At 35.1% G+C, this 120,120-nt stretch overlaps 20 protein-coding genes, 1 long non-coding RNA gene and 1 pseudogene across 24 annotated transcripts; 10 read left to right on the forward strand and 12 right to left on the reverse strand.

Moving 5' to 3' along the window:
• Positions 1–6,389: 6,389 nt before the first annotated feature.
• On the reverse strand, positions 6,390–8,056 carry LOC105967852 (anthocyanidin 3-O-glucoside 2'''-O-xylosyltransferase). Its single transcript, XM_012992454.2, has one exon. It carries the CDS (start codon positions 7,875–7,877, stop codon positions 6,525–6,527), a length of 1,353 nt encoding a protein of 450 aa, XP_012847908.2. The 5' UTR covers positions 7,878–8,056; the 3' UTR covers positions 6,390–6,524.
• An 8,622-nt stretch (positions 8,057–16,678) lies between these two features.
• LOC105968753 (Polynucleotidyl transferase, ribonuclease H-like superfamily protein) lies at positions 16,679–18,729 on the reverse strand. The gene is made up of 6 exons (XM_012993417.2): positions 18,393–18,729; positions 18,059–18,264; positions 17,607–17,687; positions 17,231–17,371; positions 17,022–17,145; positions 16,679–16,936 (listed from the first exon to the last, which is right to left on the reverse strand). Exons 1-6 carry the CDS (start codon positions 18,648–18,650, stop codon positions 16,739–16,741), a joined length of 1,008 nt encoding a protein of 335 aa, XP_012848871.2. The 5' UTR covers positions 18,651–18,729; the 3' UTR covers positions 16,679–16,738.
• A 527-nt stretch (positions 18,730–19,256) lies between these two features.
• Positions 19,257–22,527, reverse strand: HPY2 (RING/U-box superfamily protein). The gene is made up of 7 exons (XM_012993406.2): positions 22,341–22,527; positions 22,182–22,253; positions 21,319–21,429; positions 21,104–21,214; positions 20,041–20,180; positions 19,612–19,697; positions 19,257–19,529 (listed from the first exon to the last, which is right to left on the reverse strand). The coding sequence occupies exons 1-7, from the start codon at positions 22,434–22,436 to the stop codon at positions 19,396–19,398; spliced, it is 750 nt and encodes a 249-aa protein (XP_012848860.2). The 5' UTR covers positions 22,437–22,527; the 3' UTR covers positions 19,257–19,395.
• Positions 22,528–25,207: 2,680 nt separating this feature from the next.
• On the reverse strand, positions 25,208–26,105 carry HB52 (homeobox protein 52). The gene has a single exon (XM_012993394.2). The coding sequence runs from the start codon at positions 25,984–25,986 to the stop codon at positions 25,369–25,371; it is 618 nt and encodes a 205-aa protein (XP_012848848.2). The 5' UTR covers positions 25,987–26,105; the 3' UTR covers positions 25,208–25,368.
• A 6,213-nt stretch (positions 26,106–32,318) lies between these two features.
• On the forward strand, positions 32,319–36,453 carry LOC148765968 (uncharacterized). The gene is made up of 5 exons (XM_088811828.1): positions 32,319–32,498; positions 32,910–35,493; positions 35,592–35,684; positions 35,758–35,850; positions 35,961–36,453. Exons 1-5 carry the CDS (start codon positions 32,485–32,487, stop codon positions 36,189–36,191), a joined length of 3,015 nt encoding a protein of 1,004 aa, XP_088667954.1. The 5' UTR covers positions 32,319–32,484; the 3' UTR covers positions 36,192–36,453.
• A 385-nt stretch (positions 36,454–36,838) lies between these two features.
• Positions 36,839–37,218, reverse strand: LOC148765969 (uncharacterized). Its single transcript, XR_016029118.1, has 2 exons — positions 37,084–37,218; positions 36,839–36,921 (listed from the first exon to the last, which is right to left on the reverse strand). It is a non-coding gene; the product is annotated as an uncharacterized LOC148765969 (long non-coding RNA).
• A 2,516-nt stretch (positions 37,219–39,734) lies between these two features.
• Positions 39,735–40,393, reverse strand: LOC105968726 (taximin). Its single transcript, XM_012993380.2, has 2 exons — positions 40,219–40,393; positions 39,735–40,060 (listed from the first exon to the last, which is right to left on the reverse strand). Exons 1-2 carry the CDS (start codon positions 40,311–40,313, stop codon positions 39,937–39,939), a joined length of 219 nt encoding a protein of 72 aa, XP_012848834.2. The 5' UTR covers positions 40,314–40,393; the 3' UTR covers positions 39,735–39,936.
• Positions 40,394–41,035: 642 nt separating this feature from the next.
• TAT7 (Tyrosine transaminase family protein) lies at positions 41,036–43,375 on the reverse strand. Its single transcript, XM_012992445.2, has 7 exons — positions 42,970–43,375; positions 42,340–42,679; positions 42,023–42,241; positions 41,853–41,912; positions 41,628–41,783; positions 41,428–41,521; positions 41,036–41,353 (listed from the first exon to the last, which is right to left on the reverse strand). The coding sequence occupies exons 1-7, from the start codon at positions 43,218–43,220 to the stop codon at positions 41,241–41,243; spliced, it is 1,233 nt and encodes a 410-aa protein (XP_012847899.2). The 5' UTR covers positions 43,221–43,375; the 3' UTR covers positions 41,036–41,240.
• Positions 43,376–56,135: 12,760 nt separating this feature from the next.
• On the forward strand, positions 56,136–58,793 carry CUC2 (NAC (No Apical Meristem) domain transcriptional regulator superfamily protein). Its single transcript, XM_012992434.2, has 3 exons — positions 56,136–57,129; positions 57,212–57,495; positions 57,968–58,793. Exons 1-3 carry the CDS (start codon positions 56,952–56,954, stop codon positions 58,538–58,540), a joined length of 1,035 nt encoding a protein of 344 aa, XP_012847888.2. The 5' UTR covers positions 56,136–56,951; the 3' UTR covers positions 58,541–58,793.
• Positions 58,794–62,541: 3,748 nt separating this feature from the next.
• On the reverse strand, positions 62,542–64,533 carry LOC105967820 (Tetratricopeptide repeat (TPR)-like superfamily protein). The gene has a single exon (XM_012992426.2). The coding sequence runs from the start codon at positions 64,350–64,352 to the stop codon at positions 62,766–62,768; it is 1,587 nt and encodes a 528-aa protein (XP_012847880.2). The 5' UTR covers positions 64,353–64,533; the 3' UTR covers positions 62,542–62,765.
• A 2,450-nt stretch (positions 64,534–66,983) lies between these two features.
• Positions 66,984–68,823, forward strand: LOC105968716 (Yippee family putative zinc-binding protein). Its single transcript, XM_012993368.2, has 5 exons — positions 66,984–67,267; positions 67,612–67,655; positions 68,234–68,342; positions 68,450–68,505; positions 68,608–68,823. The coding sequence occupies exons 1-5, from the start codon at positions 67,172–67,174 to the stop codon at positions 68,684–68,686; spliced, it is 384 nt and encodes a 127-aa protein (XP_012848822.1). The 5' UTR covers positions 66,984–67,171; the 3' UTR covers positions 68,687–68,823.
• A 724-nt stretch (positions 68,824–69,547) lies between these two features.
• LOC105967809 (transcriptional regulator ATRX-like protein) lies at positions 69,548–72,140 on the forward strand. The gene is made up of 4 exons (XM_088827535.1): positions 69,548–69,679; positions 69,758–69,873; positions 70,261–71,553; positions 71,694–72,140. The coding sequence occupies exons 2-4, from the start codon at positions 69,805–69,807 to the stop codon at positions 71,757–71,759; spliced, it is 1,428 nt and encodes a 475-aa protein (XP_088683661.1). The 5' UTR covers positions 69,548–69,679; positions 69,758–69,804; the 3' UTR covers positions 71,760–72,140.
• Positions 72,141–72,380: 240 nt separating this feature from the next.
• Positions 72,381–74,958, reverse strand: LOC105967798 (ribosomal protein L11 methyltransferase-like protein). The gene is made up of 7 exons (XM_012992412.2): positions 74,585–74,958; positions 74,393–74,476; positions 74,153–74,293; positions 73,843–73,908; positions 73,559–73,726; positions 73,061–73,390; positions 72,381–72,696 (listed from the first exon to the last, which is right to left on the reverse strand). The coding sequence occupies exons 1-7, from the start codon at positions 74,879–74,881 to the stop codon at positions 72,583–72,585; spliced, it is 1,200 nt and encodes a 399-aa protein (XP_012847866.2). The 5' UTR covers positions 74,882–74,958; the 3' UTR covers positions 72,381–72,582.
• Positions 74,959–75,373: 415 nt separating this feature from the next.
• On the forward strand, positions 75,374–79,969 carry PRA1.H (prenylated RAB acceptor 1.H). 2 transcript variants are annotated; one of them, XR_016029099.1, is made up of 5 exons: positions 75,374–75,908; positions 76,237–76,373; positions 77,048–77,119; positions 77,195–77,427; positions 79,142–79,969. XR_016029099.1 is itself a non-coding variant. In XM_012992405.2 (4 exons), the coding sequence occupies exons 1-4, from the start codon at positions 75,397–75,399 to the stop codon at positions 77,281–77,283; spliced, it is 810 nt and encodes a 269-aa protein (XP_012847859.2). In that variant the 5' UTR covers positions 75,374–75,396; the 3' UTR covers positions 77,284–77,626. The 2 variants fall into 2 exon arrangements, 1 of the variants encoding a protein (XP_012847859.2); XM_012992405.2 differs by lacking the exon at positions 79,142–79,969 and having other exon boundaries at positions 77,195–77,626.
• On the reverse strand, positions 78,891–79,742 carry LOC105968706 (uncharacterized). The gene has a single exon (XM_012993356.2). The coding sequence runs from the start codon at positions 79,740–79,742 to the stop codon at positions 79,107–79,109; it is 636 nt and encodes a 211-aa protein (XP_012848810.2). The 3' UTR covers positions 78,891–79,106.
• Positions 79,970–82,793: 2,824 nt separating the features above from the next.
• On the forward strand, positions 82,794–85,170 carry LOC105967781 (Protein phosphatase 2C family protein). Its single transcript, XM_012992397.2, has 5 exons — positions 82,794–83,073; positions 83,795–84,043; positions 84,167–84,443; positions 84,532–84,686; positions 84,801–85,170. The coding sequence occupies exons 1-5, from the start codon at positions 83,041–83,043 to the stop codon at positions 84,936–84,938; spliced, it is 852 nt and encodes a 283-aa protein (XP_012847851.1). The 5' UTR covers positions 82,794–83,040; the 3' UTR covers positions 84,939–85,170.
• A 96-nt stretch (positions 85,171–85,266) lies between these two features.
• LOC105967786 (squamosa promoter-binding protein 2) lies at positions 85,267–85,835 on the reverse strand. Its single transcript, XM_012992401.2, has 2 exons — positions 85,525–85,835; positions 85,267–85,384 (listed from the first exon to the last, which is right to left on the reverse strand). Exons 1-2 carry the CDS (start codon positions 85,833–85,835, stop codon positions 85,267–85,269), a joined length of 429 nt encoding a protein of 142 aa, XP_012847855.2.
• A 1,478-nt stretch (positions 85,836–87,313) lies between these two features.
• LOC105968696 (uncharacterized) lies at positions 87,314–88,179 on the reverse strand. Its single transcript, XM_012993345.2, has 2 exons — positions 88,049–88,179; positions 87,314–87,962 (listed from the first exon to the last, which is right to left on the reverse strand). Exons 1-2 carry the CDS (start codon positions 88,148–88,150, stop codon positions 87,480–87,482), a joined length of 585 nt encoding a protein of 194 aa, XP_012848799.2. The 5' UTR covers positions 88,151–88,179; the 3' UTR covers positions 87,314–87,479.
• A 2,417-nt stretch (positions 88,180–90,596) lies between these two features.
• Positions 90,597–92,882, forward strand: LOC105967761 (3-hydroxyacyl-CoA dehydrogenase family protein). The gene is made up of 4 exons (XM_012992378.2): positions 90,597–90,971; positions 91,211–91,432; positions 92,201–92,313; positions 92,391–92,882. Exons 1-4 carry the CDS (start codon positions 90,786–90,788, stop codon positions 92,728–92,730), a joined length of 861 nt encoding a protein of 286 aa, XP_012847832.2. The 5' UTR covers positions 90,597–90,785; the 3' UTR covers positions 92,731–92,882.
• A 248-nt stretch (positions 92,883–93,130) lies between these two features.
• On the forward strand, positions 93,131–97,229 carry LOC105967771 (protein DETOXIFICATION 19). Of its 3 annotated transcripts, none has more exons than XM_088811536.1 (7): positions 93,131–93,590; positions 94,109–94,653; positions 94,748–94,834; positions 95,008–95,064; positions 95,168–95,406; positions 96,598–96,690; positions 96,840–97,229. In XM_088811536.1, the coding sequence occupies exons 1-7, from the start codon at positions 93,321–93,323 to the stop codon at positions 97,007–97,009; spliced, it is 1,461 nt and encodes a 486-aa protein (XP_088667662.1). In that variant the 5' UTR covers positions 93,131–93,320; the 3' UTR covers positions 97,010–97,229. The 3 variants fall into 3 exon arrangements, with proteins under 3 accessions (XP_088667662.1, XP_088667663.1, XP_012847844.1); XM_088811537.1 differs by having other exon boundaries at positions 96,623–96,690; XM_012992390.2 differs by having other exon boundaries at positions 93,133–93,590; positions 96,572–96,690.
• Positions 97,230–102,329: 5,100 nt separating this feature from the next.
• On the forward strand, positions 102,330–103,999 carry LOC148765970 (uncharacterized; annotated as a pseudogene).
• Positions 104,000–108,026: 4,027 nt separating this feature from the next.
• Positions 108,027–109,668, forward strand: LOC148765971 (uncharacterized). Its single transcript, XM_088812456.1, has 2 exons — positions 108,027–108,791; positions 108,883–109,668. Exons 1-2 carry the CDS (start codon positions 108,027–108,029, stop codon positions 109,660–109,662), a joined length of 1,545 nt encoding a protein of 514 aa, XP_088668582.1. The 3' UTR covers positions 109,663–109,668.
• Positions 109,669–120,120: the final 10,452 nt, after the last annotated feature.

Consider the following 120,120-nt stretch of genomic DNA (forward strand, 5'->3'; position numbering starts at 1 on the left):
TATAATATAATGATGATGGTGATTATTATTATTATAATTATTATTATTATTATTATTATTATTATTATTATTATTATTATTATTATTATTATTATTATTATTAATATTAATGAGATGGGAGAAAAAATGGAGGAGAGAGAAATAAGTTAGTAGGTATTATTATAGGTTTGAAAAGTGGGAAAAGTATGAATAGCGTATTTCTATTGGAAAAAATGTTAAGAAAAATAGGAATGTCCAAGTGAAAATCCTCGAACAAACATAATCTCAGTTTTATGTATAGTATAAAACTGGAAAATAATTTGTGTTTTGACTTTTTGAGTTTTGACTTTTATGTATAGTATACAACTGGAAAATAAGAATTGCAATTAAATATTATTATCAACTTATATTATTAAAAAAGTCGATTGACCGATATTTATTTGATTAACCGATTTTTGAGTAAACTCAAAAGCATCGACCAATCCATATATATCTGTCGGATAAATTAACGGCCTAACTATAGGGACCAGTTAATTAGCGATTATCAACTAACAAAAGTGGATCATCAAAAGCGCATCGATCGGTCGATAAAATTCACCGATGCTCAACCCTAGGTAAAATCAATGCAGAGATGTGAACACCGGGAAAATTGTACTATTCAAGTAAACAAATGTAGCTTAGGGACCTTCAGCAGGTGAAATTAAAGGACAATGAATGCAATGGATCACCCCTTATTGCGGCTTACTTATGTTGTAATTAAATGCTTAGTAAGATATTGCAAGTTAAAGATAAATTATTGTGGAACATGATTACTTAATTAAATTAATGATAATTGAAAATATTATCTCTAACACTTTAATTAAAGTTAATTAAAAGTGAAATAAACCTCGATCTCAACATTAATTTTAAAAACCTTTTTCAATTAACAACTAAGTAATGGTGACCACGACCTAAAAAAGTGTCGTATATAATTAATAACTTTGTTTGAGTTCGGAGTTCAGTGTGTAGTTTTAAACTATAAATTATGGATCCACTAGTAAAAAGAATAAATAAATAAATCAAGAAGCTATCTAGATTTTCACCAAAAACAAGTTATATTGATATATATATATATATATATATATATATATATATATATATATATATATATATATATATATATATATATATATATATATATATATATATATATATATATATATATATATATGAAAGTACGAAATGTGAGACGAATAAGAAACTCCAACGTTATGTTATTAAGTGATTAAATTCTGACCGAATCAGCGAATATTTAATATAAATTGGATTCCACTAATTTATATAAATTGGATTCCACTAATTTTTTGACGTGCGTCACTCTAAAGTCTTAATTCTTAATAAATCACCCTAATTATAATTATGGTGGGGTTATGGGTTCGGCTGGGTTTTTTTTTTCAATTATTAGAATTATAATTATATTTTTATTAAACTATCCACGTGTCAATCATCCTATAACATCAGATTTTTCTATTAAAATAGACCATTCGATCTAAATTTGCACCCTATTATTAATTTTCTTTAAAATCAATTATTATTATTTCCATCAATATTAATAGTTTTTTCTCTTCTAATGATTTTCGTAGTAATTCAGATGTGCATATTTACTAGCTAAATCATATTCATTCGGATAGTGTTTTTCTTAAAAAAAAAATATTTCTCTGTTTCACCCATCCATGTTTTTTTATACAATTTAATTATCATATATTTAATTTTTCTTCGTTTTTGCAATCACATGCATCGCCCCGGATAATTACTAATATATAATTATAATATTATATTAAAACCTTGATAAAATGCTTGCACAAGTAATTAATCTCATAAAAAAAATCAAGTTTAAAAGTTAGAGTTGATACAATTGTTGGCTGCATGATAGTATACATGTATCAGTAGTAGAAAAAATGGCAATGTTCTTGCAAATTATTGGGCATAATAAGCGTCTTCGTGTAGTGAAGCGTAACAAACAGTTCATGCGTATTTTCACGGAGTGTTGAGTGCAATGATGAATATGGCAAGAGACATAATAGTACCAACAACCTTTGACCCAAATCCAAATATTTCGGCAAGTTTTAGGAGGTTACACCGATTTTTTAAGGTAGATATTGTGTATCGTTCCAATTTTTCTATCATTTAATTATCTTCTTGTTTCCGTAACTTATTTTTATCTTATTGTAGGGAGCAGTAGGTGCACTTAATGGAACACTAGTACATGTCGTTGTTCCAGTTTCAAAGCAAACTATGTACGTGGGTAGAGGAAAGGGCCAATGCTATCAAAATGTTTTAGGAATATGCGACTTTAATATGATGTTTACATTCGTTTGAGCAGGTTGGGAAGGGGTAACACATGATGCAAGAGTCTTAACAGATACAATGGCTGATCCGAGAAACGGTTTTAATTTCCATGGCCTCCCGCTGGTATTACTTTAAATTCAAACTATAAATTCTAATCATTTATACCTTAAATCTGATCTTGAATTATTTTTATTATTTTTACAGGTAAATACTATCTTTGTGATGCAACATACACACATACTAGAGGATTTATGGTTCCGTATCGCAATGTGCGATATTGGTTAGGAGACTATCCTCGTAGACGTGCTTTGACTAAAGAAGAAAAATTTAACCATGCTCATGCTCAACTAAGGAATGTCATTGAACGAACTTATGGAGTTCTGAAAAATAGATTTCCGATTTTAGAAAAGATGGCCTCTTTTTCATTAGATGTGCAAAGAAATATAGTGATTATATTGCTTGTTTTGCGGTGCATAATTTTATAAGAAAGGAGCGTATTAGTGATAATTTTTTTGAGGAGCTTGATCAACCCAATATGCCTTTTGATGGTGCGAATGAGGATGGACAAGAACACGAGAATGATGGTACAACTACCGGACCATGGTGGGGGGTCGATGACATGCAGTATATGGCTAATGTTCGCGATGAGATAGCAACTCGGTTGATGCATTGAGTGAGTGACCATTTAGAATTTATTAAATATCGTTGATTTTAGCGACTTTAATATTTTAGGTCAATTTGAACGACTTTAATGTATTTCCATATTTTAGCTATTTTTATTTGTGAATGTTATATTTATTAGTTGTTTGAATTTTATATTTTATTTATGTTAAATATTTTAAATTTTAAATTTTATTGATTATGTAGATTATGCTTAATTTTTTTTTTTTATTTATATATGTTAATCAAAATTAATTAATTAACAAATAAAATACCAGCATTAAATAAGGGTATAATAGGAAAATAACAATATTCAGACATTCAATTATCAAATGAACTTAATTGCTCAGCATTCAGCATTCAGACACAACACTTATCCATTCAGATACATATTCAGCATTCAACATTCAGCGCTTAATCCTGTCAAACGGGCCATTAATCTTTATAGCAAATAAACTTCATAAATGTTATAGAAAAAACTTGAATTATATTTTAACAAATAACTAATTAATATTTTAAACAAGTTTTATTAAATAAGAAAATATTTTCATAAACTCTAGCTCCTATAATAGAAAAAAGAACATTAGAATTTTTTATTTTTAATAAATAAAATTCAGATGGTAAAAATATGACATTAGTGTTGTTAATAAATTTTAATTTAGTTTCAATAAATTTAAATATAAAAAATCCTAAGTATATAAATTTATAAAAATTGAAAAAGCCAAGGGTGTGCAATTGGACATGCTAAATTTTTGAAAAAATTCGAGAGCCCCAGGCAATCATCTATTTCATCCCCTTCATAACCGGCCCTGCTTATGTTCTTCAACCATAGTCCTCTTGTTCGGAGCCCCATGAGATTTTTATAAGGTCCTAGAATTTTTAGTTTTCGAAAATTGTTTTATGAAAGAGCCTCCATTGAGTCCAATATTGTTTATCCAAAAAATATAAATTCAACTCATATCTACTTATATGTGATTGAAAACAAGTCCTCCTAAAATAACCTGATCAATTCTTATTTTATATCCCATATAATCTTATAAAGAAAATAATATGAATTAAGCTCATTCGTTTTTTGATCAAGTCACATTCTTAATTGTTTTTTGGATTGTGCTTTAATCTTAAATAGGATTTGCAAAAGAGACAAGAGATCCAGACTTTAGGTCGGAATTAGCTTTCCGACGACAAAGTTAGTGATTTTTTTTAAGACAATCCTCTCGTTTAATTACATGTTCTTGAGTTGTGGGTTGCTTACCTTCTATGGCCCACAATGTCTAATATTTATAAGAGAATGTTCGGACATCAATTTCTTCATCAATCCATCCAGTTAAGCATGCCCCATCGGGGCAAAAATATCTCTGAACTCAAAATTACGTTTCAATTGTATTTACTCTACCATTTCAGGTGAATCGTGAAATAGCTGCACATGCTGCAATTAACAAACATTCTCCAGACCTGTCAACTAATAGGACGTGCATTGAATGCTGTCAAATGGTCCAAGCTGGGCGAGCAAGTGTCTTGCTTAATTGTAGCCCATCACCTTCTCGCTAAGGAATCTATCCCTCGCTTGACTTGTTCACACGAGTTGCTCGCATGTACTTCGTTGGAAGATTCTCGGTGACAACCTCTTCATGAGAAGGGTACGACTTGTGATCTTACACTTTCGGATCCGTAGGTATTTCTATTCTCAGGACCGTTCCGGATCCATAGGCAATCTACTTATTTGTTTTTCGCTTTGTTTTGCATGTGGCCACCGTTCCTTCCTTTTTCCTTTGTTCTTTTTGTCCCCTCTTTTTTTTTCTTCATTAGAAACCAAGAATAGAGATATTCTCGTAACAATGATTTTCCTATGACAAGTTGATTTTGTAATGCAAATAAGTTATTTTTTGCTTAATCATTCTTATTAATTATCTCTCATTTTTATTTACTACTTAGTAAGGGTAAAATTCACGAGAATTACTAAATTGATAAATAATTTGTAAAATAAAAATTCTATAGAACACATATTTTGGCACGAGTTAGGGAGGTCTAGGTAATTGTAAGTTGAAGTGAATTATTGGAATGGTAGCTGGAAGTTAATAGGTAAATTAGGGCCGGGGATAGATCGTGTCCGACAATTATAGGCAAATTACCTATCCGATTTAACTACCCGATTTTGCTGAATAGTGCAAACTATTACCAACTTGACCAGTATAGGTCGGATAATGGTTGACAATCGACTTTGTCGGGTAAACACTGGTCGGTTGTTGGTATTATCGGCCATCTATTTATTGATTTTTTAATCTCGATCTCTTTTTTTTTTTGGCAATAATAAGATATTTTTAAAAGTTTTTTCAGAAGATATTCAAAATTTTGGGAAAACTTATATTGCAAAAATCTTAATTTTAAAATTAAGAGTTTTTTATTGAATTTCTACAAGTAAATATATAATGAAGAATATAAAATAAAAAAATTATAAACTAGAATTATAAAGTAGAGAATTATAAATTTGTGTTTTGAGGTTTGACTTTTGTTAGATATTATTTTAATATTAAGAAAATAAGAATTACAATTAAATATTATTATAAGCTTTTATTATTAAAAAGTCGGTTGACCGATATTACCTACTAACTGTGAGTAAATGAAAAACATCGACCGACCAACTTATATATGCGTTAGTTAAAATTACCGGCATAACTATATGAGCCGGTTAATTAGCGGTTATCAACCAATAAAAGTGGATCGAAAGCGCATCGGTTGACCGATAAAACTTACGAATGCCATATCCACACCGTTAAGTTATCATGATTTACATTCCTCCATCGATTTTTATCGGGCCAAGGGATAGGAGCCCTGGGGACGAGGGATTTCGCCTTTTGGTGCAATATAATGCAGATGGATCACTCGTGGCGGCTTAAATAGTAGGATATTGCAAGTGAAAGATAATTAATGTCGAACATGATAACTTAATTAAATTAATGCTAATTGAAAATATTATCGCAAACACTTTAAAGTTAAACTAAAAGTGAAAACACCTCAATCTCAACATCAAGTTTAAAGAAACTTTTTCGATTAACAACTAAATAATGTGAACTCAACTTCAAAAGGCGCCGATAAGAAAATTCGAACTTGCAACTAATTAATAAATTATTTTGATCAGGGTTCAATGCATAGTTTTTAAAATATAAACTATGGATTCCACTAGTTACAACAATAATAAAAAAATAAGTTAGAAACTTATATATAATTATGCTCCCTTCATTTTAAATTAAGTATCACTTTGAGGAGTTTTTCTTATTTCATATTATTTGTTATTTTAAATATTCAATAATGCATTAATTACAATTTTATCAATTATGTCCTTAATAATTTTAATTAGTAAAGAGGAAATTAATAAAACTAAGCTTGAAGCTAAGATAAAATTACTTTAATCGCATTATATGTTGTTTTTTGTCTTAATAAAATCAATACATATTTATTAATTTTCTTAAATTTATTGTTACAACAACACAAAACAAGACGTTTGATAAAATTCTTGCACAACTAATGAATCTGATTAAAAAATCAAGATTAAAAAAAAATTAGAGTTGATACAATTGTTGAATGAAGTTATCAACGTAAGCATCCATGTATCCAGGGTTGACCAAAGTCTCCTTCCACACAGCATGATTCCGCTTCACCATTTTCCCGAGCTCACTTTCTTCATCCATGGCGGAAACGATCGCCTTGCTCAAATCCTCCTTAGAGAACCACCCCATGACACCCCTCTCCACCTCCACCGCCACCTTCAGCTCCTCCGCCAGCAGCCGCGTGTTGAGTATCTGATCCGCCAGCCTCGGCACCAGCACTATCCGGCACTCACTCAGCAGAGACTCCCACATGGATCCGAACCCGCAGTGGCTGACGAAGCAACCCACCGACGGGTGGTTCAGGAACTGGATCTGCTGCACCCAACCGCCGTGCACCACCCCTCTGCCGCCAACCCTCTCCAGGAACCCCTCCGGCAGGGCTTCCTCGATTGAATCCGCTCCGGCGGGCTTCGAAACCGCCACGAAGAACGGAAGCCCGGTCATCTCGAAGCCCAGAACCATTTCCTGAAACTGGTCCTTCTTCAGAATCATCTGGCTTCCGAAAGCGCAGTAGACAACTGATTTTGGCGGGAATTTGCTCAGCCACGTCAGCCATTTTTCTTCCAGTGGCTCTTTTGCTGCCTCCGGAAGAACCGGCCCGGATAGGAAGACGGGCTTGTTGTACTGGGACGAGAGGTAGTCGACCATGGGGCCCTCCAGCTCGCGGCAGGTTCGGATTCCGATGGCGTCGCAGCCCCTCATGGCGGCGGCAATGCGGACGTGGAACTTGGTGGCGCCGTAGTCCATGGCGATGAAGGACAGCGTCATCGCCTCCTGGCCGCGGAGCACCACCGTGGAGGAAGGGTACCCACTGGGCGGCTCCATCAGCTCCTGCAGCGTCAGCGGCCGGTCGGTCGGGATACTCCTCGCCGGAACAATGCCGATCGCCATGACGGAAGCGCAGATGACGTTATAACAAACAGTCTTGAACCCGATCTTCGCGGCCAGCGCCGGAATCCAGTCGGCGAAGTCGTAGAAGACGATGTCGGGCTTGAGGTTCTGCAGCAGCGTCTCCATCTCGCCGGACATGGCGTCGAAGGCGACGGCGAGCGGGTCCTTGGCGGAGATGTCGATGTCGGAGGCGGTCTCGGCGCCGGTGGGGAGGCCGTCGACGTGGGGAACTCCGACGGGGGTGAACTCGATGAGATGTGGGTAGAGATTGTGGTGGGCGAGCTGAAGAACTGACTTGGGAGGGATGAAAATGGAGATTGAGTGGCCTCGTTTGGCGAGCTCGTTAGCTAGATGGATGAAGGGGGTGATGTGGCCGATTGCTATCCATGGAAACATGGCTATTTTGAGCTCCATAGTAGTTGTACTGTGTGTTGTGTGTTGTGTGTGTGTGGGGAATTGTGAGGAAGATGATACTCTTATTATATAGCAGTGTTAGTGTTAATGGTGGGTGTGAGGTTTGGTGAACGGAGGAGTTAGGTTTCTTTTCGTGCTGATGCTTTATTTGCTTTACGTAATGAGTGCTGAGTGCTAATTACATCACTTTTGGTCCATCATTTACCGCCGTCAACAAAATACACATTTAGTTCCTCCGCCTGTTTGACCGTTAAGTAGTAACAGTCAACGGTTAAATTTAGGGTTTTTCTTTGAGAAAATTGCAATAAGACCCCTGTATTATTTTAAAATATTATAAAAACCTCTAAAATTTTATCCAACCATAATTTAACCTCAATTTCATCAATTTGCCAATTTTAACTACTGACCCCGATTTTTCAAAAATGTTAACATTCTTTTTAACTCAGTTGACTCTTTTTTTTAATATATCTTTTTTTTTTGCCGTTGTTGACCGAAATTGAATGTCGGGTTAACAGCGTTGCCATTTTTTTCTTGATTTTTATTTTATTTTTATTAATTTCTTTAGTAATGAAAAAATATAATTTAAAAAAAAATCAAAGCTGATAATCGGCGATAAAATAATATCATAAAAAAGTAAAAATAAAGAAAAAAAACAAAAAGTCAACGAGTCTCAATAATGGAAAAATTTTAATACAAAAAAAAAGATAAAACTTAACTGCCGGTGTTAGCCCCAAAAACTGTTGTACTAGAGTTTTTATCTCATTCCAAATTACCCTGCACATACTTAATTCATCTTCTTCATATTTTATTGGGAAGAGATTAGGGATGCACTGGCGGTTCCACAAAAAAAATATTGAAGGGAAGAAATGATGAATTTTAGAAATTTTTAAATTTGTATTTAGACCCTAGAATTTTAGATAAAAACTTTGTTAGAACTTTTTATTTTAATATTACGATACTAGATATTAATATAGTATTATCATTGTGTTATAAAAAAAAGTCAGTAGTTGTGTGATACAGTAATTGTGTTGGTCAGAAAAAAAAAAGTCACAGAAAAAAGTTCGAAAAAAATCAAGAAAATTAATTAAGTCAACAGTGTTAACCGAGAATACAATGTCGGTGAACGGCGTCAAAAACAATATTTAAAAAAAGTGAATGCCGAATAAAAAAGTAAAAAAAAAAAAAAAATCAACCGTGGTCAACGGTCAGCGGTAATGATGGTAAAAATCGGGGTTGTTTGTCAAAATTAATTATGATGAAATTAGGGTTAAATTAAGGTTGAATAAAATTTTAAGGATTTTTAGAATATTTTAGAAGAATGCAGGGGTTCGAGTGCAATTTTATCTATGAAAAATCGCAAATTCAGCCCTAATCAACAGTTGACCGTATTTTGACGGTCAAACAGACGGACGGACTAAATGTGTTAAAATGTGACAACGTTATTGTGTATTTTGTTGATGGCGGTAAATTGGGCAAAAAAGAAAAAAACGTGCAAACCTGGGGGACCAAAACTGTAATTGATCCCCTCCATTTTCGTATTTTCTATATAGAGAGAGAGATAATAATGATTCGCGAAGTCGTTTTCGGGTATCCTAGTTTAGAGAGCGGGGCCGGGGTATACGGAATTTATTGGCCTACTCGTGAGTATGGTAATGGTGGGACAACCATTTTTTGCGATTTTAGTATTTTATACATATTTTAGTTGCACCGAAAATATGTATGTCATGTCATTGCTGGGATCCGTACGCAGTCCTATGATGACATGTGAGCCGAGCCGAAAACGACGTCGCTTCCACGCCATGTGGGAATCATTTATTATCTCTCTCTCACACACACACTCTCAAATCCATGGAAACATGGCCATATAGTTGGTGTTTAATTAGTTTACTGTAGTGTGTGTTGTGTGTGTGGAAGATAATATTGATACTATATAGCAGTGTGAATATAGGTGGTGGTGGGTGTGGGGTTTGGTGAGGGGAGGTGTTAGGTGAGTTGGTGAATTTGGTTTCTTTTCGTGCTGCTGAGTGAGTGCAAAACACTCCATTTTCGAATTTTCTATTCTGCAGTTTGAGTGTGTGTGAGAGAGAGAGAGATATAATAATAATATATTAATATCGTCATACGAATAATTTCACATGGCTTTGAAGCGACGTCGTTTTCGGGTTTCCTAATTTAGTTTAGCGCCGCTTGCAACCTACCTAGTATCCAACCGCACGAATGCAGCTTTATAGCGGACAGTATGGGAATGTGTGATTGTCAGTACTATGATGGGGACAACCATTTTTTTACTTTCACTTGCCCCAAAAATATTCTCAATTTATGTTCTCAAGTTTTTAATAATTATCTTTTTTCTAGAATAGGGGTGGTAAATGAGCCGAGCCGACTAATAAGAGGCGGACTCATGGTTCGCCGGAACGGCATCGGAACGGTCGGAACGGCCGTTCCGGAACAGGAACGGTGCCCTCCGTTCCGGAATCCGTAACCAGAACGGTGTTTCCACCGTGACTCGTCGGAACGCCGAGAAATCGGTGGGATGGGCGAGACGGAGCCACGGAACGGTCCGACGCAGCCGGAACGGTGCCGGAACGGTGCCGGAACGGGAAAAAAGATTGAAAAAAAAAAAACTAATTTGACTAAAAAAAATAAGGAAAAAAAAAACATAAAAAAAATAAATAAATAAGTAATATGATGATGGTGGCCACGTTAGATAATGAAGTCTAGGAAGATTCTCCTGAATCTCACAGATCTTTGGCCTCACTTTTCAATTATATCCTACACAATTCCAGTTCGGTATTCTACTTGATATTAATATTGCTTGTATTTTCATAATATTCGTTGTAATATTTATTTTTTAAATTGTAATAATATTTTGCATATTATTGAATTGTAATATTGTTATTAAAAACATATTTGAAATATATTGTATTTTTATAACAATTTAATTAAAATGTGTCCGTTCCGGCCGCGACGCAGCCGCGACGTTGCAACGGAACTGGAACGGCAGTGTCCGCGACAATGCACTGTTCCGTTCCGGCGAACCATGGGCGGACCCAAGGGGTTTTCTTGGGGGGCGAAAATATAGAGGTAATTTAAGTGAGGAATTTTTTTTTTTTTTTTTTTGGGGACTAAAGTGTACAAAATTAAAAATTTGGGGGGCGAAAGGATATTAACTAATGCATAAATACCAAAAAAAAAAAAAAAACAGCTTAAAAAAAATCTTGGGGGGGGCGGGGGCCACCCCAGCCATAGGCATGGGTACGCCCCTGCGACTAGTGAGCTCGATCAGCAGGTACGGAAAAAGCTAAAAATTCGAACTTCAGTTTTTCGAGTTCGAGTTTTCAGACGAACCGAATTCGAGCCAGTTTTTAGTTGTTCGTGAGCTCACGAGCATTATTTATTATTTTTTATTTAAATAATGTACAATAATATAAAATATTATATATAGAAATAAATAAAAATAAAATATAAATATTGAAAAATATATATACTTATAATTTATTGTTTATTTTGTATATTTTTTAAATATCTTTTAATAATAATAAAATAATAATAAAAAAAATATTAAAAGAAAAAAAACACAACAAAATGGATTTAGGCTCAACCTCGAAACAAAAAAAAAGGAACTCGACGAGCTCAAGCCTACCAAAAGAGGCGAACTCAGCTCGTTTACAATCCTATCCTAAACTACGACATCAACTATTGAGATCCATACGAGTCCATTAGGTTATATGATGATAGTCGTACCATATGAGACGAGCCCTAGCTCACATATCTAGTTAAAAGATATTTTTTATTCAGAGTGTTTAGACAACACGTAAAGCTCTATTTCGCTATGATAACCAATTTATAAAATGACGTATTGATGCTAAGTATCTTACTTTGGGATATACATATTGGACGAGTGTATATATATCACATAGTATAAACTCCATTATACTACTAAGGATGTCATGCTGCAAAATGTTTAATTGAATTAGCATATTGTTTGTATGGGTGTTGTATTTATAGGAGAATTAGGTTTGGAGAAAAGAGAGAATTGTGTCTCTCACGTATATTAATCATATATATAGGTATATGTAGGAAACCCTAACCTATTACACAAGGTAACTAGAATAAATAATAATATATATATATATATATATATATATATATATATATATATATATATATATATATATATATATATATATATATATATATATATATGCACGCTAATACACCCCCGCAGTCGAAACGGGAAAGGAGAGGGCGTGGAGACTGGAGACAAACTGTTGGAACAGTTGAGTAGGAAGTCCTTTCGTGAAGAGATCGGCAAACTGGTAGGCGGATGGGACGTGAAGAACTCGAACGTGTCCCAAAGCAACTTTGTCTCGGACAAAGTGAATATCGATCTCCACATGTTTCGTACGAGAGTGTTGAATGGGATTGCTGGATAGGTAGACGGCACTGACGTTGTCACAGTAGACAATAGTGGCTTTCGAAAGTGGGCAGAGCAACTCAGAAAGTAGGTTGCGTAACCAAGTCGTTTCGGCGACGGCATTTGCGACAGCTCGATATTCGGCCTCCGCACTCGATCGAGAAGTAGTGACCTGTCGTTTGGAGGACTAAGAGATAAGGTTGTTCCCGAGGAAAACACAATAGCCCGATGTCGAACGACGAGTGTCAGGGCAGCCACCCCAATCGGCGTCAGAGTAAGCGATAAGGGAGAGGTCCGGATTGGGGGAGAGCTGAAGGCCATGATTGAGAGTGCCACGAATGTAGCGAATGATACGCTTGAGAGCAGCCATATGAGGTTCCATCGGATCATGCATGAATAGACATATTTGTTGCACAACATAGCAGATGTCGGGACGAGTAAACGTGAGGTATTGCAGTGCATCGGCAAGGCTGCGATAAAGAGTAGGGTCAGCAACGGGGGGTCCAGTGGTCGAAGACAACTTGCTCTTTGTGTCGGCCGGCGTAAGACAAGGGTTGCAGGAAGCCATGTGTGCACGCTCTAGTATCTCGTCGGCGTACTTGCGTTGAGAGAGAAATAGCCCATTCGACGAGCGAGTAACTGAGATGCCGATAAAGTAGTGAAGATTGCCAAGATCCTTCATTGCGAACTCTTGATTAAGGGCAGCGATGATAGAGCGGAGCAATTCAGGTGTGGAGGCCGTAAGTACAATGTCATCGACATACAGCAGAAGGTAGGCCATGAACTGTTGCGACAGTTGATGGAACTGTTAGAGTTGTGGCATGGTTGCAGGTGCGGATGAACCTCAGTAGGAGCCGAGTGGCCTGTGTAGGGTGCAGGTGGTCTAGTAAAGTAGGCTTCAGCCGCTGGAGTGGATCTCAGAATTGACGGTTGTCGGTAAGGTGCGCGCCAGAGTTGAGATGCGCCATGAGCACTATGGTAGCCGTAGTGCTGCATGGGTGACGGTTAGTGATGCGACCTCCGCGACGGTTGGATAGGCCAGCCCCGCGCTGATAACGCGAAAAACCACCTCCGCGGGAACTTTTGCAGGAACTGTTGCAACTGTTAGATGGACAATTTGCGTTGGAGGCGTAGAAAACAGTAGCGGTCTGTTCAGGTTCAACAAGTCTAGTTTCTTCCATCTGGAGAAGGGATCGGGTCTGTAGAAAAGTGAGAAGGGGATTCCGAAAGGAGATGAGGTTGGCGACGGTCCCGTAATTTTTCGGAAGGCCGTGTAGGGTTTGTAGAACGAGTTGTTTGTCGGGGATTGGATTTCCGACATCGCCCAAGCTATCCGCCGTGGTTTTGATTATTTGGCAATAATCGTGAATGGAGAGAGTGTCTTTCTTGAGCGACTTGAATTTTTCTTCAAGTTGAATGGCTCGATAATCCTTATTATCAGTGAAGAGAGAGGAGATAGCCGTCCATAGATCACTGGCGGTGGAGGTTTTGGAGAGAACCATGCTGGACAAATCATCGGAGATGGTGCCGTAGATCCAAGATTGGAGGAGATAGTCGGCGCGTTGCCATTCATCGGCGAAGATTGAATCTGGTCGGGGTTTTCCATGGAGAAGATCGGAGAGGCAGAAACGACCGACAGTAATTGTAAAAAAATGGCTCCACTTTTGATCATTGGGATTTTTCAGATCGAGGATAACGGGGATTAGAGATTTGATATTGGAGATGGCATGAGCGAGGTGGAAAGGATTGAGATGGGCGGTGGAGGAAGAAGAAGTGTCGTCGGCCATGGAGAAGAGGAAGGGCGACGGCCGAGAAGAGGGGGGAGAGAGGTGGTGACGGCTAGGTTAACCTAGTGTCTGATACCATATAGGAGAATTAGATTTGGAGAAAAGAGAGAATTGTGTCTCTCACGTATATTAATCATATATATAGGTATATGTAGGAAACCCTAACCTATTACACAAGGTAACTAGAATAAATAATAATAATAATAGATACGTGTGTGTATATATATATATATATATATATATATATATATATATATATATATATGCACGCTAATAGTATTATTTAAGAATATTTAGATTCACTGAAAATGGGCATGTTAAGGTCACATTGCACGAAATTTCTATGCTACACATGCACCTCATCATAATATATGTCATTCAACATGTGTTGATACAGTGACTATTGTTAGGTTCTGGTACGATTAATGTGAATGAAGACCCCTTCGATTCGGTGTAGCATAATTGACAGATTAGATTGGTTCTAGACGCACTTCAGTAACAATAACAAAGTTGAGTTCAAAGGTTATTTCCTCCAACTGTACGGCCTTAATTATAAAGTTATATAGATAGTCCAAGTGAGAGACAATTGTTTCATTAATTAGTCCAAGATCGACTTACATGTGACATTATGAGTTGTAAGGTTAAACCTGTTAAAATTCATCTACTAAGATTTATTTGGACTAGGCTTTAAACGTATTTAATAGAGTGTGAGCCTATGATGCGTAGAGACGTAAAGGTAATTTTGATTATAGTGATGGGCTAAAATGAAATTACCACAAAATATTGATATATTGGCCATGGTCTCTAAGTTGCAATGTATAACGTTGTTTTCTACATCCCATCAACATAAAGGTTTTTAGAGAAAATCGAAAGGGTTCTCAGGAAAACGTGCAGAGCTAGAAAATCCATGACCATTCGATATCAATCGGCCAAGAATAAAAACTATGGGTTAAGGTACCCTTTCGATTTACATTGATGTAATATTCTTGACGATTCAGCAAATCGGTCTATGGGATTTATTCAAGTTTATTCCTACATTAAGGCCTCGTGTAATCGTTGCTTAATCCATATGGGCTCGTAGACGTTGTCAATCTCTAGGCCCATATTTCAGATTTTGGGCGTGACATTAATTAGCCATGACAATGTCCGTCTTACTAACTGGTGTTTCACATTACAACTTATAAAGTGGTTTCTTGAAGTTTGACAAATCTATAATTCGTCGTCCTATAACGGAACATCTTGGCGACGATGCAATAGTCTCTCCCATTGATTACAACTAAAACATAATGTGTTGTCTTATAACTCATGGCCTATTTGCGGACATTTACTCGTCTCACTTAGCTTGTAAGAAATTAAATATTTAATAATGATTAACGTACCTTCACACATAGATTCGAATCCGACAATGACTGATGAAGAAGCAAACCCTAAACCATGGACCCCACACTCTTCAAGATCCCGTCGATCTGCTCCGTCGGGTTTAAAAGCTTTATGGCAGGCCGTGAATGAAAGATTGGCTTCAAAACTGTTTGTTATAATATCACCCTGCCAATACACGCAGGCAATGTATAGGCTATAGATGTTATTACAAACAGTTTCGAAGTCAATCTCGGCCGCCAATTCAGTCATCCTTGTTGCTGTTGTTGCATATATATATATATATATATATATATATATATATATATATATATATATATATATATATATATATATATATATATATATATATATATATATATATGTATCATGTATGTGTGTGTGTGTGTGTGTGTGTGTAGAAATGAACAAGTATAAATAGAGAATGGGGGTGCTTGGGAGTAGGTATCCATTGAAGTTAATTAAGGCAGGGGAGAGAAACTAGGGTACTTTAAGGACATATTTTATTTTGCATGGTTCTTGGCTAGATTCGCCTATGCTATAGTTTTGTGGTGGTGCATATATAACATTATTTGTGCACTATCTTGAAATTGAAGAACAACAGCGTCGTTTTCGGGTCATTTTTTAATGGACGTACGATTTTTTTTATTTTTTTTTTCGATTTGTTTATCGCGAGGATCATTTAATTATTCCCAAGCATCACAAAGATTAATTAAACAATTATTTGCTGTGATTAGGAAAATGTGCCGATACCCTAGTAGATTATGAATTATGATCTGTGTGTGTGTGAGAGTGGGGAGAGATCTGAGATCTAGATATATTGTTTGTTTAATCAATTTTCTGTTCTTCAATATTTAACTTTTTTTATTTTGTTTAGCAAAATGTGCGGAGATCTGGATATATTGTTTATGTTTTCTTCATCTCTGCAAGTACAGCAATTGTCTGGAAATTAATTGCATGCACAGACAATAATGTAGAGATGGGTTTTGGTTGTTATGGATAAACACTACTATAACTTCCTTAATTTACCAAAATCCCAACGATTTCTTCTTCATTTTGGTTTTGGTTTTGGTTTCGGTTAGACACGAGGTGGACGTTACATCGAACTCTCCAAAGATTTACATAAAAATTGCGATAGTTCTGGGTTAATGGGTTGACCGTTAGCGGAATGAAGAGACTCCAAGAAAGGTAGAGTGTGAATGAAGCCAAATTAAGAAGACAAAAAAATTAGTAAATAAACAAAATGATAGTTTTAATCACCGGAAAAAAAAAAATTCTATTCAAACACGATTTTGAAAGAGAAACTTAACAGCATGAGGAGAAAGACGGGATCGTTTAGCGGTGATTTGCATAAGGGCACCATCGGTAATTAAACGCCGCAAAACTCTAGCAATATTTTTTGAATCGTCGATACCAAGATGGTGGCTTCCTAACGGTCTAATCCCAAGTTCCCTCATCATCGAAAGCATTCCTGGTGCCTGCACAATCACCCAAGAAATTAATAAAAATTTAAAAAAAATAAAAATTAAAAACAATAATACGGCACGTGGATCATGCAATCACCCTTCTATTGTAGAAGTTAAGGTAAATGTCCTTGAGGTTGATCCATTCCATAAAATACGGTGGTAGTTTCATCCCCGATACTTCACACTGCTGGGGTATTTTTGTCTTCACATCCCAATTTCCACTAGCGAATATAGATAGAGCAAATTTGTGTTAGTTAAAATAGAATAACGAGCGAAAACGGAATTAATTAATAACTAGTATCTCACCAAGTTACGAATGCAGCTTCATTCAGATGTCCATCTCCCTCCTCTCTCCATAAATTAATGTTTCCATCTCGTTTCTTTCTAAGCCAACTCTCGAATTGTTCGATAACATCGTCAAATGGTATAGCCGTGTCGTGCCAAACACTGCATGTAAACCCGAGTTGACTCAGTTTCTATACTATACAGCAAATTTAGCAAGAGGCAGCTGTGCTCAAGCGGTGTAGAATTTAGAAATACTAATCACCTAAAATTTACGACTTTAAAAGCACAAGAGTACTAAAAACATCTGTCTCGTGATGAAACATATAGATTTTGGAACGAGCAACGATGCTAGTAGATATAGATCATCAAAATTGTTAGAAAAGATTGAATAACATACCGGTCAACTCCAAATCCTCCGTACTTCCCCTCGATGTACTCGTTTATTCTTTTCTCGCTCATCTTTGTAGGCCTTACAAACCTGCCAAAACAAGAAAAATACAGAAAAAAAACATTTTAACGAACTAGAAGTTCACAAATTGCAAACCATCTTATCGCTAACCAACAAATTTCTCAGCAGTAAAAGATTGTGAAATGTCAAAGCAAGCTAATTAACAGATAAACATAAGAATTTACCGACCAAAACAACAAACGTTGTCGTTCTGATTAATCCTACCACCGCTTACACCTGCCGTTTTCTATTCTAAGAAATCCAACTCATTTTCGTTCAATAGAAATAAATCGGAACCGTTGACTCTTATCAACATAGTGCATCTCTAAGTATAATTTCCAAACAAAAAAAACAAACGAAATGCATAAACTACGAGTGCCGATTCTGATCAATTTGGTTACCGGTGAAACAAATCGACGACATCGAGAGTTTTTGCATCGAACAAAAGCACAGGAAACTCCAAAATCTCAACTTTGCCCTCCAAATCCAGCACGAGAAAGTAATCAAACTCTTGAGCTCGCCGTGAATCGTTCAAAACCGGAACACTCTCCTCAAAATCCACCGAACAACTGTGGCAGAATTTATCAAGGTGAAGAGGATCTTCCATCTGTACCAATTACACCGGAAGAATCAGCGCACAAAATCAGAAACATTTTCTTTTTCAAAATTTCCCTCACAAGAACAAACGAATCAATTAGCGACATGTTTTGGGAATTAATTTAACATTTTAATTACCATAGTGCAGCTGCCTTGGGTGTGGTACAAGCACATGGGCTTCCATTTTGAAGTTGTGCCCGTTTTGGGGATTTCTGATTGGATGACGGCGGCGGAGGATGTTGATTCTTCGGCTGAGAGAGAACAGCATTCAACGAATGAAGGTTTCGATTTGGATTGTTTGAGGGGTGTGGAGAGTGTGGAGAATTTGAAGAAGGGTGATGGCGGAGATGAGAGAAGAAGAGCGCGGCGGAGAAGCGGGAGCCTCCAAGTAGCCATGGCGGAAAATGAGAGAGGAAAAGTGAGGGTTTAAAAGCGATAGTTTTCTATTTTGTCGGGGTTTATATGAAATAAAACACTCGACGTTTGAATTTAAAAGATACAGTTAAACCTCTATAAATTAATATAGTCGGGACCAGCCAAATTTTATTAATTTAACTATATATATTTTTACAACGTTGTCCTCAAGTTAGGACTAGGACTGGGAAAACATATTATTTAAATAAATCGAGTATTAATTTATTGAGATTTTTTTAAATAGTCAATTATGATCCAATTCGTGTGATTTCCACCTATATAAAATACAGTAGAGCCTCAATAAATTAATACTCAATTAAATAATAATTTCTTCCGATCCCAACTCGGTAAAAACGTACTTAATGTTTAGTTCGATAATTTAATATTTCGCTAAATTATCAAAATTTTGTTAGTCCCGGTAGTATTAATTTCTAGACGTTCAACTGTAAACTGGTTGTTTCTTTCATAAACCAGTAAAGTTAGTAAGTAGTAAGTATGCATGTTAAAATATTTTCATAGAAAGTGTCTGCATTTACAAAGATAAAATACACGTACAAAATAATATCAAAAAAAAAAAAAAAGTTAATATTGATGGTTATAGCATGTAGATAATGGGAAATCTCCTTTTTGGTCAAAGATGGAGGAGAAATAACAATATAATACCTCTCCGGAAACGAGCAGCTTACATAAACAGCAATTGTGTAATAATCTCATCAACTAATCTTCTTCAGCTAAGTTGAGTGAAATCTTCGATGACATCATCTCTGGCGCGTTGTTTACTCATCGAACGCAGTTCATCTATTTCTATCAGCAATAGTGGGTCGCACACCACTCTTTCTGCCTGTAAGTTTTTAGGGCAACCTAAAACGGGAGACTGTCAGATAAGCCGACACACACACGATTAGTAATTTTTGCATTTAGAAAGAGCAGATAATATATATACCTGTCACAGGACAACGACCCTGTGAATTCTTGGACCTTATATGTTGCATTATAGGCTTCTTCTCATATATGTGCTTGCAATCCATGCTGCCGAAATAGCAAATTACATACAGAACGAGTTAGAGTATCTGAGATTTTGCTGACTAAGCTTTGCTTTTTTACTAAACGGTAATCATGAACATAATTAGCTTTTGAGAATAAACTTTTGAAGGAGGATGGTAGTAAAAACAAACCATATTGCCTCATTAAATTCAAAAATAAAACGAGTGCCAGAGTCTATCGTGTAAGCACTTCCCAAAAACTCTCTTTTTTTTTTCTTTTTTTTTTTTGCCAACAAGTGTGCAGATAAAATGATGCTGCTGCCTTGTTTATAACAGATTTGTATATAGAGGAAGGTAAGTGATTATTATAAGTTGATACTTAACAGTACCTTCGGACAGGTTCCGCTAGTTCAGTGACAGGCTTTCCAGACAGAGGACATGTAATATTCAGAAGATTGCTGTCTGTGCTGGTCATTACTATGTCCTCCTGCTCTTCACCTGGCATAGGTTGTCCCGCATGATGAACATTCTGCAGTTAAATATGAAAATCACACGTAAATAGAAGGGTTATTTAATACGTAGGTCAAATATGGAGTAACCTCATCAGAATGCATTTCTACCAAAGGCGAGAAACAGGATTCTTGCTTAAGTAGCAGCTAACAGAGAGCATCTTGCAAACATCATTGATTCAAGTTGCTAGAGGTTCCCTAACATCCCAGCCACTGAATGAAGTACTAGGTTATCATTCTGATGTTCCCTAAACATCAGAATGGAATCTTTTAATATGACATCAGGACATTGATCAGTGTACACCGCCTTACGATTGGATTTATGAGAAGAAAAAAAAAAGTTAATTTATCTCATTGTACTAATGAGTCTCACAGTATCTGAGTGCAGTAATACATGTCAAAGTTGTCCTGAAGAAGATAAAGGTGTACCCCTCGCCCATTTGTTAAGCAGATATCATATCTTCCCTTTGTAACTACGGTTCTTATGTAAAGATGATAAAGCAACAGAAGTTGGACTTCCCCCTAAAAGTTTCCTAAGAAAGGTTTCAGTTGATATTGCACTTGCTACTCCACTACTAAGAAAGTGAAGATTAATTTATGTATATGATCAAACCAGGACATTGAGATAATCTTATCTGCTATATATATATATATATATATATATATATATATATATATATATATATATATATATATGTTCTTCTTTAGACTAGGATATTGTATGATGACAATACGCAATGAAATCCCATCGTTCTAGTAATACCAAAGAAGATTAAAGCATTATTTCTGTAAGCTAAAGTCTGGACAACATTAACATGTAAAAAGACTTACGCAAATAAGTAGTAAGTAGAGAGTAAAAAGGATCGATAAGATGCAACAAGACACAGATTGCATGCTATTTAACTTAAGAAAGTGTCATTCATAGTTCGTGTAATTAACGCACCCACACAGCTTCGCGGAACTGTCTTAACCATGGATGGTTCTGTGATACAGATGATGAACCAGCGCTTAATCTTTCGATTTTATCCTCAATCAGCTTACCGAAGTTGGTTAGCTGCACGCACAAACAATAGCTCAAAGTGATTGATAGCAGTGCAATGAAGATATTATCAGCTATAATAAGAACCCTCGGGAAAGAATCTATGACATAACCATTACCTCAGCTCCAGGCTGGTATTCATTTCCAATAGATTGGATAGCATTGGAAAGATGACTGCAATCATCTGAGGCTTTAATTAGTTCAAGAACACCAGCTTCAAGCTCCTTCACCTGCAATACCATTAAATAACATCTTTTACGATCAACTTATAGGTTGTAACTGCTACCGCATCAACTAGGATCTTACGCACTTCTGACAAGGATCATAAGCCATAAATATATCTTGTCTACATCCAAACAAACCATTAGATCCATGATCTGTAATGAAATTTTTTACAGTGCACGGAAAATGCCACCCTCACAATCAAAATAGAGATAAAAGGGATTAGAAGTAAAGTTTGAATATCTCCGACAATTACATATTACATGATAGAAATGCAAATTCATACCAAGTGACGTCTTAGACTTCAAGAGGATGAAAAGAAGATAGTCCATAGTAATATTGAAACTCGAAATCATATTGCCAAAATATAAAGCTACGTCACCAGCTGTAACTTCTCCAACGATATTTTTTCTCTTTGAAGTTAACAATTTGAACTTAGACAAGTATTCTTTACACAAACGTACATTAAAATTTCCATTTATCTGAAACAAAGTGATTACTGAGAAAGCGAAAATCTAAACCTACAGAATCGAATCCCCAAAAAAAATGTTTTTTTAATCAAAATTTCCAAATTTATTCCAATAAGAAATTTCTCATTTATTTCATATACACTACAAAATACTCCAAACCTATAAAACAGAGCACATCTCAAGTCACCATACGAGCTAGAGTCTTCAACCAAATAATTTTTAAGACAACAGATTCAATATCCCCAGATATTTGAGAATTATGCTAGGGTTTAGGGAAAAAAGAAAAATACCCGATCGGAATTGTTATCCTCCTCAAAACAGACAGCGGTTTCTTTCATCATAATTGTAGCTCTCCTAATTTCCTGAAAATTGCAGGAATCCAAATAAATAAAAACAAAATTCAACCACCAAAATCGTTAGGGCTTGTGCAATTGGGCGAGAAAGCTTACAGCGATGAGAGTCTGGTTGTCGGAGGAAAGTGTCGAAGCCGCTGACGCAATTCTTCCACAGGTCGCGCTGTTGCGAGGAGCAGAGGTTGACGCCATTGAAGCTTTTTCTCCACTTGTTTGGACCTTTTTCGATTTTGAAGAGGAGCCCTTTCTGGCTTGATTATTTGGAGGGAAAAAAAGACCGAGTTCGAGTTTCCTAATTTCTCAAAATTATGTTTGCCAAACTTTTCAAAAAAACAAAAAAAAAACTCTAAACAATTCAAATTTTTTTAACAAATTATCCATTAGGGGATTGTGTACTAAAACAAATGCATAATAGGAGGATTTTTACTAGGATCGGCAATTAAGTTGGGCTTAACTGAAGCCCGGTGGTTCGACCCGATTATATTTGAGTTGAACATAGTCTTTAACGAGCTGAGTTTGAGCTATTTTATTAAATCCAATACATTTATGAAACGAGTTTGAGCCTAATATTGCTCAACCCGAACTTAACTCGACTGATTAAGTTAATAATTAAATGTACGATATATTTATTATTTTGATGATATCGAGCAATATACAAGTTACAATTTACAACCGCATACAATCATTTTATTTTGAAAAACAAATAAAGAAAAATGTTACAAAGAAAAAAATAAGTAGTGGCACCGGTAGTTACAAACAGTCAAATAGAAATCAAGTGAATATTCTATTTTATGGAACAAACTATGGTTGTTACTTATTGTGCTCTTTATGGATATTCTAAATTTTCCTCTCGGTTAAATATGTAATTTATATATGGCCCGATATAAGTTCTATCTAAGTCCGAAGTCTAAATAAATACATGAGCATAGTTTAAGGCTAAAACTATTAAAGATGATACTTTAGTTTGAGCCTATATTAATAAGATTCAATGATATTTGAATTTAAATCAACTCAAACTCGACTCACATGTGACCCGATTGTCAATCCTAAATTTTACTAATACTAAAAGCACTATATTCTAGGGAAGACTCCCCCTGTAAATCCCTTAATACAAATTACTACCTAGCTTATTGGGAGTTAGTGGATAGATGAGTTAAGTAAGAAGTTGACTTATTTACGAAGAAAAATATCTGTTTTTAGACCGTTAGACAGTCTATTTATGATATAACTTTAAATTATTTGTGCATGCATACAAATAAGTTTTAGGGGGGTGTAAATGGGTTTTACCGTTTTACCCTCCAAAATTCAAATCATAAATATGTGTAGATTCTCAGGGTCTGTTTAGCTAAACTTATTCTAACGGTTTAATTAGAACTATTATATTTGATAAATTGTTTTAAGAGCAATAAATTGACAGCACCGACGGAGAAAGTAAACGAAGCTGAAAATGCTGTTTTTGTACAAGGTCCTTGCGTGTATATTTTTCTTTGGTCAAATTCCTCAAATATTGGAATTAATTATATATGATGACGTCATAATTATCATGTTAGCATTTCAGATCGTGTGCAACATATTGAATTTTATTCTACATAAATAGATGCATAAAAGAGAGAGATGTTTCTTTGAGACTTGAGTATGAATAATGAATTTATATATGACAAGTGAATTAGTAACTATTTATTTATTTGTATTTCGCAGCAAAAATACCACGCCTTTCATTTTATCTTGCATGAAATTCCGTATTCTAATAGTTAACACGAGTGATTAATTAACGGCCAATGAGTTTCGTAGTGTGTATAAAGATTCCCGGGGAAAGTTTCACTCGGTGGAAGCGAAAGCCCAAGCGGCCGGCAATGCATTTTGTAAGGCTCGGTAAAAGGGATGGGATTTAATTATCGTTTGAAGGAGATTGCCTACACGTAAATGAAGATGCCGATAGAAGCAAATTCGTTGCTACAATCTTGTGACGTGTTTTTTTGAATGACTATTTAATTGTAGTGGTAATCGTTTAGCTCCTGATCTACCTACACAGACGAACCAAATAGATATTTACCACTCATGTACACATAAACACACCCATATCCATATTGGTGTGTGTAAATTAATGATAAAAATTACCCGGTATAACATTCACCGGGTGTAGCATAGAAATAACCAATTACGATTGTATGGAGGGTTCATTCCTTCCTAGGAACTTGGCTAATCATATTAGCTAATTAATATGTTGATTTTTTTATCTCTTTTATAAAAAGTACATTTGTGTAAGAAATTTTATGCAAGTCTTTTGTATCGTAAGGGATTTGGTGCTTATTCTTACAAAACAAATGAAATTTATTTATAATCTATCTTCTAAAACTTGATTTGTTTTCTTAATCAAGTCGAACAAATATGGAAAATAAAAGATTAATGATAAAGGTGGAATTTCAAATGAATTTTTAATTTTTGCCGTTTTAATTTTAATTCAAAATTTTAATTTTAGAACGATTTGTTTTTCTCATTTCCATTTCATTTTTTTAACAAAATTTTAATTTATTAATGTATCTAAAAAAATGAATTTTCAAAAATATATATTTATAAAATCAATATTATTATATGTTTATATAGTTTACCTTGGATGTGTTGCATATATGAGAATTACATGTAATATGAAAATTATTTCCAACTTTCTCCCATACTATTATTTTTTTATTTTCATATTGGAATTTATTAAATGTTTCCCACGTAATTTAAAAAAAAAACATTTCAAATTTTAAATAAGTCATTTTTATTTTTTTTGCATTAATACCCCTATCGTATAAAACATGTACCAAATATCCCGTGTTACAGAAAAAAATGAATGAAATCCCTTCATAGTTAAGGGTGTTAATTATTAATGGAATATGTATTTTTTATGAAAAATGTATAACACGGGCAGTTCTATGCAATAAAATTAAAACGGTTTGGTGCAAGTTTTTCTTAACTCGTTTTTCTTTTTTCCTCGTCGTTTACCCCAAATACACACATTAAGAAATTAAATATAAATTATTTATATATAATTGTACATTTTATTGATCAAGCCCAAACTAATTATTAATTTAAATTACTTCTCCATTTTTTTTTTTTTTTGCCTTTTATCCAAAATGAATCAAATATTATACCCAAAATTAAAATCTCTTTCGTTGACCCCATATAATTGATCTGTAATTGGACCACACGTGTTCGATCCCTTTCCCGCACCCAGCATCAAGCAAGCATACAGCTCTTCAAACTGCAAAGCGTCGCCGCCGCCACCACCGCCGCCGTTCGCCCAGTTCGCCGAGCAGCCCACGTCGTCGTTCAGGCTGGAGCTCCCGCCTCCCTCGTCGCAGCAGGTACTCGACAGAGACGAAACCGGCGGTGCTTGCGCCGCCATCTGTCTGAAAACCGACAACGAATCCTGGGCACGTTTAAGCTCCCCTCGAAGGCTGGCGACTTGTCTCTCCAGCCGCTCCTTCTCGGCTTCGGCTGCTTCGAGCCGCACCTGGAGCGAGCCGCAGTCGAGCTCCAGGCTCTGATTCTTCCAACGGGCCCTCTTGTTCTGGTACCAAATGGCGATCTGCCGCGGCGGTACGCCCAGCTGGCGTGCCAGCTGGAATTTGTGCTCCGGCTCCAGCTTCTTGGCGGCGTCGAAGCTTGCCTCCAGGAGCCGCACTTGCTCCTGGCTCAGCCTCTTCTTTTGGGCCCTGTGTGAATGGTTTTTAGGGTTTTGTGGCAGATTATTCATTTTTCTTTTCTTTTTTTATTTTTTTTTATTTTGAAGTGTAGAGAGTGAGAAAATTGAAGCTATATATAAAGATTTGATGATGCAGATTATAATGAAATGGGAGTGTGTATGTGTGTATATCTATAATCTATATATGTATATGTATATATATATATATATAGGGTGCAAAAAAATCAAGATTGGTGGTGGGCTTCACATAATTATTAATTTATGAGTATTTAAGTAGGGTTTGAATTTGTATTTTATTTATTTATTTTTGGGATTGAATTAATTAAATTTGTAATAAAGAAAAGGAAGGGGAGAGTGATGTAGATATATAGATGGTGGTGGTGGTGGGCTGACTTCTCATGCATGAAGCAACTGTGTTCACGTGGGTTTGGTCCTACACTCGTAGTCTAGAATAGTTTTCTTTTTTTATTCAATTTATTATTTCTATGTTCTTTGAATTAATATATATTATAATATATAATATATATTCTAATTAAAATAGTTTATCTGATTATGGATTAACTTGAATAATGTCTTAAAATAAACATCTAACAGCGAGCTCCAACTTTGGAGCATGAACTTGGGTATGTTTTTGGTTTCTTCTTGTGTGTGTGTGTGTCATATATATATATATATATATATATATATATATATATATATATATATATATATATGTGTGTGTGTGTGTGTGTGTGTGTGTGTGTGTTTGTGTGTTAGTCGTTGAATCATAATAGATACCAAGAATTTTAATTAAATATATATGTTTCTAATTTGTAGATAATGTGATAGTTTATTAATGCACCAATAAAATATAAATTAGAGTGAGATTACTCAACTTTAATTAGTTTGCAACAATAAATTATTGCCATTAGTTTTTGGAATATTTCCTAGTCTTGATATAGATAAGAACAAAACGTTTTAGGGAAGATGTCTCAAGCGAGACAGCCTACTTAAATCCGCATGGTTACGTTATTTATATATCTGAAATGTTAAATATCGTTTCAATTTTACTAATATTATCTTAACTTCGAACGTGATCTAACCCATTTTTGATTTGATTTTGGAGATATTCGAAGTACATAAATTGTAGTATTTATCTTTCTAACAAAATTTGAATCAATTAGATTGGACGCAGTAAGACAAATTTATGCATGAATAAATTACGCTTTGAATTTTTAATAACTCAGAATATTATGAAAGTTGTGATCACTTTCATTGATTCATTAACATCTTTCTCATCTAACGTCCAATTTTGGTGATTCAAGTTGGATTAAAAAACTAACTAAAATAACTACATACTTCGTGCTTTGAGTTTTGAACGAAAATGCATTTTATTGCATGCATTGTTAAGCACAAGTGTTGCGATTTTGATCATCCTTGACAGTAATGTTAGATAACAAAAGTAGGATTCATGAAAACTTTGTATCCAAAAAAAAAAGGGAATAGTACTATAGTACGTAGCATATATATATATTCAATAATGGAGCAATAGGACTTTGAATTTAAATTCTTTTCATGATGGCTTTATTTTTATTTTATTTCTTACATGCCCCCCCCCCCCCCCCCCCCAAAAAAAATAGGACTTCCATATATTCATAAGTTGGGACCGGACCAGGCCAAATATCAGACAATCACAGCCACATTAGTTAGATGAAACACCTGAAAGATACCTTTGAAATAATGTCCACAACACCATGAATTTGAATTCCTCAGTGCTACATTTGCAGAACAATTAATTAACTATACCTTCTTAAACATACGGGTATTTTATCGGAGATTACGTACTACAACAATCCTAAATTAGATTCCGTGGTTCGTTCATACACAGTTATATCCTGTTTATATGTTGAATGAGCAGTTTTTTTGATTGAGCTAGCTTTTGAGTTCTACTTAACCCTATTGCAGATATTTACAGTATGATACATTTCACTACTAATTTAAACTTCTGGTTCAGGTTGTCATTCAATATGGTATCAGAAACAGACCAAATGAAAGATCTTGAATTCAATTTTCAAATACTGCCCGTTTCAAATATTTCTACTACAAGGTTTCAAATGTGATTTGTCTGCACTTGAAGGGGAGCGTATTGTATATATTTATAATACGATACATTTCATTAAAGAACTTACATTTTTGGTTGAGGTGACCGTTCAATAAACCCCTTATTTAAGAGGCTTGATTATATATAGGTGATCAGTGTGTATGGTTTATAAAGGACTTTTGGGGGAAGAAAAAAACAAATTGAATTGTGGTTTTACAAATTTGGGCGCGATACCGACCTTACTCCGAGTGAAAAATAATCCAAGAATTTTGGTAATCCAATGTTGTTTTCTCCTTAAAAGTCATTCAACTGTTTACTGTTGTATATTCAGGGTTTGGTAACTTTCTGCAGGAAATTAGGGTCTAAAATTATTTTTGCGTGTTTTCTCTCTTTAAATTTAAATTCTAGCTACTATGTTTAACTTGTTTTTACATTTTTTTGACAAATTTCCATATAATTCTTTTTTTTTTATAGTAGTTTTTTCATTAATAAACTTACTCAAAGAGATTTTCTCTATTTCATGTGCGGGTTAATTAGTAGTAGAAATTAATATTAATTTATGCAAGTCATTTAACTCGTATAAATTTATAGCAATTTTGGACTTGATAAAGTCAGTTTCCTCGTTAAAATTAAATTGCTAGTATTAATAGTACTAATACGCAAAATTTAATTTTAACGAGGAATTAAATTATATTAGTAATAGTAATAGTGTAGTACGGATTTGTAAAGTCAATCAGAGAAATTTGCCGCCAAACATTTAAGTTTTGACGCCACCAGCAAGTTGTGCTTTCAACCGTCAGAAATCAAGTTTTGACAAATTTGTCTTCAAATGTGTGCCGTAAATAGACCTTATCGAATTAACAGGCTTTGAATTAAATGATATTAATTGTCTAAGCTTTAATTAATACACCTAAATACATTTAAAGGTTTATTAATCTCCAATGTCAACATTTTCTATTCAAGCTCTTCATATATAGAGTTTGTTAATTAGCAGCAGTTTACCAATTTTAATTGTTTTTTTCTACACGCGATATCTGACTTGAACAGCAGTGGAGAAGTCGATGTAGGACCATGGTGGCCATGGCCCCACTCAATTTTTTTAATTACTATATATGCATATATATAATTTATTGCTTTTATATTGTTCTCCTATAACTTTTAATAATTTAGTTTTATATAAAAAAAATAAAAGTAATTATTTTTAATTGAAGAGAACAAAGAAAAAATAATAAATGAGTGTAACAAGTTAAGTAAGGAAGTTAAGAATTGTTGTTCGCAATCCGGGGCAAGTCCACTCACAATTGAAAAAACCACTATATTATACACATATATTATTATTTAGTTCACCGAAAATCCAAATTAATTTCAAAAAAGTCCTAAGAGTTAATTCAAACACAAAAATTAAAATAAAATCCTTTTTTTTATAGGGGAGCTACCCGAACCCTCGAAAATTTAAACTCTCACTGTAACAAAATTCAAAACTCACCACTCTTAGAACAATCATTGTTTTAATGTATATTCGGATTCCCCGATAATGAAATTATGGTTTCACCACTGTTAAGAAGATAGTGAAATCTTTAGATTCATGATTCATTTACTCGAATATATATATATATATGATATGTCAACATTGCATGTAGTTGGAGGGGCAAGCTATTCCCCACCAATTAATGTAATTATCGATGTGCAAAAAATGAATTAATGAACAAATTTGGGTCGAACGTGAATTAGCATTGAACACAAATTGGGCAATTTTGGAAGACTATCTGTCGACGGTGTTGAGGTGGTCCTATCAGGGTTTTTTCTTGGCCGTTGGATCAATGGCTCCACACATTTTTCAAATTACAGGATTTTCTGATTGGGTCAAGAACAATTTTAATTATGATAAAATTGTTTAATTTAACATATGTGCCACATCCAATGTACCCAAATTATTAAAAAAGAAAAAGAAAAAAAGAATAAATCTATTATTAATTTTCACGATATTAAAGGCATACGGGACTTTATTATCTATCTAATTAGTTGTTAGCATGAATGACTTTTTTTAAGGGGGTTTGACTTTTTGACTCGGAATTATTTATTAATTAAGGAAATATCCCTTCAAGGCTACGTGAGGTCTACATGAATAAATTCATTTTTTTTGTTTTTGTTAATTATTATCAAGTTATATATATATTTGCAAATTTTGTTTTTTTAATCCCTAAAACTAGGGTTCATGTTGATACAAATACAGTTCGCTAGTTGAAGAAGATGATATTCATTAGAGCTAATTGCAAATACCATCCCTGTGTAATCTCTAATTGTCAAAGAAAAAAAAACCTCACCAACACCCCTTTGTGTTATCATTTTCGAAGCACACTGTACCATTCTTGATTTTAGGTTTTGACTGAAGGTGAAGTTACAAAAATGTCTTTTGGGGTTTTTCAGCAATTAATAAAACATATTATAATTTTATAAATATTATATATATTTTTTATTTTGTAAATATTAAAAATAAAAATTATATGTATACTAGAATAAAATATATATTACCACATAAAAAGTTTTTATATGTTTTTTATTTTTTTTTTTTACATTCTATATTTAATAAAAAAGAAAAAAGGAAAAAAAAAAAAGTTGATTCTTCTCCCTGCCATCCCATCCAACTCACAGGCCACAGCAGATTCGCCCTCCCACCCAACTCACAGGCAACATCACTCATCAATCATTTGTCCATCCGGCCATGGCTTCTGCTCCGCCGCTGCGCACCACCATCTCACCCCTCCACCACCACCACCATCTTCTCCAAATTCGCCGTCCACAACATCTTCGAAATTTTAGTTTTCACCAAAAACTTTACGCGTGCCTCAAACCTTACCACAATCTCCTATTTTGACAGAGGTGGCGGCGATAAGGTGAGCAAGAGAAGAGAAAAGAACAAAAAGATGCAATTTTTGGACCTAGCAGGTTCGGTCGTCAAACTCGTCGCCGTCGAGAGAAATCGTTTGAAGATGTTGTAGATAGTCCGTTGTTGTAATTGGGGCTGGGGTTGGCCTCGGGTTGTGCGGATTCGGGTCCGATATGTGGATTGCAGAAGAGGAGGTGATGGTGTTGAACTTGGGTTTGGGGTTGGGGTTTGGGCCTTGGAAGGTGGGGAGGGAATCGGGAAGAAGACAATGATTTTTTTTTTTCTTTTTTTTTTAATGACATATAATTATTTGTCACATTATTATTTTGAATTCTAAAAATTACAATTTGGTCCTATAAATTTAGGTTATTCATAATTTAACAAACAAGGTTATTTTTTATTTTATAAAGGAGTATTTATGACATTTCACCCTAAAAATACTATTAAAAATTGCACAATCCGCTAGTGAGTGACACGATTTGCCTCTAGGGGTCTCGATGCTCTGACTTTGATAACACAAGGGGTGTTGGTGAGTTTTTTTTTCATATGGGGTATTTGACAATTAGAGATAACACAAGGGTGGTATTTGCAATTAGCTCATATTCATTTGTCTGAAATCTGAATAATGGAAAAATTAGAGAGTTTCCAACGGTCAGAAAAGCTTAAGTAGCCGTTGCAACAACCAACACAGAAGCGCTACTTACATAACTAAAATAATTGAAATGTAATAACTGAAAACGCGCTTATAGTACAAATATTACAGAACTTAGGTATGCTATACAAATTTTACTAAAAACACTATTCACAGTTTACAATATCTAATATGTTTAAAATTTATTTATATATTTGTAATTTGTTTGCCATAATGTAATAGACTAAGTTAGTAGCATGTTCTTTTTCTTAGATTAGATTTTCTATTAAATTTGTTAAAATCATTTATTATATATGAATTGTCTATAAAAACCACTTAAAAAACCACTTAGTTTACAATAATAAAATATAATTTGAAGGATAAAATTGTTTTTTTTTCTTTTTAGTCACCCCTATTAAATTAAGGCAATGAATATATGCAAGACGAAAATTACTAAGTGCAAGACCTTACTTCATGCAAGACCAAAGTATAAATAAATTTATTAAGATCAAGACTGGAAATTACAAATATAACCCCAATATTAATTTAGATATTATTAAGGGTAAATTGCACTTTACCCCCCTGTGGTTTCAGGGTTTGGCACTTAACCCCCCTGTGATATCGATTTGGGCACTTTACCCCCCTGAGGTTAACACAGTGTAGCGGCCGTCTGTTTGAGTAACGGAAACTGGTTAATGTCTAAAATGCCCTTTTATTTTTCTACTATTTACAGATCAAAACCACGATCCCTATTTACCCTATCCATTTTATTTTCCCCCAAATACAATACGCAGTTTTTTTCCCAATCTTAAATTAGGTTTTCTTGTTTAGTATGTTTTTGAACTGATTTGAACCAGCTGTTCGCATAATTAAGATTCAAAGAAGCTGATTACGACAATAGATGAACAAGGGTTTCGTGTGAACTGATTGCAGAGGAAGCGTGAAATCGCGATGGAAGATCCAATGTAAGTTTTTCATTTTAATTCTTTGTTTGTTAATTATTTCATATGATTTTTTTTGTTATCTCGTTAAATCTGGGGATTCTAAAGTTTTTTTATCCAAAAATTAACATCTTTTTGTTATACGGCTCAAATCCCTAATTTTTGAAAAACAATTTCTTTGCTTTCAAAGTAATGCATAAGGTTCAGATTTTGCCCTTATTGTATTCTTTCAATTTTCTCTTTCATTGGTAATAATTATTTTAATATTTGTGTTTTTTTCTTCAACATGTGTTGTCTGCCTTCAATGTGTATTGTGGTCCCCTTTTCAATTTTTTATTTATTTTGTGAGAATGGTCCCCCATTCTTATTCTAAGAATTTAAGAATGGTCCCCAATTCTTAAAAAAATATTCTTATGTATTTTTTATTGATTGCAGAACCCCTGTTACTATAGAATTCCATTATGGAGGAAATTTTATGTGGAAACCTAGCATCAAGTATGTGGGAGGAAAGGTAGAGTTTGTAGAAGTTGAAGACAGAGACATGCTGGGCTATTTGTACTTTGAGCAACTGTATCAAACTCAGTTGGGGTTCAAGCATAGATGTTTGTTTTACTATAGAGTAGCTGGGGAAACTTTAGATAGAGGGTTGAGTACATTGAAGAATGATGAAGATGTTGTTGCTATGGTTAAAGCTTATGAAGGATTGGATGTTATTTGTATGTATGCAGAACAAGTTGAAGAAGAAGCCAATGAAAATATTGAAGAGCAAGTGGAGCCAATTGTTGAAAAAGAAGCCAATGAAAATATTGAAGAGCAAGTGGAGCCAGCTGTTGAAGAAGAAGTTCTGCTATCATTTGAAGACCTTATTGATGAAGTTTACCAAGAGCTTACTGCTGAGAAAACAAGTCAAGTTGAAGAGAATCAGCAAGTAGGGAGTGTTGAAAGTGAAGATGAAGAGTTGGAAGATGATGAAGATAGAGCACCATCTGTACAAAGTTCTGTTCCTAGCTGGTTTGATGATGGTTTAGAGATGCCAAATGATGACATCTTTGTGACAGAAAAAGCTGCAGAAGGTGAAGGTAAAGGTCCTGATTTAAATGCAGAAGATTGGTGGTCTGACTGTGAAGATCCTGAGCATGCAGAAGAGTTGAGGAGTAGTGATTCCGAAGGTGAAAAGTCTAATGAATTCAATGAGGTTACTGGTATGAAGAATCCAATTTTGTTTGTTGGACTGAAGTTTTCTACACCACAAGTGTTCAGAAGAGCCTTGGTTAGATGGAATGTGTTGAGAGGCCATGACATCACATATGTAAAGAATGAGAACAAGAAGATAACTGCCAAGTGTAAGCAAGATTGTGGATGGAGAATACATGCATCTCCTATTGGCAAGACATTCACATTCCAGATCAAGACCTTCATTTCAGAGCACAAATGTGGCAGAACACATGAAAATCATCTTGTGAATTCCAGATACTTAGTTGAAGAGTATCTTGATGATTTGAGAGACAATGGAGAAATGAATGTCATATCAATGAAAAGAAAAGCAAGAAAGGACCTGAATGTAGATATTAGCAGGTGGCAGTGTTATAGAGCAAAGAAAAAGGTAAAGAAGATTGTGGAGGGTGACATACAGAAGCAATATGGATTGTTGAGAGATTATTGTGCAACAGTGCTACACCATAATCCAGGAAGCTGTTTCAAGATTCAAACTAATGCTGAAGATAGTGCCAATGATACTCAGCCTAGATTTTTAAGACTCTATGCTAGGTTGGCTGCACAAAAGAGTGGATATTTAGCAGCATGTAGACCAATTGTAGGGTTGGATGGCTGTTTTCTCAAAGGAGCAGTTGGGGGTCAGCTGTTGAGTGCTATTTGCAGAGATGGAAATGACAACTTGTTCCCACTTGCAGTAGCTGTTGTAGAATCTGAGTGCAAACAGACTTGGACCTGGTTTCTAATTCAATTACTTAGAGACATGGGAGGGGTTCAAGAAAGAGGGTGGGTCTTCATTTCTGACAGACAAAAAGGTCTAGTTGAGACCATGAATGAGTTGATGCCAGGTGTTGAACATAGATACTGCATAAGGCATATGTATGCCAACTTCAAACAGAAATATAAAGGGAAAGAGTTAAAAGATCTATTCTGGAAAGCAGCTTCTACAGCAAATTTGAATGATTGGAAGTACTATATGGATGAAATCAAGAAAGCTGATCCACCAACAGTTATGAATGGTGAAGAAAGTAGTTGTGCATATCAGTGGTTAATGAATGCTAATCCTCAGAACTGGGCCAGGTCACATTTCAGTCCAAGAGCAAAGTGTGATATCCTTGTGAACAACATGAATGAAAGCTGGAACAACTACATTATTGATGCCAGAGATATGCACATCATCTCAATGCTTGAGTGGATCAGAAAATCATTAATGGTAAGATTTCAAGTTAAAAGAAATGGTATGCTGAAGCATGTGGGAAAGATTGGTCCAAATATTTTCAAGAAACTGGAGAGAATCAAACAAGCTAGTGCTAATTGCTTCCCCACTTGGTCAGGGGGAATGTTGTTTGAAGTAGAGTGTCATGAAGGACCTCATATTAGGCAATGCTCAGTGAATCTTGCAACAAAAACATGTACATGTAGGATGTGGGATGTGAGTGGGATTCCTTGCAAGCATGCAGTTAGTGCCATTTATTTGAACAAGCATCAACCAGAGGATTATGTGCATTCTTGCTACACTAGAGAGGCTTACCTGGCCACTTACAACTTCCAGATTTTTCCAGTTCCAGGGGAGCATGACTATGTGAAGTCTGGATTACCACCACTAATTCCTCCAATTATCAAAAAGCAAGCTGGAAGGCCAAAGAAAAAAAGAAATAAAACAGCTGATGAACAAGGCCCTAAAACTGTTGTTCAAACCAAAGTTTCAAGAAGAAATTTGCCAGTGACATGTGCAAGATGCCTCAAAATTGGGCATAACAAAAGAGGATGCAAAGGAGAAATGCACCCTAATTCTAAGTTGCTAAAGGTATTTTATGTCATATTATCTCTCTGTTTTATTTTTTTTTATTTTTGTTTTAATCTGCAATTTTGAGTAACATTTTTATTTTTAATTTATTTTGGCAGCCAAAAAATATCCAACCTCCAAGAATTAATAAGATGTCAGCTCCCAGTACAGTACTCCCTCAAAATCAAGAAATTCCCCAGACTCCTTTTCAGGTATTTTATGTTAATTTTCTCAACATTTAAATCTCACCTACTATCTTTGACCACTTTAATTTGTTTGTTTCAGAATTCATTTGCATCTAGTCCTTCAATGCAACAACCTTCTGTACCTCATTCAAGTTCATCTCAACCACCACATATTTCTCAATCCACTTTTGAGGTTAGTTTAGTGAGCATTCATTTTAATTTATCAATTTGAATGACTTGCCTTTTTTGAATATTTCCATTTTTTCAATAAATCTGACTTGCACTTTTTTTTTTGTTTCATAGAATCCATTTTCCCAACAGTCTGCCTCACAACCATCATTATTACATGGCCCTAATGGTGCATTATTCCAGAGATCAAAGACTTCTTCAGTTGGTGGAAGCAAAAGCAAAGTAGTTGGTGGAAGTAAAAGCAAGGCAGTTGGTGGAAGCAGAGGCAAAGCATGTGAAGGTGGTGGTAAAAAAAAAGGAAAAACACAGGAGAAAGAGAAGAAAAGACCAATTTGGATGCCTTGATTATTTTGGTTTTTTTGGTGTATTACAGAGCCATTTTTCTTTTGTTTATGACATGATTTATGGTCTTTCTGAACTTGTATTGGCTCAGTAATTTATGGTTTGTTATTTGTGGTTTGCATTGTCTAGAACAAGTTTGTTTTTTTGTGGTTTGCATGGTCTAGAACATAGCCATTTATGGTTAGTTATTTTTGAGATTTTTGGGTCTGTATTGAATATTTAAAACTGTTGTTGAATCTTGAAAACTTATTTATTTGTTCTGTGACATTTGGTGGGAAGATTATTGATTTTAAAGCATGTATGTGATGATTTTGGAATAATATAATCATTGATAAAAACTTGTAGTACTTACCACTAATAAAAGTTGATATTTCAAAGCTTACAAACAAGAATGACAACTGAAATAAAAAATAGAAAAAGACATCCAACCACCATTTGCTTCACCATTTCTTGTTTAGCTTCAACAACTTCAACCCTTGTCTTTATGGCAACAACCATTTGCTCAAATCCATCTACAGCCTTTGATGATGTTGTTGCAGTTGGTATGCCATTAATTGCGTAGGGAATGCACCATCCTTGAAAGCCACAAGTTGAAGCCGGGCATACAAAATACAATCGACCCCTTGAAGGCTTAACCTCGGATTCCACAATTTTTATGAGTGTTTTTTGCCCACAAGAACATACCTTCCCATTGTATCGAAGATCAACACTTTCTGGGGCTCCAAATCTGCTGCTGCTTGAAGAAGACATGAGAAAAAAAAATCGAAAAAAAGAAAAAAAAAACGTAAGAAAAAGGAGAAAAAAAAGGCTGTTCAATTAATTTGAAGCAATGAAAGAAAATGCTTTGACAAAAGGGGTTTATATTAAATGTAAAAGGGGTAAGATGGGTATATACATAAAATTACAGCTTGGAAAACCTCAACCACACCAATTTAGGGCGAGTGAGAGACACTTGCTGTTAACTTTAACGGATAAACAGACGGCCGCTACACTGTGTTAACCTCAGGGGGGTAAAGTGCCCAAATCGATATCACAGGGGGGTTAAGTGCCAAACCCTGAAACCACAGGGGGGTAAAGTGCAATTTACCCTATTATTAATTCAAATTAGGCTAATTGCTATTGCAAGACCAAAAAAAAAAAGGAAAAAAAAAAAGAAAAAACCGAGAGGGAACTCACTCCCCCAACAAAAACCCAACATCTTCTTCTTCATACTCATTTTACACATTTTTTTCCACAAAAAAATCTTCCATATTCTCCAAAACCCTCATTACACAAAACCCTCAAATCTTACTAAAACTTGAAAATAATGACATTATGGATACACAAGACATAAATATGGAGGATTCTAAGGTCGAAGAACACAAAGAGGTAAGAAATATTGTACTTTGTGATCGTTTTTCGCACCTCATTTCACGTACAAAAAAGTCGACGTGTACAGGTCGAAATATGCTCCGAATATCGACACACTAGTGTCGAAAATTTCAACATAAATCGACACTCTTTTACTGTCGATTTTTATTGAATTTTTCGACATTCTGGTGTCGATATTCGGTGCATATTTCGACACTAGTGTGTCGATATTCGATGCATATTTCGACCAGTACAGGTCGAATTTTTTGTACGTGAAATGAGGTGCGAAAAACGATCAACGGCAACGACTGCAACGGCGACGGGGGATATTTCTAGTGCTTGTCGACTGCAATGGCGACGGCGGAGGTGGTGGACTTCAACGGCGACGGGATATTTCTAGTGCTTGTCGACTGCAATGGCGACGGCGGAGGTGGTGGACTTCAACGGCGACGGCGAAGGGCGGCGGCGAGTGCTGCAATTGATTTTTTTTTTTTTTTTTTGTTTTCTTCCCTTCTTTCCTCCTCGTTTTTCAATTCTCGTTTTTCAATTTGCTTTTTCTTTCTTTTTTTATTAATTTTTCTTTTTTAAATTGGTCTTGCAAAAGTAAATTAATAAAACAATTTGTTTGTATTTTATTAAGGTTATTATAGTCTTTTTATACTTAATTTGATAAAAAATATTAATTTGGTCTTGCCCTGAGTAAATTTGTGATTTCAAATAGTCGCTGCCTTAAATTAATCTTAGGGTAAGGGGTGCTACTAATTTAATGAAATATAGTAGCATTTAATTGCGGGTTTTGATTTTAGTAGCGGATTTGAAAAAGTATTTCGGATTCATATGAATTTAAATATTTTGAAGCCATAATTAAAAAAAAATATCATACTAATTTGATAAATGAATTATTTATTTTAAATTTCAATTAATCTCGGAAAGGGGCTCAATTGACCTGACCCAGATCAAGGGGCCATAATTAGCCAAAAATTCTCAGAACATTATTTTATTAGCAATTAAGACATCAATTATTTTAATTTTTTCGATAAAATTCCCTAACTACAAAATGCTATCACACCTCAATTTTTACAAGTTTGATGCTATTGTTTTAGAATTTCACTGCCATTTTTGACAAGTTATTGTTTAGAAGTCCGCTGCCATTTTCATAAGTATATTCCATATTTTGTTAAAATTGAATACTCAATTTTCAATTTTTTCAGCTAAAATTTCAATAGTTTACTATCATCTTTTTTAAAATACTCAATTTTCAGATGTTCACTATCAATTGCCATAAGTTGCTATCATCTATTGTAGAAATAATAATTTTATAGTAGTATACTACCAATTTTAAGAAGTTGACATTACTATTTTGTTAAGATACTCAATTTTCAGAACATCATAATCAATTTTCATAAGTTGCTATCATGTTTTGATGAAATACTAATTTTGTAGTTCACTACCAATTTTAAAATCACTTTGTTAAAACATTAAACTTTTCATAACTTCACTGCCAATATATCAATTTTCAGAAGTTCGCTGTCAATTTTCAGAATATTGCTACCATATTTTGTTAATACACTCATTTATATAAACATCACTTCGACGTCTTCAACATAGTTAGACTTCGACAATACTTAATTAAACATAAATGAAGAAAACACATAATTAACAAAAAGAAAGAAACATCTTATAATTGGTTATATTATTAACAAAAAAAATCTTGAAAGTATAGACGATTTATAAAGCATATAGTTATACAACGTCGTTACAAAAATGAAATGACATGATCTTGGAATACAAAAAACTATATATTTCAATGGATCTTAATCCTCTCTACGTCTGAATCAGATTAGAAATTTTCGACAAATCAAAATTAAAAAAAAAAGATGCATTTTTCAAGATTCAAACAACATCAAATCGCCAACAATATTTGACGTATCTCATTAGCAAAACTAACGATTTCTTCGAGTTTAGCCGTTTCGCTTAAGAAAAAGCTTGGCTCGGATCAATTATAAGAGATTAAGGTAAGGTAGTCACAACATTGATACTAGTCAAATGACTTTAAAGTTAACAAATGAATATTTGAACCTAAAGACTTCATCTTTTGTTGCATTTCTCATACCTAGGGGTTATTAGCTAATTTCCCAAAATATTAGGACTCAAGTGTTATAAGATGAGAATTTCTAGCAATAAAACTAGAGCAAATTAGCAATAATTCCACTAATCAAATGTGATTAAAATTTAAAAAAATTGTTCCTAAGTAATTAGTAGCAATCCCATGCCCAAATAATTGATGGTAATGGAAGAGAGAAACACGCTTTTAATTGATTGAGACAACAAAATGTCACTTCTTTAAAAACACGGCTACTTCTAAATTCTAATTAACAAAAAAAAAAAAAAAAGATAATCAGCAAGGTATCAAATCAATGAACCATCTGATAACCTTGAAAGGGATCTCCACCATTGTTACCGCCAAATTCGCCACTCCGGCGCAGCATATGCAACACGGGCATAAACAGCTTAAGACGCTCCTATACTTTTCAACAAAATCGACAGAAAAAGAATAAAAAAAACAAAATTTGTATACAATCATCTTATAAGAAACATGATCACAAATGGAATGATATTATTCTTGCATGTGATTAAAAATGTGAAGGAAAAATAATTTAAAAGTCGAAAAGAAACAAACCCGACAAGCCATATAATAACGCCGACGAGGGACAATAGCAACGAGATGAAGGCGAACGGAAGACCTATCAAGAAACCCAATGGCCTGCACTCCATTATGTCTTCTTCGTTCAACAATTAATTAATAATGGATAAATAATAATAATGCTGAGGGAGATCGAGTGCTTAATTTCCTGAGTTCAAATTTTCTTCTCCCTTCTCAGGATTGATTTTCAGAGAGAGAGAGAGAGAGAGAGAGAGAGAGGCTATGTAATAATTATTTTTAACCGTTCAAATGATTGGCGGTTTTGGTATTTACTTGTCTTGTTTTCTGCTAGCAATTTGTCTTGATGGCTATGATCAAATTGAAAACTAAGATATATCATATATGGATGTGCTTAACTTAATTATTCCTTTTTCAATAAAAATTAAAATTATTTTTTTATTTAAATAATTATTCTTAATGCCCAAGGGCCAAGAGCAGTTATCATATATATAAATAATATATTTGTTGAATTTAAATTTTTATGTTTTGCAAGTGTAATAAATGTACACTGAGTCGATTTATACCGTTGATCTACACACACCAATGTGGATGTGTGTGCATGTATTTACGTGCTTATGAATGGTAGGGAACTGTCCGGTGTATTTCACCTAGCATAGTATACACTAGTGTATATTGAGCAATTTAAGCAAATGACAATGGTGAAAAGTGTTGATTAAATAATTTTTTTATTTATATTAATGATGTAAGTACATACATATATCACAAGAATCAGAAGATCCCATGTTTGATGTAGGTAACTTGGGATAATCTAACCAAAATAAAAATAAATAAATACATCAAATAAATAAATAAATAAATACTATAAGCATCGTGCATTTCGGTAATTTAGTAATCTAAGCTACAAAATATGGTGTAATCTGTAAACGAAAACTCCAAAAGTTGTTATATATGTTTTTCATACAACAAAAATAAGTTTCGATATAGGTTTTTTTTTTTGTTCTTGATAATTTAATTATTCACTCGATTTACCAATTTTGCTAACGCGAATGCCGCTGGCAAAAAGATTTCACCCTCTCCAATGCTTCTTCAAGACAAGATGGCTCAACTGCAAATATGATTCGCAGCCAATTCTTTAGGCCTACAGCCAGCCCTGCAAAATAAAATAAATTAAATACTCTCGTTTTTTTCGCCACTTCGTTTTATATAAATATATATATATGTAACCTGGAAGAATTATAACAGATTCCTCTTTAGCCAGCTTGAAGCAGAAGTCGATATCGTCACTAATATCTTTCAGCATGGAAATATTCAGCTTCACCTAAATTTTCAAATGTATTCATGAGCATCTAAACTAGGAAAAAAATGAATTTGCTATAATTCAATTTTTTTTTTTCGATCACTTATCGGAACTCATGCGTATTTACCATGAATGCCATTGACCCTTGTGGTTTATGAGGACACGTAATGCAGTTGATTTCTTTCATCTTTCGATAACAAGTATCCGAAGTTTGCTTCAGTATATTGATCGTTTTTCTGAAGAAAACTTCTTGTTTTTCTTCAAGTATAGCTGGAACCGCTGCCTGTTGCATCAAACTAATTTAACTTCACCACAAGTGATTAAAAAAAACTAATTGTACGATTTTACGAACCTGTATGAAGGTTGCAGAACCTCCACAAATGTCACAATACTTCTTAAGGCGCTCGACAAACTGAAAAGATAACAAAATTAAGAAAGTTATTTATAATTTTATAAAGCAAAAATCGAGGCTAGCAAATCAAAGAATAAAAAAAAAAAAAAAAAAAAAAAAAAAAAAGGAACCTTTGGGCTCTTTAAAGTGCCGTCGGGATCAGTTGTAACCAACCAACCAAGACGCCAGCCTGGCACTAACCACCTCTTCGACAGAGAGCCAAGAGTAATAACCGGTGCAATCGATCCAAAAACACCCATCGGCACAAAAGGGTTATTCCCAAAAGCAAGATGCCCATACACTTCATCCGAAATTACAACAATACCAAGCCGCTTCGCAGTTTCAGCGATCTAATCGTTAACAAAAAGGGTATGTACAGTAATTAGGCCAATAATCATCATTAACTTGCTAAAAAAATAAACATAAAAGCTAAAAGTTTAATTTAAACCTCTTTCAAATGTTGATACGAATAGACGTTCCCACACGGATTTCCGGGATTAATGATGACCATAGCAACGGTGTTGTGATCCGCCAGGTGTCCGACTGTAGCGAGATCAACTTCCCATTGGTTATCGGGGAGTAGATCGAAGTAACGGGGTTCGAGGTTTCTGAAGGCAGAGCAAAGCCCGTAAACCGGAAACCCCGGCCTCGGAAGCAAGATGTTAGCACCCGGTCGAGATAAAATCGATAATGCTATTTCGATAGCTTGTGTGCAACCGGACGTTACATAAACATCTTCGGGCAGCAAATCGTAGGGCAGATCACGTGACAAATACTCTGCAATTGCCCTGTTTTTTTTTTAACATAAAAGCTATATGAATCAGAATCAGCACAAAACTGAACTAAGAAATTACTAACAAAAAGAATGATTTTTTAATTTTTTTTCATTTCTTTAATTCAGCATAGTTATCATCGAATTTTGAATTTAGACAACATAAGCAAAATCATTAGCCACTAAACAGCAATTAAACTGATCTTAAGAAAAGCCCAATCAAAAGCAACACAATCGAAACATTGCATGCACGACCCAATATTCAAAAAACAAAAAAAAAAAAAAATTAAAAAAAATTGAAATTACATTCTGGTTTGAGGAAGACCAGCAGTGGGAGCGTAGCCATTGAATTTGTTGGAGCGGAGAGCATCGACAACAGCTTCTTGAGCGGCGGAGCTTGTCCTAAAGCAAGAATGAGCTGTCGGGTCACCAATTCCCAATGAAATCAACTTCTTACCTTTGATTTCTTCTGTGTTCGCCATTAGCAATTCGAGGACCCCTTTAATGGTGAAATTCTTCGGCACTTCAATCTCTTGCCCTAAATTACAGACATCCATTTCTTAATTTGAGAGAGGGGTTTGGGATTGGAATTTAATTTAAATTTAAAGGCCACAAAAAAGGATGAATTGTGTGTTGTTTTCTGGTACTGCATGGGACATATATATATGTATATGTGTATGTATATGTTGTGTGAGTTGGAGGAGTGGTGTGGGGGAGATCCAAGTGGGTTCGGGTTTGGGGAAATGGGTGCTCTCTTTTCTGTCGGATCCTGGAAGTGGGGCCCCGGATCCGAATCAAAGGATGGAGTTTGTACAAGTCTCTTTGTGGTTGAGAGTTATCCACGCGCCTGAAATGAAAACCTCTTGTTTGGTTTTGGTTTAGAAATTGATAGCCGTGCGTGCGTCTACGTGATCTTTTAGAATTTTCCCATCATTTTTTTTTATCATGGGAAAATTAAAACATATAAGTAAATAATGTTTATTGATTTTGATTAGAATTACATAAACTTCAAATATATTGTTATAAATTGTTATGATAACTATAGGTGGAAATCGGAATGGGATATTCGAATTCGGCCGTCTCCAATCCGAAAATATCTGAATTTGAAACTGTATTTTTCAATCCGATTTCTGAAGTTTTAATTTCCGATATTTTTTGGAAAGGAATTGGAATTATATCAAAAACTACCAAAAAATTTGGTTTCCCGATCAAATTTTAGTTCCGAGTATTTATATTGTTTTTCGAAATATATAACGTATGAATACCCAAACTACAAATAAAATGAAACTCAAGAAAATATTAATTGATATGAGAAATTCTATGTATGATTTTGTTGTTCTTATAAATGGCTTTATTTATTGTATTTTGTTGAAAAAAAAAATTTGGATTTTCTTGTATTTTACTGGAAAATTCCGAAAAAAAAATCAAAAAGTTGTGAAAATTGGCATTATGTCCAAATTTGGAATAAGAGATTATCATTTAATACAATTTTTCGAAATTCCACCTGTTCCGGAGCATTCCAATATCGGAATGATTTTTTGAATTCCTATTTTTTGAAATTGAAATTGGAACTCATTTTTAACTTATTTAAATTGTTATCTCGATTTATGTGTGTATTTCCAAGTATTAATTAGATGCGGTCACGTAATTCTCACTTATGTGGAGTTCCAATCTTGACGTGGTCATCTCAACATTATCTCAAGTTCGAACTCATATTACATCGGATATTTAAATGTGAGATAAATCAAACAATCGAATTAAGTAAATCAAACTAGTTTCAGTTTCTTATTTATTTATTTATTTTATTGTTGAAAGATAAATAATTAGAGTATAATTAATATTTATTAGGATTTGTTTTTTATCTGTTAATATTAGTGTTCGAAATTTTAGAACCTGTTTCCACATTAACCGGAGAACTATTCGATGTAGATATCGCATCGGTAACACTAATGTTATAATCTATGTAGCACGGAAACGTTAACTTCTTAACGTATCTGTGTTTCGGACACGTTTCGTGTTCGACATTCAAGGACACCTGTCGGATACCTTATGACCCATTTTGTAATTTCCCTAAACTTAGAAATATGTTAGAATAGCAAATTTTCAAATATTTATGATGATTCCCTAATTATTTACACGGTTTAATGATTAATTGTAAGTTGATAGTGATAATTTAAAAATAATTATTTTTTTTCTTCATTAAATAACATTGGTCGGACTAAGTAATTAGTATATTGTACCAACTTATCACACTCATAACCAATTGAGCTATACCCATGCGGTCTTTTATTTTTATGAGGTCATGTAGACAACTATCGAACAAATATTAGTATATGGAATATTCCACCAAAAAAACCTACCAAACTATGCAAATGAATAAATCAATCTAAAATTCTATTACCAATATTCCATATTGACCCGGCTTCTATGGATTAATTTGGTAACGATTGACAACAAATTTTATTTAATGGTTACCAGATTTTTTTTTAACATAAATTTCAAATTGTTGTGCTTTTAAGTTACTATTAATACTTTTTAGGCTGCGGCTATATGCAAGACTAATTCCACTTGTGCAAGACCAAATTAAAATTTTCAATGTATAAATACTATAATACCCTTATTTATTAAAAAAATAAAAAATTCCAAATATGCAAGACCAAAAATTCAAAAACACAAAAAACCCTATCAAAAGACCACAAAACCACAAGACCAACTATCATCTTCTCCATCTTCCAAAACTCACTAGACCTTTCTCCTTCCTCCTCCATTAACCCACAAAACCTAGAAATTCAAAATCATCAAAACTCAACAAATCTTACAAAGATGGCAAGAATGGAGTCAGAAGACATTAAAATAGAAGATTCTACGATGGAAGAACCCAAGAATGTATGCATTTATGGGTTTGTTTTAGCTAGAATATCGATTTTCCAAAACAAATCCCGCGCAAACGAATTCGACATGTACAGGTCGAATTTTACAGGTAAAAATCGACATTTAGATGTCGATTTTGAGGTATAAAATTCGACATTTGAATTTGTGCTACAAATTCGACATGTCAATGTCGATTTTTACCTATGAAATTCGACGCTTAAGTGTCGATTTGTAGCATAGTTTTTCGACACCTTGGTGTCGATTTTTGTTTTTTTCTCATTATTTGTATTTGGTCTTACATGAGAAAAAAAAAAGCCAATTTAATTTATGGGCATACTTGTCATTCCATCTTAATAAAATAGAATCTTTTGGAATCTTTCTTTAATTTGGTCTTGCACAAGTGGAATGAGTATTGCATATAGCCGCAGCCTAGTTTTTATTAAATATATTTTTTTTTAAGGGATAATTTGACAAAACTCCCCGGTTACACAAGTCTCATTACAATGAGCCCAATTTTATTTTACATTTTTAAGATAAATCCAAGACAATTTTTATTAATTAATTACACTTAATTATTACCATTGTACCCCCAATTAAGAAAAAAATTATATTTAATTTATAATTAAAAGATATATACCTCTCTTGCACACACACACAACACACGCACACACAGTGTCTCTCTTGCACACACACACCACACGTACACAAAGTCTCTCTCTCTTGAACACACACACGCGCGCGCACACACAACTCCCATTATTATATTCACATATATCCCAAGTTTCTCCATTGTTGTGGGTCGAAAAGAATAGAGATTCAAATACAAAATTAATTAAATTGAGAGATTTTCAAATACACAAGTTTTTCCATTGTTGTGGCGTAAAAACATAGACTAAAACCCGAGGGACAGGAGCATGCGGGAATATTCAGGAAACGCAATTGGTACATAATCCCATCTTCTCACAAACGAATGGAATTCGACATGTATCGACAAGCCAAACAAACTCGTGTTTTTGTGCAACCCCTGAAAAGCTATTGATGACGAGTCCCCATTTATCAAGAAGTCAAAATTGTAATTACAAAGTGGTTTTCATTAATTACATGGTGGATTTTCGTAATGGAATTCGTTAATTATACAGTGGTTTTCGTTAATTACAGAGTGGTTTTCGTTAATTACAGAGTGGTTTTTGATTTTTGTTAATTGATAAGTTTTTAGTGAATTTTTGTAATGGAATTTGTTAATTACATAATAATTTTCGTTAATTACATAGTGGTTTTCATTAATTATAGAGTGGATTAGGTTAATATTAATGTGGATTGTACTTATTTTAAAGTAATTTTTACTTTAATTTCATAGTGGTTTACGAAAAAATTAGTGGTTTTCGATATGTATGTAGTGAATTTCAATTTTTTTTTAAAATATAAACCATTTAAAAAAGTGAAATAAAAAAAAAACGAATTTTCTGTTTTAAATTGATATAAAACAAACTATTTAAAAAAAATTAAAAAAAAAAAAAAAGAAAACTTCAACAGAAATGGCGTAGGGGAGATAATTGGGGGATTGTGTTAGGAGAAAATTGGGGGATGTGCACATCTACCAAAATAATGATTTTTTTAAAATAATATAATATGGTAATTTTTAGTAATATTAAATAGGGGTATTTTGGATAATTCCAAGCAATTGGATTTATATCAAATATCAATTAAAAAAATGGATTTATCAAGAAGTCAAAATTGAATGAAGGGTGTTTGTCAAATAACCCCTTTTTTTATAATGTGAAGTATTTGAAATTATCCCAAAATTGTGAGGCAAAACAATCTCATGTAAAGGTGCCTTCACTCACCGTATAAATTAATATACGACCCAATAAATCGATATTTCAATAATAACAAATAAAAAGCCCGAAATGAATATTTCACGTGGAAGAGTGTACGTAGTTTAATTGTTGTGTGTTCTTTTGTTGTGAGACCCAATGAGTGCTACACAAATCAGTTCACATGACAAATCACAACGAATTTTCTTTGTAATTTTCCAAATTTCGTTACTTATATATTTTTAGAGCGTAACTGTAAGACAGAAAAATAGCTCGGGATTTGTAATTGTCAGTACAGTTAAAAGTATACTAAATTATCAACCCTCATTAGGAGAGTTGGTATCTAGCCTTTACCAATAGGGTAACGGCCTAGGGTTCGAGTCCCATCCTCCCCTACTTCTCCTTATAATGGATTTGAATTTACTATAAAAAAAAAAGGTATACTAAATTTATTTTAATAATAATACTATTAAATAATAGTATTAATAGTCCAATAGCTTGACAGTTAAATTAATGTCAAATTAATTGGACGTAAATGTATTTTTCAAATACGAAAAATATGTTACATAGAACATATTATGTGGGTAAAATATATATTTAACCAAAAAATGGGTGAATTGTTCTCCAATTGATCTCAATCACTAATTTATCTACGAATAGGATAGTATAAATGACGACAGATACATCAACGAATAATTAATTGCTAACACTTATTCTTGTGGATAAAACAAAAGCCAAATTTATTAATTAAGTATTAAGCCAAATTTATTTATTAAATATTCTTGTGGATAAAACAAAAGCCAAATTTATTAATGAAATATTAAGCCAAATTTATTTATTAAATATTCTTGTGGATAAAACATAAAAGCCAAAACAAACGAAATAAAATGAACAAAAGTCGGAAGTAGAATTAATAATCACCATCGCAAGAACTGCACCTATTTTCAACGAATATTCGTTCAGTTTTAAACTGTAAACCAAATCGTGCCATGTGGATTTATGCATGAATTGTAAACCAACTTGTGCCACAAATTATTCAAATAATTCGAACATCTTCCACTTAAGCCACATATATTATACACCTTATAAATATGTACACCTTATGATTGATTGTCAATATAAGTCATGATTAACTAAATAGTTGGACTTAATTTGATGTTTGGTATCTTTAATAAATTGCCGGGTCGACCCACCAAAATTATATAATCATATGGTTTATCTTGCCTTCTAATGAGTCTTTTTTATTGGACCTTTCAAGCTACAATAAAATTTGGGTCTCATTAGATTATTTAATTTTATCTTGGCTAATCTTATCTTGCCAACCAAATGGGGTCTCACCATATTAATATAGGACTAAAGAGGCTTTCGTCGTATTGATCGTGTCTAAACCCATCAGTAATCACACATACTAATATAGTCAAACGACATAGATCAAATCGTGGTCTGTAGCATGCAAATTACACGTGATGTGATCTTAATATGCTTATCTCCAACTAGTCCTATTTTAATTATTATTGAGACCAAACGTTAACATAATTGCACATAGTATAGCTAATTTCTGTAGAAAACGAAATACATAAATTTGTATCCAAACATACTATAGAAATAACAGTCGGAGCAAGTGAATGTGTGCCAATTGACCGAAGTTCGAAATTCCTTACCAACGGTCGTTAGGTCGAACTTGTCACACATGCATGGTTAGCCTAGTGTGGTTTACGACAAGTTCAATTTAAAAAATTATCACGATGGGGGTCAAAACTTTGGGATTATTGTTCTTCTTATTATTACGGGTAAATTACAACTTCCCCTGAGATATGGTCAAATTACAGAAAAAAAAATCTTTATGTTTAGGTAATTACAACCACCCCTCAACTATAAATCTTCTTACACGTTCATCCTTGCGGTATTAAATTAAGTGGAATCTTCTAGATTATATGGAATATCTCAATTTTGTACCCGTTTTACCACATTTTGAAGCAAGATGATTATGAGATGTATCTCTTGACTTGTAAATATCAGATTGTGGTGCATCAGAAACTGCATTTTTGCACAAAACGAGTACAAACTAATGAACGTTCCACGGAATCTAGAAGATTATACTGAATTTGATACCAAAATGGTGGACGTGTAAGAATACTAATAGTTGAGAGGTAGTTATAATTATCAAAACATGAGGTATTTTTTTCATAATCAGACCATACATCATGGGTAGTTGTAATTTACCCTATTATTAATATACTTTTGGGTTGGAAAAAGAGAAATTGGGCTTGATTCAATAAGTACAACAAGGCCACTAAAAAAACAAAAAAAACAAAATTTAAAGCCCAAATAAAAATGAGTGGAAAGCACAAATGGAACCAATGGCTGAAAGTGTATTATGTGGTCCATGAAAGTCACCGGAAAGGGTGTAGGCTATGGACCACCACCGAAGCAGTGACTGAACACCAGGTGGCTTTATCGAAATTTTCACGCCAACGCAAAATTAGTGTATTTATGGGGTTTCGGGGTTCTGTGTGCAAGTGCGTTAGGGCGGCGGCTTACTTCACCTTGTCGTCATCCTATAAATATTTATATATTAATTAATTATAAAATCATTATATAATATTAAATAAAAATAAAAAATCTCGAAAATGGAGCTCTTGTTTGTTTGTATCTCATCACACTTATTTGCATGCAATGGCAGTGGCAATGCGTGTAATCATACCCAACAAACAAAAACAAAACGGAATTTTGCAAGATGCTCGTGAGTCGTGACTGTGCTCTCCAAAAGTCAACTCCCGATGTGAACATTTTTTTTTAAATATTATTTTACTCCCTTTCTACTTTTAATTAAATCGATTTGCTCATGTACTTAAAAAATTGTCTCAATGTGTCCATCGCCGTTAGTTTTCAGATCTTTGACCTTAAAACCGTTTGATCTAAGTCTGAAAATTACAAAAAACCATCCCTCCCAGTTTAAATAATTATTAAAAAAAAAATCAATAAATTTATGGTTGGCGTTATGGACTATGTTTTCCCGTTGTTTAGAATTTTTTATTAATTTTTTTTTTTCATTTATTTTTTATTTTTCAATAATTATTTAAATTGTAAAATGTGACGTTTTTGTAATTTCAGAGCTTAGATCAAGCAATGTTAATGTCAAATGTATGAGAACTAACAACGAGGGTCACATTGAAACGATTTTTCAAGTGAGTGGGGGCAAATCGAAGCAAAAGAGAGTAGAAGAGGATAAAGCGACACCGAACCAACTTACAAGGAGAAAAGTGGAATTTACCTTTTTTTTTTAAATTTGGATCAACTATATATTCTCTATTCTATTTTTAATTTGTAATAAATTACTATGGGAAGCTTTAAGTATTTGTTTGATATGAAATTAAACTTTACCCTTTTATTACTTTGTTGGTTAATAAGGTGATACAAAGAATTTTTAAATATATAAAAACAATAAGGATAATAAAACTGTAAAATGTAAAGTAAGTAATTAATGAATCATTGAAATTTTCAGCCTATCACATAATATAGAATGGTGTATTTTTCTCTTAACTAATAAATAATAAGAAACAAATAGATTCTAATTTAATTATATACGCATGTTAGGAGGAGAATGTGATATTGGCACATCCGTGCAAGTATCCGGGCTATTATCTATGCCTTTCATAAATTAAATGCACCATCCATTAATGTAACGAACTTAATGCGCACCAGGTCGAGATCCATTATTTTAACGGACCGTTAAGTCATCGTAATTTATATTTCTTCATTAAAAATATGTTGGGCGAAGGACCGTTAAGTCATCGTAATTTATATTTCTTCATTAAAAATATGTTGGGCGAAGGGATGGCCTTGAGGGCTACTAGATATTTCGTCTTTCTGGTGCAAGTTCACACGAAAAAAATGCACAAAAGAAAAAATCCACTCTCCATGCACAATATAATTAATGTAAAACAAAAAAAAAAAAAAATATATATATATATATATATATATATATATATATATATATATATATATATATATATATATATATAAAGAAATGCCAAAGAGGAATAAATAATGTAAAAAAGAAAGGTAAATCAACCAAAAGTGGTGGGGTAGATATGGGCAGATTTTTGGCCTTATATGGTAACAACTGTTAAATCATAGCTTTATATTTCCAATCCTACAAAATATTTTGGGCTTCGGATGTATATATTTTTAATTTTTTATATATGAAAAGATATGTAGTTTTGATGATTATTAATATATATAGATATATACTATAATGTTTTATTTTTCATTATAAAAACTTGAATGACATCAAGGGAATGTTTGCTAATGTTTTCATATTATTCTCATTCTCTTTTATCCCATATGAACTTATCCTTATTAAGCTTTTTCATTTATTTTCTCAATTATATATTTTCTCAAAATGAAATGTAAATGAACTAAAATAATATTTCCAAACATTACCTCAAGTGTAATTGTAAAATAACTCGTATAATATAAAAAATAAAATAAAAATAAAAACTAATGATCTTAATTACACCACGGTTTCAATACAAACTTCGCTCTATACTAGCTACAAAATATAAATAAAGTGACCCTTCAACTAACCGATGTACTCTCAGATTTCTAACACCATTAGTTTATGCAGTGTAATTACCTTGTTACCCCTACTTCTATGCTATATAAATAAGCTTTTTTTTCTTTTGAGTTTATTACATAGCTTTCCAGTTGCATCGACAAGTGGTTTTAGAAAAATATGTTAGTTGTTTTTTGACATAAAACATGAAATGCATGATTTTTTAGAATTAGAACTATGAGAAGCATTTTAAATCGAGAATTTTGGGGTAGAAAATGAAATTATAAAATTTTAGAAAATTTTATAAAAATTGTAAATAATTTCCGGAATAAAAAAATCATAATATTTTTGGTGAAATTTTTTTAGGATGGGAACAAAATTGTAAAATTTTGAAAATGTAAAAAGTAATCATAAATAGATTTCAAAATATAATTTTTTCAGAATTTTAGTCTGTGGAAAATAAAATTAAAGAAGAAAATTGAAAAAATAAATAGGAGTAAATTGACTATAGAAGAGAAAGAAAAAGGGACACCTTTTAAATGAACTATATGGATATTTTCCTCCAAAATTATCCAACATATAGTGCAATGGTTCGCCAAATTTGAAAAGAGGCGAGTTCTCTCACATGGCTTGACGGTGGGGGGCCACATTGTTGCGATTTATAATATAAATGGGATGTATGCGACAATGTTGATATATAGTAATCGGTGGCGGGGGGGCACATTGTTGTTATTTAAGCTGGGAGGGTTGCTTTTTTTATCAATATTGTCGTTATAATATATGTTGGTATATAGTAAAGGGTCGACGACGGCAACCACAATTGTTGTTATCTTGAATTTTTTATTATCTATTTTTTGTTTTCTTTTTTTTTGTTTTTTAATAATTATTTAAACTCGGAGGAGTGATGTTTTTCTAATTTCAGAGCTTAGATCAAATGGTTTTAATGTCAAATATCTGACAACTAACAACGAGGGCCACCTTAAGACAATTTTTCAAGTACAATTAACAAATCAATTCAATCTAAAATAAAAGGGAATAAAATAATATATATCGAAACAAATTACGTGGGAAAATTGGAATTTACCCTTTCATTTAAACTAATGTTGATAGAATAAATATTTGAAGAAAAAATATCAATAATAAATAATATTATAATTCGGAAAAACAAATGAAAAATTAAAATAATGGGTAGAGGCTATATATGTAGGTACAAACCTATGTATGTGAGTAGGACATAAATAGCGAAAGTGGAGTAGTGTGGAAATAGTAAGAAGGATGGAGAGAGATGATTTGATGTAAAGGCTGCCATTATATATATATATATATATGTGAAAATGCGAGCATGACGTATGACCCGGTTTCAGATTTGTGTGGATGCCGATGGCTTTTCTTTCATTATGCATAGTTTTTGATGGGATTGCTGATGAGATACATGCATGACATCCATATCTCTATATCTATCTATTTTATATTGTTTTATTTTATTAAATGAAATATATATAAATTATTTATTTATATATTCTTATTCATTTATGGCTTTCCACCACATTTCCAACTACCCTTTTCACCATCTCTCAATCACCAACTTTTGGGAAAACAATACGTATTTAACTTTTTTGTATTAGTTTTTTTAGTCATTGCATGCTAAAAGATTAAAATGTGGTTTATTATAAAAAAACATAGGGTAAATTACAAAAACCCCCCTGAGGTATGGTTAAATTACAAAAACTCCCCTTTTGTTTGGATAATTACATATACCCCCCTCAACTATGATTTTTTCTTACACCTCCACCCTTATTGTGCCAAATTCAATATAATCATCTAGATTCCGTGTAATGTGCTCTACTTTGTATTCGTTTTGTGTAAAAATACAGTTTCCGATGCACTACAAACTGATATACACAAGTTTGAATGGTATAAAATGGGTACAAAAGTGATAATATTTCATATAATCTCGAAAATTCCACTAAATTTGAAGAGCTGAGGGGGGTGGTTGTAATTATCCAAACAAGAGGGGTGTTTTTGTAATTTGACCATACCTCAGGGGGGTTTTTGTAATTTACCCTAAAAACATATTCAACTGAGGTGTGGTTATAGCAAATGCTTTTAGAAATAGAAATAGATTACGAGATTTTTTCTCCACATAATATATATATTTAAGTATTTGTAAACAAATTTATGTTTTTTCTTTTCTTAAAATAAGCTGTTTTAAGCTATAATTTATAAAAGCACTTTACGTTCTATTTTAGCTATTTTCCAGCTAATTTACAAACACCCCAAACTTTAAAAAATAATCACTTAATTCCAATTTAATTCACAATTACTAACTTTTGCTTTTAAGAAAGTTTTTGCAAACACAACCTGAATTATATATAATATTTCACTGGTAATATTATATAATTAATCTTATTCAAAAGCAGATGTTAGTAATTGTGAATCAAAAAGATCATAACTGCTTATTTCTAAAAATTAGTATATTTGAAAATATGTTGGAAAATAAACTTATCGAAAAAGCAGATCTACAGATGCCTGGGGCAAAAAAAGCTTATATTTGAAGTAGCAAAAAGAAAAACCTGATTATGAGCTAAAAAAAAATCTCAAAACTGTTTGAAAAGCTTTTAATTATTATTTCTAGCTGACATGGATTCAAAATTAAATGGGTTGCACAAACAACAAATTTAATTATTAATTATGATTTAGCTAAAAAATAAAAAATGAATTATTCCCATAAAGATACTCCCCAGCTTCTGATGATGATCTGAATCAATAGATCAGTTGGCTCGTTGTTGGGCTCTAGGCGAAAGTACGTACTGCATTATTATTTCTGCTTCTTCCAATTTTTTAATTATAAATACAATTTCAAATAATAAATTAAATAAATATATATATATATATATATATTAAACAAAAAAAAAAAAAGAGTTGGATTAACAACTCCGGCCAGCTTTACTATTACGTCCATTGAACTATTTTAGTGAAAACTGCTGAATTCAGAGTTCCACTTGTTTGCAGTCAATTGTTAGTTCTGTTCAGTGATAATAGTAACGCCACCACTCATAGAATTTTTGGCTCACTGCCACTTTAAATTATTACTCATTCTTAATTAATTAATTAATTTTTTTCGAATAATATTTTATATATGGATAATAATTTATCTATTTATTGTTTGGGCTGCCTGGGGTGGGGTTGGGGGGTTAATGGAACAGTGGAAATGTACAATGTGTAAAAGATGTATTATTATGGATTTTGTGACCTCTGATTGAAAATAAATAGTCTTATAAATCAATCGCATCAATGAAGAGTTAAAAATCTTTTATTTATTTTTAATTTTCTATCAGGGGAAGCCTATTTTTGGGAGTAGGAAATGTTAATTATGGGTAATTACTGCTGTGTTAGCAAGTCAACATTGATATAAGTTCATGATGGACAATACCATATTCTTGATGGGTTTCCGTTGAATTTAATAAAATTTGCATCTTTTTTGTCAAAAGTAAAAGAAGTATAAGTTTTAGTTTATTTGTTATAGAAATAAATTCCATTTAATGTTAGTATAATTTTATAAATAAACTCTATATTCCTATAATATAGTTTGTAAACTGTACGAGAGATGTAAAGTACAATAGAGTAATTATGTTGGACAAGTTCGAAGGAGAAAATGTATGCCAAAGAAAATTCGGACACTACGTTATTTTACGTTCGCTAATCAAGTAATCCATTGCAAGCACTCATTCTATGAGAAGTTACATCTAATGAAGTACACTGGTTGATTTTTCATCATAGATTTATACATATAACTATTCATGGTACACATACACATGCGTGGGTTACATGTGTAGATCAATTATGTAATATCACTCTACGTATTTCACGGATATAGCATCTATAAAACATGAGCTCCAAACGGATTTTAGTTGGTAGAGTTAAGAGTATGAAGAACCTGATATGAAGTGTCATAAATAAATTAAATAAACAATGAATTATGAAATTGAACAAATGGGAATTAATTATAAAAGCCTCAAAAGTTATATAGCTCCAAGAAAAAAACAAGAATGGCATTTGATGACAAGTGAATCTACAGAAGTGGAGGGGCAAAAAATAATAAAAATTAAACACTAAAAAAATAAAATAAATAAAATAAAACAAAATAAAATAAAAGAAGAGATGGATTTACCTTGTCTCTGTCCACACGATTATTATTTAATCTTGTACTGTGCTGACAGATGAGATATGAATCAGCTTTATCGATCAATGGTGAATTCATGAAGATATATCTCTCTCTCTCTCTACTTTCTCTCTCTTCTCTTTCTCTCTCTCTATCTTTTTAAACTACTTTCTGTTCCTTCCCTTTCATTTTCTTCACTGACATAGGAATACCTGCACACTTCCTCACGCACGCACGCATATTCAAACAAACAATACATACATACATACAAAACCCCATCGTCTTCTTCCTCCCATCCGATCTCCCCTCTCCTACCATACAAATATACAAATACACATATATAATTATATATATATATATATATAATTATATAAATATATATAGATACACACCAGAACCCTACCCACCCAGCCCCTAGTAAGTAGGCATATGGATATGATAAGGGGCGCTGCAGAGTGCAGAGTGATCAGAGGCCACAGAAGTGTACAGCCCAGAAAGTTCAGATTTATTTCTTTTTTATTTTCCACCCTTATTATTATTATACCTTAAATTTTTTTTTTTTTTTTTCCCTTCTGCAACGTAACTCCATCTTCGACTAATCAAATCCCCCACCATGAAAACTCTACTCCACCACCCCCGTTTCCCCCCTTTTTTCACCCAATCCCCACTCTCTCCTCCTTAAACCTAATTTTGTTTTTTCAAGTATATATAAATCGTCACAGTGTTCTCATTTCTCTCTCCTCTCGCTCTCTCTCTCTCACCACTTGTGTGTGTTGTGTGTGGGTGGTTATGTGAACGCTGTTGGTTATATATATAATTAATTGATTTCAGTTTCTGATCGTTAATTCGTTCAATTCGGCTTGCGAAATTGGGGAAAACGAAAATGGAGAATTATCAAGGGTACGAAAGGCAGGAAGCTTTGCCGCCGGGTTTCCGATTCCACCCGACCGACGAAGAACTCATCACCTACTACCTGCTGAAGAAGGTTCTCGACTGCAATTTCACCAGCAGAGCCATCGCCGAAGTTGATCTCAACAAGTGCGAGCCATGGCACCTTCCAGGTATATTAATTCCTTCACCAAATTCCATGTTTTTTTTTCAATTTCTCATGAGTTTTCCTTGATAATTTTGGGGCGCACGCAGGGAAAGCAAAGATGGGGGAGAAAGAATGGTACTTTTTCAGCCTGCGAGACCGGAAATACCCGACCGGGTTGAGGACGAACCGGGCCACAGAAGCCGGGTACTGGAAGGCCACCGGAAAAGACCGGGAGATTTACAGCTCCAAAACATGCTCACTGGTCGGGATGAAGAAAACCCTAGTTTTCTACAGAGGGAGAGCCCCCAAAGGAGAAAAAAGCAACTGGGTTATGCACGAGTACCGCCTCGAGGGCAAGTTTGCTTACCACTACTTGTCCAGAAATTCTAAGGTACACATGATTTCTTCATTTCTTTCACAGAATTACTCCTGTTATATTTTTTTTTTTGATGAATCAATTAATTTTTTTCTTCAAATCTGGGGTTTGTTGTTCACATGTTCGTTGCAGATACAACATGGGTGTTTAATTTTGATGTAACAGTGTGCATAATTGAACTGGAGAAAGAAATTTTAGTGCATCATTACCTCTTCTGCTGCTGGTGCAGGTTATCAATTTAAAGCGAAGCCCTCTCCAGAAAAAAAAAACAAAAAGAAACTATAGTACATATTCATTTGCATGGTACCTTGATCTCAGTATATATCAACATCTTGAAAACGAAATGACATCAACAAACCCTTTCTCTCTCTCTAATATCTTTCTCTCTCTACATTGTTTATCTGCTAATCTGAACATTAAACGCGATTAAGTTGATGATTTTGGTTCTTTGATGTTACCTTTTTTCTTTTCTTTTTTTGTCCTACAGGGTGAGTGGGTTATTTCCCGAGTGTTTCAGAAGAGTGGAGCCGGGAGCACCTCCGCCGCAGGCGGGGGCGGCGGCGGCAAGAAGAGATTTTCCGGCGGAATGACCAGCAACCATGAGGTCAGCTCTCCGTCTTCGGTCTCCCTTCCGACACTCCTTGAGCCGTCAACCGACCGCGAGAGCTGCTCCTACGACAGCAGCAGCATGGCCAACGCGGCCAAGGAGCACGTGTCCTGTTTCTCCACGAACGCACCACCCAGTTTCAACCACAACTGTCTCTTCGAGCCGCCGGTGCCGCCGCTACCCAACCTGATGCACCATGACCCGTCGACGCTCTCTTCCGCATCCCGTTTCCATGGCCACAGCTTGGGAGTGTCTGCTTTTCCGAGCCTGAGGTCGCTCCAGGAGAACCTACAGCTGCCGTTCTTTTTCTCCGCCGTTGCTCCTCCTCCGCCCATGCACGGCGGCGGTGGCGGTGATCACATGTCTGGGTATGGCTCCGTCGGCCAGTGGCCGCCTGTGCAGGAGAATCAGAAAATCGGTGCCACCGAGCTCGACTGCATGTGGGGCTTCTAACCGGAAAAACCGCTATTAATTAGTTTTCTTTATCCAAATGCTCTATATTATGTGTGATCTTTCTTTGTTCTTCCGCCTAATTTAGCTACGCTGTGGAATGTTTGTACCTTTGCTTATGCATTAATTTGTAGTACTTTTATTAGCCTAATGTTTTCTATTAACTTTGACGATCGGCCTGCTATGTTAGTTTAAGTTGTTTTATTATCGTGATTTAAAATCAACCGACTTTGGCTTAAGAATTTGTGATGGCAAATTATTGTGTTTTAATTTTATTTATTATCTTATTATTTTATGCATTATTTCTTTATTTTGTTGCATTTTTGGTTGGGCTAATTAATATATTACTTATTTAAGTAATGTAGGATAGGGTATTAATTGCATGGTTAAAGGTATATGTCAGTTCGATAGAGCCTCTGTGGATTCGGTTAAGTATATTAACTAGGTGATATGTTCTTGTTTCTGTAATTTGTACGATTGTTGTAATATTGGATTTTATTTGTCATTTGATATATCATCATAAATTAGTAATGCATGTGATAATTAAATTGAATTAAATTACTCTAATATAAATAATAATCATAAAAAATTGTTTGTGCTCGATTTTTATTTTATTATTATATATAAATAACAGGAGTAAAATTACGGAATCAAAATACAACGAGAGTCGAGAAGTGGAAAACCACCGTCACAAAAAGCATGAAACAATCAAGATAAACACATTAGCTAAATTATGGACCACAAAATTAGCGGTTACGTGTGTTGATTATTGATATATAACATAGTTATCTAAGTTTGAATAATATATCTTTGTTTGATAAATGCTAATTATATTCAACACAATTTCTAAAGTTGGGTAGTAGTGTACTATAAACAAAACTGAAAAATTATAATACATAATTTAATAACAAAAAATGATAGTATATTTACAAAAAGACAGTATAATTGACTTTAACTGGGCAAAAAAAGTAATTTATTATTACCTAAATTAAAAGTAAATTCCACCAATAATTAATTGAAGTAATTTGGTAGGGTAATTGTAGGATTGCAACTGTTCATGTCTTAAAAAGTGATCAACTGCTTACCTGAAACACAAGTTGGACGTTAATACTTTTATTACATTTATTACATGACGGTTACTAATTGGCGAATCATATACACGTGGCAATCATGGGTTCATAGGGCTTGTGGTCCCCAGTTAATCGTCCTTTAATGGCCGCATATTTTTCCGTACAACTTAATATGATGATCAATTATATATCTGCTCTTTTTGCCGGTGATGATGACGGGTCATTATCCCCACCCCAGCCTCTTTATTTTTTGTCATTTATCTCTAATTTCTAATTAAATCAATTAATTATGGTAAATTACACTAAGCTTCTTTAAATTAAAAGATAAATTACCAAAAAAACCCTAATCTATTGATGTTTGACCAAAAGAATTAGCATTCGAATGGAGAGATGAATATAGCTATAGGCGTGATTGTTGAAAAATGAGAGGATAAATCTCTCTCTTCGAGCGACGTAATTGTAATCCAACATAAATCATTCATTAGGTTCGATCCCTCGAGAATTGTCGGCGAATTGGTTGACGGGCTGTTCGAACTGGATTCCTAGTTCCAACGTCGAGATAATGGTAAATTACAATCAACTCATATGTACTAGACTACTACCAATTAAAAAAAAAAAAACACACCCATAAAATATTGGTAATTACCAAAACACCCTAGATATAGTTCTGGTTTAACAATGTTCCTTTTCAGATGAAATGATCACAATTTCTTTTATATATATAAATTTAATGACTATTACAATTGAGTCCCACCCTAGATCTGCCATTACTTGTGATTTGAATGAGACTGTATGAACCAAAGGTCATTTAGTTAATGTCCAGCATATATATATATATATATATATATATATATATATATATATATATATTATATGCAAATGCAATGGTTAAAACTTAAAACTTAGGGATGAAAAGTCACATATAACGGATCGGAATCGATTTATTTTTTTGGAAAATTTTCGATCTGCTTCTTCTAAGGTACAAAATTACTTCAAATCTCAATTCCTAAATTTTTGGAATTCTTAAATCCATTTGAATAAAAAAGCTTCCGAACTTTTAGAATTTCGGAAATTCCAAAAATCACACAACTTTTGAGAATTTCGGAACATTTTGGATTTTTTTTTGAAAATTCGATAGATTTAAAGTAAATGAGAACACTGGTTTTTTGCATACTTGTGTGTTAATAAACTCGATCTAAAGCTCTCATCTGTTAAGTTCTCTCTATCAAAACTCTCGTTTAACGCAACTTCAAATGCATATTCATTTGTTAATTAACGCTACCCCCGGGCAACATCCGAAAACTCACATGACAAAAATCACAGAAAATCTTGCCGGAGCTCCAACAGCGTCGACGACGACCTCCGATGTGTGTTTACTCACATTGAATAAGAAAAATGGAATTAATAAGAATTATGAGAAGGACTTGTAACAAAGTGAGAAACAATGGGTTGTCCTTTTTACCAAATTTAATTTCATAAAATAAAATAAAAAAAAAAAAGGAAAGGGAGAAGTTATAATTATGGTACTCCACTTTGGTAGATTGATGTTTAAAAGATTCTGCAACAGGTAAAAAAAATCTCCACGTGGACAAGGAAATTGTTGTTAAATATCACATGGGCTGTTCGTGGAAATTGTCTACCTGCCCTAATTAGGGAAGTGACAAATTAATTAAAATTATTTCCAAATTTATAACATTGTACATTGGCTGTTTAATTTATTAATTAATATATATGCCCAAGTCAATTTTATATATTGTTTTTTGTGTGTGTACAAATTGCCAGGTTATCTTAGAATGGTCCCCCTACCTAGGAAAACTTTATTGATATATTACATCACTATCCAATGTGGTCCTGATTTTATGTGGAATTTTGTTACTCTACAAATTAAGAACCAACACTATTTCAAAATGGGACAAGTAACACTCTATTTATTTCCTTTCTTAGTCTTCGCATGCATTTATCTAATATATGTGGGAAAAATTGAAATTTTTGTGGTTTGATTAATTATTAGAAGAATGTTATATTTACATGCCGTATGGTTGTATTGTGTATGTGTTCGTGTGTCACGTATGATTTGTTCGGTCGACACTACTTGATTTACTTTCTACTCTTTGGATGGTTCTTCATCGGGATATTTGGATTGTCTCCGTTGTCGGTGGATTGTCCAATTGTTATAAAAATTTAAAAATTTAATTTTTACAATAACCCTTCGCAACAAATGTGGCGATGTCACCTCAATTTGCCACAGTAGATAAGCGCGCATACTAAGAAATTAAACCGAAACCGAAACGCAAAAGTCACCTAAGGAATAGGGCGAACCGCCAAAAAAAGATCACCGGAAAAAAAGTCCAAATTCCAGTAAAAAAATTGGGAGATTATGAAAGAAATGTAATATTGATAGTAGCGAAGATGGTAATCTGGGAAATTAGGCAAATATAGTATTGAATTAAGCAATCGCGTAAAAGTTGTAACAAGGGTCTTGTACTTAGCAATTTATTACTTGCAAATACGAGTGTAAATGAGTTGAGCCGGTTCGGGAGCCTGATGAGTTGGTTCGGAAAAAAACTCGAGCTTGAGCTCGAGCGCACCTTTAGTGTTGTTCATGAGCTCAAGAACCGACTTGCGAGTTTTTATATATTTTTAAAATATAAATATAATAATATAATAAATATCTATTAAAACAATATAAAAAACTAAAATTCAGTTCATTTATTATCTTTTAATTTATTATTATCTTATAAATAACTTATAATAGTTAATAATATCAGTCTAATATAAAAAAATCTAAAAACAAATATGAGCTCGAGCTCCTGCTCGACAAATTTTGATAAAGCTCGAGCCCACCAAATTTGTCAGCTCAGCTCGAATTCGGCACGTTTACACTCCTACTTGCAAATACAAGTCCCAAAAGGAAATGCAACTAAGCAAAAAATCAAATCATGATAGAAATAATAGCTATGATATGAAAATGAGTTTGAATTCCTACACATACCCTTCTATTATTGCAATTTTTCTTGGCAACTTGCCCTTAAATCATTTTCGCAATACCCATATAAACATGAACGTATAATCAAGATCTTTTAATCTCCAATTGATTACGAAATTGCTGCATAATTGAAATACATAATTAGATTCAAAAAAATAAAATAAAAATCAAGCTACCTCTTATTCTTGATTAGAAGAGTCTCTCTTGCTCGTTCCGCTTCGTTCAACTTGAAGTTCATATCATCTACCAATATCTTTGTCCTCGATTCCGGTTCCATCCCCTTCTCTGTCATCTCAGCAAAATACTGCAACGCGTTCGCTATCTTCCCTTTATCGTAAAGCCCGTGAACGATGATCGTGTAAGATCGTCGATCGGGTCCTAATCCATTCCTTTCCATTTCATCCCAAAAATATTTGACCCTCTCTTCATCTCCCCATTCCGTAAACAATCTCAACGCCAAGTTATAAGTATCCGCTTCTAGCTTACACCCCTTCTTCTTCATTCTCTCCAAAATCGTATCGACTTCTTTAGGATTCTTTGCAGCCTTCAATAAGTACCCGTAAGTAACAGCATTCGGCGAGCAAGTTTCTCCCTTTTCGTCCATGCTGTTCAACAGCTCGTAAACTTTCTCCATCCTCTGAATCTTGCACAAGTGCTTGATAAGCGAATTGTACGTGGCTGCGTTTGGCGGGCAGCCCTTTTGATTCATCTCGCTGAAAATCTTGAGAGCTTCGGGTATCTGTTTCTTGTAACACAGTCCTTCGATTACGGTGTTGCAGATTGGTGCGTCGGGGGTGCAATCTTTCTCCCACATTTTTCTGAGCACTTTCGAGGCGGCGCTTATTTTTCCGGACTTGCTTAGCGCATTGATGAAAATGCCGTAAGTGAATTTATCCGGCTTGCAGTCCGATTTGAGAATGTCCATCCAGAACCGCTTCGCGTCGGGCAAACTACGAAGCACGCACCATCCATTGAGTATGATATTCCACGTCTTGATGTCTTCCTCGAACTCGCTTTTCGTATTTCGGAACAATTTTTCAGCTGCTTCGACGTGCTTGTACCTGCAGAGGGAGAGCAGTAGCGTTTGGAAAGCAACCAAGTTTCGCTCGAGTCCTAAACTTCCGATGTTGTTGAAAAGCTCGATTGATTCATCAACCTTGTGGGCGGCGGAGAATCTGTTCAAAACGACGCCGTAGGTGCGCTCGTCGATCAGATTTTTTCTGCTGGACATTTCGACGAGCACCTGGTGGAGTTCCTGAAAGCGTTTCATCCGGCCGAGTGTGTCGAGAATTTTGTTGTAGATTGGGGTATTCGGGGCAAACCCGGTTGAATTCTTCGTTCTGCGAACCCAGGAGAAGAACGCGTAAGAGGGTTTCCAGTCGGAGCGGTGGCGTTCGAGCATGTTGAGAATCGAGTCGTCGGATAAGGAGAGATTGCACTCGTCGAGGCGCCGCTCGATTTCCTCCGTAGGCTCGCCGGAATGAGTCTTGAGGAGGGTTTGAATTTTGAGGGCTTGGTGATCGTCGGAGGGGTTTGTGGGTGGGTTTTGCAGGGGTGAGTTTGTGGGGTTTTCATTGTTGGCGAATATACCGCGGGAAATCTGGTGGTGATAGTGAAGATTGCGGTGAATGGGTACTGAAATTAGGGGATTTTTTGGGGAAATGAATTGATCGGAAGTGTTGCCGACTGAGGATTGAAATCTTGAGAAGCGGTGGATTTGGAGGGAAAGTGGTCGGAATCTGGAATGCATATTGAACATCTAAATTGGTAATGGTTTGTTTGTTCAGACTTTTATTTGAGCTTCTGTGAAGATTTTCTTTATTCTCAATATATTTTTAATAAGTAAAATAAATTCTTACTCATAGAAAGTATTTCTGAATAATGTGTTTTACTTCAAAAAAATATTCTAAATCATATTGTAAAAATTAAATATCATTGTAGTCCTAAACACATGTACTCACATAACTTCATATAAATATATTCTGGAAACTAAGCCCGAATATAAATATGTCTTAAACTGAACTTGAATTCAATTGTTGGTATTATCGAAAGATCATTATTTGAGTAGAGCTGGGTTTGGAGGAGATGGTTCAAGCAGCGGTGAAAATGTTCGGCGATTGAATCTTATTTGGGAGATTCCTCTTTCTCCGAGAATTCGTACTTTTTTTATGGCGGGCATGTTTGGAGATACTACTCGCGGGCGCTGAATTGTGGCGGCGAAAGGTGGCATCATCCCCCCAATATGCTCTCGATGCGGAGCAACTGTGGAGACAATTATCCATGCTCTCCAAAACTGCGGCGGCATGGAGGTGGTTTGGAACTCATCTCCTTTCTACTTGAAACCTTTTGAGCAGACATGTTCTATGTGGGAGTGGGTCAATCACATGCACAACAATCTTAATGGAAACAATTTTCTCCTGACTCTTATTGTTACTTGGAAAGTATGGGAGGTAGGGAATAAGGCTCTACATGGAGAGGAAGGGATTACGGGGGAAGAATTGGTTCAATGGTGTTGGCCATATCTCTCCGCTTACCAGCAAACATAACTGTCAAAGTTTGCTTCTCCAAGGGCTCAATTTCAGACTTCCTAGACTCCACCCTGAGGAGGTCATTAAAGTGAATTTCGATGCTGCCATTCCCGTGGGCAGTAACTTTTATTCGGTGGCCATGATGGCTAGAGACTGGTGAGGGGAATGTTGTAGGTGAGCTGTCCGTAAATTTCCGGGGCGGTAAAATGCGGTAGATTGTGAAGCACGTGCTGCTCTTGAAGCTATTGCACTGACTAAATCACATGGTTGGAACTCGATCATTCTAGAGGGGGATTGCTTAAAGTTAAATGTCATCAATGCCTTGAAAGCCGGAGTTCTTTCTTCCTTCTCATTTGGAGCATATATTGAGGAGACCTTAACTATTGCTGCATCTTTTGATTCATGTAACTTTCTTTTTATTAAGCGTAAGGGCAATTCTTTGGCACATGTTCTTGCCACGAAGTTAAACTTATTTTCAGTGAAGGGACTTCTCTTCCCCAGACTTTGGTGATATATGCCCAATAAAATCGTAATTTTCTCAAAAAAAAAAAAAAAAAAACAATTGTTGGAATATTTATTTTTTATTAATTACTATTTATATATTCACATATAATTTTTAGAATAAATTACGGGCACTAAATAACTTACGAACTCTTGTAGTGTTGATAATTTCAAACACTCCCTTGGACTATTTAGGATAAATGTAATATATCCATATAGGATAATTGTATATTTTGTCTTAGGTGGCTGCTATATGCAATCTCACAAACTCTTTAGGGGAAGATCAAATCTATTTTTTTACCAAATGAATTACTAAAAGACTATTATACCTTTACTAAAAAACAAAACCCACAATTACAAAACTTCACAACTTTCTTTGTGCAAGACCACACCAACAAAACAAATTTTATCTTTTTCACAAATCAATTTCATACCAATTCTTCAAAAAAATAAAACCTTCATCTTCTCCAAAAATCCTCAATATCTTACTAAAACATGGAAAGGATACCATTATGGAGTCACGAGACATCAATATGGAGAATTTTATAGAAAAAGTAGATAACAAACTACGAATGAATGTATTTTATATCTAGGTGATCGATTTTTTAAGTTTTCAAAAAGAAAATTCCCGCAGTCAAAATTCGACACATACATGTAATTTTCAGTCTTGTTCTTAATAGATATATTTATATTTTAGTCTTGCATCAAGTAAGATTTCGCCCTTAAAAATTTTGAGATTGCAAATATTGGCTACCTTTGTCTTATATCTTAAAAGTACCGGTAATTTACCCGTAGTTTATTTGTTTAATAAAAGAGTAGTTAGACAATTTATTCATTCCATTATGATAAGCTATAGTCTTATTTCATGGTATCCGTAATAAACCCTTATCTTTATATCTGAAATGTAAAATGTCGGTTAAATTTTATTAATATCACTTTGACTTCGGTAGTGATTCCGACATTTTTTTAGTTTGAATTTAGCAAAATTCGACATTTTTTTAGTTTGAATTTAGCAAAATTCAAAATATAGAAACTGTAGTCCTTTGAAATAGTTTTCTAAAATCCAACTTGAATAAGTTTAATTGGATATCAGCTAACAAAATTATGTATGAATGAGTTACATTTTAAATTTTACAAAACTTAAAATATCAAAGTTGTGAGTAAACTTTATTGATTCATGAATATTTTTTTCACCCAAAATCCAATCTTTGTAATTCAATTTGGATTAAAAAACTAATGCAAAGAACTATGAATTCCAAATTCGAAGTTTTGCCGAATTCTTCATCGAAAATGATCAAGATCACGTGCAGATTCAAAATCGTAACGATATTATTAAAGCTGAATTTCAATTTTAAACACCTGGAAATTCGAATAAAATTCTGGATTAAGAGTGTCGTGGCATCGGGATCCGGAGATTCATTCATAAATTAATTAATTCTCATCCATATCCATTTCTCCATACTCTGCTTTTCGGACACCAAACCATAATTTCATAAACATTGTCTTCTTTCTGCTTAATTTAATTTAATTTAGTTTAATTTAATTGAAGATGGGAAGGATTTTTGTGGTGTATCTGGAAGGCCAAATCTACATATGCAAATTCTGCAAAACCCATTTAGCTCTTGCTCATGAACTCGTCTCTCGGGTTAGTATTTTTTTTAGGGTTTCTTCATTCTTCTGCAGCGAGATTGGATCACTTATTTCTAAAGATTGAATTTTTATTTAATTTGCAGTGAAATTTGGCTCTTAATTCTTTTCAACTCCCTGGATTTTACATATACTGAATTTCTTGCCCTTTTTATAGATTATAATTTCAGTAATAAATATCTCGTTTTGGGGCAAATCAACATCTGCTGAATTTACTGTTTTCTGTGTAGATTTAACTCTGATTGAGGCCTTAATCTAAAATTGAGAGCTTTTTTGTTTTAACTTTTAACTATGGTACACTTATGCTTAACATTCTCATATATATATTGCTCATGTTCACAGGCATTTCATTGCCGGAGGGGAAAGGCATACTTGTTTAATAACGTGTAAGTCAGCTCCCGGATTTCCCTAATTTTCGACTCTCGTCTTTTTCCGTCGACCACTACTTTACGATTCTTGATTTTATTACACTCATCATTGGTAATTGTTCTCGAAAAGATTAGTTTCTAGATTTCGAAAGTTTGCGGTTGACATATGAGATGACAGTGTCTTGTTTCCATGATCAAATAGTGATTAGGGCAAATTACGGCCAACCCCCGAGGTAAGGCCAAATTACGAAAACTCCCTCCTATTTGGGTAATTACAGTCAATCAACTATGTATTGTCTTACACTTACACGTCCATTCTTACGGTGTCAATTTTACCTACTGAAATCATTCCAACAAGAAGGTGTTTTTTTTTTTTTTTGTAATTTGGCCTTACCTCAGGGCAGGCTGTAATTTGCCCTTATACTTAAATAAATACCGTTTCTACCAGACCAATACGAAGCTACGATTTGATTTTAGTTTCTTGTGTTTGTGTTAGCTCACGTGTTATATTATTGAGTGTTTTTTTTTTGTCACGCGTTTGAAATTGCATCAATGTTTTTCCTTTCGTTTTATTTATTTACAATTTTTGGCCTCAGAGTGAATATCACAGTCGGACCTCATGAGGAGAGGATGATGCTTTCGGGAATGCATACCGTGGCAGACATATTTTGCTGCTGTTGTGGCCAAATAGTTGGCTGGAAATACGTACACATTTTCTCACTCCATATTCTCTCAATTTTCAAATTACACTTCTTTCGATTCTTCCTCAAGTTTGATTCGTTTTAATTTACCTTAATACCCCATTTTTTTAGGAAGCTGCACACGAAATGAGCCAGAAATATAAAGAAGGGAAATTTGTCCTCGAACGGTACTTTTAACTAACAATCATTGCTTAACGAAATAATTACGGCTTGCGTTTTTCTTTCTTCTTCTTCTTGTTTAATGTAGTTTAAAATGGTTTGTGAAGCAGAGCGAGGATAATGGATGGAGTTGACTCGGAATTCTATATCGATACTTGCGCTTCGGCCGGTGATTCTGATGATGCGTAGATTTTGCTGTTCTTTGTAACTTTAGATGGTAATAAATGTACTGGGCTTCTTTTGTATTAATGTGTATGTATGAAGATGTAGCAGAAGCAGTTGTTCCTTTAATTAGGTTTCGAAGTGGTTAGTATTTTGAGCTGGTAGATGTTGTTTTGAGGCACAATTTAGACACAAACCAACTACGAATTTGTAATCTTGCACCGCTCGACTAAACCCTAAGACAAGGGTCCTCGTCCACTACTCTTGCCTCGCCATGTGAAAATCAGTGTCGCCACCAAAACCTAGATTGCGACCCTATACCAAACCCTAGAGCCGCCACAAAAAAAAATAAAATACTAACGCCGTCAGCGAAAAAAGCCCAAAAATGCCACAATTCGCGTTGTACCATCCGATCCACTGGAAATATGGACCTAAAATATCAAGGCGTGTTGCGGCTTTTTAGTGGATTGACTTTGTTTGTTTTCGAAAACTTACACTTTGTCATATTATTATTTTTGCTGATTCCGATCCGCAATTGGTTTGATTCAGGATAAGTTGTTTTATTATTCAAATTTATGATAATTTTTTTTCCAAAATTTCCAAATTTATTTAGAATATAATTGGAATCAATTATTCACTCACAAAACAAATGAAATCGTTAATTTCGATCTGATCTGTTCGATTTAATAGTTCCTAAATGAATGAGACAAAGTAATCGTGGTGCAAGTGGGGGAATGCCTTGGGGGTAATGTTCTTTTCTTTGTGAAGGAGTAAAAACGATATATTATAAAGAATAAAGATCCTTAAATAGTAGGTAAGATGAAATAAAAGGATGAGAACATAAATAAATGCATAATACATAATAGGTAATAAAAACGCGACTTTAGAATTGCAGTAATAAAATAAATAAAATAAGTACAACCAGTTGTAGATTTGGAGAGTACAGAAAACACAGATTGAGAAAAACTGCGCCCACCATCATCGCATTCGTCTTCTATCTCTTTCGAGGAATTCCAATTTGTAGCTGTCACTATTTCTCACAATCACTGGTAAATTCCATTCCCCTATATCTCGCATTCATCTTTATTTTTTTTCCAGGTACAAAGGAGAAACAAGAAAGAGCGAAGAAGTAAGCATACATAACAATGGCGGACAAGGGTTCTGCCTCCAAATCGAAATCGTCCAAGAGAAAACGCGACAAGACTTCCTCCAAGGTCTCTCTCTCTCTCTCTCTCTCTCTCTCTCTCTCTCTCTCTCTCTCTATGTTTAATATATGCGCTTTATGTATGATCTACGATGTTTCCGATCAGTTCTTATCTCTTGTGAACGCCCTTTTAATTGGGTTGATTTTTTGAAGGAATTGAAATTGGGAAAACCCCTAATTTATGAGTAATGCTCTTTTATGGTGAAAAGATTGAATCTTTAGAGCCAGAGAGTAATTAGTTGTGTAAAACCCAATTTGATTTATCATTTTTCTTCAAAAAAAGAAAAAGAAATAGATTTAACCTATAATGAGATCGATTGACCATGATTTGATTCTCCTATTTCTAGGTGAAAGAGAGATGTTTTACTGTTGGTTTTTGTTTTTTTGTTTTTGGCAGAAAAAGAGTCGAAGAAAGGAATCGAAGAAGTCTCGACGTATTCATGATTCACCTTCTTCCCATTCTGACCACGATTCGTTAATCTCGGAACACAGTTCATCCTCCATTGATAATAAGAGAAGGATAAATAAAAACAAGAAGCGTGCTCGTGATTATTCTGACTATAGTTCAGATTCCGATTCCTTATCCGACCGTGAAAACGGTGTTAAGCGCAGGAAGGTGAGAGATTCACGAGTTTCTTCTAAGAGCACAAAGAAAAGGGATCGAAAGAGATCCGTCAGCCCCAAAGCCATAGTAAGAAAAAAGAAAAGATTGGATAAGGACCGTTCTGTCAAATCAATAAAGAAATCCTCCAAAAAGAAGCCGAAAAAATATTCGAGCTCCGATTCGGAGAGTAGTGGAGATGGTAAAAATCGAAGGAGTAGAATAGTTACCGATAAAGAAGAAAGAGGTAGGGAATCTACTTACAAGAAGAGCAAAGTAAGGTCGCCGAGTAGTAGTAGTATTAGCGGCCGAAGTGATGGGGCATTTTCTCCTGTTGTTAATAATACTCGACGTTTGAAATCAGTTATTACTGTTGTTGTTCATCAACCCGACGATGAAGGGGAAATCAGATGGGAGGGGGACCCACAAAAGGAGGAGATTTTTTACGATAAAAACGACTACCCTTCTCCCAAAAGCGTGGACAGTAATAATGCTTGTGGCGAAGAAGTAACTGAATCGACAAAATCAAGAATTGATGACACGAATAATCTTGAGAAGGAGAAAGAGAGCGACGAATGTGTTCCTGCTGTTGCTGCTTTAGGTGCGGATGTTTTGGAGGCGATTTTGAGGCAGAAAGCGCTGGAAAATTTGAAGAAGTTTAAAGGGAGGCTCCAAACGGGCCCCAAGAATACCGAACTGAAAATTAACAACGAGACTGATTTGAACAAATCAACCGGATTCATAAGTGGGCCCGCTTTGAAAGAAGATATTTCTCGGCCCACGGAGGTTGAAAAGTTGCCAGATAGCAAACGCATTGAGAAAGAAGCTGTAATTGATGAACAGACACCTATTGGGGCAGCAATCCTAGGATGTTCCGAAGAGGACAAGTGTTCGAATTCTCGTGCTGTTTTGGCCGAAGAGCCTGTATTAACTAACGACGATAATAACCCTGCGAATCCGTCTTCTTCGACTTCTTCTGCAAGGCTAGTGTCTGACGAGCATGGCTTGGAACAGAACGATGAAGCTAAGGATGGTTCTCAGTTTAAGAAGAAAACAATGTCGGTGGTGAGGGGAGGTGAGGTGGTACAGGTAAGACTTTTTTTGTGTACCTTAGATTCTGGGAATATTCTTACGTAGTTCGATATAGTTACGATTTTTTCTGATTGAACTGATGGATGTGATATTTTGACTTGCATGGTTTGATATCGTCATTTGTTTTTTGGGACCAGGTGAGCTATAAGGTTTACATTCCGAAAAAGGCTCCTGCTCTTGGCAGGCGGCAATTTAAGCGGTAATGTTAAAAGTCTTTCCTTATTAGCTGGAAAGAATACGCGAATCGAGTACCTTCATTGTCGAACTTCTGGAGAAAGAACTTCAGTAACTTATACTTGGAAAACTTTCGAGATTTTTTTTTTATAATTGTTCTGGCCTATGTGTACTTGCATGTTATTTATTCCCAGCTGTTGAATTTGATTGTTGTTGGTTGTCGAAAGGATTTTTCTATTTTGAGCCCTCGTTCGGTATTTGCTCGATTTTCTGCTGTATATTTTCATCTGGTGTATGAAAATGTAATATTTTGTTCCGACTGAAGAACCGAGTTCTGGACTGGCTTCTGTTTCCCTAGGACTTGTATTGATTAGTAAGGTTTCAGATTCTGTAGTCGTTACTTCCTTTTTTACCATTTTGCATTTCTTTTTCTTCGACTCGAATTCTGATTTAAATTTAAATCGATTCTATGCTTTTAAGATTGATTATTTCATAATACCGGTGTATTTTATTTTTTTCACCTTATATTTATAGTCACACACAACACAATATATACATTTGGATGTGGGCAGAACATGTATATATTTATAACACATATACGATGTTATATAACCGGTTGAAGTTCATCAGAACTAACATAGAACAAACCCTTTTTAAGTATCGGAATTCATCGCAATATACGACGCATAACCAAAATCAGGTTTTAATATACAACTTGGAGAAGAATATGAACTTCTTTTTGTATCACATCCATACATCACTCTTACAAATACGAAAAAAGAAAAAAACTCTTAGCAATACGAAAACACGGTACAAACCCGTTTAAGGTTACAATGACATAAAAAGATAGTCTTAACTGGAACTTGGTTTTGATTTCTTAGAACCACTTACGCAAGCCCAATCATCCATCATCGATACGTTGATGTCCTCAAAGAACTCGGAATAACGTTTCATTACAGATGGAACCTGTACAAATGGTAAAAACTTGTCACATAATTCTTACTGTCAGTACAATCCTTGAATAATAGCAGTTCATCTATTAGTTTACACATGTAAACATAAACCACTACAATGTAACCATTGCACAATATAATCAAGCTTCGTCAAATGTTTGAGTTTTAGGTTTCGAGCCTATGATTAAAAAAAAATGGCTCGAATTCTAACCAAGCATATGAAGGATATGTAGTCCAAACTCAATGCACATATAATCCTAACCAATTCAATCGATCTTATTAATCCCATCAACATTCCCAAAACGAGACCCGAAAAAACAGTTACCGTATCATTACATCAAATACTTATCAGCCATTAGAAATGGAGAGTATAATACCTGCTCAGATAAGATTCCAGAAATGCCAATGATAGCACCGGGCTTGCCATACGAGACAATTCGGTCAGCCAAATCCAGCAGTGGATGTAGCAATATATTAGCCACAACCACATCGTACTTGTTTCTCTCCCCAATGATCTTTCGGTTGTACAAATCCCGACTGTCGATATCCTTGGGTGGGAATTCACTATCAAAATCAGGGCCGTTCTTGCTAGGAAAAAGACTTAGCTGTAATTTCTCTGGATCTATGTTGTTCAGAGCAGCATTATATCGTGCCGATGTAATTGCCTGTGGCTCTATGTCAACTCCAACTGAAAGTTCCGCTCCGAACTACAATCTCAGTATGGAACGAACAACACAGAGTCAGCAAGACCTATCCAGAATGTCTCAAATATAAAGGAAAATAGTATGAAACATTTTAATCGAGGCACTATTTCGGTCGAAAAATTGGAAATTGATTGCATCAAGCTGTATATAGGTTCTGTCGGGATTAAGTACCTTCAGTGCTGCAATTGCAAGAACACCTGAGCCTGTACCATAGTCCAGAAAGTATTCTCCTCCTTTTATTAATCGACGCAGAAGCAATAGACATAATTTTGTAGTAGGATGCTCGCCTGTTCCAAATGCCAAACCCGGGTTGAGAATTATGTTGGTTGCTTGAAGATCCTGCAAATCCAACTACCCACAATCACATGAATTTCCATCCCCATATCAATTCTTGTAAAACGACAAATAGTATTTCACGACACTCGCAAAAACATATGGAAGTTTACAAACAATACCGGGGGTTTTCTCCATTCAGGCACAATCCAAAGCCCCTCTGTAATTTCAACTGGATTAAATGATTCCTGGAATTCATTTATTCGAAAAACAGACGAGTGGCAAAACTTAATTAGCAAGCCGAAGAGAATCCATTCAACATCATTAGTTGGTTTACTATATTTGCATTTCAGAACCATGTAAATAAACCCAAACGTGTGAATTTCTCGATTTTCAAAGCGAGAAATCTGCAATTGCTCTGTCCACCGCATACTACAGAAACTGCAGATTTGCAGCTTCCAGAACGTAGCAGCAAAATGTCTACGTGATTACCTGAGTTAGTGTAATCCAATCAGTGTGGTCATGCATTTCGATTTTGTAATTAGGCATCTCTGTCAATCCAACTGAATCTGCAGCTAGTGAAATACAATCTTTCACATCCTGGTCAACACTGAATATAGAGGTTATCCATATCTGTGTACGAAAATTACCATCAGTTAAAACAATTTGAATTATGATTAAAAAAGCATCATAAATACTAAAAATCGATAAAATTAGGAGGTAATATGTCACCTCTTCGTCGGGATCGTAGATATCTTGCTCGTCAATGGTGGTGGAACTAGCTCCAAAACACATAAGAGATTCCGAGAGCACATCCTGGATTCCAAAATAAGCATATAATCGCAAGCAGAAACACACACACACACACACACACACACACACGGGCATAATGAATGAGAGAAGAAAAGTTCAATTTTGGCTTACGGAAACATGTCTCGGGCAGCAAATGCGAACCGAAAGGTACGGTGCAGTGAGTGAATCGTCGACAATGGCGGTGCCGTTGCTCAATGGTGGCGTGGTAGAATAATTGACAGCCGCGGAGATGTTGCGCCTCGATAGTTGTTTCTGCTGCGCCGATTTGGTCGAAGGGAAGTAGGCGGAGCGGGACGGCGGAGGAAGGCGATGGATATGGCGGCGAAAAGAGGAGAAAGTGGTGGCGGAATTGCAGAGCGTTAGGTGTTTGAAGAAATGATTGCGGAGGGAAGAGAGTGCAAGTGTCATCGATTAAAATTCGGTGAGAGAATAATTCAAAAATTAATAATATTTTGGAATAAAATAGAACAAGAAAATAATTTATATAATCGAACTTTTAATTTAAGAAATTACTCCTAATAAGATAAAGAGAAAAAATGGGGAAAAATTCAATTTTCATCCATCAAGTTTGCATTTATTTCATATTTGGTCCCCTACGTCATAAAAAACACATTTGGTACTTCATGTTTCAAATGTTTCAAAAATTCAACAATTTTCGTCATTTCCGTGAATTTTCAGTTAGTACTAACGTAATCAAGCTTGTGCCCTTCACTGCCTTAACTGACGGACTAAAGGTAAATTGATGGAAACGACAAAAAGTTGTTGTATTATTGAACTATAAGGGACTAAATGAGTTTTTTTATAATATGGTGGACTAAATATAAAATTGATGCAAACTTAAAGGGTAAAAACTGTAATTTTTTCCAACTAAATAACACAATTGATGGAAAAGAGAATCAAATATTAGCGTGGAACAAAAAATAATGTCAAAGATAAAATTTGGTGTTTTCCCCGCAAAGAATAACGGAGCAAAAAGGAAAGAGATGGTGTTCGCCCCGAACCCGTTATCTCTCAGCGTACCCGAACCCGCTTTCGAATCCTGGCTCCGCGACTCCGGCTACCTCGAAATCCTCGACCAGCGCACCACCGACCTCAACCGCCTCCCCGCCGCTACCAAACCCTCCAATTCCGCCGCCGCCGCTGCTTCCGACTCCGCCGCCCCTTCGATAAGTCCTGACGGAGTATTCTTCATCTCACAAATTGTCTCCGGCATCTGGACTCTTCTATCGCTCTTCACCTTCAGCCCTTTCTCGAAGCTCGCCACCGATGATTTCTCCGGCGAGACACCTAGCTGGACTCTAGCCTTCTTCGGCTCCGCCGAATCGTACTCATTTCCGTCTTCCCCCTCTCAGGCTCGCCTCCGTGTCCATGAGAACGTCAAGCGCTTTGCTCGCAATTACGCCTCCCTCATCGTCCTCTTCCTCGCTTGCTCTCTGTAATTACTTACATCTCTCTCTCTGTATATATTATGCATACATTTATTGTGTGTTTGTTGGGGGTTTTTAATTATGGTAATTACCGTGTGTGTGTATTTTGTGTTTGTGCTTGTGGTTGGACTATGAACTGCATTTTGAGTTATGCCTCTTTTGAAGCAATTTTGTGTTTTTTAGGTTTGAATTATACCTAATTGTACCTCAAAACTGTCGAGAAAATTCACGTTTCTTCGAGATATATTTGGGAACATTGATTGGTTATATTATTTGAATCATCTACTGCACTCGATTTTGTCATTGTTTGAAATATTTGAGTGATGATGATGGCAGGTATCAGTTGCCAGTAGCTCTCCTCGGTCTCATTTCATGCTTGGCACTTTGGGATGCATTTAAGTTCAGCGGTGACCGATGGGGGTTGGACAAGTATCCCGTTTTCAGACAAACTTTGATTCGTGTTGCTCAATGTGGTGAGTTTTCTTCCTCCTCGATTAGATTCAATTTCTCTTCTCTACCATTTCTGTTAGCTTTCACCATAATAATGGAAACACATGTGTGATTTGAAGTAGAGAATCGATCGTTCATGCTCAACTTGGGAGTGATCTTCAGTTTTTAAAATCCTCGGGTTTTTTATGTATAACATGTGATTCCTTTTCATCTGAATGTGGTTGACTGAACTACGAAAGGCTTTGTGAATTTTAGAGTATGTTTTTCTCAAACATGACTGCTCAATATGAGCAAATTGATAGGAGAGAAAGTAAACACGTTGCTATACTCTCTTTATTTTTCCGATTCTCAATTGTGTCAAGTGTGTATAGAAATTTTTTTTGATAACAGGTGGAAAATAGATTAAAGTCTTCATTTATGCAATACCAGCCTTTGGGAAAGAAAAATGCATGATATAGAATTTCGCACGGAACAACTGTGTGAGCAAATATAAGCGATTCTCGATACTGAAAGGACCTGTTATTCTGCACATTACATTAAAAATTTGAAGTAATCCTTTTCATATCGTCCCAAGCAGAAGAAGTTTTCTGTCTTGGTAAATGTAGTCGGAATTTAATACTTTGCTTCGTCGTGAATAAACTATTATAATACGTTGTTGTTATACTTCAGGGTACTAAATAAAGCCTCTTTTTTGCAGTGACTGCAGTAATTCTATTTATTTCCAATGTCCAGATGGCAATCTTCTGTGCTCTTGGTGTTAGTTATGCAGGTGAGAATGAGTTCTCACAGCCATTTTTTTCAACTTCATATTTACGTGAGTTTATTGACTGACCTATTTTTGCAGTCATGATTCTACATGCCTCGTTTAGAAAGTTGACCCCTGCAAAACAACTGGATGTAAGAGGTGGACATAAGAAAACTGCTAGAAGATGAGGTCTATCAAAATTTTGTTGTTGAAGATGGTTTTCTTTGCGCTGTGATGCTAAGGAGTATGGGTTTTATTGTATCAGATAAACCTGCAGATGAAGAATCTCGAGTTTTGTGTCAGAAAAGCCCAGCCCGCAACTTTGATATAGAGTTAGTTCATCTTTTATCTTTTTCCTAATTTATTTGTTTTTCGCTGTGTTTTAATCTGTTTTCGTAGCTATTGTAGTTATTGATCTTGTACTCCACTGTAAATCTGACTGTAATCTCCTGAAAATGGAAACTTCGTGGACACCTTTTAGGCTTTTACGGCTAAGTAAAAAAATCAAGAAGATAAAATTTTATATGTTTAGAGTTATACGTCTGTATGTTGAAAAGATTTCCTGAGATTTTTTCATACGTCATAGTCTGCTAAACGCTTCTCTGAATTCGGACAATCGTGCTTGCTACATACTGTAGGGGGAGAAATTTGTGTAAAAAATGATGAACGGAAGTTAACTCTTCAATGTGATTTGACTGGTAAAAAAACATCAGTTACGTGTTCTTATAGCTGGTCACAAGATCATCATTTCCGTTCATTTTCTCATGATACTTGTGTATTCGTTTATGTATTTGTTTCGACTTTCTTAATCTTCAAACACAACATGGGATGTGTTGTTGCAATAGAGAATCGTGAAATCGAAAACTAGTTCGTTACTCATTCCTCTTTCAAAAAACAGTAGTGATTGTGTTAAAAAAGATGGATTTGCTTCATTTATCTGTATCTCTTGCGATATAATCTAGAAAACGGAAATTACAGCTACCTCGAAAAATAAATCATGATTGAATTGAATTCTATGATTTTTTAATCCCATATCGTAGAATTTTAATAACCGTGACTTTATACAATAGAAAAAATAAATTTTCGTGCAAAAAAACTTATTTTTTCTATTAAAGCATCCAATAAAATACTATCAGACACTGATTCCAATTTTCAATATCTGTTTTTTCAGTTTAAACAGTGGGGGTTTATGAAATCATTAGAGTCCTAATTAAATTGTATTACTTTTGTAGCCCACAAGCAATTAACATTTCTTCAAGATTTTAGGGCATTAGGGATTGCCTTTTAGTTGTTTAATTATAAGTGTTTATTCTTTTTTTTTCTTGGTAAATGAAGGAATCCGCAACCAACTAAATAGGTGCACTGAGTAAATCTACACTCTCGTATAATAGTTTGCAAATCATACGAGAGATATAAACCACATTAGGCTAACCATATTTTCACTTACCGAATTTTTATTTATTTATTAATGTATTGTCAAAAGAAGTCGTGTACATATAACTGTCACTAGTCGATATCCTTCAAATTACAAAAAAACCTTGTATTTGGGTAATTCTAACCACGCCTCAATATGAATCTTCTTACGAGTGTCAAATTTAGCGGAATCTTCTTAATTATGTGGAATATTCTCTAGTTTGTACCCGTTTTACCCCATTCGATCTTCACATTTGAAACAAGACGATCATAACATGTTTCTCTTGGCTTGTAAATATCAGACTTGTAAATATCAGACTGTTGTGCACATAAACTGCAGTTTTACGCAAAACAAGTACAAATTAGAAAACATTCCACGGAATCTAGAAGATTCTGTTGAATTCCACGTAAATCCAAGACTTTTCATTTAGAGATGCTTCCTAATATCACACAATTAAGATTTCTTCATCAATGGTTAAAACACTCAGTCAGACAGACAACTCACTTCAAATCAGAAAAAAAAACTTCTAATCCTTAAAAATAGACACAATATAATTTTAACATTAACAGCAATCCTTAATTTAAAAAAAAACACAATTCATATTTTAATAGCATGACATTCTTTGCATGCAGATACAAACGACTTCAAAATCCTCCTCCCGAACCACGATTTCGTGTCCGATTTCTTTGACCCTTTTCGCTCAAGAACAATTTGATCTGCCACCACCGCCTTATTTCTTGATCTCGAGCTCTGGTGGTTCAAGACCGGTGCCGCCGCAATCAGCTGCCACCTCTGAGAAGTAGTAGCACCATGCTGATTCTTCAGAGGCGCAACAGGCGGCGGCCTTATGATATTATTATTTTTTTTTCGACTAACGTTGGACGACGACGAAGAAGAAATCGATCTCCTCTGCAGATCAGCCGCCTCGCACGTGCTGGTGCTGGTTCTTGCGCTGCTGCAGTTGCTGCTCCTGCTGTTCGTGCTGTTACTGCGCGACGACATTAGAGAATATTCCCTGCTGCTCATGCTGCTCGCCCTGCTCGTCGATCTTGAATACGAGTAGTTGCTGTAATTATTCGGTAATGTTTGAACGGGGAAAACATGGGGCAACAGCTTCCCGTTGAAGAACAGATGGTCAGCCGGAGATTTCGGGGAGCTCGGTGTCGTCACGGGACCGAACTCGAACTGATCGGAGTCCGTTCCCGATGCCGGAAACGAGAACTTGTTCTCCATTGATTGTAATTTTGATGGTTTAAGACAGCATTTTATATATATGAATGTAAAAGGTTTTTTTGATGAAATAAACAAAGGTAGGAGAGTTGGTTCTTTTTGTGTCAAAGGGGACCCCTTTGTTGGGGGGTGACCATTAAGCATTGGTGGTGGTCTAATTAATTAATTAATCATTGGATCTGGTGTTTAGGGTTGATTAATTTATTAATTAATAACGTGATTAACAATGATTCTTGGAGCGTGCGGCTCATTGTGTGTACTTAGATCATATGTGTACAGATCAGTGCTCCTCACTTTTTTCTTAGTTAATTAGTGCAAGTATAATATTCAACAAAGTTGAGTTGATCGAGTTATAATTAAGAGTTCATAAAATGTTAATTGAGATCTAAATGATGTTTAAGCATAGTAAAATTCGAATTCCTTAATTAGTAAAATGTACAATAATTGATTCATTGTCCTTTTATTTGAAAAAAAGAAAATGTAGAAAAAAGAATTACAAAAGAAAGAAAAGAGCTAAGAGCATATTTCCTTTTAGTAGTACTTTAAAGTTTATCTAAAACAGGGGTCAAGAATATTAGTTATAGCCTATGATGCACCGAAACTTCAATACACGCGTGTTCCATGTTTAGGAAGCGTTTCGGAAATCGAAACGCCATGACACATGTCGGAAATTTTTCTCGTAATAATGAAAAAATGGAAACATGCTTCCACAAAAAAGTAGTCCAAAATCCTTTTTAAATAAAGATTCGAAATTACCTATGCTTAAAAAATGTCTGAAAACTTATGTCTTCTTTTCACTTCTAGTGGTGTTTTCTTTAGATGCTAATTGATACTTAAATAAATTTATGGCCGCAAATGTAATTTGTGGAATAATATTTCGAATTGGAACTTGTAAATTATATATTTTCTAGATAAAAATTAAAATATGTAGTGGATGATAAGTATATAAATTAATCGTTATAATATTTTTGAAAAATTATGAATGTACCCCTATATATTTAATATTTACACGTCTCCCACTGGTCTTGATTCAACTTTTTGGAAAATGAGGTTTCCCCGTATCCGCTTTTCCATTTCGCTGTGTTCGCGTTTTCGTGTCCGTGCTACATAAGTTATAGGTAAGTTTTAGCATCATTTCTCAAGAAAATCCATAGCTTTCAAGTCAACAACTGGAGGCAATTTTGAACATTGTATTATTATGACAAATTTCAAAATTGTCATAGGACATGATTAATTAAGCGTAATCAATCTTGAAATATATGTTAATTTCATTTTACAGAATATTGAACTTTTATTGACATTAGTTATGCAGGTGAGAGTGGATGTCGTACACTAGTAGTGTGCCAATTTATAGCAATTACAATTCATACAGTTACATTTTAATAATTATAAATTAATGTTGTCATACTCAATCATTATTATGTATAAGTACCCATTTGTTCTTAAATAGGTGTTATTTTTCACCTTGATACATGTCTTAATAATCCGAATAAATATGTTTTGATGTTAGGAAAATAGATATTTTTGACTAAAATACCCTTGTTTACTAATTAAAGTATAAAGAGTGTTGGAGAGTTAATAATGACATAATTAATGGAGTATCGAAAATCTAAAGTGACAGATAATATAAAAGAAAAAAAAGTCTCAAACGTGACATATATTGCGGAATGGAGGGGTATATGAAATCCGAATTAATTTGAATAAAAATATAAAATGAGAAAGAGAGTTGAATGAACCGTGAAAAAGAAACATTGATCGGCTGAAACTATAATTGAGATTGTCATAAGATATGGTAATATATATATTATAAGAATCTAAGACCAATTAGTAATGATGTATTCAACATAGACAGTTGTGCGTGGAAGCTAAGGATTAATATAATTAATTTATAATAATACCATGAAATAAAACAAGTGATTAATTGGATAAAACACTTTTGTGCAATCCCCAACAATGGCGACAAGAGAGGGTGTTTGAAAATACAGTGTTCCCCCAAATTAATTAAAGTGGCTACTTTTGGGACCATAAACATCTGTCTTCACTACTTGTTAATCCATTTTGTCTAGGTGTATATATTGTGTGCCTAATTACAACACTTTCTTATGCTGCTTTTTGTTACAAGTGATCGACACCAATGTAGCTACAAGGTTGTTTGAAGTGATTAGTTTGTTAATATAACGAATCAATTTTGAACCAGTATTTTTCTTCGATACTATGAAGTACGAATATTTAAAAAAATAAAATTGTTCGAGTTCGATATTAAAATTTATTTAAGCTCAATTGGGTTAGTAGTACTCAAGAAATCAAAAAACTAAAAAAGAAAAAAAAAAAAAAAAAAAAAAAAATCGAAATAATCAGGAATTTTAAAGACTGGAAATTGTTTTCCATAATATTTTGACAAAATACCAATGGAGACGAATTATAAGTTGTCCAGCTAGGCAAATCCACGTGGAGAAAGAGTGCCACATCAGCAACTCGAGGAGGGCCACATGTGTGCCACATTTAAATTACTCGTCGACATCATCAAGTTGGTCGGCAATCCTCAAATTTAAGATTTCACGTGTTCTAGATATAAATTTGGAGGCAGCTAAAATAAATATCCACTCTTTCTCAACACCGATTGATCTTTGAGGTATTTTTGATAGGTAGTTGTCTATTTCTGAGGAGAAATCGACAAGTTGCCGATTTTGATATTCGACAGGTTGATGTCGATTTTTTTTCATATTTCCACACGTTGATATAAATTGAAATTTAGTATATACACTTCACACATTGATACACATATTTTATACACTTGTAATACACCTGATTTCTGTAAATTTATTTAATAAATTAAATTTATATTTAATAGATGACAACTAACTAGCTTAAATACTTCATAAATTAATAAATATTGGATACGAGGAACTAAAATATCATGTGTTCGATTTAAGTAAACTCAAACTCGACTCGTAAAATTTTCAATCTTTACGAAATGTCCCAAACAAGTCGACTCGCAATAAATTAACCTCAACTCAAATAAAATTACCGAATAATCGGACTTCGATTAGATCCAACTCAATTAGGTGTCCACATTATAAATCTATTTTTTTTTTAAATAAAATAAAAGTGAAATTGGGAAAACAGTTGGCAGTTGCAGAAGGTGGAGTTAACACGTGGCTAAAAATAGAGGGCTACGTGTCGATCGCATAGGCCTTTGTCATCTCTTACCCTTCTGCACTACTCTTCTTCATCGTCGTTGATCATTCGGTGGTGGGCAAATACATACAGAATATATTATAATCAAATTTTAATTTACGTTATGACCGGAAAGGAAATCATGCACAAAATTAAGGTACCGCCGCCTTCTCATCTTTCATTTTCTCCGACCAACTCTCATATATACTCGGATTTATCTCTTAATTTCTTGTTTTTCGATTTGATATCATATATATATATATATATATATATATATATATATATCCTCGTATTTAATTGTTCTATTTATTTATGCTTCCGAGATGCATATATATATATATATATATATATATATATATATATATATATATATATATATATATATATATATATATATGTTCATGTGTATGTATATCAGATTAATCATGTATGAACATCAATCACTATTGAAATAAATTGTCATCTGCTAATTGAAATGATTTCACAAATTAGATGATCTGGGAAACTGATCACAACAATTAGGCACTATATATATATATATATATATATATATATATAGAGAGAGAGAGAGAGAATCAAACGACTGTGGTTGATCGAGGCCAAATCTTTTTCTTGATCTTTTTGTTTTTTTTTTTTGATGATTTTTTTCTTGATTATTTTAAATTAGCTACTTATCATTGATATACACGACGATACTGTATGTATTAGTAATTAGACTATTAGGCCAAGCATGTATTAAAGAACAATAAACATTACTCCAATTACATTTTTTCAAACCTCTATATAACATACAAATCTTGTTTTTCGAAACAATGGAGGTCATTGCCCCCGGCCTTATCTTCGTTCGAGTTATATGGTTGCTCGATTTTGTTATGCAGGAGAAAGTAGGTATAAGTGCACCACCGTCCGAGACGGGCAAAGGTAAGAGCAAGATGTCAAAGTACATCACACATGGATATCATTTAGTTGAGGGAAAGTCAACCCATCCGATGGAAGATTACGTTTTTGCTCAATTCAAAGAAGTGGGCGACAATGAACTCGGTTTGTTTGCGATATTCGACGGTCACTTAAGCCGTGAGGTACCCGATTATTTGAAGTCCCATCTCTTCAACAACATTTTGAATGAGGTAATTAAATAACATTCAAGAATGCACAATAATAACAATAATAATAATAATGCCATCCCTGAAAATATGACTCTATTCATGTTTTTTTTTCTTTCTTTTTTTTTTTTTGGTTTTTGGAATTAGCCCGATTTTTGGACAGCTACAGAGAATGCAATAAGGAGGGCGTACCGAATAACGGACACCACAATCTTGGACAAAGCTAAGGATCTAGGCAAAGGTGGTTCGACAGCTGTCACCGCAATACTGATCAACTGTCACAAGCTAGTGGTGGCTAATGTGGGAGATTCCCGTGCCGTAATTTGCAAGAACGGCGTGGCTAAGCAATTGTCGGTCGATCACGAGCCCGAGAAGGAAAGGGATACTATTGAGAACAAGGGCGGCTTTGTAACAAAGTTTCCAGGTACGTATACAATAATATAACTCCAAATAAAATAGTATTTGAACGGTAGACCTGTATTCTTATAGTGAATTAACTATTTGTTAATTAGGTGATGTCCCACGTGTTGACGGACAATTAGCAGTAGCAAGGGCGTTTGGTGATAAAAGCCTGAAGGAGCATCTCAGCTCGGAACCCGATGTGGTTGTGGAGGTGATAGATGACGAAACAGAATTTATTATTTTGGCTAGTGACGGAATTTGGAAGGTAAATTAATTGAAAGTAGTTACATAGTATATGTTTCATTGCAAGAATGAATGTAAGTTTAGTTATGTTTGATATATAATTTTTTGAAATATTTTGATCGTATGAAATGGCCAGGTCATGTCGAATCAAGAAGCGGTTAATTGCATTAGAGACATTAAAGATGCTAAAAAGGCAGCTAAACGCCTCAACGAAGAGGCACTTGCAAGAAAAAGCACGGACGACATATCCTCTGTTGTTGTAAGATTCGGATAGCTCCTCTTCGATCACTTTGTTCGAAAACATGTTTATGCTTAATTTAATTAGTGACATTGGTTTTGTAATGTTTCGTGTTTTGTGAAAACTTTAAATTTGTGATGGACGAAATAAGAATATTATTAGGATAAATAATAGTCTTGAATTGTCATTGTGTTCGACATTCAAGAACGGTAGTTAAAACTCGGAAGTCGAACGGGCATTGTCCGAATAATGCAAATACTTTCTAGTTGATACTATTTTATTCTAGATAGATTAATTCCCATTTTGAAACGATGACAGAAGAGAGCAAGCAAATTCAATTGGAAACATTGAGTTTTTTCGAAAATTACGGTTTTGCTCGTGTGTTGGGCTCGAGCGAGCTCTTCCTTCGACGCTCGTTGTGTCCGGCTAAGCGCCTGCGGCAGCTCCTCTTCGTCTCGTCGAATTCCGTCACCTCGTGAAACCTGATTTTCCATATTGCAATGTTCCTCATTTTTTTTTTTATATAGGTGATTTAAAATATAGAATTAAATAATGTGCCATTTCTAAGGTTTAGAAGGAATTAAAAAAAAGAAAAAAAAAAAAAGAAAGGAAGAAATAAAACCTGCTGCACTGCTGGCAGAATCTTTGACCTAAGCCATCAACAAAGACCACCGGAGCTTTGGCATGAACCTCGCAAACCTTGTGCCTCTGGTAGTAATTCTTACACCCACTCAGATTTTTCCGACAGCTTTCCACCAGACAGCAAGGCGGCGCCGCCGCACCACCACCACCACTCCTCCTCCCGGAAGATCCCTGACCAAGATTCATTTTTTTCCTCTTCAACGGAGACCCAACAAACTCCAACTCAACGTCACTTTCTCCTTCATCTTCCTCGTCATCTCCCTCTGTGATTTTGAGGTATGATGACGTCATCTTTGGGTTATTGGGGTTCTTTTTTTTTTCTTTTTTTTTTCGAAAAACTGTGGTGGTGGAGGAATTAAGATTTAAGAAAGATGAAATGAGAGTACGAAAGAGTAATAAATGAAAGATGGAAGGCATGCTGCTGATGAGTAAAGTTGAAAAAAGAAGAGTACAGATAAAACAGAGTGGAGGGTGTTTTTTTCACACAGATCCACAACCACAAGATCACTGTTGTATCTACGTACAGAATCTGGTTGTACTTTCTCTGCACGTACAAATACTGCAGTTTAATCATGTGACGAATGAAACAGCCTGTGACCACCATTTACAACATGATTGAGGACTTAATTTTTATTTAATAATATAGGAAAACAAATAGATTAATTATACTCTGTTTTGATTAAAGATGTCCAAAATTTCATTTGTTAAAAATTATTTGACTAGTTTTTGTACGTAGCATGTTATATAACTAGAGCCAACTACGGTTTATTTTCCTTTTTAATTCTTTCTATAAGCGAAACGGCGAAACTCGAAGAATCATCACTAACACAGACATAAAGTCGATCGCATTATTAAGTTTAATAAAAATGTGTTCACGTTTTAGTTATGTATTAGCAATATTTGCACTGTAGATAATAAATTAGTTAGAGATATAAATGCTTCAGTTGTGCATTATATTCACGTACATAACAACGGTCGGTAGGTTGAGCTTGTCACACATCATGGTTAGCCTAGTGTGGTTTACGTCAGCGTATGGTTTGCAAGCTATTATACGAGAGTGTAAGTTTACCCAGTGCACCTATATGGTTGGCTGCGGGTTCTTTCGTTACCAAAAAAAAAAAAAAAAGATTTCTTCGTTCTCTCTCTTCAATGGCTCCATAGCTTAGATCTTGATATGGTATCAGTTATTTCTTATGCAATTCGTTCATAGATCAATTTTGATCTCTTCTTGATCTATTTACTTCTACGTATTCAGTTTGTCCATACTTTCGTTATCGATTGAGCTTGATCTTCATTAATGGCGAACAATCGGACGTGATGCAATTCAATTGAGGATCCATCGACGTCGTACTTCCTTCACCCATCTGAAAGTCCTGGTTTCACACTCGTTTCACAGCTCCTTACATGTGACAATTATTCTTCCTGGAGTCTTGCTGTGATTATCAATGGTTTCAAATTTTAATTTTTTATATAAACTAATTAATTATCAAAAATTACAGAAGCACATTACAAATACCATAAAGTATATATTGTGCCATTGAGAACTCAATGGCACAAACATATTTTAGAATCCAAATCATCAAAATCATTTTGAATCCAGCTCTGTGACTTTTGATTAAAACTGCATTTTCTTTGATTATGAATAAATTATTTGCAATTCCGTCACAAACATATTTTAGATTTTATTATTTTTTGAAAATTTGGAATGATTAAATTTAAAACTGTGCTCTATAATCTTGGTACCAAAATCAAGAGATATCAAATTAATTTTAATTTTAATTTTTCACACATAATCATATAAAATACATAATGACATGATTATTATTATAAACTTCTTTAATAATTAATATGAAGCTCTGAACCGACAGTCTTATGCTTTTTACTCCAACAAGAAACAAGAACAAAATAAAACCCTACTTCCATTACTACTACTTCTTAATCCTTCAGGCCATAACCCCCGGCCCGTCTCCTTAAATCCTCCACGTGTTTGTCGGAACCCGGTTTCCGGCGATAATCACCGGAATCATCATCATCATCATCATCATCCGCCACCGAATCTCTCACACTCTCGGTGGTCTTTCTGGTGGCGTCCCACACGCCGTCCATCGTCCGCTTCGCCATTTCCCCAATCTTCAGCCCCGTCTCCATAGCTCCCACAACCCCCGTCTTCGCCATCTCCGCCACTGACGCCGCCGCATCTTCCATGTCCTTCTCCTCCCGCCACCGCCGCTCTCCGCCCTTATAATTTCCCCTGTTCAAATTTCCCGGCCCACCGTGGCCAAGGCTTCCGGGACCCTCCGACGCCAACTTGTAATCACTCGCTACATTCGAGATTCCAGACCCGCCGTAGCCGCCCTCGGATCCTTCCGCCGCCGGGTCTGATTTTTTGCTAAGTTCCCCAGGCGTTGCGCCGCCGCCCTGTAAATAATTTATTCAAATGAAACACACACACACACACACACACGCACACACATAATATATATATTTTATTATATTATATATACCTTATGTTTAGCTGATAAAGCGCTGAAGCAAGCTACATTTTTGTTGTCGAAGTAACGATGAACGAAGCCACGGTTGAGAATAGCGCTTGTTCTTGCAAACATTTTCTTTTTAATTAATTATTAGACGGTAATGAAATTCGAACAATTAGCACTGGGATCTAATATAGGACGGGGTGGCTCCACGAATTGATTTTGGTATCTCTCTGTGAGCGACACGTGTGTTACACACGTATGCTTCATGCACGTGACACGTGCTTTCCCCGTGTCTCTCGTTTTTCGTCTTTGTTCCGTTACTTGGGGCCTCAATTGTTCTGGACTTTCTAGGCTAGTTCACCCAACCGTTGGGCCTCAAGTTAGAAGTTTGGAGCTTTAGCCTATAGCTTTTAAGTTGGAAAAGTATAATTTAAATTTAATAATAATATAAACTTCATCCAACTCTATCATAATTTTTTTTCAAAATAAAAATAGAATTAGGATTTATAGAATAAATTAAAAAACTTGTTTAAATTATAAATTTGAGTGTAAATTACAACCCTCCCTAAAGTAAAGTCTATTTATGAGAAGATACCTTAGAGCATCTTCCAATGTCATCACTATTTTTTCACCAAATCCTATTTTTGGTGGTGGAAAAATGGGTTTATCTCCCACCCTTAGCACACCATTCTACGATTTCACTACTTTTGGTGAAAAAATAGTGTATTTAGTCTCCCACCAATTCCATCATATTTTACACCAAATAATAAAATAATAATATTTCACCATTTTCCTATTTATAGAGAATAGCATTTGGTTTGGTCTCCCATGGTATTTTACCAAATATATCACAAAACTATAAATTTAATGTTAATCATAATTTTAGCCTATTTTAATTTAAAAAATATTGATTATAGATCCGATTATAAGTAAAAAAATTATTAATTATATAATCTTAAAATTGTGATAAATTTCAAAAAAACTATTGAAACATGAATGAAAATCAACGTAAATTATTATACATATAATAAAATCACACATAAACATAATTTCATAACTTAATTCATAAAAATATTACAACAAAATTAATAAAAATAATTTCATAACTAAATGCTAACTAAGTAGTTTATGTGTATTTCATTTATATAATTTGTCTTGTAAATTTTTTGTGACGTTATAATGTTATGTTTTAATTTTTTTTTGATAATAAATATATTTATTGTTTAAACATATAACTTATTAGAGCCAAACATATATTTATTTATTTAATAATAATAATAATAATAATAATAATAATAATAATAATAATAATAATAATAATAATAATAATAATAATAATAATAATAATAATAATAATAATAATAATAATAATAATAATAATAATAATAATAATAATAATAATAATTGTTGTTATTATTATTATTATTATTTTCTATTAATATACTAATATATTTTCTATAAATATATTTATATACTAATATAATAATATATTTATATATTATCATATTCATTAATTAACACTAATATATTTTCTATAAATATGTTTATAAATTGGTAATCACATAAAATTAGCTAATATAATAAATTTATATGCTAATTATAAAATGGTGTTAATTACACCAAATCCTATTTTAATTTCTATATTTGATAGGAAAAATAGGATTTGGTGAAAAAAATAGTAAAATGGTGGAAGGGTGGGAGATGCAAATTTCTTCACCAAAAAATTTGGTGAAAATATAGGATTTGGTAATATGGTGATATAGGTTTTGACCACAATGGGAGACTAAAACCAAATCATCATAATTTTAGGTGTAATGACGATTTAGTGATTTGGGCTGGGAGGTTAAAAACACCTAAATTTGGTGTAAAATATAGGAAATGATGTAGGGTGGAAGATGCCCTTATTGCTTCATAATTACATCCATCCTTAAAATTTTGTAGGTCTTTTATATTAACGCGCTTTTATAGGGTTGAATGTCTTAATTTACAAACTGCAAGGGAGTGGATGTAATTTCTCAAAAGTAAGGATATCCTTATAATTATATTTTATTTCAGGGAGGTGGTTGTAATTATACTAAATTTTAAGATCTAAAAAGGCGGAATTCAAAATTCTTTTTTTTCCACCCTGTGGTTACAAATTTTTACAGATGACCCCTTATACTTTTAATATCAGCACATAAACCACTCGTGGTTGATTGGGGTAGCTTTCGTTCATTTTTCCGTCAAACTTAACCTCCAGTGTCAAACGTCAAAGTATTTTTTTGCAAAATGCCCCATTGTGATTTCATTTTTTGCAGATAACCCCCTTGAAGTTTGACACACGCGGTTAAGTTTGACGAAAAACTAATGAACGCACTCATAAACCACAAGGGAGTGGTTATATATATGCTGAGATTACGAGCATAAGGGGGGCCATCTGCAAAAGTTTGTGACCGCATTGGGTGGGGTTAAGTGCTATATATTTAAATATAAAATAAATAATAATATTTTAATTAATATAGGAGAACTAGAAATTCTAAAATCATTTTCAATTTTTTTTTATTCAGAATTTCATATATATATTACAATTTAAAAAAATAATAAAAATAAAAATTATGATTCAATTTTTTTTTTTTTTTTTTTTTTAAATTTCTGGTAACAACTAGTCATTTTCAAATCGTTTCACAATTTAATGTTATGTTTGGCCCCGATGGGTACGTAATCGAGGTTTCAAATCGTTCCATTTTTAAACTGAAGAGACGCAGTAAATCACCGTGGTGGACAGATGTCGGAGATTAGGAGTGTGGGTGTGGTCGGAGCCGGCCAAATGGGTTCCGGAATCGCGCAATTAGCCGCCGTGAACGGCCTTCAAGTCTGGCTTCTTGACTCCGATCCGGCGGCGGTCTCTAAAGCCCATCAATCGATATCTTCTAGAATCCAGAGTCTCGTCTCTAAAGATCTTCTCACCAAGGTATTAATAATTATTTTTAATTCGTGTACTTCGTCACCATTTTTAGCAATTCCACTGTGTTTGATCACTGCTAATAATCATGGATTCCTGAATTGTTAGCATTAATTAAGATCTCGCCACTTCCGATTGAAGTTCTTCAATTAGGTCACCAGATTTTTTTAATTTTTGGGGAAAAAAAGTTGTTGGATTTTGCTGTTTACAAGGGCCGGTTGAGTCTAGAAATCCATTTTTTCCGACAGGAAAAAGGTGCTGAAGCTATAAGAAATCTAAGGTTCACTTCGAGTTTGGAAGATTTTCGTTCGGTGGATATCGTAATCGAGGCGATTGTGGAGTCTGAGGAGGTGAAGAAGAAGCTGTTTGTTCAATTGGACAACATTGTAAAAGATTCTGCAATCTTGGCATCCAACACCAGCTCGATTTCAATAACTCGTTTAGCTTCTGCGACCAGACGACCAAGCCAGGTTTCGCACTCGTCACTTTACATAATTCATAATAATTGCTTTGGTTTACATTGCTCATCTAGTTGTGGTTGATTTGTACTGCAAAAGATTACAACTTTGAACAATAGATTTTTGTACACAATTTTGCGTTTATCGATTACTAATGATTCTTTGATCCGAATGGTGCTTGCTAATGATTCTTTGATCCGAGAGTTATTTAATTTGGTTTTCGTTTTCATTTCGTGTATATGTAACAAAGTTTATTTTTACCACCTGGGGTGGAATTGGAACCAAAGTTTCCGAATTCCGCCGGTCCCGATCCGAAAATTTCCGATTTTGTACAATCCTTTTCATTCTGAAATTCAGAACTTCCAATTTTCGATTGATCTGAATTTTTTGGATCAGAATTGGAATATATTGGGATTCTGATTTCGGATCCGATTTTAATTTTCGAAAAATAATTCCAAAAAATCCCAATTTTTTTCCCCCAGAAAACTACACTTATAATGTCAACATTATTATGTATTTTATATTATAGGCTCATAAAAAATGGAATATCCGATTTCTGCCGATTCCGATCCAAAAATCTTCTATTTTCTCCATTTTTTAGAACGGAGTTGGAATTAATTTTTCACTTCCAAAAAATTTTTGAAAGTTTTCCAAAATTCCTAAATCCAATCCGAAATGTCCGATTCCCGCCCCTGTTTCCACCACATGTTTTTTTTCTTCTAGCTAACTAATCATTGTACCGTTTTCAGGCTCCAGCTAAGTACTTTTTATCGGCTGCAGGTTATAGGAATGCATTTTATGAATCCTCCACCTGTTATGAAACTCGTGGAAATAATTCGCGGAGCCACTACATCTGATAATACATTTAACGCCACTAAATCCTTGGCAGAAAGGTGACTATATACTTTCTTTTTTCTTTTTCTTTTTATTATTAATTAATTAATTAATAAATAATCAATGGATTTTGTAGGTTCGGGAAGAAGGTAATTTGTTCTCAAGACTATTCCGGATTCATCGTAAACCGAATTCTGATGCCAATGATAAACGAAGCATTCCACGCGCTTTACACAGGAGTTGCAACAAAGGAGGACATTGATACAGGAATGAAGCTCGGGACAAACCATCCGATGGGCCCACTTGAACTGGCGGACCACATTGGGCTCGACGTTTGCCTGTCGATAATGAAAGTGCTCCTTAACGGACTTGGCGATAGCAAATACTCGCCATGCCCTCTGCTCGTGCAGTACGTTGACGCGGGCCGCCTTGGTAGGAAAAGTGGTGTTGGTGTCTACACTTACAGTAAAATTTGAAGGGCAAAAATGTAATGAGAAGCCAATTTAAATTGATGTCTCAAATGCTTGTGAACTTATGTAATAATAATGTTGTGTATAGTTTGGATGAATTGAAATCTAACAAGTGCTGAATATTTTTATGCAATATTAGCAACGTACCATTTTAATTAGTGCTGAGCAAAAAACCGAAAAACCAAAAAACCGAGCCGTTTCGAACCGTTCTGAATAAGCACATAACCTCCTTGTGCTTTGCAAAGGGTAGCGGACGTTAAAGTTTTCTGTCAAAGTTAACAGACCGTGCGTTTTAAACGATCAGAAATCACGTGAGACTCGTTTAATAGTTATATACTTGTTTAAATGATTTGTGCCCTTTGCTATTAATATAAAAATCTTACCCATCTTCTGTGTCGTCTACAACTGACCCACTTCCATGGCCTCTTCCACCTTTTGGATTTATTTATGGTTTTATTACCAACCAAAAGTGATGGTGACTTGAATTTTTATTCTTATTATGCAGTGGGTGAAAAGTGGGGTTATTGAATTTATCTTCTTGTTTATCGAATATAAGTCTTCTTGAATCAAAGTTCATTTAATATGTGACTGTGAAAATGTCTTCACAAGGCGGCGACCCTGAGGCGGTGGAGAGTCAGCTTCGGCCGCAGAAGAAGGCGGCGGCGGAGACGTGGTGGAACAAGGTTGTTGACGTGGAAGAGGCCAAGGATCAGATACTTTTTGCTCTGCCGATGATACTTACAAATGTGACGTATTACTTTATCCCTCTCGTGTCAGTCATGTTTGCCGGCCACCTAGGCAACCTTGAGCTCGCCGGCTCTAACCTCGCTAATACATGGGCTTCCGTCTCTGGTTTTGCTTTCATGGTAATTACTGTAATTAACCCTCCTCAGATTGAACATCTAAGTCCCATTGATTAATAGGTTAAGGGTCCATCAGAATTAGTACTATTTTGTCACTCCCTCAATTTCACAATAACTGTCATTTTATATAAATATATTTGTCTACATTATATGTCGTTTTAGGGTACCAATTCCGCATTAAATGCAGTTTTTTTTTTTTTTTTTATATTTTACCTTTATTAATTCGACTCCCTCTTGTCACATCATTAAGTAATGAGTGTTATTTTAGTTTCGTTTACGTGTTTCTTTTTTCCTAAAATCAAATCGTATTTATTGAGATTCTGATGAATTGTCTAAATGTGAAAATTGACACTTATTAAGGAACGGTGGAAGGGCAATAATTTAGCATCGTTTGGTTACCAAGAACGAAAAAGTTATCGGCCTAACTAAACATCCAGTAAAATCCAATTAATTAATTAATCATGATAATCCTACCATCAGAACGAGTTCTTATTGAAGTTTGTTTCCACTAATTGGTGTAGGTTGGGTTAAGTGGTGCACTCGAGACATTATGTGGGCAAGCATTCGGAGCGAAAAGGCACCGGGCGTTAGGAATATACCTTCAGGCATCGTGCATCATTACACTAATCTTCACAATCGTAGTATCTATCCTGTGGTGGTATTCTGACGTTATACTGACATTACTACATCAAGATCGTCAAATTGCAAAAGCAGCCGGTCTCTATCTCAAGTATCTCAGTCCCGGTTTCTTCGCCTACGGTTTATTGCAAAACATATTAAGGTTTCTACAAACACAATCTGTTGTTATGCCACTTGTCGTGTGCTCGTTCGTTCCTCTTGCCCTACACGTTGGAATTGCCTATACTTTGGTTCACCGGACCCCACTTGCATACAGGGGAGCTCCATTAGCAGCTTCGATTTCGTTATGGTTATCACTTTGTATGTTGGTCTTATATGTTTTCAAAGCCAAGAAGATTGAGAAAACTTGGGAAGGGTTCACTTCGGAGTCGTTGAGTTACGTTTATTCCAATTTAAAATTGGCTTTGCCTTCTGCAGCTATGGTTTGGTGAGAATTTTTCCAATTGTTTCATTTATACTCATACAAATTCTCGATTTTTATTTTTTTTATTATTTTTTTATTTTTTACATATTTGGATCAGCATGGAGTGTTGGGCTTTTGAGATTCTTGTTTTGCTAGCAGGATTGATGCCAAACTCCAAAATTAGTACCTCTCTGATTGCTATGTGGTCAGTTATATATTCTTTTAGTCGTGTAAATTGTATTTTTTTAATTACATAATTTCGAACACCCTTAAATAAAATCTGCATTCGTCACGGCTTACACGTGGATTTTGGACATCAAACAGAAGAAATTATTTTAATCCCGAGTGCAACGTAAAATAACCACTATACATTTACAGTGTGAACACACAAGCCATTTGCTACATGGTTGCATATGGCCTAAGTGCTGCTGCCAGGTAAAAAAAAGTCGACATGTTTTTCGAATTTCTCTTATCTTATCGTTATTTATTCGAGTATTGTATTGTAAATAAATGTCGTTGATATATATTTTAATTGCAGCACGAGGGTGTCGAATGAGTTAGGAGCTGGAAATCCAGACCGAGCTAAACGAGCAGCGGTTGTCACTCTTAAGCTAACTCTTGTTCTTGAACTATGTGTTATTTTAGCACTCTGTTTTGGACATAATATTTGGGCTAACGCCTTCAGTCACAGCCCTGTCATCATTAAAGCTTACGCCTCGATGACACCCCTACTTGCGGTGTCTGTATCGTTCGATTTCGTTCAAACAGTCCTATCAGGTTTGTTTCACTTCTGGAAAATATTAAAACCTAGTAATTTATTTGAAGAGCTTTTTTTTTTCCCGGCAAATTAGGGCCACCCCTGAGATAAGTTCAAATTACTAAAAAAATCCATCATATTTGGATAATTACAAGGCGCAAATTGCTTATGACCCCTTAAAAATTTCTAATTTTTGCACTTTACTCCCTCATAATTTTAAAAAGTGAATGCCCCCCTTCAAAATGTTATTTTTGTTGCACATTGCCCCCATATCAAAATTTCGATGGATTATTCATTGTAATTGAGTATTTTTGTTGTACGTAACTTTATATGTTATTTTTGTTGCACATTACCACTTAAAAACATCATCTTTTGTACATTGCCTCTTTAAAATGTTATTTTTGTTGCACAATGCCCACCAAAAATGACTTATGGGGCAAAGTGCAACCAAAATAATATTTTGAAGGGGGATTATCCGGTTTTTTTAATTTTTAAGGGGGAAAGTGCGAAAATGAGAAATTTGTAGGGGGTGAAGTGCATTTTGTCCTACTTAGAATCATCGCCTCAACTATGTATTATCTTACACGTCCACCCTTACGATGTCAAATTTACCTAAGGAAGTTCATCGGCTTGGTAAAATGATTCAGCCGAACCAAACCAAACGAAAATTCAGTACGTGCTGATTAACGAAATGGGAATTTGGTTCGGCATTCGATTTTTTAATTATATATATATATATATATATATATATATATATATATATATATATATATATATATATATATATATATATATATATATATATATATATATATATATAATATATATATATATATATATATATATATATATATATATATATATATATATATATATATATATATATAGTATTTAAATTAAAATCTATTGAAAACATCAAACTTGTAAATATTTTTAATAGAACTTTGGTATTCGATTACCGAACCGAACCGAACCGAACTACATATTTCGGTTTTGTAAACGGTATGCAGATTTGGTGTACCGAAATTTCGGTACAACTTTATCGAACGAATGCTCCTAAATTTACCTACTGGAGGAGTTTTTTTTCAAAAGACAATACATAGTTAAGGGAGTGGATGTAAGTACCCAAACATGATGGATTTTTTCATAATTAATTAATTTTGCTGCAAATATTGTTATATATAGGGGTGGTGAGAGGATGTGGTTGGCAGCATTTGGCTGTTTTTATTATTGTAGGTACTTTCTATTTCATTGGCATGCCTATTGCTGCTCTTCTTGGTTTCAAGTTCCACCTACATGCCAAGGTATTTATTATTAAGACCTCCTATTTTCTTTATTTTCAGACAACCTTAATTTACATTTTACACAAACTTGAAAGTTAATTATTGTAATAACATGCAGAAAATACTATATTTCTTTTTTTTATTGAATGTGACATTGTGGTTTACGACAGGGATTGTGGATTGGATTAATCTGTGGGCTATCAGCCCAGTTGACAGGGCTATTGTTGCTTACCAAGTTCACAAAATGGACAAGAATAGAGCTATCTCAAGATTCATCAACTCAATCAACCCCGGACGAATAATCGTTTCGTTTTTATTTTCTTTCTACTTAATGTCGTAGACGATAAACTTGATGTCGCAGTTCCACGGAAGTTGCCTTGCGAGATAAGATAATATACCCTGGCAGTTGATTAGATATTTCTTCCCTAGCCCAACAAGTATTTGATGAAGGAATGTTAATCATGGGTGACTCAACGGTACGTTAGGGTAGCGACCGCGGACCTGAACAAGTATAAACTTTGGTTATGAATGCAGTTGTTCGGGTGCTTTTGAATTGGTTACTATATTCCACTTATTTCTTGGAAATATTTCTTAGATTAAACACAAACCTATTGTGAGTTGTCCAACGCAGATTTCATGTTCATGACTTCAATCGGCTGTATCATATAATTCGGTTAAGGATTAAATATTAAAGAAATGGTTAAAGATTAAATATCTAAAAATTATACAATAAACCCCTCCATAAATTAAAATCATTACATTTACACCCCTAAGGGTATTTTGGTCCGACAAAAAAAATAGCAAATCAAAAGGTCACACATACATGGTTAAATATGGAATTTAAACAAAATATACTCTGGAATTTTAAGATTTCATCAGTGTTAACTCCGCAAGGGGCTAATTGTAAGAATAGATACACTTAAGGGCTTTGGTCATAATTAGGGTTAATAGCATTTCGCCACCTAGACTTTGCCCGTTTTTGCACTTTACCACCTTAACTAAAAAAAGTTACAAGGGCACATCCAAACTCACTTTTTTTACGCACATAACCACCTACAGAGAATATTCCGGCGAATCTTCTCATTTTCCGGCGCACGCGCGATGCACATGCTTAATGGAAGGGTTTTTTGGTCATTTCAACTCAAAATTTTTGTGGGGCCTTTTTTTTCTCTCTCTCTCTCCCTTTCTCTCTCCCTCTTTCTCGGACACCCACACATATACACACATACCCATCATCATCTTCTTCTTCTCTTCGAAAATGATGGGGATGAACTGCAGCTCTTCGGAGTGGGCATTCTCTAGCGGTTTCTGCAGGAGGACGCCTCCCCCGATCACTACAGCACCACCGTACATCGGTGAGATCGAAGCCAACTCCAATCGTAACGATGATAATCCACGGTGACAGATTGCGGCGGTGGTGGGCCCACCCCCAATATTCCTCTAGATTTTGAGGAGTATCAGGCCTTACTTAAAAGCCGCCTCAAGTTGGCCTGCACCGCCGTCGCTTTGTCCTTGCTACAAGCTTTTTTTCTTATCCAATTTCATTTTTTAAGGAAATAGGGAAAACAGTAGAATTCCATCTTTGATGATGCTAGGTTGATAATTTGTACCATATGCTTTATGTTGTGTACCTTATGGCTCTTTCCACATATTTAATCTCCATCTTCTGTATAATTTATGATATTTACTACAATATGAGTTCTCTATATCTATATATTTATTCTTTTACTTACAAATACTGAAAAATGGACATCAATTTGTGCTTGTTAAGGTGGATGATTCTTTGTACATGATTGAAGAAATGGTCAATAATGGAATCAGACCTACGATTTATACTTTCACAGTTCCCATCACAGCATTGGTCGTGGAGTTTCTTTTGGGAAAAGATTGATTCTTGACAAAAGCACAAAGAAAGAAGAGAAGAAGAAGATGATGATGGGGGATGTCTGTATGTGTGTGGGTGCGAGAAAGAGAGAGAGAATAAGAGAGAGAAGGAGAAGAAAAAATAAAAAGAGGGCCCACAAAATTTTTGAGGTGAAATAACCAAAAAACCCCTCCATTAAGCATGTGTATCGCGCGTGTGTTGGAAAATTAGAAGATTCGCCGGAATATTCCTCCTAGGTGGTTATGTGCGTCAAAAAAGGGAGTTTGGGTGTGCCCGTGCAACGTTTTTTAGTTAAGGTGGTAAAGTGCAAAAACGGGCAAAGTCCAGGTGGCGAAATGCTATTAACCCTCATAATTATGCAAACAATAGGTGTGTTTTTTGTAGTTTGACTTTACCTGAGGGGGTTATCGTAATTTACCCATTTAATTATAAAGAGCTTCAAGACACATCAGCTAAGAGTGAGTGTTACACAAACACATAAATTTAGAGAGCACTGTAAAGAAGATCGGAGATATGTATATAGATAATAGATTAATTATCTTTCATGAGTTTTATGCGTATGTTATATTGGTGCGAGAGTGAGGTCATCAATAAAAATGAGAAGTGCTCGATCAATAAACTGTTTTTTAACGTATATTCACGTTGTGGATTAATGTACATTTTGGTAGAGTCATTCATGTAAGTAACATGTGAGTTCCAACATGGTGTACAAATTTATCGCGGAGAATTTTTGTTGGGATAGAATATGGGGTGATTTAAGAAAATAATTTTTTTTTCTGGACTAAAAGTACATAAAAATAAAATTTGGGGGGCGAAAGTCTATAAACTAATAGATAAATATCAAACAAAAATAAAAATACTAATAAAAAAATTGTTATCCTTTTTTATTTTCCTGCAAAGGTGGGCCCAGTCTCTTACTGGGTCCGACCCTTATTGCATGTGATTTGAAGTGGCCGGCGGAAGTGATTCGTTACATTATCCAAATTCCGACTGACCTATTTTTAGGAATTTTAAAGCAACACCCCATGTTAATCGATAACATTTAGATACATATTCGACATTATTAGTTTAGGATAAATGTATCTAATGAAATATAAAATAAAAGTTAATAGAATATTAACTAGACACGTACAATGAACGTGCACCTTTCTAGTATTTATAAAAACAACAAAAGAGCACCGACGCCATCTCTATTGATATGAGCGTCTTTCTCTCATTGATACTAGTCGGACCTACATTCTATAGATAGGAATACTTAGTCCATCAATACATTTGACTTTTATAGTGTGAATTATTGATGATCCACAAAACATATAATTGTTATGATAGCAACTTCAACGGAGTAGGGTTTCTAAAAATCCTTGAAAATACAAATTTTGGATATTGTAAGCAAATAAAAATGTATGTTGTTTGTCTCTAACTACTACGTCAACTTTGTTTCCGTAAAAATAGTCATGTTATAAATAGATGTCGTATGCGTCTTAGGGCTAGAGAGTTATGAGATAACACATGCAAAACACATAAACACGAGTGTGAAAGAGATAGGGTTTGCTGCCAGTTACTGTAGTTAGTATCTAGAAAATCTCTTAAGTGTTTCTGAGAGGTGTCTTGATCTTTGTGATCATCATGTAACTTGAATCTCTTTGAGATTGTGCTAGTGAATTGGAGTTGGCCGCTCCAAGTGGATGTCGATCTTTAGATCGAACCACTATAAATTCTTGTGTTGATCTTTAAATTCTGTCCTAGATTAACTCTTAGAATTACTTGAATTATTTATTATCTCACAATAATATATGTGGGTGTTAGGTTCTGTTTGGATCATGGATTTCAAAATAAAGAAACAAAAAATGCAAATGGAAATGAAATCGGAGAATTTTCGAAATCACAAAGTATGTTTGGTTTTCCAAGAAACATAAAAATGAAAAATTTGATTTAATGGCGTCTCAAACTAGAGCTCACTTCCTAAGTTTAATTTGCTCTCAAATTCATTTTCCTTTAAATAAATAATAATAATAAATGGGAAAAATACAATTTTTATCCCTGAAGTTTGCACTGATTTCACATTTGGTCCCTTCTCCATATTCACAAATAACACATTTAGTCCCTCATGTTTTAAAATTTCAATACTTTTACTCATTTCCCTTAATTTTCCGTTCTCCAATCGATTCAAGAACGCGAGAACGAACTAATGCCCCCCTTCAGGTATCTCGATTGAAATTCCCATCAATAGCATTTTCCGTAGAAATATTATTCTTGCTTATTTCGACGATCCTCGATACAAAAGAAAGAGTTCGGGCATTACTAAATATGGGACTTTAGAAATGCATTCAATCGGCAAAAAAAAAAAAGATTTGATTGAGTATCGAGAAGGCAAGGAATTTAGGTCAAAATGAAGCATGTGCCCATCATATCATTTCCCTAACTGACGGAGTAATGGTAGATTGACGGAAATGACAAAAAATGTTAAAGTATTGAAACATGAAGGATCAAATATGCTTTTTGTGAACTGGAGGGACCAAATGTGGAATTTATGTAAACTTCAAGGGTGAAAACGGTAATTTTCCCAATAATAAATTAATGAGCTAAATACACTTTGCACCCCTGAAGTATAGCCCATGTAACACTTACCCCCTTAAAGTATCATTTGTAACACTTACCCCCTCCACATCAATTATTTTATATTTTAAAATTTAAAAAATAATAAACATAACAATCTAATAATTAACGGTTCATAAAAAATTGAAAAGTAACTAAAATTAATTATTGAAAAAAAATTAAAAAGTAATATATATTGGGTAATAATGAATGAAAATATATTTAAAATAGTTAATGAATTAAAATAAATTTCAATACTTAAGATTTCTATTAGTTATGTATTAATTTCTTAAAATTTATTGATAGAGTATTTTTGATTAATTGGTCCAACAACAATTAGATGTTATTTATTGAATAAATATCCAACGCAAGATAATATTTTTAAATTTTGAAATATTGTATTTTTCAACCAATATTTTTAGTTGTATAATTTAACTATTATTTTAGTTATTCCTTTTAATAAAATAACTTTTTTAAGGTGTTAAAATTTAAAATACAAATTAAATTGTGCTTGAGGGGGTAAATGTTACAAATGATACTTTAAGGGGATAAGAGTTACAGAGGGTATACTTTAGGGGTGCAAACTGTATTTAACCCTAAATTAATCTTGCAAGTGTGCTGTAAAGTTTACTCTCGAAGTGTGAAATCACTACACTCAAACTTAGGATAGATAACCTTAGCTAGAGTCAGGGGCGGACCCAAGGCTTGTGTTGGGGGGGCACCCGCCCCTGCAGAAAATTTTTTTTTACCTTTTTTTTTTATTTTTTTAATATTTTGGTTTATTTATGTATTAATTTATACACTTTAGCCCCCCCAAAGTTAAAATTTTATACCATTTTACCCCAAAACTTTTTTTTCGCCCCCCCACCCAAAACCCCCTGGGTCCGCCCCTGGCTAGAGTGACCTCAATTTAATTTCATGTGGGGTTTTCCTTTTTATCCCGACCATCATATATTGCTGTCTTCTTCCCTTCAATTAGTTGGCATCCGAAAGCGACTCAAATGGGATCCAATGATCAAAAAAAAAAAAAAATTCATATTATTATTTTATACACTATTATTTCTTTTTTGAAAAAGTAGATTACATAATTACCATTATTATATTACACACATTTGCTGTCAGAATAAATTGGTGATTGGATTTTATATCAGAGGAAAAAAAAAAGGGCATCTTGAAAGGAATGAAGTTCTTATTCCAGTGTCCTTGTTGCTCTTGTTTCTGCTTCCTCAAGCCCAAGAAGGGCAAAGCTAGGGTCAAACAAGCCGCGGCTGCAGCCGACCAAGCTGATGCTAAACCAGCAGCTGTAAAAGAAGCCCCACCCCCAGCCGAAGCCAAAGCCGAAGCCGGAGCCGGAACCAAAGAAGACTGATCAGATAAGATACTCTGCACCGAGGCATATTGGCTAATATTATTCCAAACAAAATATAATTTAGTAAAATTGTATTTAGCCGTTATTTATGTGTAGTGATGACTTTTGTATGAGAAAGATTCGTGTGCTTTGCTTTTATTTTTATTAATAAATAAATAAATAAATGTGCTTAATTATTTATTTGGCAATAATCACCAGAGAAAACTTCTTCTAAACATATATGGTAACGGTTGATTGATATGAAGATCTACAAGACTATTTTTTCGTTAAAAGATCCATATTTAGGACAAAGTTAGATCTCGTACGTTAAGGCGTCTCGTCTTAATATTTTCGTATCGTTTTTATTTTCGATGTCTAGCGATTTGAGTTTAGCTGTTTTCGATACGAAACTGATCCGTTCGGAGCGGGTTTAGGTAAGTAAGTTGGGGTTGTCTACGGTCCGAGAGGGGTTGTACTTCTCGGACCAGAACGATTAGATCTGGTGCGTATAAAATAGTAAAATTGTCATCTCATCCATTGATTTTGTGTACGACCTAAGTATGATCTAGTACGACACTAGCAATTGAAGATTTAATGTACGAACCCACTAAAAACACACCGTACACACATCGTACTTTATATAAATTACTCAATTACCCTTATAAACTCAAATCAATAAATTAAAATATATATTAAAAAATATTATAGTAATCATAATTAATTAACAAAATTACACATTAAATAAAAAAAACCTCACATATTTCTTCCCCAGACCAAGAAAGACCTCAACAATCCTACGATTAATCTCATGGGATCCGACCACCGACTGCTGGACCTGGTCCACGGTGGACTGCGACGACAAAACCAACCGCATAACCGGATTCCACACCTCCGCCGCTAACTTCGGCCTCCCCATTCCGGCGTCCATCAGAGACCTCAAGTATCTCGAAAGCCTCGCTTTCCACAAAGTCAACGTCACCGGTCAAATCCCGGGATCCATAACCAAGCTTACCTACCTCAACTTTCTCGATCGATCTCCGGTGGAATTCTCTTACCGGCCATGTTCCATCGTTCCTCAGCAAACTCAAGAAGCGTACATTGGGCTGTCGTTCAACAACTTCTCCGGCTCGATTCCGGCGTCGCTCTCCCAGCTCCCGAACCTCGACGGCCTCCTTTTGGACCGGAACAAACTCACCGGAGATATCCCGGCATCTTTTGCCGATTTCCGGCAGCAGAATTTCTATCTCTACCTCTCACATAATCAGCTGACGGGGAATATTCCGACGGGATTGGGGCACGCTATCTTCACATTCGTCGATGTATCAACAAACAGGCTTGAAGGCTTGAAGGTAACTTCCATTCGTCGATGTAATTTTTAATACTTTTATTTTTGGAAAAGTCATTAATATTTAATATTTAATTAAATTTTAGTTTTTAAGGGTATTTATGTAATTTTATCAGTAACCCATGCTTCGTACTATTTTTAATGGGATTCGTACTAATCATACGTGTCATATTCTTATTGGTTGATATTCAATCGTTTGGGTCCGAGTAGTACAAACGCTCTCAGACCCTAGACAACCCCTAAATAGTTTTGGTATAAGTGGTTCTACTAAACCATTTATGTAAGGTTTAGTATAGAGATAATTAATTATTTCATTGTGGCATTTACTCTCTATTTATGTTCTGCAAGAGGTAAAAATAGTTTTTAGTTAAGTTTAAACCTAATTTTTTCTAGCAGTTAGAAGTATCAAATGATATGTTTGTTTTCTTCACTTTAGTGCAAATCACGGCTACCCCTGAGGAAATGTCAAATTACGAAAAAATTCCCTATGCTTGGGTAATTACAACCAGCCCCTCAATTATGCATTGTCTTACGAAAAAATTCATCATTCAGTATAAATTTGACGCCGCAAGGGTGGCGTGTAAGACAATACTTAGTTGAGGGTATGGTTGTAAACACAAACATGAGTGATTTTTTCGTAATTTAACTTTACTTCAAGGGGGTGATCGTAATTTGCCCTTTTAACACTTTATATAACATTACATTTGAAATTTGAGATTTTTTTGGTTGTAAATGTACGAGTACAATATTATGAAAATTAAGAGATCAAAGTTGTTCCAATTAGTGTTGACGAGTTTAACGAGTGAGTAGGCCAGGCACGTTAAATTCGTTTATGGGTTGTACAAACTGAGTTCAGGCAACAGAAAGTTGGAACGTGTCTGGGGTTCTGATATGTTTTAGTGCATCGCAGATCTAGGCAAAACCATTATGTAACAACAAATTCTTATCTGCGATATAAACAAACAAGAAAAATTGGACAAAGATAATTTTTATTGAATTAAAATAAATAAATTGCGGGTTACAATCTCTATTTTAATCCTCTGATTCTTCTCTCTAGAACAATATATGGTTGACTTGAATTCTCGGAGTCGAGTCGTTGACTTGATCTTCTCCGGATTTGATTTTGGATTTGAATAACGTTTTCCAAGGGTCTTGCGACTTGAATCTCGGATCGAACGTTGAACTTTGACTAAATTTGACTTGAAGATCTTGAAATTCTTGATGGATTTGGCCCTTCAATCTTCCAATGATCTTGACTTGAATTGATTAACGTTAATCCGAAGGTTTGGCACCGTTATCTCGGATCGAACGCTGGATTTGATGAAGAATGCCTTGAATTTGCTCAAGAACACCTCGAATTTGACGAAGAACACTTTGAATGTAGAGAGAGAATCTTACCTCCTACGAATTCTTCTTCCTTGCGTCTTGAATTGTAGAGAGAACTTTTGCTCCTACGGTTTCTGCTCCTTCAGTTGTGTTTTGAATTGTGTAGGGAGGGTCCCTATTTATAGTGGTAGAACAAGAGTCCTTGATGGGCCTTCTTGATGATGTGGCACGATTTGATTGGCCCGATTTAAATTGATATTTATCTCTTATAACTTGTAAGAGAAGAAATAATCCGATTGGCCAATAATTAATTGATATTTATTTCTTATAACTTGGAAAATAAGAAATAATTCTATTGGCCAATATATATTTAAAATTAATTATCTATTTAAATTAAGAATTTATTTAATAATTAAATTCTTAATATTAAAATAGAAAACATATAATTGATATTTAATATATATAATATACATATGATTTTTGCGCATTGATATATAAATGACTTTGAATGCCGGCTCTATGGAAATTAGCAATTTAACTGCTTGAAAATTTGTTCGTCTACAAATGCCCCCTCGAGACTTGTTCACGGACAACGCGTCTTAAAGTGAATAAGTCACGAATATATCGAGTTGATTCGTAAATATATTTGGAGCTTTTCATGATTTAATAACCCCTCACGTGCCTACTCTCGGGCCTGTAGTCCCGAGAATATATGTAATTTTGAGCCCAAATTTTTTTCTCTGGTCAATGTCGGCCCACCAATTGCTTTATGCCTATTTTGAAGTTCAAAATTTGAATTTAGACATATTCGTTTCTTGTGAGGAGTCATCAGATTTCCATAATAAAATAAAATAAATAAAAATGGGCCCATCATCTTCGGCTGGCCCTTCTTGAAAGTAGCTAAACAAACTTGCATACTACGATGCCCCATATCAACAAAAGCAATGTTCAACGGCTTGTAATATCATAAGCTAGGGCCACTCAAAACCAAGTACAATGAGAGAGTCCCTATGGAATTATAATTGCAACCTGATTTCCGTGTGGAGAGAAAATCTCAAACTGCGGACGTATTATTCCTGTAAAAGGACTCTTCTGCAACTTGATTTTCCCAACTCAAACACGTATTATCCTTCTCCCAGTAGATTTCAAACTCCTTGTGATTGGAAAATCTCAATCCTAACATGAATGGGATAGTTATTTTTCTAGCTTATAAAAGGAGGTGACCCCTACCAATTTTTTCATTCATCAGCTTTCAACCATCGACCCTCTTGCAAAAGGATTTTCACCTCCATCGAATTTAGCTCTTTTTTTTTCGGTGGTTTTGCTAATTTCTTTGGCTCGATTTCAGGTCAGTTCCATAAAAAAAAAAAAAAAAAAAAAAAAAAAAAACGTTTCCCCCTTTTTTTTTTTTTTTGACACTTGAACGTGCTTTTGATTCCTTTCTTTAACTCACCGGTCCTCTTTTCTTCGTTTTAGGTTTGGCCATTGGGTGGTTTTAGCACGATTCCTTGCCCTCGCTTTTTTTTTTTTTTTTTTTTTTTTTTTGTATATATATCTCACCACATCGAACTTATCGCTCTTTCTTTGATCTGTTTTGATAGATTTCCCGATGGTTTATTTCAAGCAAGCTTTCTCTTCTTTAGGCGACGAGCAATTGGTAATTCTTGACGATCGTTACCAACCGAACGACAAAGGAACCGTCTTGACGATTTATGCCCCCCTTATCGGTCCTTACGCAAAGCAATGGCCACGTCTCACGACTCCGAATCGCATGTCCGTTTGGTCCCACGAGCATCCTCATAATAAGTACGAGTACGTGTACAGTTTGCGAGCATCAAATCATAAACCCGACAGATCCACGCTTCCGGAAGAGTCAAGCAGTCCGAGCCTTCTGCCGACTTTGGGTGGCAACATCGTGGAAGGAAAAGTCAAGTGGGGAGATACTCTCGAGCTTTCCGGCGGCTTTCAGTTCTTCAGAGGGTACTGGGAATGGACCGAAGACGTTCTCAGTCGTTGCCAGCACAAGCTAAAGTCCGCGAAGATCTATGATTCTGTATATGCCTCCCTCTTCACGTACGACTACAACTCTGAAATTATGAAGGCGTTCTTCGAGGCATGGTGTCCGACTACAAATACCCTCTTGACGTCTCCTGGAGAAATGTCTATCTCTTTATGGGATTTGCACATCCTCTCCGGGCTACCGTTAACCGGGCTCTTTTACGATGAAGTTGTCCCTGCCTCTCAAGAACTCGTTGGTTCCGATGCAAAGGGTGTTCGATATTCTCACCGTTCCTGCCGACATCTATTCCATGCCTACCACTTACTTCGGAAGCGCTCTAAAGGTCCGTCCTCCAATGTCTCTGTCGAAAGCTGGATTCAGTTTTGGTCAAAGAAGCAGAAGAAATACACTCAACCTCCTCCGCGCAAAGAAAAGAAAGGTGTTCGCCCCAAGTCAACTCACAATCCTTCCGGCAATATTGAAGCACATGCAAAATGGATCAACATTGAAGAAGCTGTGTTTTCGAGCATTAGCGTTGATGTCGAACTGAGGTCCGAGACATACTTGGCGGCCCATTTGGCCTGTTGGCTTTGCACCTTCGTTCTCCCCACTGATGGTGTAGGCATGATACGTCCTTCAACGTTCAAGATGGCTAGCATAATGGCGAGTGGCGAAGAAGTCTCTCTTGCAGTTCCTTGTCTTAGCAAGCATCTTCAACGGCATAAATAGGATTTCGAGATCCTTGAGACCCCATCAAGAGAACTCTCCGTTTCCTATTCACTTCGTCTATAGTTGGTTGGCGCTTTATTTCAAGACCCATTGTCAAGTTCTGCAAGGCGTAGCCGTCGATGGCCCAAAGATGATATCTTATTCCGGAGAAGGAAGCGCTAGATACTACACTCCCGCGGATGCACGCAAACGGATTCACAAAGGAGATCATATATCTTGGACTTGCACCACGATCCCTAGGAGCGAGTCTTCTTTATATGTCGATGATGGAACAACAAAAGGGTCCGATAGAAATTATTTCATCGCCATTCGCTCGAGCTATCTCTCCTTGCGGCGTGGTAATCGTTTCGTTATTGAGCTATATAGTCCTCATCGGTTTAGCCGTCAATTTGGGTTTTACCAAGATGTGCCCGGAGTACTTGATGAAGACGTTCGCGAGGCTTCTTTAATAGATGGACTCCGTTATTGGCGTCTATGCGTTTTGCTCGAGTCCATGTCTAAAGTGATATTTTCCGTCGTTCCTCAAAATCCGAGAAAGTTTCACACGGACGGCTATAAAAGATGGTGGACTGAAGCTTACGGAACTTATCTTGAAAATAAAGCTGCGAGTTTGGTGAGTTTGGAGTTAAGTAAGATTCCACTTGAAGACAAAGAAGATGGGGCAAGAAATAGTCTCGACAATCTTTCTCGCGAAAATGTGCTCCAAATCAAAAACCCTCCTAGAGATATAAAGAAGAGGAATGTTTTGCCTCCATCGGATGAGAGTGACGATAGCCACATAGAACGTCATTGGAAAAGGCCGAAGAGGGACCCGCAATCTTCAAAACCACAAGATCTTCATACTGATAACAGTGTGGACAGTCATTCTCGAACAAATGACGCTTTTGCTGAGAAGGTTGCACTTAACACTTTTTTTTTATTTTTTTTATTTTTTTATTTTTTTTTTTATTTTTTATATCATCTTGTCTTAATGATTTTTTTTTTAGTTGGAAAACGAGATAATTGACGTGGGCGATCGCGAGGAATCTCAAGCTAGTCATCACTCAACTGCCAAGGCTTGCTCAATGGGTGCAGCTTCGTCGCCGACTGCTTTGATGCCTGCCAGAATATCCAAGATGAAAGAGACCGCGAAAGGGTCGTACAATGGTGCTTGTTCAGTTTTTGTGGGTGAAAATTTCCTGAAAAATCACAAGCGGGTTTTTCTTCGCCAATTATGGCAAGATCTTCGTGCGAGGATAGTACGGACTTCAATTGATTCCATTTCGTCTATTCAAGAAGATGTCCAATTAGTTCTTGGAACCATGAGGGATCTTCGTGATTTCGACATATCTTGCATAGAGGAATTATTGAAGTCATTATTTTCCCAGGCGACTGCTTATGATAAGGTGAGGTCGTCGAACTCTGAGAAGGCATCTAAAGAGATTCTAGCGCGACAATTAGATGAGGCTAAAGATCGTTTGCATACTGCTCAAGCTAGAGAACACAAAGAGACTCTTCAAGTTCAAGTCACCAATAATGATTTGGAGAGTGTCAAGAAAGAGCGTGCTGCTTTGAAGGTGAGGGTGGGACAGTTGAGATCATCATTAAAACGTCAACGAGAACTCCTTCATACTGTTCAAACTGAAATTCGTGAGATTAACGAAGAGATTGCTACCATTGAAAATACATCCCCTTTAAGTGATGATTTGGTAGAAGAATTGCGCGCTTCTGCCGAGCTTTTAGAAGATGCCAAAGAAAAGTTGAACGATTTAGACCCTTTCGCTTGAGCTAGATTTAGATTTTTTTTTTATTTCACTTTTATGATTCATGAAATTAAAAAAAAAAATCTCCTTTTCCATCTTGCTCCCTTAGTATTCTGCACTTGTATATTCAACGATTTTTTTTTTCTTTTTTTTTCTTTTTTTTTTTTTAAGGAAAAGACTGAACTTAGAGGATATCTAAGCTGCCTACTTACCCTGAATGGGATCAAGTCATAACGTAGTTCAAAGAAAAAAAGATAGATTTTTTTTTTGTTTTTTTAGGGAAAGGACTGAACTTAGAGAATATCTAAGCTGCCTACATACCCCGAATGGGATCAAGTCATAACGTAGTTCAAAGAAAACAAAAGATAGAATTTTTTTTTAGGGAAAGGACTGAACTTAGAGAATATCTAAGCTACCTACGTACCCCGAATGGGATCAAGTCATAACGTAGTTCAAAGAAAAAAAAAAGATAGATTTTTTTTTTTTAGGGAAAGGACTGAACTTAGAGAATATCTAAGCTGCCTACGTACTCCGAATGGGATCAAGTCATAACGTAGTTCAAAGAAAAAAAGATAGATTTTTTTTTTTTTTTTTTTTAGCCGTGCACAGTTTCAACTCATGCGGGCCAGGAGCCTTCTCCTCCGCTTCATGCGTAGTACCGCTTCAAGAACTTTCCATTTATCGGACCAATTCTTAGACCATCTTCGGCAACCAACTTGTACGCTCCATTTGTGTACGATTCTTTGACGACATAAGGACCATCCCACTTTGTAGTAAATTTATTTCCCGTTTTATGAGTGACGATGATGGGCCTCCTTACGGCAAGTACCAAATCTCCAACTTGAAACGATCTTGGTCGCACCTTCTTGTTAAATGCCCTAGAAAGACGAGCTTGGTAGCATTCAATACTTTGTTGTGCCTCTAATCTTTTCTCGTCAAGAGCTTCCAATTCTGCAAGACGCAAACGAGCATTTTCTTCTTGAGTGAGTTCTTCTTGTATAGCTATCCTCAATGATGGAATTTGTTTTTCAAGAGGCAAGACCGCTTCCACACCGTACACCAACGCATATGGAGTGGCTTGAGTAGGTGTTCTATACGTTGTTCTATAAGCCCATAAAGCTTCTTCCATCCTTTCGTGCCAATCACGTTTTGACTTGGCGATCACTTTCTTCAGCAAATTACATAAAGTTTTGTTGAAGGCCTCGGCGAGTCCATTGGCGGCAGCGTTGTACATTGAAGACTTTCTTTGCTTGAAGCCAAACTTTTCACAAAGTTTATCTATCACACCGTTGCAGAATGGCTTTCCGTTGTCCGTGATCACATATCGAGGAACTCCGTAACGGTAGATGATGTTGATGCGGATGAAATCTGCAACGTTCTCCTTCTTTACTTCTCGAAGAGGCACTGCTTCAGCCCATTTGGAAAAGTAGTCTGTTGCCGCCAAGATATAGAGATGTCCAGCGGAAGACTTTGTCATAGGTCCAACCACATCCAAACCCCAAGCATCAAAGGGCCATGAGGCAACAGTAGGGTGTAATGGCTCTGGCGGTTGATGAATAAAGTTTGCATGAAATTGGCAAGGTTGACATTTTTGGGCATACTCCATGCAATCCTTTACCATAGATGGCCAATAATAACCCATTCTTTTTATTCGAAAATGTAATTTGGGTCCTGACTGATGGGCGCCGCAAATTCCGGAATGAGCTTCTTCTATGGCTTGAACGACTTCGTCATCACCTAAACATCTCAAGAGGACTCCGTCAAATGAACGTCTGTAAAGTGTCTCTTTGTAGTAGATGAAACGAGCCGCACGACGTCGAATATCAACTCTTTGACGTGGATCATTAGGCAACTTTTCGTACTTCAAGTAATCCACAAATGATTGACGCCAGTCTTCTTTCTCGATTTGAAATACGTAAACTACTCGAGTTTCGTCTTCTTCAATTTCTTCTTGTTCAAAGATTGGTGGTACGACCCATCTCTTGAAAATTGATATACGAGTTCCGTCTTCGGGCATGGCTAAAGTGGAAGCAAGTTTTGCCAATGCATCTGCTTGTTTGTTATCCTTTCTAGGCACATGTTCTATCGTCACATCACCAAGGTGTCCGATAAGTCTTTTAGCGTAGTCCACATAAGGGAGTAAATCGAGCTTCTTTACTTCATATGATCCGAGTATCTGATTGATCACCAACTTGGAGTCTCCATATACCTCCAAATTTAGTTGCTTTATATCAACTGCCATTTCTAGCCCAAGGATAAGAGCTTGATATTCAGCAACATTGTTAGAGCAATTTTGTGTTAAGGTAAAAGAGTGAGGCAACATTCGCCGTTGGATGTGACAAATACTACTCCGGCGCCCGCTCCTTCTCTGTGAGAAGCTCCATCAAAGTACATTTTCCAAGGAGGACTAGCTTCAATCGCAAGAACATCTTCATCGGGTAGATCATCGGATAACTCCCACTCTGCAGGGATAGGATGATCTGCCAAGAAATCGGCTAGGACTTGTCCTTTCACAGCCTTTTGTGGAATATATGTTATGTCAAACTGCTGCAATTGTAGGTACCACCTTGCGAGTCTGTCGGATAGGACGGGTTTTGACATAACATACTTTAGAGGATTCATCCTTGAGATTAGGCGGACAACATGTGCTTGAAAATAATGCTTCAACTTTTGAATTGCAAAAATGAGCGCTAAGCATGTCTTTTCGATTGGCGAGTAGTTCAATTCATTTGGTGTCATTGTTCTACTCAAGTAGTATAAGGCGCTCTCTTTTCCATCATCATTCTCCTGGGCTAGTAAAGCCCCGACAGATCGATCTTGAGTAGCAATATAGAGTATTAACGATCGTCCGGGCACTGGTGCAATCAACACAGGAGGCTTCGTTAAATACGATTTTATACTTTCAAAGGCACTAGTGTAAGCTTCATCCCATTCAAAGGGAACATTTTTCTTTATGAGTCGACTGAATGGTTGACATCGACCGGCTAAGTTTGAAATGAACCTTCTTAGGTATGCCAACTTTCCTTGCAAACTTTTGAGCTCATGAATGTTCCTAGGCTCGCGAATCTTTAAAATTGCATCAATCTTGGCTTGTTCGATTTCTATGCCTCGGTGACGAACTACGAATCCAAGAAACTTCCCCGAAGTAACACCAAATGCACATTTCAATGGATTCATCTTCAATTGGTACCTTCTCAAGCGCTCAAAGACTTTTCTCAAATTTTGGAGATGATCTTCCCTTCTTTTGGATTTAACTACCAAGTCATCCACATAACATTCAACATCTTTATGGAGCATGTCATCAAATACCTTTTGCATGGCTCTTTGGTATGTAGCACCGGCATTTTTCAAGCCAAATGGCATCACTTTATAGCAATAGATGCCCTTAGGAGTGCGAAAGGCTGTTAATTCTTCGTCTCTCGGCGCCATTCGTATTTGATTGTATCCTGATGACCCATCCATAAATGATAATGCTTCGTGGCCCGTAGTAGCATCAATCATTAGTTCGGCTATTGGCATTGGAAAGTCGTCCTTAGGGCATGCTTCGTTCAAATCTCTAAAGTCAACACATACACGAATTTGTCCATTCTTCTTTCTGACAGGGACAATACTTGAAATCCATGTTGGGTACTTGACTTCTCGAATGAAACCAACATCAATAAGTTTATTCACTTCAGCCTCAATTGCATGGACTAATTCAGGTCTAAATCTACGTTGGCCTTGCTTTACAGGGCGAGCTCCTTTCTTCACGGAGAGATGATGTATTGCCACGTTTGGGTCCAATCCGGGCATTTCTTTATAAGACCATGCAAACACATCCTTGAACTCGTGCAACAATTCAATATAAGTCTCCTCTTCGTTGACAGCCAGTAAAGCGCTAATGTAGATTGGTCGAGGATTCTCCGTATCTCCTAAATTAATTTCCTTTAACTCATCGATGGTGGCTTTGACTCCTTCTTCAAGCTCGGGTGGAGCAATTTCAGCGTCTTCCTCCTCAATCACGTCTATTTCACTTAAAGTGATATGATACGATGATGCCACACTTTCTCTGTCATCTTCCTCGCCGTCTTCGATTTTTGTAAAGACGACAGTTCGTATTTTAGCCTTCAACTCTTCACCACATGATATGGTCAAATAAGTACGCCGTTTCATGCGAGATGGAATTGAACTTCGAATCCTTCGTGTTTTGGTGATTTTAGTATTAGAGACACCCACATCTTGCTTGTTCTTTCTGTTATGCCCCCACTTTCTAAGTGGTCCAAGCCTATCAAAGACGGATGGCGTAAATCTATCAAACCCTCGTTTGTCGCATTTTTCATGCCCCCACTCTCTAAGTGGTCCAAGCCTATCAAAGACGGATGGCGCAAGTCTGTCGAAGACAGATGGTGTAAGCCTATCAAAGACGGATGTCCTTCTCACTTTTGTTCTACTTTCAAGAAAATCGTCTGATGATGAGAATTCATCTTCGATTATGTAATTACTGGTAGCTCTATTGATAGCAATACGAATTGGCTTTTGTGGAACAAATCCAAGACCAACTCTAGGACTTTGAATAGCATGTCCATTTTCTTTCAACATTATCTGAGTAGTATTGAGGCCATGCACCTTTTCGCCAACAACTTCGGCAGGAAGCCTTCCAAGCGTAGAATCTTCACGTGGGTTGAAACCAGCTTTCACTAAGAGTTTATAAGCATTTAGGCCAAAACATTTTGTCATTTGGGACTCGGAGAATTCTTCGCATTCCTCTTGGGTTCCTTCTGTGGGATGAACAAATCCTTTAGGTGGTTGAGAAGTTGATCGCTTCTCGTCAATTGGTGTTAGGGGAAACATCAAATATTTCAAAGCCTCACACGCTAAAGGAGCATTGTCTTGATTATTTCTTCGCTTTGGTTCTTCAACTGGTAGAATTTCTTTGGCCTTTACCGTCTTCTCATCGTCAAGATAGTACTTAGCATCGGCAAAGTGGGCTTCTGCCTCGGTGAACGGTTTATCATCGGCGAGTATTATTTTAACCACTCCGTCTCGACAATACTTGAAACATTGGTGCCAAGAAGAAGGAACCACACTATTCTCATGTATCCAAGGTCGTCCGAGAAGCATGCGATATGAGGTTCTTGCATCAATGACATGGAACAGTGCGGTAGACAACATATCATCCATTAACAACTCTATCCTTATGATACCAAGGGCCCTTTGTCCTTCTTGATTAAATCCTTGGATCATCAAGCGACTAGTTTTGAGCTCCTCCGTGGAGATTCCCAATTCCTTTAAAGTCTGCAACGGCAAAATATTGACTGCAGAACCTCCATCGATTAAAATCCTATTCACCTTCTGCTCACGGGCGTAGCCGGCAACAAACAACGGCCTATTGTGTGGTTTGGAACCAAAAAGTAAATCTTCATCAGCGAAAGTCATTGTTGACATGCATTTACCAATCACGGTACAAACTTCATTTGGAGACGGAGTCGTTCCACTAGCAGCGGTCTCCTTTTCAATTATCGCGTTGCATGAGATGTTGATACAATCATCATCTCCTCTGTGTACGTTTGTTTTCGTCATGTCAAGGGACTCAAAAGTGGTGACGACAAAATTTGTAGTGGCGCTGATCTCTTCAAGTGATATTTTCCCTTGGCGAGCTAGCTGCATAACTTTATCTTTGAATACGAAGCAATCATGAATTGGGTGCCCGACCAACCGATGATACTTGCAGTATTTTGGGTCATCGGTCTTGTTAGCTTCTTCGGGGCACTTCATTTCAGGCAATTCGATAAGTTTTAAACCTAGCAAATCGTCAAATATTCCAGCCACATCGGTGTCGAGGAATGGATATTCCCTTGCTTGCATTTCTTTTAGAGTAAGTCTTCTTCTTTCTTGGGAAAAATCTTGTTTTTCCTCATTGTTTCCGTTCACTTTTCCTTGAAATTTGATAGGGGTTGCATTCACTGCCAAAGATTCTTTGCTTGAGGTCTTAGAGAAAACTCTACCCCCCTTCCGAAAGTCTTGTTTTTCTTTGGACTGTCGAGGCTCTTGAACTGGTGGTCCCTCAACTCCACTAGCCATAATGCTCAACTCCATGTCATGTGCTCTAGTGGCCAACTCTTCGAAAGTCTTAGGTTGAATCCCTTGCAGGATATATCGGAGTCCCCATTGCATTCCTTGAATGCACATCTCGATAGCTGAAGGCTCTGACAATCGATCCTTGCAATTCAGGCTTAAATTCCTCCAACGGTTAATGTAGTCAATGACGGCCTCTTCTTTCCACTGGCGAGAGTTTGTGAGCTCGATCATGCTCACTGTTCTTCGGGTGCTGTAGAAGCGATTCAAAAATTCTTGCTCCATTTGACTCCAACTGTCAATTGAGTTCGGCTCTAGGTCCGTATACCAATCAAAAGCATTCCCCTTCAATGATCGGACGAATTGTTTCACGAGGTAGTCTCCAAAAGTCCCAGCATTGTTGCAAGTTTAAACAAAATGCGCCACATGCTGTTTTGGGTTGCCCTTACCATCAAATTGCTGAAACTTCGGGGGTTGGTAACCAATTGGCATCTTCAAGTCGTCTACTCTTAGAGTGTATGGCTTGGTGTATGTTGACGATGATTTTGAACCCTCATCAAATTTGTTCTTGATAGTTCCCATGATGAACTCCTTCAATTGGTCTATAGGAATCAACCCCTCTGACGAAACCTGGAATTCTTCAGCTGAGCTCTTCTCCCTGTCGGTTGGATGTCGCCTTGCAGAAGTTTCAGCTTCGGTGTGATTTTCTCCTTGTTTTCCCATGTCATGCCTACCGTCAACTTTGTTCCTCAATATCGCGATTTGGGAGTCTTGTTCTTGAATGTGTTTTGTTAGCCCTTCAATGGCCTTGGTCAAGTTCGCCATTTGCTCCTCCATGGTCGTAGCATGTGTTGTCATGACGAGGGCCACCTCAGAGTAGTTTGATGTCGAACGGGACGTGGATGATGAAGCTTCTCCTCTAGATCCTTCCACGTCTTCACCTGTGTTGACGAGAGGTGATGAGCCTTTCTCAATGATTTGCAGTGTCGAGCTAGTCTCGGAGGATGCCTGCAGTTTCTTAGCCATACTCCTTGTAACTACGCCTACACTTGATGAATTCGAAGTAGCAGCTTTCATCGCGAGCGGTTACCGTAACACTTCGAGGATCTTCGAGAGAGAGAAGAGATGGGAGGTAGAGATGTCCCACCGGGCGTGCCAAAATTTGTAACAACAAATTCTTATCTGCAATATAAACAAACAAGAAAAATTGAACAAAGATAATTTTTATTGAATTAAAATAAATAAATTGCGGGTTACAATCTCTATTTTAATCCTCTGATTCTTCTCTCTAGAACAATATATGGTTGACTTGAATTCTCGGAGTCGAGTCGTTGACTTGATCTTCTCCGGATTTGATTTTGGATTTGAATAACGTTTTCCAAGGGTCTTGCGACTTGAATCTCGGATCGAACGTTGAACTTTGACTAAATTTGACTTGAAGATCTTGAAACTCTTGATGGATTTGGCCCTTCAATCTTCCAATGATCTTGACTTGAATTGATTAACATTAATCCGAAGGTTTGGCACCGTTATCTCGGATCGAACGCTGGATTTGATGAAGAATGCCTTGAATTTGCTCAAGAACACCTCGAATTTGACGAAGAACACTTTGAATGTAGAGAGAGAATCTTACCTCCTACGAATTCTTCTTCCTTGCGTCTTGAATTGTAGAGAGAACTTTTGCTCCTACGGTTTCTGCTCCTTCAGTTGTGTTTTGAATTGTGTAGGGAGGGTCCCTATTTATAGTGGTAGAACAAGAGTCCTTGATGGGCCTTCTTGATGATGTGGCGCGATTTGATTGGCCCGATTTAAATTGATATTTATCTCTTATAACTTGGAAGAGAAGAAATAATCCGATTGGCCAATAATTAATTGATATTTATTTCTTATAACTTGGAAAAGAAGAAATAATTCTATTGGCCAATATATATTTAAAATTAATTATCTATTTAAATTAAGAATTTATTTAATAATTAAATTCTTAATATTAAAATAGAAAACATATAATTGATATTTAATATATATAATATACATATGATTTTTGCGCATTGATATATAAATGACTTTGGCAATGTTTGGAACCGTTTTGGATCTTATTTTGATTTCATTTTGAGGAAATATGTTTTGGGGGAATAATTTGAGAATGAAAGTAATGTTTGTTTGTATTTTGGAAGGAGACAAAATACACTGTAGAAGTCAAATCATGTTTAAATGTGTTAGAAAAAGATATTTTTGAAGAAGAAAATTGAAAGGTGAAGTGATGTTTATTTGTTTTTTAGTGAAGACATTTTTTACTGTAGCAATCAAATCATTTTACTGTAGCAGTCACATCATGTCTGGAGGAGAGAGAAACTTTTGAAATTGTTTTGAGAAAATGATTTGAAAAGTGTAATAAATCTCATTTTGTTTTGGGGAAACAGTGAGAACAAAATAAAAACGGTTCCAAACATTACCCTTGAATGCCGGCTCTATGGAAATTAGCAATTTAACTGCTTGAAAATTTGTTCGTCTACACATTCTAAAACCGACTTGCCATGCATATTCATGTCTCATTTGTTGTCAAATTACGAAAAAATCCATCCTATTTGGATAATTACAACAACCCATTTATAGCGTTTTATATGCCCTTAATTTTTCATCTCTCTATCTCATTATAGTTCATGTGTATAAATAATACATTTAATTTTCAAGGCCAAATTACTGCCTGTCCCTGAGGAATGTTAAATTATTAAAAAATCTCTCCTTTTTGGATACAAACCCCTTTATATTGTATTATACATCCACTCTTAAGGTGTCAAATTTACCTACTGAATATGGATTTTTTTCGTAAGAGGGGGTGGTTGTAATTACCCAAACATGAAGGACTTTTACGTAATTTAACCTTACCTCATGGGTAGTCGTAATTTGTCGAATTTTAAATATTATTTTTTAATTATTTATAATAATTATAATAACATAATTAACACTAGAACTCATAATTTATAATTAAGATTTAAGATAAATTACAAAAACTCCTTGAACTGAGGCTAAATTATAAAAACACCTCCACCTATCCGTAATTATCAAAATGCCCCGAAGATTGTTTCTGTCTTACACCGACCCCCTAACAGTGTGATTTTTTAAGGAATCTTTTTAATCCCAAGTAATAATTGCCGAAATGCTAATTCTACCCCTGCAGACGTGAAATTTTATTTATGTTACTTTTCAAAGACAAAAATTATCCTCGGAGGGGTAATGTAATACTAAAAGAATGTAAAGATTTTATTTAAGAAAAATAAATATTTCGTATAAAGGGCCCCCTGAGGGTAATTTTTATCTTTAAAAAGTAGCCAAAACAACATCATGTCAATGGGAGTAGAATCGACATTTTTCTAGGAAATATTCTTTGGAATCAAATAAATTCCATGAAAAACAAAACCATACACGGGTCGGTGTAAGATGGAAACTCACGTCCGAAGGGTTTTAGTAATTACGGATAGAGTAAAAAGCAGTTTGCTCCCTAAACTAAGTGCTGATTTGCACTTTACCCCCAAACAAAAAAAAAATTGCACGGTTTTACCTGAACTCGTTAATTCGTTGCACGGCGCCCCCTAAACTCAATTTTCCGGCAATTTTAACCGGAATGTTAAAACATGTGCTTTGCACGTGAGATTTTGGGGGTAAATTCGTCCCTTTACTGCATCATTAATATTAAATACAAATAAATATTAAAAATAAAATAAATAAAAAAAAAAGATAAAAGAAGCTGTAAATCCAATGATATTCCAGCTAAGGTTGTTCGAACAACCTGCAAATCCAACGAAGCACTAAATCATTGCAGCTAAGGTTGTTCGAACAACCTGCAAATCCAACGATATTCCAGAAAAAATTCCAAAATTAAAAAACCCAAAAACCCAATTCATCCCTGCACAAAAGAAAATCTCAAAAACTAATTTAAAAAAATTCCAAAATTCTTCGAAGGGGGCGATTACGAGGGGTGGGTTCATAAACGGGATCCACATTAAGAACATGGGTTTCAGGATCATTAGCAATGAATGAATCAAACGGGTCTTATTTCAAAACGGATTTTACGACAAATAGGCGGTGGGATTTTTTCCTGGGCCGCAGCAGCTCCGGCGGCGAAAATGGAGGTCTTGCGGCGGGTTTGAGAGGAAATAAACATGGATTAAAACATGGGTTGATGGCGACTGTGCAGAGATTCTCCATTGATGAAGTCCTGAAGCAGGACTATGTTATGAAGCTGCGTGTGTGTGTGTGATGTGTGGGCGTGGAGAGAGAGAGAGAAGAAGACTATTTTTTTGTTTTGTTTTTTTTTTTGCTTTTTTTATTGTTTTTTAAAGATTAATTTATATTTAATATACAACATGTAACTGAATGGACGAATATACCCCTGTGAATGTCACGTGCAAGGCATATGTTTTAGCTTTC

Source organism: Erythranthe guttata, chromosome 13, assembly GCF_056151865.1.
Source record: "Erythranthe guttata isolate IM_541 chromosome 13, IM_541, whole genome shotgun sequence".
NCBI lineage: Eukaryota > Viridiplantae > Streptophyta > Magnoliopsida > Lamiales > Phrymaceae > Erythranthe > Erythranthe guttata.

What these genes read in the sequence shown, in the direction of transcription:
- LOC105967852 (XM_012992454.2), bottom strand. Translation starts at nt 7,877, where the DNA reads ATGGAGCTCAAAATAGCCATGTTTCCATGGATAGCAATCGGCCACATC.
- LOC105968753 (XM_012993417.2), bottom strand. Translation starts at nt 18,650, where the DNA reads ATGGCTACTTGGAGGCTCCCGCTTCTCCGCCGCGCTCTTCTTCTCTCA. An exon ending in GTCGTCGATTTGTTTCACCG is followed by an intron (nt 17,688 to 18,058) that starts GTAACCAAATTG and finishes TTGTTTTGGCAG; the next exon opens with GTTTGTAAGGCCTACAAAGA. An exon ending in GAAGCTGCATTCGTAACTTG is followed by an intron (nt 17,146 to 17,230) that starts GTGAGATACTAG and finishes TATATTCGCTAG; the next exon opens with TGGAAATTGGGATGTGAAGA.
- HPY2 (XM_012993406.2), bottom strand. Translation starts at nt 22,436, where the DNA reads ATGGCGTCAACCTCTGCTCCTCGCAACAGCGCGACCTGTGGAAGAATT. An exon ending in AGGATAACAATTCCGATCGG is followed by an intron (nt 21,430 to 22,181) that starts GTATTTTTCTTT and finishes ATGGTATTGCAG; the next exon opens with GTGAAGGAGCTTGAAGCTGG. An exon ending in AGTTCCGCGAAGCTGTGTGG is followed by an intron (nt 20,181 to 21,103) that starts GTGCGTTAATTA and finishes ATTTAACTGCAG; the next exon opens with AATGTTCATCATGCGGGACA.
- HB52 (XM_012993394.2), bottom strand. Translation starts at nt 25,986, where the DNA reads ATGAATAATCTGCCACAAAACCCTAAAAACCATTCACACAGGGCCCAA.
- LOC148765968 (XM_088811828.1), top strand. An exon ending in TTCCCCAGACTCCTTTTCAG is followed by an intron (nt 35,685 to 35,757) that starts GTATTTTATGTT and finishes TGTTTGTTTCAG; the next exon opens with AATTCATTTGCATCTAGTCC. An exon ending in TTTCTCAATCCACTTTTGAG is followed by an intron (nt 35,851 to 35,960) that starts GTTAGTTTAGTG and finishes TTTGTTTCATAG; the next exon opens with AATCCATTTTCCCAACAGTC.
- LOC105968726 (XM_012993380.2), bottom strand. Translation starts at nt 40,313, where the DNA reads ATGGAGTGCAGGCCATTGGGTTTCTTGATAGGTCTTCCGTTCGCCTTC. An exon ending in GTTATTATATGGCTTGTCGG is followed by an intron (nt 40,061 to 40,218) that starts GTTTGTTTCTTT and finishes TGAAAAGTATAG; the next exon opens with GAGCGTCTTAAGCTGTTTAT.
- TAT7 (XM_012992445.2), bottom strand. Translation starts at nt 43,220, where the DNA reads ATGGATGTCTGTAATTTAGGGCAAGAGATTGAAGTGCCGAAGAATTTC. An exon ending in CGTATCAACATTTGAAAGAG is followed by an intron (nt 42,242 to 42,339) that starts GTTTAAATTAAA and finishes GTTAACGATTAG; the next exon opens with ATCGCTGAAACTGCGAAGCG. An exon ending in GCACTTTAAAGAGCCCAAAG is followed by an intron (nt 41,913 to 42,022) that starts GTTCCTTTTTTT and finishes TTATCTTTTCAG; the next exon opens with TTTGTCGAGCGCCTTAAGAA.
- CUC2 (XM_012992434.2), top strand. Translation starts at nt 56,952, where the DNA reads ATGGAGAATTATCAAGGGTACGAAAGGCAGGAAGCTTTGCCGCCGGGT. An exon ending in CGAGCCATGGCACCTTCCAG is followed by an intron (nt 57,130 to 57,211) that starts GTATATTAATTC and finishes GGGCGCACGCAG; the next exon opens with GGAAAGCAAAGATGGGGGAG. An exon ending in ACTTGTCCAGAAATTCTAAG is followed by an intron (nt 57,496 to 57,967) that starts GTACACATGATT and finishes TTTGTCCTACAG; the next exon opens with GGTGAGTGGGTTATTTCCCG.
- LOC105967820 (XM_012992426.2), bottom strand. Translation starts at nt 64,352, where the DNA reads ATGTTCAATATGCATTCCAGATTCCGACCACTTTCCCTCCAAATCCAC.
- LOC105968716 (XM_012993368.2), top strand. Translation starts at nt 67,172, where the DNA reads ATGGGAAGGATTTTTGTGGTGTATCTGGAAGGCCAAATCTACATATGC. An exon ending in GCATACTTGTTTAATAACGT is followed by an intron (nt 67,656 to 68,233) that starts GTAAGTCAGCTC and finishes TTTTGGCCTCAG; the next exon opens with AGTGAATATCACAGTCGGAC. An exon ending in AAATAGTTGGCTGGAAATAC is followed by an intron (nt 68,343 to 68,449) that starts GTACACATTTTC and finishes CCATTTTTTTAG; the next exon opens with GAAGCTGCACACGAAATGAG.
- LOC105967809 (XM_088827535.1), top strand. Translation starts at nt 69,805, where the DNA reads ATGGCGGACAAGGGTTCTGCCTCCAAATCGAAATCGTCCAAGAGAAAA. An exon ending in GCGACAAGACTTCCTCCAAG is followed by an intron (nt 69,874 to 70,260) that starts GTCTCTCTCTCT and finishes TGTTTTTGGCAG; the next exon opens with AAAAAGAGTCGAAGAAAGGA. An exon ending in GGGGAGGTGAGGTGGTACAG is followed by an intron (nt 71,554 to 71,693) that starts GTAAGACTTTTT and finishes TTTTGGGACCAG; the next exon opens with GTGAGCTATAAGGTTTACAT.
- LOC105967798 (XM_012992412.2), bottom strand. Translation starts at nt 74,881, where the DNA reads ATGACACTTGCACTCTCTTCCCTCCGCAATCATTTCTTCAAACACCTA. An exon ending in ATTGGATTACACTAACTCAG is followed by an intron (nt 73,909 to 74,152) that starts GTAATCACGTAG and finishes AATGAATTCCAG; the next exon opens with GAATCATTTAATCCAGTTGA. An exon ending in TTGCAATTGCAGCACTGAAG is followed by an intron (nt 73,391 to 73,558) that starts GTACTTAATCCC and finishes CTGAGATTGTAG; the next exon opens with TTCGGAGCGGAACTTTCAGT.
- PRA1.H (XM_012992405.2), top strand. Translation starts at nt 75,397, where the DNA reads ATGTCAAAGATAAAATTTGGTGTTTTCCCCGCAAAGAATAACGGAGCA. An exon ending in CTCTTCCTCGCTTGCTCTCT is followed by an intron (nt 75,909 to 76,236) that starts GTAATTACTTAC and finishes TGATGATGGCAG; the next exon opens with GTATCAGTTGCCAGTAGCTC. An exon ending in TCTTGGTGTTAGTTATGCAG is followed by an intron (nt 77,120 to 77,194) that starts GTGAGAATGAGT and finishes CTATTTTTGCAG; the next exon opens with TCATGATTCTACATGCCTCG.
- LOC105968706 (XM_012993356.2), bottom strand. Translation starts at nt 79,742, where the DNA reads ATGGAGAACAAGTTCTCGTTTCCGGCATCGGGAACGGACTCCGATCAG.
- LOC105967781 (XM_012992397.2), top strand. Translation starts at nt 83,041, where the DNA reads ATGACCGGAAAGGAAATCATGCACAAAATTAAG. An exon ending in CTTTGTAACAAAGTTTCCAG is followed by an intron (nt 84,444 to 84,531) that starts GTACGTATACAA and finishes TTTGTTAATTAG; the next exon opens with GTGATGTCCCACGTGTTGAC. An exon ending in CTAGTGACGGAATTTGGAAG is followed by an intron (nt 84,687 to 84,800) that starts GTAAATTAATTG and finishes TGAAATGGCCAG; the next exon opens with GTCATGTCGAATCAAGAAGC.
- LOC105967786 (XM_012992401.2), bottom strand. Translation starts at nt 85,835, where the DNA reads ATGACGTCATCATACCTCAAAATCACAGAGGGAGATGACGAGGAAGAT. An exon ending in TTCTGCCAGCAGTGCAGCAG is followed by an intron (nt 85,385 to 85,524) that starts GTTTTATTTCTT and finishes ATGGAAAATCAG; the next exon opens with GTTTCACGAGGTGACGGAAT.
- LOC105968696 (XM_012993345.2), bottom strand. Translation starts at nt 88,150, where the DNA reads ATGTTTGCAAGAACAAGCGCTATTCTCAACCGTGGCTTCGTTCATCGT. An exon ending in CTTTATCAGCTAAACATAAG is followed by an intron (nt 87,963 to 88,048) that starts GTATATATAATA and finishes AATTATTTACAG; the next exon opens with GGCGGCGGCGCAACGCCTGG.
- LOC105967761 (XM_012992378.2), top strand. Translation starts at nt 90,786, where the DNA reads ATGTCGGAGATTAGGAGTGTGGGTGTGGTCGGAGCCGGCCAAATGGGT. An exon ending in CTAAAGATCTTCTCACCAAG is followed by an intron (nt 90,972 to 91,210) that starts GTATTAATAATT and finishes TTTTTCCGACAG; the next exon opens with GAAAAAGGTGCTGAAGCTAT. An exon ending in ACTAAATCCTTGGCAGAAAG is followed by an intron (nt 92,314 to 92,390) that starts GTGACTATATAC and finishes TGGATTTTGTAG; the next exon opens with GTTCGGGAAGAAGGTAATTT.
- LOC105967771 (XM_088811536.1), top strand. Translation starts at nt 93,321, where the DNA reads ATGTCTTCACAAGGCGGCGACCCTGAGGCGGTGGAGAGTCAGCTTCGG. An exon ending in TCTCTGGTTTTGCTTTCATG is followed by an intron (nt 93,591 to 94,108) that starts GTAATTACTGTA and finishes TAATTGGTGTAG; the next exon opens with GTTGGGTTAAGTGGTGCACT. An exon ending in ACCTCTCTGATTGCTATGTG is followed by an intron (nt 94,835 to 95,007) that starts GTCAGTTATATA and finishes ATACATTTACAG; the next exon opens with TGTGAACACACAAGCCATTT.
- LOC148765971 (XM_088812456.1), top strand. Translation starts at nt 108,027, where the DNA reads ATGATATCTTATTCCGGAGAAGGAAGCGCTAGATACTACACTCCCGCG. An exon ending in ATGACGCTTTTGCTGAGAAG is followed by an intron (nt 108,792 to 108,882) that starts GTTGCACTTAAC and finishes TTTTTTTTTTAG; the next exon opens with TTGGAAAACGAGATAATTGA.